The sequence below is a fragment of the Ictidomys tridecemlineatus genome, chromosome 12 (assembly GCF_052094955.1).
Source record: "Ictidomys tridecemlineatus isolate mIctTri1 chromosome 12, mIctTri1.hap1, whole genome shotgun sequence".
Classification (NCBI taxonomy): domain Eukaryota; kingdom Metazoa; phylum Chordata; class Mammalia; order Rodentia; family Sciuridae; genus Ictidomys; species Ictidomys tridecemlineatus.
The window spans coordinates 83,728,178-83,862,431 of NC_135488.1; the positions used below are offsets into that span (position 1 = coordinate 83,728,178).

The 134,254-nt window shown below is 43.8% G+C and overlaps 3 long non-coding RNA genes across 4 annotated transcripts; 1 reads left to right on the top strand and 2 right to left on the bottom strand.

The window, feature by feature from the left end:
- Positions 1-9,610: 9,610 nt before the first annotated feature.
- LOC120884891 (uncharacterized) lies at positions 9,611-87,336 on the bottom strand. Its single transcript, XR_005727301.2, has 3 exons — positions 87,205-87,336; positions 74,078-74,138; positions 9,611-11,240 (listed from the first exon to the last, which is right to left on the bottom strand). It is a non-coding gene; the product is annotated as an uncharacterized LOC120884891 (long non-coding RNA).
- On the top strand, positions 21,562-23,989 carry LOC110598081 (uncharacterized). Of its 2 annotated transcripts, XR_002483889.3 has the most exons (4): positions 21,562-21,817; positions 22,290-22,421; positions 23,275-23,359; positions 23,524-23,989. It is a non-coding gene; the product is annotated as an uncharacterized LOC110598081 (long non-coding RNA). The 2 variants fall into 2 exon arrangements; XR_005727300.2 differs by lacking the exon at positions 23,275-23,359 and having other exon boundaries at positions 21,570-21,817.
- On the bottom strand, positions 48,941-50,645 carry LOC144369381 (uncharacterized). Its single transcript, XR_013428992.1, has 2 exons — positions 49,997-50,645; positions 48,941-49,593 (listed from the first exon to the last, which is right to left on the bottom strand). It is a non-coding gene; the product is annotated as an uncharacterized LOC144369381 (long non-coding RNA).
- Positions 87,337-134,254: the final 46,918 nt, after the last annotated feature.

A 134,254-nucleotide genomic window follows, 5' to 3' on the forward strand; every position in this document is an offset into this window, starting at 1 on the left:
TGAGTCTGAGGGTGCTCAAGGATTGCACCTTGGACCTTCATTGATGTTTTCACTGCTGAAGAGGGGAGTTTTACACCTCCCCTAGTGCCAGTGTGAGGACCCGACTTGGCTCTGCCAGGAGCTCCTGGAAAAGCAAGTTGCTTTTTGAAGAGGACCTAAACTGTAAGAAATTTGAATGGAAAGTTGTAGTCAAGGTCAGTATCATGGGCCCGCAACCAGTGCAGTTGCACAGGGCCCCAGCCCAGAAGGGTTCTGTGTCAAAAGAGGCTTGTCTGGGATTTTAATGCTCTGTGAGAACTGTCTTGGAATTCTTAATAATCTTACCTTTTCATTTATGTTTTGTAAGTGAACTCTGAGGGGACAATGCAGCAGGCACTGGGGACTTGGAGCCTCAACTCATGCATGATCTGCCTCTTTCGAGCTCCCTGCCTCTTTGGGCCATCTGCCCAGCTGCTTGTGGCCTACTCTGGTTCCTTGAGCCATGCCTAGCTTCCCCTTCCCTGTCCTTGCCCTAAAACCGCTGCCAACGTCCACCTTCAGTAGGGACCTGGATGTGGGCCCAGGGAGAACTGGGTTGAGCATGTGTGCTCTGTTGTGTCATAGGGAGAGGTATGTTGGCAATGGTGGTGGGCAACAGCAGGCATGAGCCTCTGATGCATGTCTGATCTAGGTGCTGAGACTATTCTGGAATGGAGATTTAATCTCCTGGGCATCCCCTCTCAGCCCAGGAGCTGCAGGCCCATGGAGGGGGGAATTGACATCCCCAACTTTGGCTGAAGTATGGCATGTCAGTTTGGTGACTGGCCAGAGGAGGAAGCCTGGGGCTGGTGGACTAGGCATGCATCTGCAGTCTCCCATTCCTAAACCCCCAGTGCCTGTGGGGGTCTCCCTGGCTCTACAAATGTCCCTGGGCTTGAGGAAGCCTGCCATGAAATAGCAAATAAGAAACTCCAGGAGAGGGCAAAAGACTATGGAAGGGAAGAAGAGGCTCTATATTCATGGCTTTAATGGGAATGCCCCCCCCCGCCCCCCGGCACTTTGAACAAGGGACCTCATATTTTCATTCCATGCAGGGACTCATAAAGTAGGTAGCTGGCCCTGACTGTAGCAAAGGGTGAAACTTTCCAATTCTGTTTGTGTGACATCTCAAGTTGTAGACTCTTGTGATAGATTTTTTTTAATATTTATTTTTTAGTGGTACACAATACCTTTGTTTATTTATTTGTATGTGATGCTGAGGATCGAACCCAGGGCCTCGCATGTGCTAGGAAAGCTCTCTACCACTGAGCCCCGACGCCAGCCCGTTATAGACGTTTGATTAACTTTTCATGAGCACAGATGAAAATCTTTAGGGACTATGGGTATGGGGGTCACAGAGGGAGCCACGGACAATGGGTGAACAATAGGTGACAGTGGGCCTGTGAGAGTAGACCTGTAAATATTTGCTGAATGTGTTGATGAATAAAAGAATGAATGAATAAAACAACAAACTAAGGAACATGGTGGTTGGGGTTGTAATTCAGGGGTGGGACACTTGTCTAGCATGCATACGACCTTTGGTTTGATCCCCAGCACTAAAGAAAAAAGGAAGTAAACAAGGGTTCACCTGTAATCCCAGCAAGTCAGGAGGCTGAGGCAGAAGGATCAAAAATTCAAGGTCAGCATCAGCAATTTGGAAGGGACCTCATATTTTCATTCCATGCAGGGACTCATAAATTACTCTCTACTAAGCAATGTAGAGAGACCCTGTCTCAAAATAATAAAAAGGGGCCGGGTGCCATGGTGCATGCCTGTAATCCCAGTAACTTGGGAGGCTGAGGCAGGAGGATCAAGAGTTCAAAGCCAGCCTCAACAACAGCGAGGCTCTAAGCCACTCAGTGAGACCCTGTCTCTAAATAAAATACAAAATAGTGCTGGGGATGTAGTTTAGTGGTAAAGTGCCCCTGGGTTTAATCCCACCCAAAGGACTGAGAAATGTGTGATAGGCTCAAAATATGAGCTATCATATAGGCTCAAATATCATATAGGCTCAAATGCAGTTATTTGCCTCAGAACAAGAGGCAGAGGCTGAGCAGGAAAAATCTGGGGCCCATGGGAGCCCTTGGGCCTGCAAGGAAGACAGCTCCCCAAGTCTCTGTAGAAGATGCTCTCAGGCCAGCCAGTGTCTTGGGGCTGGTACGCTTTCCTCGCCACTCTACCCAGTCTGCTTGCTGCTTGAGTGCTGTAGTCAAGAGGCTCATGGATAGCACCTTTCTCACTAGGAAAAGACAGGAACCTCCAGAGGGAATTTCCCCTCCTGGGGGGACATACTAGCCCATTATGAATCTCTCTATTGATTTGTCTCTCAAAATATCAAGGCATAATAATTCAAAATTGCCCATAGCATAGCAAATGTGGCTGATATTTAACATGAATGCCCTTCAGCACCCACTGACCTCACTCCTTTTTTTTTTTAAAGAGAGAGAGAGAGAGAAAGAGAATTTCAATATTTATTTTTCAGTTTTTGGCAGACACAACATCTTTGTTTGTATGTGGTGCTAAGGATCGAACCTGGGCCGTGCGCATGCCAGGCGAGCGTGCTACCGCTTGAGCCACATCCCCATCCCCTAACCTCACTCCTTCCTTGCTTGCCTGATGCCTCTCAGCTGGTCTCTACTTTCTCCCTTTGCACCTGTTTTGAGTCCTTGAGCTTAGTATTATTATTATTAGTATTAGGGCGATTGCTTTACCATTAAGTCATATTCTCAGTCCTTTTTTATTGTTTGAGACAGGGTGTCTCTAAGTTGCTTAGGGCCTTGCTTAAATTGCTGAGTCCAGCCTTGAACTTGTGATCCACCTGCCTTAGCCTCCTGACTTGCTGAGATTACAGGTATGTGCAACCCCATCTCACTTTCTGAATTCAACACATAGATTTTGAAGATTGTCCTGTAGAACATTCCAAATCTCTATCCCAATCCCCAAATTTGTTTTCTTCCAAAGTATTATCCCATCAGGCATGTTGAATATTGTACTTTTTATTTACTGTTGGTGGTTACTTTTTTTTTTTGGTACTGGACACTTTACCATTGAGCCACATCCTCAGACTTTTAAATTTTTTACTTTGAAACAGGGTCTCTAAGTTGCTGAAGCTGGTCTTGAACATGGGATCCTCCCCTCAGCCTCTAGAGTCTCTGGGATGACAGGTGAGCGCCATCACACCTGGCTCATCTGTTTGGTTCACTGATACATCCTCACTACCTAGAACAATTCCTGGCACCTGAGAGATACTCAAAACCTATGTGTTGAATTCATTAAAGAACATGTTCAACAGGTTCTTATTTACTTCGGTCAGTCTCGCTGCATGATTTGTAGCTCTCTGAGGCCGCTTCTCCTGTGTGGGTCAGAGAGAGGTGGTGACTTGGGGGATAAGGACTCATTTCTATCTCACAATTGGGTCACTGCCACTTGAATTCATGGATAGCAGTAATGACTCGCTGTCACCTTAACCTATGCACTCAGGTGCTCCAGGCCTAGGTACCTCAGCTATTTAGGGCCTGTGCTAATAGGGAGGTCAGAGTCACCTCTGAGTCAGAGTCACATGTCCCTTTCCTGGGTAGGTTATGGCACTTGGCTCAGTTTCACAGACCAATAAGAGAGGACACAGAAGGAGACGATGACCTAAGCGGGGTTGGTGGGGGGTGTGTGCAAATGCAGGCTTTGGTCACTTACTCTCTCTTTCCGTTACTACCAAATAGTCTCCTGCTCCACCTAAAGGGGTCGTCACCAGGAGACCCGGAGACCTGTTCTCTGTTATTGAACAAGTGAATTAGTTATTAGAAAGAAATGAATCCCTATTGTCAAAGTCACCCCCTTATCCTCTCTGACATAGGCAGGAGAAGTGGCCTTCCGGAGCCACAAACCATGAAGCGAGACCTGATCTGCAGTAAGAAAGAACCTGTTGGGCATGTTCCTTAATGAATTCAACACATAGTCTTCCAGCATCTATCGTGTACCAGAAGTTGTTCTAGAGAGTAGAGGCGTGAGCAAAACACTGATACGTCCTTACGGAGTGTCCTTCCTAGAGGGGAAAGGCACACAGTAAACAAAAAGGAAGTACAGTATTCCAAAGGCCTGATGCTTCCTTCTATTCTGCTGGTCACTTAACAGCCAGAGCATGGCGTTGCCAACGAGGGAAGGCGCTGCATGCTTCAGAGAGATTGGGTAGGTCTCTGTGGAGGCGGCGGCCTTCAGGGAGGCTCAGCTATGAGGGGAGCAGTTTGGCTGTGAGGAGACCACAGGGAGAACATTCTAAGTGTTGGGCGCAGAGGTGTCCACCTGTAATCCCAGCAGCTCAGGAGGCTGAGGCAGGAGGATCTGGAGTTCAAAGCCAGTCTCAGCAACTTAGCAAGGCCCTAAGCAACTCAGTGAGACCCTGTCTCTAAATAAAACACAAAAAGGGGTGGGGATGTGGCTCAGTGGTTGAGTGCCCCTGAGTTCAATCCCCAGTACCAAAAAAAAAAAAAAAAAAAAAGAAGAAGAAGAAGATTCTAAATGGGAGGAGCAGCCAGTACAGAGGCCACCTACATAGACCTCAAGGAGCAGCAGGCTCTGCGAGTAGAAGAGGGCGGATCTGAGGTGAAGAAGGAAGGGGGTACCAGATGGAGGGGACACGAGCCACCACCAAGGAGACAGTGTTCAGTCAGTGAGGGGCTGTGGCAGTTTCTAGGATGGGAGTTCCAGGTTTGAGCTGTATGTAACAGACAGTGCAGTGGCTCTTGACCCGACAGCCACAGAAGGCTTTCAGGAACCCCCAAAGCCTCTGCATTTGAATGTGCAATTGTACATTATTAGCATGTGTTCATTATTCGGGAGTGTCCAAAACTTTCAGCTAGTTTTCTTTCTTTCCTAGTACCAGGGATTAAACCCAGAGGCACTTCACCATTAAGTCATACCCCCAGTCCTTTTTCTTTTTATTTTGAGACAGGGTCTCACTAAGTTGCATAGGGCCTTACTAAATTGCGGAGGCTGGTCTTGAACTCAGCCTCCTGAGCTGTTGGGATCACAGGCGTGTGTCACTGTGCTCAGCTTGGCTACTTTTCAAAGCTGATATAGTGGACGTTGCCTACCCACCTCCATATCCACCCCTTCTTCACACTGCCCGCATACACCAGGGGAAGGGGTCCCCACATCTAGTTTCTGGGGAGGTCCCTGTTGAGCACAGCCGGTCAGCACATTTCCATTCACCTGAAGACAGTCACTGCTTTGCCTGGGGACCTGGGGTTTGAGCCATTCAATCAGAGGTTGCTTCCTCTTCTTCCTGGAGACATTATTGTCCTGACTGAGCCACCAGGAGAGGAGAGGAGCCAGCCCTGGATTAAGGCCACTTTGCAAGGCAAAGCTCTGCATATATTTTAGAGCAGCTGGTACTAATGTAGAGACCCTAACAAAATTAAAAAAAAAAAGTGACCACTATGTATCTTTTTTTTCAAAGTATATATATCTTGATATCCTCCTAATACACCTTTGCTTATAAACTTCTAACTTCCAATTATGCAATGCCCCAAAGCAATAGGCTAGAGCAAAAGCATGTCACCTCTGCCTTTTCACCTTTTCAGTCACTGACTCCTGGGAGTGTGGCCATTAACTAGCTGGCATTTTCAGCTTGTTCTAGAAGTCTAGGACCAGGCATCTAGTCTTCACACACTAAAATCAGGATTGGATGGCTCCACTCCAGGAGGCCAGCTGCAAGTTCTCTTCTAGTGAAACAAAAACCTTGGAGGGGCACGCACAGTTCAGTACCCTGTGCTCTTGTAATCACGAGAGGGACAAATGCTGCAAAGTCCTCTTGGCCGATGGCCGGAAGCACACATATCTCATGGGAGCAGAAGAGATTGAGAGGCTGCATCCCGATGAAGCAATATTGAACTAGAAAAGGTTTCTCTGGAAACGATGCACCCCTGGCCTCTGCCAAGCAAGGGCTTCTCCAGGTTCTGTTTCTCAGTTCTGCTTCTGGGCGTTTTTGTCACCAATGGTGGCCAAGAAGCTGGAAGCAATTCCTCATTTGCAAATTGAGAAGCAGATTTTTATATGAAAAGAGAAACACAGTCAATATTCCTCTTCTGTCTGCTTTTAGGAACATTCCTGACCATTTCCTTTCCTGGAACTTTCCAAGTAGAAGCCAGTGGTTTCCTGGCCTCTGAGGCCATTCTGAGAGGTCTTGAAGCCGGGGAAGGAGAAGCAGAGGGCATAATGGCTTCCAGTTTGGCCCAGGCAGCTGTGACCTGGTGAGCTGGGGCTGGGAGGCAAAATAACAAAATAATCATGGCTAACATTCTCTGAGTGCCACATGGGCCACACTCTGCTCCGTGACTTCCATCTAATCTTTACTACCAGGCACATGTTATAAGCAAGGAAACCAAAGCACAGAGGACACAAACAAGGTCACAGACAGCCAGAAAATGCCACACCAGTGTTTAAACCCTAACAGTCTGACTTCTGGATCTGTAGTATTAGAGACAGGATGAAATCTAATCAGTGATCAGGTGCAGGGATGCACACCTGTGATCCCAGTGCCTTGGGAAGCTGAGGCAGGAGGATTGCAAGTTTGAGGCCAGCCTCAACAACTTAGGTCCTGTCTAAAATATATATATATATATATAGTGGGAATGTAGCTCAATGGTAGAGCTCTCCTATTCAATCCCCATACCGTCCCCAGCTAAAAAAGAAAGCATATCAGTGGGCTTGAGCCTCAGAGCTCTCCCCAGAGGACCTAGCTTAGAGAGGAAGAGGGCAGCCAGGGGAGTCTGTGAGAGTTGCACCTGGTGGTATCTCTTTCTGGTTCGCAGAGCCTTTCTGGTTCACTTGGGATGATTTGAGTTTTAGACAAGTATGTGTGCTCAGATTGGGTCATTACCTTTTATTTTGTCAAGTAAAGACATTTTTAAAAAATGTTTACTTTTTTATCTATATAAATTTTTATTTTTTATTTTTTGGTACTGGGGATTGACCTCAGGGGCACTCAACCATTAACTCACATTCCCCAGCCCTTTAAATTTCTTATTTTGAAACAAGGTCTCCCTGAGTTGTTTAGGGCTCTGTTAAGTTGCTGAGGCTGGTCTTGAACTTGTGATCCTCCTGCCTCAGCCTCCCGAGTCACTGAAATTGTAGGCGTGCACCTAGGCGTGCACCTGTGCACTGAGCCCAGCATAATCTTTAAATTAAAAAAAAAAACTTCTAACATCACTGTTTCATAAATGTAAATAAATATTATTTCATAATTGTATAATTTAGTAATTTCACAATATAATTAATTTCATGGGTGCAATTTCAATGCAAATAAACACCAAGAAAGACACACTTTTGGAGGGAAGTTCAGTTCTTTATTTTATTTTTTTTCTTTTAATATTTTTTTCTCTCTCTTTTTTTTATTATTGGTTGTTTAAAACATTACAAAGCTCTTCAAGTTCAGTCCTTTAACGTCAATAAACTCACCTTTGCAGAAGCCTCCCTCCATTGTCCTCATTCTCCTCATCTCACTGTGTGCTGGTGAAGGGATCTTTATAGGGGGCTCCTATTTAAGGATCCCTACCTGGGATCACAGTGTTGACTCACTTGATCCTCACAAACCCTCTGCAAGGTACACAGGGAGAGTCTTATTCGCCCCCAGTCTATTCAGGAAAAAAGAGAAGCCAAGACTTGTTTAAAGACATGTAACTTTAAAAACGGCAGGACCAACCCAGGTGCAGTGACACACACCTGTAATCCCAGCAACCTGGGAGGCTGAAGCAGGAGGATTGCAAGTTTGAGGCCAGCCCCAGCAACTTAGTGATACCCTGTCTCAAAAAATAAAAAGGACTGGGGATGTGGCTCAGTGGTGACTCCAGGTCCAGTGGTCTTTCCTGCCATACTTCAAACCATTTGTGGGATGAACTGGCTGTCCACTGTTTTGGTTCCTGGGTCAGGACCCGAGTTCACAGAGAGAAGGAGCATTCACAAGTGTTTCCCTTGACTGGGCTCCGAACCCCGGTGCAGCCCGCCCAGAGGAATCAGGCAGGTGTGAAGCCCCTTGAAGGCAAGAGGGAGCGTGCCTTCCTCTCCTCCTTAAGCCTGGGCTGGCACAGGGATGGACCCCCAGGGCTGGTAAGGAAGCTTCGAAGATTAGAAGTGAGAGTGGAGTTTTGATGCCAGAGTGTTTTTTTTTTCTTTTAACATTATTATTTTGTAGAAAGGGAGGAAGGAAAAGCGATAATCAACTCAGACACAATTTGAAACAGTGCTATAAAGGAGGATGGGAAAAAGGCTGAAGTTCAGAAAACATTTGATAGGGGCACCCTGAGCAGTGGGTCGGAGGGAGGCAGAAAGAGGAGGCTTCTCCTTGGAGGGAAAGGGAGGATGGCAGGAGAGTAGAAGCCCTGAATGTGGCTTCCCACTGTGATTAGCTTGAAGACCCTGCATGCTTCTGATGATGGCCTCCAGGGCCTACAGGCCTGGCCCCTGCTACTGCTGTAGTGATTTCTGTGTGCCAGCCACATTTTCTCAAAGATACCCCCATGGGATCCCAGCCCCAGGGCCTTTGAAGAAGATGATTCTGCTTCTGAGAAGGGCTATTCATTCTTTCATGACTTTCCTGATTCCTATGTACCAACTAGATGGGTGGCTAGCTCAGAGCCACATCAGCCCACCTCTGAAAATGGTAAGCATTTAAATATATCCTCTGTATGCAGGGTCCAGAGCCAGGACCTGGGGCCATCAGGTGCTCATGAGGCCCATGGGAGCACCAAGGAGCCTGTCCTGGTGGAGTCACCATCCTGAACTTTCCTTCAGATCTTTGTTACAGTCTGCAATTATGTATCTGGATGATTACTTGATTAATGTCCTTCTCCCAACTAGATGGCTTTATTTTTACTGGCCATTCTATCTGTAGCCTCACATGGTGCCAGAGACCTGGGGGGTGCCTTCTAAGTGTTACACAGCTTTGAGGGCTGCCTGGCTGTATGGCTGGCATTTTGCTTTCAACTTGCAGCACGGTTCTGGGGAATGAGGTGGGTTGGAGGTTAGAAAGCTTTTCCTGGTTGCTCAAGACTGGATTTTCTTCCTAGTCCAAGGTTGATTACCCATTGGCTTGAGGTTCTTCAGTGCTGATGACAAAGTATTTGTCACCTGCTGACCAGAAAAGAGCTTGGACTTTTATGAGGAGTGCTTTGAGCCTTGCAGTTTTGATTCTTCCACCCTTGGGGATGAGGGGTGAGGCAGGAGCGCCCTGAACACATGTAGTTCTGTATTAAGCCACTGAGGGGCAGTGTTGCTCCACAAGGAAGACTCAGCTGGCCGCAGCCATCACCGTGGGGCAGACAGGTCCCGGTGATGACACTAACTAGCATTTATTGAATGCTAACAGTGTGTTCACCCTTTAGAATCTCTAATTCAACAACCATGTTGTGATAAACCCTATTTTAAAATTGAAGTAAAGAGGATCTGAGAGATTCAATAAAGTTTTCATGATTAGTACATGGCTAAGCCTAAATTCAGGCTCAGATCTGCCTAAATCCCAAACCCAGTGCTTCCCCCTGCTCTCTGTCATGATGGTGTTACGCTCGAATTCAGGACCCCCAAAAGACCACCAGAGACCAAGATTGATGTAAGCAGCAAAAAGGTGTTTATTGTGAGCTAGCTCGGTCCTCTGCGCGCACACAGCAACTGGTGGCGCTGAGAGGCCCCGAGCCCAGGGTTTGCAGCAGTTTTATACATTCTTTGGAGAAGGCATGGACCCCCACATACATCATAGCATTTCTTAGCAAATCATCCACACCGCAGGAAAATCAAATAGCAACTCTAAAACATGATTAGCACATTCACTGGCGGGAACAAGTTGGGTAGAGGGGATTGGTCACTACAAGAGGGGGACTCATTTGAACTGATTGGTTTAAGCCAAGAGGGGTGTTCATGCTGAACTACATGGTTTCCCAACACATTATCAACCACCATAAACTACTGGGAGGGTCATCTGGCATCCCAGGTATTTCCCTGTCTCATGCTGATTGGTGGCTGCTAGGGGGTTGCTATGGGTCCCCACCTAGCCTGACTGAGTCAGGGACACCTGGCGCAGCAGATCTCTCCTGTTATTTGTAGATAAACAATTTAGCAGGGTGGGAATGTGCCTAGGAGTGCTCTGTGGGTCTTTCAAGGACAAAGGTCATGTCCTTTCCTTGGACAGGCTTTGCTCTGAGGTAGAGGCTGGTTTTTCAATGGCACATCTTTTTGAGCTTGTCTGTCTAAAACCACCTGCCAGGGCTGTACCCAAAGCACAAATGGCTCAATGTAGCCGACTTTTGATTATCTAAATTAAAATGGGAGCTACTGACTTGGGTCTCAAATTGGGTCTCAAATTTTTTAAATGGGTTATTAAACTGCCAGTTTTGACTTTGGAGACGGTAATTCTGCATGTGTGGGGAGAAAGGAGGGATAACAGATCTGCCCTTCCAGAGCCCTCTTTTCCACCTCATTCTGTTGTCCCCAGCCCTCACCCAGCTGCCAGATCTAATCAGATGGCTCTTGCTGTTGTCCCTCAATGGCACCCTGTGCCTTCCAGGGGAAAGCCCCACTCCTTAGCCAGTGCCAGGTCTTTCACAAGCCGGCACCTGCTGTGCTGCCTTATTTCTTCCCCCACGTGTTCACAGGGCACTGTCACCTCCAGCTGCCAAAGCCAGGAGGTTCAGCCCACCTTGGAGTTCGTCCTCCCCCAAAGAGGGGGAGCCGTGCCGCCTGCCACTGCACTGTTTATGAGGAAGATCTACACCTGTGGAGCTCTTGCCACGTGCTGGCCCATAGTGGCACATAGGGGCTCACTGTTAATGCCCCCGCTCTTCCTCAGCCCTTGCAGACATACAAGTACAACACAGCCTACCAAGGGCAGTGCGCGCATGATCACACCCGGTACGGTATGATACCTGGCTGACCAAACATCTCCAGTCATCAGCAAATGTCACCGGGGTGTTATTTTGCTCAAGCTGACACCAAGGAAGGCATTTCCAAGACTACCTTTCTCCTGTGCCCATGGTGAACCCCAAGGAAAATAAACACCACCTAAACTCCTAGATGCTAAATTCCTTGAGGGTGGGGACAAAGTTAGGCTTCTCTGGGTGTTCCCAGAGGTTCAACCACGCTTTGGGTCTTCAGTGGTGTCTCCAGGAATAATATCTCGTCTATAATGATTGATGGAGCACATGAGGAGCTGTAGGCAGGTCATTTCAGGGTATTATCATCTGAAACAGAGATGGCATTGTCTTAAAAATAGCACACATGGCTTTCTTCTTCCTATTGCAGTAGCAGTTGGCTGTTTCGAACCACAGGGCATTAGACCAACAAAGTCATGAGGCAGTGGCTTGAGTTTGCAGGCTTTGGACTAGTAGGAATGATGGTACTCGGACACAGAAATCTGTGGGACCCAGCCCCTTGGTTTTGAGCTCCCAAGAGCAGTCTGGGCCCAATTTCTCCACCCAGTTCTCAGCTTTCTTTCTTTCCTTTTCATTTTTTTCTTTTTCTTTTTTTTTTTTTTTTTAGGTCTAAAGAGATGTAAATGACCCTTAGGCAAAAGCTAAGAGTTGTCTCCCTGGTTTCAGAAACTCTCCAAACCAGACAGACCAGGATCTTGGAGCTCAGCCTCTTTCAGGAAAGGTTGGATAAGAAGTAGGGATTCGCCCTCAGCCTGAACTCCGCTGGCTCCACCCCACTCTGAGCCCCACCTCTGGGTTCCAGCTTCCTCTATCCACTGCCACATGGAGCCTACCTGCTCTGGGTTTGCATGCCAGGTAAATTTTCTGATCAACATTCATTTGCCTATTCCCGAACATGACTAAAGATCCTGGCGGGTTGATTGTTCTGCCTGTTGGTGTTCTCAAAAGCCAAAGTTGTCAAATGGCCTTTAAATATTATAAGCACCATATATACAGATCATTCTTGCCTCTAGTTAGCTCAGTAGCATTATATTCTATATTATATGGCATTCAAACTATTTGGGTGGCCTTGTGTTCTTTATCTCCTTCAGAATCACAGGAAAACTGATTGCTATTGTTCCCTTAATTGACTGCTCATAATCACCCTGCGAATTAGGGGTAGGGTGAAATCTCTGGCTCTTATGTCAGCAGCCTTGAGATCCAGGCTCCTTTCAAGCTCTGTAGTAGCCCCTACAGGGCTGCAAAAGCATGTGGGCAGATGCAACCGGCCAGGGGCTGGCCAGCCAGGAAGAACCTCTTATGTGGGAGGCAGCTACAAGCCTGAGACTCTGGGACCCCGGGAAGAGTTCCCCAGCTTTCAAATGCCCTCTATTCTTCCTGAGAGAATAAAGCCTTGTAGTCCAAATTGAGAAACCTGGGTGTAAATTCCTCTCTGCTCGTTACTGGCTGTCAGAACTTAGGTAGGATATAACCTCTCCAAGACCTTGTGTAATCATCTGTTAGGTGAAGATTATATAATACCTGTTTTATAGGGTTATGAGGATTAAATGTTTCTAAAATGCACACAATGGGTTGAGTTCCCTGCCTGCCTTATACTATGTAACAAGTGGCTGTTACCGTAAATGGGCAGATGGTTGGTTGTGTGTGTTTTATGTTTTTTTTTTTTTTTAACTTCTCTGGGTTTTCAGCAAATTAACATTGCTTTTGTAGTTAAAAAAAAAATATATATATATATATATATATGATTTTTTTTTCAGGAAGAGCTATTTTAATTTTCTATTAAACATTCTTCTAAAAGGCATTATTTTACCTCATCTCGGAGTTGTAAGAAATAACATTAGCATTAGAAAAACTAGGAAGAAAGATAAGTGCAGGTAATTAATTAAACTAAACATATGAAGAATGAGAAGGACAATAAAAAACTGAGAGCCAAAATAATATGAAAATATAATTTGAAGACTGTGTATCTCAAAGGAAACTTTATTTTTTCAATTATTTTAAACAATGGTGTTTTAAGACTTTTTTAAAAAAGACTCTTAACTCTGATTTTTCAAAAGGAAACCATTTAAAAATATATTTATTTTAAAAATAGGCCTGTCTTCAACTATTGATTTTCTGCCCAAGCTCTAATCATATAGAAAGTTAATTTAATAAAAAGTGAAAATATCCAGACACATGGTAAAGGGGAGATACGATTCAACTTTATAATAGGACTAAATAAGGCTTAAATTAAAAAAAAAAGAAAGAAAATAAAAGGAGAGCTTGCAAGAGGTAATATGTAATAACAAATAAAAATTAAAAAAAATAAATATGAGTGGCAAGGAAAAGGGACATAAATATAGCATGGCCATCTTATTTTTTTTTTCTTTTTCTCCCAATAAAAGACATTTTTGAACTACAAAAAAGAAAAAAAATTAAATTAAATGAAAGCAGGACTGTTCTAGAGAGAAAAATGGTAGTATGTATGTGTGTGTGTGTATTTTTTTATCCCGCCACCCCAGTACTGGGGATCAAACCCAGGGCCTCACACATGCTAGGCGAATGCTTTACCACTGAGCCACAACCCCAGCATATCCCAGCCCTTTTAAAATTTTATTTTGAGACAGGATCTTACTAAATTGTTCAGTTTTCTAAGTATTATAGGTATGTGCCACTATGCCCAACTTAGAACCTGCATTTATTGAATACCTACTCTATGCCTATTACTCTATGAATATTTTTGCTTAATTTCAATAATTATCACAGAAACCCTATCAGCCAGGTTTTTTCATATCAGCTACATAGCCCCATTTTATAGATGAGGAAACTGAAGCCCAAATTCAGTTAGTGGGAATTGGATCCAGATCTGATTCTCAAGTCTGCAGTCTTTCCAATAGCTCTTCAATAACTAGGAATGGGATGAGGGCAGGATGCTGGTGGAAGGGAGGAAGCATAGAAAGCAGGGAGCCAGGTTTAAGAAAGTCAGGTGGGCACAGAGGAGGTGGGGTGGGAAGGCTGTCATGTGGTTCAGTTGCATCGATGTTCTGAGGGGCCCTGTTACCTTTCAGGGAGTTCAATATCTGTAGCTGCAGGGCTCCTGCTTGGTTTTCAGTTTTTATTTCCCAACCGGGTTTACAAAACAGCTCTCAGCACTTCTGGGTTTCAGGAGGGCACACGCCAGGCTGGGTGATGCCCTTGAGATTCCCGTCCTTGCCCTGGAGAGCTTTGAAGCTGCCTGAGTTTCTCCGGCAGCCCCTGGGCCTCATCTCTCTGGGGTCTCCCCTGTCTTTCCCATTGGCAGTTCCTCAATGTCTCAGGTGCAAGTACAGGTCCAGTTCTTTCTTTGCCAGTTAGATTTCAGTCGGGTGAGTCCCTTAATTGTTCTCGCTGTTTATTGCTCAAGGGCATGAGGCTAAAGGACTGCTGAAATCCAGCATTCACCTGGACTTTCAGGAAGGCAAGGAATGGACCAGAGGGGGCTGTGATCACTGCCTGAAGTTATGAATGAGCACCAGGCAAGCACCAGGCAAGTGCCGCTGAACCACACCCCAGCCCATGGCCAGGTAGTCTTGAAGGACAGAAAGCCTGGCCTTTCCAGCTCTCTTCACGAACACAGAGGCACCGTGCACAAGTAAGTGTGCTGACTGGAAAGATGGAAGACTATAACACGCCGTCGTGTACATCTGTAGAGGGACGATCAGCCACTGAAAACCAGGTTGAAGAGTCTGTAGTGAAAAGGAGGCAGCTTGACTTTTAGTCTGTAAAAGTAACACCAATCTACATGTGTCAAGGGAAAAGAGTGGAAGTTTAAATGTCAATAGGCTGGGGTTGTGGCTCAGTGGTAGAGCACTTGCCTAGCATGTGTGAGGCACTGCGTTTGATTCTCGGCACCACATACAAATAAATAAAATAAAGGTCCACGGACAATTACAATAATTAAAAAAAAAAAAGGCTAATGCTGTCTCCCTTTTGAGTGGCTAAGTTGCGGGTGTGCGGGTGCCACTGTTTCTGGGGCAGACTGCCTGGGTGGATTCAAGTAATTCACGGGTAATCCCTTACTCTGTGCCTCAGTCTCCTCATCGCTAATAATAATGGCACCAGATTTTTTAATTATCACAGACTTGTCAAAGAAACCAGAAACAGAAGATTTTGAAAAGGACAGGAAAAAATTTATTTGTAGAGAGTGCAAAAGAGTCAGACTTCAGGGCTGACTCTCCAAATACAAAAATATAACAGTAGCATTTAAAACTGACAAATAGGTCGAATTACCAAAGCTACTATGGTGGGTTGAATAATGGTGGTTCCCAAAAGATATGTCGGTGCCCTAACTCTAAATCCCTATGACTGTGGGACTTGGCTTGGAAAAAGGGCCTTTGCACATGTAATTAAGGATCTCAAAATGAGGTGACCCTGGATTATCATAGTGGGTCCCAAATCCAATGACAAGTGTCTTATATAAAAGAGACAGCAGAACAAGGGAGACAGAGAAGGCCAGGAGCCAATGGAGGCAGAGGCTGGTGCGATGAAGCCACCATCCGCTGAAAGAGACAAGGAAGGATTCTCCCCTAGAGCATCCAGGGGACAGGTCCCGCCTGACACCTTGGTTTTGGACTTGTGACTCCAGAACTCTGAGACAATACATTCTGTTGTTTCAAGCTGCCAAGTTTGTGGTTGTTTGTTATTGCAACTAGGAAACTAAAAACCACTGCTAGTCGCTGCTATACTAGCTGCTCTTCTCATGGAAAAGCTATAACTTCTCATGTGATTATCGTACCTTGAAGACCATATACATCTTTTTATTTTTTATTGTTTTTTTTAGTCATACATGACAGGAGGATTCATTTTGACATAATTATGAAAGCATGCAATATATCTCATTCTAATTCAGTCCCCAGAACCCCTCCTTCTCCTTCTCTCCCCCTAATCTCATCTCTTCCTTTCTGCCATTTACCCATAGTTATTTTTTAAAAATTCATTTCTTGTGGATGTACATGATGGTGAGATTTTCACTGTGGTGTATTCATAGATGTAGACAGGAAAGTTGTGTCAATTCATTCCACTGTCTTTCTTTTTCCCATCCTTCCTCCCTTCCTTTCCTCTTTGTCTACTCCATTAAACTTCAATGGTTCTCCTCCTGCCCCACCCCACTTATTGTAGGTTAGCTTTCTACAAAGCAGAGAAAACATTCGACCTTAGGTTTTGGGGATTGGCGTATTTCACTAAGCATGATAATCTTCAGATTCATCCATTTACTAGCAATAGTCATAAAGTCATTCTTAATGTCTGAGTAATACTCCATTGTGTATATGCTTTCTTTACCCATTCATCTATTAAAGGGCACCTAAGTTGGCTCCATAGCTTAGCTATTGTGAATTGTGCTGCTATAAACATTGATGTGGCTGCTGATTTTAAATCCTTTGGCTGGGCTGAGGATGTGGCTCAAGCGGTAGCGCGCTCTCCTGGCATGCATGAGGCCTGGGTTTGATCCTCAGCACCACATACAAACAAAGATGTTGTGTCCGCCGAAAACTAAAAAATAAATATTAAAAAATTCTCTCTCTCTCTCTCTCCCCTCTCTCACTCTTAAAAAAAAAAAAATTCCTTTGGCTATATACCAAGGTGTGGGAAACTGGGTCAAATGTTGGTTCCATCCCTAGTTTTTTGAGGAATCTCCATACCGCTTTCCAGAATGGTTGCACCAATTTGCAGTCCCACCAGCAATGTATGAGTGATCATTTTCCCCCACATCCTTGCCTACGTTTATTGTTACTCTTGAAAATTATCATTCTGACTGGAGTGAGATGGAATCTCAGTATAGATTTAATTTGCATTTCTCTAATTGCTAGAGATGTTGAACATTTTTTCATGTTTGTTGATCATTGATATTTTTTCTTTTGAGAAGTGTCTATTTATTTCCTTTGCCCATTTATTGATTGGGTTATTTGTTTTTGTTTGTTTGTTTGTTTGTTTTAGGTACCAGAGATTGAACTCAGGGGCTTTCAACCACAGAGCCACCTTCCCAGCCCAATTTTGTGTTTTATTTAGATGCAGGGTCTCACTGCGTTATCTAGGGCCTCACTAAATTGCCAAGGCTGGCTTTGGAATCACCATTCTTATGCCTCAGCCTCTGGAGCCACTGGGATTACAGGCAGGTACCACCATTCCAGGCAGGGTTATTTGGTGTTGTTTGGTGTTAGGTTTTTTGATTTCTTTGTATATCCTGGATATTAATGCCTATATGAGCAGCAGGTGATAAAGATGTTCTCCTATTCAGTAGGCTCTCTCTTCACATTCTTGTTTGTTTCCTTTTTGTACAGAAGCTCTTTAGTTTGATGCTATCCCTTTTGTTGATTTTTTAAAATTTTACTTCTTGCGCTTTAGGAGTCTTTGTTAAAGAAGTCAGTGCCTGAGCTGATATGCTGGAGTTGGGCTTACATTTTCTTAAAGCAGGTGCAGGCTCTCTGGTCTAACCATGACATCTTTATATATCAACATAACAAAAATCAGGCCTAGAATTATTTCTGATCAGGAGCTCAGGTTCCCAGGAAAGAGTCAAAGCTGAAACTCCTAATTTTGGTTTTTCTTTCTTTCTTTTTTCATACCCAGGGATTGAACCCAGAGATGCTTAACCACTGAGCCACATCCCCAGCCCTTTTTTTATATTTTATTTTGAGACAGGGTATCGTTGAGTTGCTTAGGGCCTTGCTAAGTTAATTTTGTTTTTTCTTAGGTGTAAAATGTTTTTGGTTTTTGTTTTGCCTAAGCATGGTATGTGAACTATTTACTGATTTAGGGAACAGGGCAGATTTTTGTTTCTATAGGTTGTGGTGAGATGAAATCAGTTAATAAATGTTAGAACAATACCCGGAGGCATTCTGTGTATTAACTATTGCTATCCTTTTTGTTTACTTGTTTGTTCTATATTTTTTGCAGTATCATTTTTTTCCCCCTAGTTCACCTTCTCCTTTATACTAAAACATAGACCAGTGGAGGTAGAAGAGCCACAGTACCTGAACCAGTTTCTTTGGGCCCCTATGCAAAAGATCCAAGTTAATCTTACCTCTCTTGTGGTCCTGTTGTTCTTCCTATTTTATCCTATTTGGTGAGCAGTGGATCCTAGTAGCAATCCCCCCCCTCCTTTTTTTAATGCAATTAATTTATTGGTTTTGCTGTGCTGGGGATTGAACCCAGCCAGGGCCTCAGGTATGCTAGGCATGTGCTCTACCAATGAGCTATATCCCCAGCCCTCTCCTCTTCTTAAGGAGAAAATTTTGTTCTTAGGCAAATGTTCATACTGAAGTGAAGGTAACCAGGTTCTCATTGCATCCTTGTGAAAAGGGAGGGAGAGCAGCTGGGGTAAGAGGACAGTTAGCCTGGGGCCTCCAGGGGTGAGCCTTGACCAGGGTGTGGAGTCACCAGTGAGCACATTGAGGAGCACAGTGGCCACAAGGCTGAGCCTGGCTTAGGCTCAGATGGTCTTTTCCAAGGGCTCCAACATGGAGCGCTTTCCTGGAAGTTTGTTTACTCATTCATTTGGAAAGCAAGCATCTCCTGGGTTGAGTAACTAATGTTATTGAGCATCTGCTATGTTCCAGCTCAGGCTGTGAGGCTATAGCTGGGACCAAACAGACAAAAATCTTTGTCCTTGAGGAGCTTATGCCTTGGTGGGGGAACAGATAACAAACAAGACAGATAAATAAAATATTCAGTATGTTAGATAGTGATGAATGTTAAAAGAAAAATGATGTGGGGGAGGAAGGTGGTGGATAGGGAGAGGGAGCTGTGATCTTAGCCCCTTGAAAGGCCTCCCCAATAAGGAGAAACTGGAGTCAATGCCCAGGGGAGGGTGGTGAGGTGAGGCAGGCCGGTGTCTGGGGAAACATATGTTGAACTCCTAAAAGAGCAGAGGTCTGCATCAGGAGAGGGAAGGGCCTGGCTTTTGTAGAAATCCAGCAGAAAGCCACAGGAATCTGAGCTAGGTTTCTCATTCTACAAAGGGCAATACAAAGTGTGTCCCTCATGTGTTAACAAATGAAAATTGAGAAGCGTAATAAACTATATTCAGTAAATGCAAGATCTATAATTTCAAAATAACTAATAAATTCTATCTCTTTTCTATAAGATTATTTATATAACTTATAGATCCTAGCATAGCCTGGGACTTTAGCAACCATTTGTTGTTAGTGGTTCCTTTTGTTGTTATTGTTGTTTTAATTTTTTAATATATATATTTTAGTTGTTGATGGACCTTCATTTTATTAAATTATTTATATGTGGTACTGAGAATTGAACCAGTGCTGCACACATGCCAGGCAAGTGCTCCACCGCTGAGCCACATCTGGAGCCTGTTAGTGGTTTCTAAACTTGCCAGATGATAGGAATCCACTGGACTGCTTGGTTTAAAGGTAGACTCCACCCCTGTCCAGAGGAGGGCTCTGAGACTCTGTGTATTTAAGAGCTCCCTTGGTGATTCTCTTAAAGGGCAGGTTTGAGAGACTTGTTAAGTCTCAAAAACAAGGAAATGGAAGCTTATCGAGGGTGATGTCTTGGTCAAGGTGGATGGGTCAATTGCGGGCAGAACCAGGAATGATTCTTAGATTTCTCAAGTCCCTTGTCCATGAAAGGTTTTTTGCACAACACAAAGATCACCTCTGATATTTAAACTTGGGACACAATAAGATACAAGGCCTAAAAGCTGAGGCTGGCTCAGACATCTGTTAGGATGTACTGGAAATGTACCAGTTATTATAACCAAATGGCACACTGAGTTGTCCTGGCAGCCAAGACTGCAGGAGAATTGAGTTGGGTTATTCCATTCAATAACACAATGTATAGTTATTTCATTTCATGAGAACATCTTTTTCCTCTAACAGATTTTTAAATTTTTATTTACTTATTTTGTACTGGGGATTGAACCCATGAGCACTTTACCACTGAGGTACATTCCCACCACCCTCCCTTTTTTTGGGGGTGGGGTACGGGGGATTGAACTCAGGGGCACTCAAGCACTGAGCTACATCCCCAGACCTATTTTGTATTTTATTTAGAGACAAGGTCTTACCAAGTTGCTTAGTGCCTCACTTTTGCTGACGCTGGCTTTGAACTAGTGATCCACCTGCCTCAGGCTCCTGAGCCGCTAGGATTATAGGTGTGCACCACAGTGCTCAGTCATTTTTTTTTTTTTTTTTACTTTTTTATTTTGAGTCAGGGTTTTGCTACATTGCCTAGGTTGATCTTGAACTTGAAATGTCTGGCCTCAGCCTCCCAGATTGCTGAGATTAGAGGTGTGTGCCACTGTGCCCAGCTTCATCTAGCACATTTTGACTTCCAAACCCTCCGCCTCCCTAGCATGGCAAGTAGAAAAGAAAAGAGAAGATAAGGAGGGAGAAAATGGCAAGAGGAGATCTATATTTCCCCAACTGCAGTGATTTCTTCGTTGTAATTTCTCTTCTGTGGGTGGTCTGGAGTTTCAGGCTCTCAGGCTATGAGTGACATGAGCTTGAAGGGACCCTGGAATAGATTTCTTGAAAATAGGTTTTTGATGCTGCCTAACATTCTTCATGAATGTGTCGGCTGTGAGGCCTGAAAAGACAAAGCACAGTGTGACCCATGGTGGGTTGTAGGACCCTCTGTGTTACTGGGCAGTACTTTCTCATTTGGGGTCAGAGGTCAGGTTACACTGCTCTTCCTCCACAGACATTTGGTGTCAAATTAGTAGGAATTTTTTTTTAAAAAAATAAATGCTGGTTTTATTCAAATCCAGGTTTAAAGGAAGATGGAAGAAACCTTTTGTCTCAATATCTCCATCTTATTAAAAGCTAAAAAAGACAATTGGCCTTGATTCAAAAGGAACAGGAGAGTCCCAATTGAATTCCGTTAGTTCCCTTCCTCCAGGAAGGTATTATTCCCTTCCACAGGTGGTATTATAGTCCCTTATGGCTGCCATTCAGTTTCTAGCAGCCTTGCCCAGGAACCCTTCCTGGATCCTGGCTGGCTGAATTCAACTGGGCACCCATATAAGAAATAAGAAATAGGCAAAGGTTGGGAAAAGGAAAAATGAACTTTTGCACTTTGGGAGAGAAGCAGCGAGATTGCTTCTCTACTCTATAAATCGGTTATGATTTATAGAAGCAAGAGCCAGGTGATATTCATATGTAGATATAGCCAAGCTGTGTTCATCAGAATGTGACAGTCTTAGCTGCCTTGTTATCTGTTGGACCAGAGGGTGCAGCCCTCCAGTCTTTACTTCCAGAGTGAGGAATTTGTCCTCAGTGTCAGAAGGGTGCTGCATTGGAGTCTGGTCTGGACTGGAAGGTGAATGGTCGAGCCAGGTCTCCTGGGGGCTGGGCGGTTACTGCCTTGTAGTAGCATCTGTGACTCTGCTGTGCTCCATTGGGCAGGAGGGGTTGGTTGGGATTCGTGCATGCATGTGTGTGTGTGCTCTGCATGTGATGGTCCCCTGCCACACTGGGGGAACCTAGCTAACACACTCCTCCAGAGTTATGTTTGACTACATCAGTGACTTTGGCTTTCTGGGCAAATCTGGACTCCTAGGGAAAAAAAAGTTTCTCTCTCCAAGCCTGCCCTATGGTGCAGGAGGAGACACACAATTGCCTTTGTTGTTTGTTCTTCCCGTGTGGGGACAGAAGCCCTTTCAGTTGGTGTGGAATGTACAAGAGTTTTATGCCAACAGCTGCTGGGCCTTGGCCTGGAATCCTGCAGATCAGGCTGAGTAGGGGAGTTGGTTGCTTCATCCAAAGTTCCCCTGGGTCCTATCTGCCATATCTCCATGTGGTCAGGGTCTACCACAGGGGCCTTACTGCCTGCTCCGTCTCCTCTGAGCGTAGCTGTGATCTCCTGTGACATTCCTGTCCTAATCAAGGGCTGAGAATCCGTGGCCTGTGCAGGTAGGTGCTGTGCCAGGGTTCGTGACTTCATTCCACCCTCCTAACTTGGAGTTGCCTGGTGTTATCTCCACTTTGCCTCTGAGGACACCATCTTCAGAAGGGCCTCAGGGACAATGCTGAGCCTAGAGCTGTGGCATTAAAGGGAGGGGATGGCTCTGCCCCCGGAGCTTGAGCAGAACAGGGCCTCAACCAGCAGTGGTCATGCTGTTATTGGAAACTTAAATGAAACAAAAAAACACAACTCTGGTGGGAAAAGGGAAGGAGTGGAGGAAGGCCACCAAAAAACTTTCGAGTGGCACAAGTGGCCTTTTCTCTTTGCTGTTTCCATTCCTGGGTGTTTCCACTGTACAGGAGCCAGAGACTGGCCATAAAGAAAACTGTTGCCAAAATGTTGCCGGGTGGTGCTGTTTGGGGAGGGAACTTTTCCCAGGTCACTATTGTTTGCTTTTTTTTTTTTTTTTTTTTTTACCAGGGTCCCGCATCTCCTAGGGTGCTGAAGCCAACCACAAAGTTGAACTTTGCTCTAATTTCAAAATGTAAACAAGCCTGTGCCACTGGGAAGTGCCCAGGAGCAGACCTGCCACCATCCCCAGGGGAGCCCCAGGTACAGGAATGAGGGACTAACAAAGGATCCTGGGAAACCTCTGTAGGCTTGAAAGCAATTTCATTAGGTCTAACCAGGAGCCCGGCAGATTGCACAATCGAGCTATCTTACAAACAAGAGAAGAAGAAAGGAGAGAGGGTTGCTGAGGGGAGAAGGGTGTGGGCATCAGATGGGCTTTTATATGTGATCATGTTTAAACAAGACTCTTATCAAGGAGTAATACTAAACTTTGCTCTTTTCTTATTGCCTCAGCTCCTTGGGGAATTGGTATGTGACTTTTGGATTCCATGAGGGAGGATTAAATTGCCTCCTTCGAGATAAGAGCCCCAAATAAGCTGATAGCATTGATAGAAATGAGGGAGGATTCCCTTGTGTCCTGACGGACTTTGATTCTGCTATCTAGACTCTTGTCTTCTGTGCACAAACTGTACAATAAGACAGAAGAAAGCTGGTCTTGTGGAAGAGCAGCATGGATGGGGTGCCTCCTCTGAGCTGAGCTGTATGTAGGAGGGGTGGGATTCCCAGGAATGAGCCACACCTGGGCCTGCAGAAATGGTCCAGGTCCTCGGTGGTGGTACGGGTGGTACAGGCTCAGGACATTGATTTTTAAATGACTAGTAAATCACCTAACACTCTGTTTAGAGCTCTGGGAAAACTCCCAAGTAATTGTCAAACAATTAAGTGTGTATTTATGTCCAAGAAGTTCACAGTACGTGTTAGAGAATGAAGGGCAAGTCAGGGAGGACATGGATAAAGGGGAGAGGCTTGAAGCCCCAGGGCTTAGCTGAGCGACTTGGGCTACTTTGCACTCTTGTTCTTTGTTTTCTCACCTATAAAATGGAATCATTTTCAGGGTGATCCTGAAGGTACTTGGAACAGAGTAAGACTTTGACCTCTGCCTTTCAGGTGCTTTCAAACTAAAGGGGAAAGTAAATAAGGTATGTTTGAAATTAACACCATCTGACCTGGTTATTCTGAGAACTGTGGGAAATGAAGTTTGATACTAGGTGGCTGACTTTTGAGTACCAGCATTCTTGTATATGCATATACATATACAATGGAAGGGTTTTGAAGTGGGGTTCACTTCTCTTGTCTCTCCTAGGGTCATCTGTGCTTGAATATTGAGAAGTCACCACCATCAGCGGATCCACAGAGCCTCCATCAGCTTTGGCTTCTTGGGAACTGGTATGCTGGGGGAAGGGTCTGCCCAGCATGCAACATAATCCTTTCTCCATTTTTTCTACATTTGGGGCACTTAAGACCAGCTGTGAAATGTCCTGAGAATGGGGATGTGTTTGGAGAGGCTGCTGTGGGATACCAAATGGAGCTAAAACTGGTCTGGAACTGCACTGTCCAATATGGTAGCCACTAACACTTTTGGTTATGAAGCACTTGTTCTGTGGTCGCTCCAAGCTGAGAAATGCTGTGAGGGTAAAATACACACCACATTTCAAAGACCTATCACTTAAAAAAAGAATATACATCATCTCATTAATATTTTAAATATTGATTATATGCTGATAAAATGTTTTGGATATTTGGGCTAAATAAAATGTTATGAAGCGTCATTTTACTTGTTCTTTTTTTTTTCCTTTTGTATATGGCTACTAGAAAATTAAAAATTATCTATGTGGCTCACATTACATTTTTTTGGACAGCATCTAGAGATCTAGGCTGGGTGGTGTATGACCTAGATAGTTACCAGGGCTGTGACTCTATACTCCTACTAGTTTGGGTGATGTGTCTTCTTTCTAATGGAGCCAGGCTCAGATGCAAACCAAATCTCATTGTGCTTAGGATAAGAAGTTCAGTGAGGAAATGGAATTTCAATTGTTGTTATCAGTTCTCCAAATTTCTCCACAATTTGGCTCCAAAATTCTGACTTTCAGTTGAGGGTATAGGATGATAGTATATACTGTTATGATGGTCCCTTTGGAGGGAAAACCTCAGGAAAGTAAAGGCAGAAGGTCTGGAGTGCTCAGTGGCTCCTTGGTTGGGCTTTTCTGTGAACACTCCCAATACCTAAGAGTCAGGAGCTGGTTGAGGGGCTGGGAAAAGCAGGCCTCTGAAAACCACATTGCACATGAAGGAGATAGTCAAACTATTTACAGAAATTTTCTCAAGGTTTTGTATTTAGGGATGATTTTATTTCCCTCCTGCACATTTTAGGATTTTCCTAATTTTCTACAGTGAATAACCAGAAGAAAACTTTTTTTTTCCTTATAGAAAAGTGCAAGCCCAGTGTGTTGACACAGGCCTGTAATCCAAGTGACTTGGGAGGCTAAGGCAAAGGGATTGCATGTTTGAGGCCAACCTCAGCACCTTAGTGAGATCCTGCCTCAAAATAAAAAATAAAAATGGCTGGAGAGGTAGCCTAGTGGTAGAAAACCTTTGGGTTTAATCCCCAGTACCACCACTAAGGATTGCAGGGAGAGAAAAAAGTACAGTGCTTTTTGGAACAAGAGGGAGACGGTAGTGAATTTTCAGTTGCTAATAGATGGAGGCCAGGGAGGGGACTCAGACCAAAGTCCCCAGGTTTAATAAAACAAAACTTTTTTTTTTTTTTTTTTTTTTTTTGCGGCGGGGAGAGGGTAGGCACTGGGGATTGAATTCAGGGGCACTCAACCTCTAAGCCACATCCCCAGCCCTATTTTGTATTTTATTTAGAGACTGAGGCTGGCTTTGAACTCTCAATCCTCCTGCCTAAGCCTCTCAAACTGCTGGGATTACAGGCATGCGCCACCACGCCTGGTTAAAATAAATCTTCATGGACAGAGGTAGGTTTTGTGAAGGCTAGGGAGGCTTCATCAGCCTGACTGCTGAATACTGAGGTCATGTGTAAGTTAAGGGGACTCCCCAGGCATACAGACCAAAGTCGGTCTGTATGAACAACTTACCATTGGTAAATCCTACCATCAGTAGACCTCAGCTTCCTCACCTGCTGTGGGTCTGGTCACAACTCTAAAGGTAGAAAATATTCTATAAATACTAGCTATGATAATGATCATGGAGATGTAGACTTTCAAACATCCTAATAAGAATTTATTTTTTAATTTAGTACTAGGGATTGAACCCAGAGATGCTCTACCACTATGCTCTACCCCCAGCCCTGTTTATTTATTTATTTATTTTAAATTTTGAGACAACGTCTTATAGCTAAATTGGCTGGGTTGGCCTCAAACTTGCAATCCTCCTGCCTTAGCTTCCTGCGTCTCTGGGATTATAGTGCCACCTTAGTAAGTAAGGCCCGGCTTAGTAATAGGAAATCTTAAAAAGATTCCCAGGTTGCACCATGGGGGTATTTCACAAACTTCTCCTTCTACATAAAGTTGGAACAGAACAGGTTGCTGAAAGGCCTGCAGGGAGGGGAGGCCACAGAGGTGCACACAGCTCTGTCCTGCCACAGCCCTTGACATTCTATTTCTCATATCAAGGTCCTGAGAAGACGTCATGTTTCCAGAAACTCTAATTAGGAAAACACAGAATAATGGTAAACATTTTCACAGAGTTCCTCTATCAACAACCTGCCTGGTACAGAGGGAAAGCAAATAATCCTCTGGACATCTCAGTTGGCCTTAAGCTGGGGCTCTAGCTGGTTGATGCCAGGACTAATTGACAGCATTTCCCTGCCTATCACAGCGACAATCACAATGAGTCATTTTATTGCTAATGGGCTTGATGTTCAGAAGGAAAGAGAACATTTTCCCCTCATGCTTTTATGTTTGTTTGTTTGTTTGGAGGACTAGAGATGGAACATAGTGTACTTTACTACTGAGCTACATACCCAGTCCTTTTTATTTTATATTTTGAGACAGGGTCTCACTAAGTTGCTGAGGCCACCCTTGAATTTGCAGCCCTCCTGCTTCAGCCTCCTCAATTGCTGGGATTACAGATGTGTGCCACCATGCCCGGATTCCCATCATTCCTTTTTTGGGAGGGCAGTTCCTGGGATTGAACTCAGGGGCACTCAACCACTGAGCCACATCCCCAGCCCTATTTTGTATTTTATTTAGAGACAGGGTCTCACTGAGCTGCTTAGCGCCTCGCTGAGTCTGGCTTTAAACTCTTGATCCTCCTGCCTCAGCCTCCTGAGCCACTGAGTTTACAAGTGTGTGCCATTCTGCCCAGCTTCCTATCATTCTTAATGTTCATATTAAATTGCTTCAGAGTTTTTTTTATGTATTTTTGTTTATATATTTGTTTTAGGGGTTTATCTCCACTAAGAGGCTAGCCCACCCTATTAGTTTTTGGCTTGCTATAGTTGACCTGTGGTTCTCTTCCCAACCCTGCCCCAGTGGCATTGAAGCCTCTGGGCCGTGAATAAGGACACCACCCAAAACTGGGCCTGGAGGTTCAGTAGGAGTTTGGTTTCTCTATGGTCTGCAAGTTGTTGTCATAGGGCCAGTCTCATGGAAGTCCTGATGGAGTGTGGAAAAACAAAGTCAGTTCATAATAGACCTGCGGACCCCAGGAAAATCACACACAGGTCACATCCACAACAATCCCTTAAACCAGTGGTTCTCAACCCAGTGAGTGATTTTTCCTCCTAGGGGACATTTGGCAATGTCTGAAGACATTTTGTTTTGTGTCACAACTGGAGGAATGCGCATAACTAGGGGCAAGGGTACCAATGGTGTCAGGCAGGTAGAAAACAGGGATTCTGCTAACAATGTACAAGAGGTTCCTTTTTCCTCCCTACACCACCCCACCTCACACACAAAAAGACAGTCTGGGTCTGGTGCAGTGGCAGATGCCTATAATAATCCTAGTGATGGGGAGGCTGAAGCAAGAGGATCGCAAGTTGGAGGGCAGCCTCAGCCATTTAGTGAGGCCTTAAGCAACTTCATGAGAATGTGTCTCAAAATAAAAAAGAGTAAAAGAGCTGGGGTTGTAGTTCAGTGGTGAAGTACCTATGGGTTAATTCCCCAGTACCAAAACAAACAAACAAACAAACCCAAAAAAACAAAAACAAAATGAAACACACACACACAGACAATCTGGTCCAAAACATTAACAGTGCTGAGGTTGACAAACACTGGGTTCGGCAGGATCAGCACCAATACCCTCCATTATGTGCTCCTAATCCACCCATCCAACCACTCTCCCAACACATACTCCTGCTCCCTTCAGGCAGGTCCTGCCCCTATTCCTAAACCTGCCTGTCTTCATTTTGACCTCTGTACCTTTTGCCTTTGCTCATGTGGGTCCCTCTGCCTGGGACATTCCTCTAAGCACCTGTCAGAACCCTACCTTTCCTTTAAAGCTCAGACTTCTCTCCTGTGAATTTGTCCTCAACCACCCAGTCACTGTAACCTTGTTGCAGGGGACAGACGAGGCAAGACACCAAATAGGAACAGGAAGCAGGTTTATTTAGCTATAGCCAGGTTCAAAGGGCAAAGCTTTCATTATAATCAGTCAATCCCCCTGAACCCCGAGTTCAGGTCGTTTCCGAACTTCATACCCAGCATGTGAGGGCAGGGGCTCAGAAATTCACAGTCTGCAGAAGTTCACACAAAAGCAGCTTTTTCTTTCACTGTTCTAGGCAAATGAACCCAAGAACAGTACCTGAAAAGGGGAGAGCATCTTCTCCCCTTTCTTTCCTCCCCCTGCCAACTGTCACCAAGGAGCCCAACTGGTAACCTCTTAGAAATGTAAACATCTCTGTGAAGCCCCAGCTCAAGGCCAGAGGCCTTGTTAAAGGATCTTTTTTTTTTTTTTTAAACATTTTGCATTTGCAAACACACTTCTACAAACTACCATGCTAATGGATAAATGATTGTGAAAAACTAGTAAAGGGGCGATCAGCACCTGGAATACTGATTTCTTCCAGGCCAGTGGCCAAGTAAGATAGAGCAACAGGAAAATAGGAAGTTTACCTGCATTGAACTCTTTTGTAGAGACTCTTTTGCTTATAGTCCTAAAATCAATTATGGTGAAGATTTCTGGAGAAGCTTAGTTAAGATTTTCTGTGGAGGAGGGGGTGTCACTACAACCGCTGACTGTCCCCAGAAGCAAGGTTGGCTACTTCCCATTTGCAATGCCCTGTAAGATGGTTATTATATGATACTTGGTTTGTAAGCTCTTTAGAGTAGGTATTGAAGCTTAGTATGCTCTTTCTTTCTTTTTTTTTTTTTTTTTTTTTTTACCAGGGATGGAACCCAAGGGCACTCTACCACTGAGCTACATATTCCCATCCCTTTTTACTTTGAAACAGGGTCTTGCTAAGTTGCTTAGGGCATTGCTAAATTGCTGAGGAGAACTTGAACTTGCCATCCTTCTGCCTTAGCCTCCTGAGTCCCTGGGATTGCTGGCATGCATCGCCACACATGGATTCTTCTTCACTTTCTTTCCTTTCTTGGCCAATGATAACAAAAAAACATATTATAATGCTTTGTATTTTCATAGAATTTTCAGATCCATTTGAGTTTTCTTTAAAGTAGCTAAGGCAGAGATTTTTAATTTTTCAGATGAGGAGACAACTCCAAGGCCTGATTTGCAAAGAGTCATATGAATAATATAGTTACAGTTTCATAGAGGTCTTCTTTGCAAAACTAGAAATGGGCTGGTTTCCTGCAAGCTGGCCTTCCTTCCCTATAACTTTATCTCTCTCTCTCTCTCTCTCTCTCTCTCTCTCTCTCTCTCTCTCTCTCTCTCTTTAAATTTTAATTTAATTGAACTTCTATTTATTTATTTTTTGGTATTTTACAGGTGGATGGGAAGGAACATTGTGTTCCTATACATTGTTTCCTTGGGCAGTCTTATCCATACATTGGTCTATAATTACTATCTACATATAGATGACTCATATGAGGATCTTTAGAGTTCTCCAGACTGGTACTTCCAGATGCCTATTTATCATCCACTCCTAGAGTTCTCAAATGCAAGTTCAACAAGTATAAATACCATCCTGCAGTTCCCCTCCCTAAAACACTTCAGTTCTTCCCACTGTTCTCAGGACAGGATGAAACTAACATAGCTATGTCGTTTGTCATGTAGCCCCTGCTACTTCTCTGTCATCACCTTGCATCAGGCCCCTGTGGGGATCCCCTTAGGACTCCAGAGTTGGTTGTTTGAAGCTAAAGATACTGGGATTCAACAGAAGTAGAGAGAAGCTTTCTCAGAGCTTCCTTTATCTGATTAAAAGCAGAAACATCTGGGAAAGAGGGCTTCATAAATTCCCTTTTCAGGGCCACTTTCCTGCCCAGGAAGGAGATTAAGAGTAAATCTACATAAATCCCCTTTCAGGGACATTTTATGGCCACTAAAGGAAATTTAAAGACCACTCAGACCTGCATGAACACGCATAATCACAAAATTTCTTATTTTCCATTTGTTCTAGAAACCCATATTGTCTTCCAATAGAACCTTTTTCTCTTTCTTCCCTTTTCCCTACCATGCTGGGTATACAATCCTCTAATTTTTAAGACCTCCTTTTGAGCTGATTCTTTTGTAAGCTCCTATAGGCATAGGGTTCTTTTTCTCTTGATAATCTGTTTTTGTTGGTTTAATTCACAGACAACGCCCCGCCACTTGCCAAAAAAAAAAAAAAAAACTAAGAGGATAGAGGGAAAATTTTGTTCTCCCTGACACCTCCTTGATTTCTGTTTTCTACTGTACTAGCTTATTTTTTGTTTTATGACTCCTCCTGTCATAGACCTCTGCCCATACTCTTCTCTGTAAGGAATAATTTTCTGTGCTTGGGCACCTATTTAATTCCTAATTCTTCAGAATTCATTTCAAACAGTGCCTCCCTAAAGAAGCCTTCTCTGATCATCGTAGGCTCTGAGGGTATCCCACACTTTTCCTTTATATCACTTGTTACAGTAGCCACAAAATTTTGTGTGGTTATTTGATTCTTCCCCAATAGACTATAGGCTCTTGATGGCAGGGGTCCTATCTATTTCTTTCTCGTCACTGTATTTAAAAAAAAAATTATTTGTAGTTGTAGATGGACAGCATGCCTTTATGTAGTGTTAAGGATGGAACCCAGTGCCTCACGCGTGCTAGGCAAGCACTCTGCCACTGAGCTATAGCCCCAGTCCCTGACCACTATATGCAGAGTTCCTAATGCAAAATAGGCACACAGGGAGGAAAATTACTGAATGAGAAACTGAATTCCTGAATGATGTAGCTCAATGATAGAGTACTTGCCTAACATGTGCAAGGTCCTATGGTTCAATCCCCAGCATGGATGGATGGATGGATAGATGATAGATAGATAGATAGATAGATAGATAGATAGATAGATAGATAGATAGATAGATAGGATATGTTGAAAATTACTGAATGAATACATGAATAGAAGACGAGGAGAAACTTCTCACATGATAGAGTAGAACTATTTCCTTCAGTGTACTTACCACTAGTCTTTGAAAGCCAGTCATATAAGGGCAAACCAATCTCAAAATAGCCAATGTTAGTATGGGAAAAGTTGTCATTATATCAGGGCAACTGTCCTGGTCAAGGATTAGATGACAATTAACTTGAGAGGGGTTGACCCAGAAAACCATCCTGCAACATTCATGAGAGAACCTGATCAAATCTAAAAATAGCTCCATCACTGGATTTGGAAAAACTTCAGTGAGGATTCAGGCTCTCTTCTTTACAACCTCTACCCCTACCAAGGATTTTGCCCTTATTTATTTTTTTTAATTTTAGTTGTAGATAGACATAATGTCTTTATTTTGTTTATTTGTTTATATGTGGTGTTAAAGATTGAACCCAGTACCTCATGCATGCTAGGCAAGTACTCTACCATTGAGCCACAACCCCAGCCTGAGGTGTTTGCCTTGGGAGTGCTGGGCAATGATCTAGACTAGTGTGCTCGTTTTAAAATAAGAAAATTGGGTCCAGAGAGGTTTAATGATTTCCCTTTGTTGGGGCTCAGAAAATAGTACCCCAAAGTGCAGTACTTTGGCAGCCTCAGCTTCTCTCTGACCTTCTCTCTGACCTCTCTTTTCCTAATCTTTCTCTTCCAAAGTTCCCAGATCTATCTAAAAACAGAATTCAGGAGCCAAGGATGATGATACACACCTGTAATTCCAGTTCAGGAGGCTAAGGCAAGAGAATTGGGAATTCAAGGTCAGCCTGGACAACATAGTGAGACCCAATCTCAAAAAATAACAATAAGGGGCTGGGGATATAGCTCAGTTGGTAGAGTGCTTGCCTTGCATGCACAAGACCCTGGGTTCAATTCCCAGCACCACTGAGGCCGAAGCTCAGTGGTGAAGCGCTTGCCTTGCAAGTGTGAGGCACTGGATTCAACTAAAAAATATACATATATTAAAAAAGAAAATAATAGCCAGGTACAATAAAGCACACCTGTAATCACTGTGACTAGGGAAGCTGAGGCAGGAGGATCATAAATTCAAGACCATCCTCTGCAACTTAGTGAGACCCTGTCTCCAAATAAAAAATAAATAATAAAATTAAAAGATAAAAGCAGGATCCATCAACGTAGAGTACAACTAGCTTCAATCTTCTTATTGAAATGTCGTTAATCTAGAAAAATTAAATTCATATCACAGGAAGAGACTGAAAATCAAAAACAGTGGCCTGGGACTAAGGCCACTGTTTTCTCCAGTCTCGTTCACTTCTCTAAAAATTATTTGTACTCCCTCTAACATTGCCTACAGCTCTCCCCACTACTTCCCCCTCCCCTATGAAGAGAATATTGAAGGTACAACCATCTGGTCCCTTCTTTGAGCTATTTATTTATTTATTTTAAGATAGAGTCTTGCTAAATTACTGAGGCTGGCCTCAATGTTGTGATCCTCCTGCCTCAGCTGCCTGAGTAGATGGGATTACAGATGTATGACACTGTGCCTGGTAAACTTTCATATTTGCATGTTTCCCTGTGAATGTGCATTAATAAATTTGTTATGACTCTTCTCCTATTAATCTATTGTCAGTTTATTTCACAGACTAAAATTATTGAATCTTTGTGGGAAAAGAGAAAACTAAAAATTTCCTTATTCCCTCTATCGCCAGGTAGTTGCTTAACAGAAACAGCACTCAGCAAGGGACCTTGTAGCTTCTCTGCACAGTGACACTGGGTGTGCTACCACCTAGGTTTTAGGGATCTTGGATGCTGAAGACCCTGTAATTATGTTCCTGTGGGTCACCTGAATGAGAAGCTGGAGGGTGGGGTTTAATTCTCACTTCTGTGGTTCACTGTCACAATAAGCAAAAGTGTTGGCCAGGGAAATTCGAGCAAACCACTCAGGCTACCTGGAATGGAGGCTGGGAATAACCACGTGGAGCACGTGAGCTGGTATTCTCAGGACTGGTCTTATCTCTGCCACAGGATAGCTGGCCATCTTTGGGCAACACACTTGTCTTACTTAACATTTGTTAATAATGGTGATATCAGGCTCTTGTGAACCTCAAATAAGATAACATACTCATAACTTCTAGCACAATGTCTGGCATCTGGTGTTCAGTAAATGGGGACATTGTTCATGTACATTCCAATTCAAACTCATAAACATTTGTGCAAAGTCTGTGTTACAGATGAGCAATAGGGGACTAGGGTATGCAATTACTTGGGAGAGTAAAACTCAGTTCCTCCTCCCAAATGACATATAATTTCCTTAGATATATCATTTAGATATGTTTTAATTAGGTTGCAGTCAAATCCTGCTGACCGGCTGAGTGTCTTTCAGTGACTTTGCATATCTGTTCTCTGATCCATTAGTCATTGGGTTTATGTAGTTCAACATCTGGAGCAATCTTAATTTCCTTACTCCCAAATTTTCAACCTATCCCTGTAACGCCCAACCATAGACAAAGAACACTCATCATTATTAGGTAATTTTGAGGCCCCGAGATTTGAGAATATCTAAGGCATCTGGAATAAGCCACTCTAGGCACATCTTACCTATAATCCCAGTGACTTGGGAAGAGGCAAGAGGTTCATAAGTTGGAGGCCAGCCTCAGCAACTTAGTGAGACACTGCCTCAAAATAAAAAAATTAAAAGGGCTGGGAATGTAAACTCAGCAGTAGAGCAACCCTAGGTAAAAATCCTCAGTACCAAAAAAGGCAGTCACTATGGCATAGAAATAATTTAGATCTAAAGGTTTTTGAGTTCCTGAAATTTCTTATCTATCTGAAAGCAGAATCTCCCTCCTAAAACTTAATAGTCACAAAGCCCTTCCCTGGAAACAACTCTAATCTTGGGGGATAAATTGGCACCAAGCAGACATTATCACAAAACTATCATACTCCCCATTTGTTTTCCTAAGAGCCCATGTATTTTTCCTAAAAGTCATGCATTTTTCTAAAAGTGCACTTTCTCCTCATCTTTTCTAAGAAATCATTGTACTCTCAGTAAATGCCTATTTCCCTCCCTGTCACTTTTTTATTTTTTATTTTTTAGTACTGGAGATTGAACCCAGAGGTGCTTAACCACTGAGCTACTTCCCTAACATTTTTATGTATTTTATGTAGAGACTGTCTCACTGAGTTGCTTAGGGCCTTGCTAAATCGCTGAGGCTGGCTTTGAAGTTGCAATCCTCTTGCCCCAGCCTCCTAAACTGCTGGGATTACAAGCATGTGCAATTGTGCTCCGGGCCCCTTCACCTATTAAGATGGTGTATCAGATCCAAAATGTATCCACCCCTTTGAGTTATATTTCTTTGTAAACACCTGTATGTGATTAAAATTCATTTTTTTCTCTTGCAAAACTGTTGTTTTCCTTTACTGTGATCAAGGGCACTGAGATAAATATCTCTGGGCATGAGTTTTGGGTGCATGTATCTCTTAATACTCCTGTAGTCCAGGCTTTCAGAATGTGGAACTTTGAACTCAAAGCCTATAAACAATTTTAATTTCTGACTGTTTTTAAATAATCTGGGGATATTTTCACACTTCTTAGGAACAACACCAACAAAAAAACTCTTAATTGTGGTTGTTGCTTCTATTCTCTCGAAAAGATGTTTTGTCCAGGGAAAATTATATAAAATTTTGATATGAAACAGAGAAACAATTGTGTTTTTTCATATCCTATGAGAACTTTGCTAATAGACTTGCTATCAAAACATTTACTAATAGCTGAAGATCAGCTGATTTTTGAAGGAATGATAGATTGTTGCTATTATTTTAACAATTTCACAGTTTGGCCTCACAAAAACTCAAATGCAGTAGAGAACAGCCCCAAGATCAAAGACCTGGTGCCGGTAAATAATGAGATTATTTATGTCTTCCTTCCTTTGTGCCTGGCCTTCCTGTTTTAGAGTGCCTTCAACCAACCAGTGAATTTTTGCCAAGCTACGGCAAATCTGCCATATAATTTTCAGAGCTTGAAGGCATTAAAAGCTGATGATCATACCTATCTGTCTGTTTTGACTAACATGTCTTCGTTTTTCAAAAAGATGGTCATGTCTGGGTGCCTGTTGGAAACTGAAGGACCTAGTTAATTGTCTTTCAATGAAGAGTCAATGAAGAGTTTAATGTCTCTTCTAGGACTCAGAGGTGCTGTCCAGACAAAAGACTTGGTAGACAAGGATGGAGGTTGAAATGTCTTCTGAGGTAAGGGACAATGGTCCCCTTACTTGTGTTAGAAAGCCCAAGGATGCATCAAAAGCCAAAGTAGAAATCTAGGCTTGCAGGCGTCTGTCAATATTTCTTTAAGAAATTCTATGGAGCTAGGTGCAGTGGCACACACCAGTAATCCCAGCTACTTGGGAGGCTGAAGCAGGAGGATCACAAGTTTGAGGTCAGTGTGGACAACTTAGCAAGACCCTGTGGTTAGCTTATTTGGAGTTAGCTTGATTAAGAGTATAGGAGAAAAAAAACTTTTCCTCTACCCTCTTAGGTTCTGGGCTTGGAGCTTGTGTATTAAGCCCACAAAAGACAAGAGAAAAGGTATATAAATTGAATTGATATTTAAAATATAAATTTAAGGGGCTGGGGATGTGGCTCAAGCGGTAGCGCGCTCGCCTGGCATGCGTGCGGCCCGGGTTCGATCCTCAGCACCACATACCAACAAAGATGTTGTGTCCGCCGAGAACTAAAAAAAATAAACAAATAAATATTAAAAATTCTCTCTCTCTCTCCTCTCTCACTCTCTCTTTAAAAAAAAATATAAATTTAAATTGATATTTAAATTCTATGTGCAAGGACTACACAAAAAAGAAGTGCAAACCCAAAGAGGTAGATAGATGCAAGCCTTATATATAATTTTAAGAAAGGGTGATAAATTGTGCACAAGTAACTAGTCAAAGGAAAAGGAGTTTGAAGGGCAGTACCTTATGGAAGGTAAATATACTTAGGAAACTAATAGTAGATAAGGTTGTCAAGTAAACTTTATTACACAGACTCAGGTCTGTGCCATCTTCAGTGGAAGTCTTCTAAGGTGATTAAAGGTATTTCTCCTCTTCCTGGTATGGAAGAGGGAGATCCTTTACAAATAGAAGTTTATGTTACCTTCACAAAGGAAATGTACAACATTCTTCCTGTGTCTGCTGTGTCTTAATTGCCTTCAGCTCAGAATAATCCTCATGCTAAAGAGGTAGACTTTTGGAGTGGCCTATTCAAATCTCTTCCAACAGATCATAGGAATCTTCTATTTGTACTCACAGGGATCTCAAGAAAAGAAAAAGAATACAAGTATAAATTCAAGCTAATAGTAGTCTGTTCTGCAACTATACTTAGGATTTGTTTTAATCAGGTATGATAAGATATGCAGACCCAGAAATGATTGTCAGGGAGCAAAGAATTTATACTCAGAGATCCCTAGAAACAGGAGGCAAGGCACATCACCCAGGGCCACACAAGGCACCAAGATGGATCAGGAGGCCGAGGAAGAGCCTTTACTGGGGTCTTCACAAATGGGAAGGGTAAGGCAGGGTAGGTACATTGGATAAGTTTACGATTAGATAGTTTGAATAATTTTGGTGGGCCCTGGGCTACAGGAGTGCCCCCTAGTTTTCCAGTTAGTTCTTGTCCTGGAGTGATTAGGGGCAGAAGGAATGTTGATGTGGGTTGTGAGTTTGATAAAGGAGATGCTTGGGGGTGTGGGATCTGGAATGGTTGGTATGTATATTCAAGTTCCCTTGCAGGGGAGTTGTTTGCTTTCTAGGAATTAGCTAGGCCTGGGGAGAGGCTCTTCAAGATCCAAGCCCTGAATGGCAGAACACTAAGAATACAGAAAAAAAGCCACTAGGGTGACGCACATCTATAATCCCAGAGACTCAGGAAGCTGGAGGCAGAAGCATGGCAAATGGCGGCTAGCCTCAGCCACTTGGGGAGACCCTGTCTCAAACTAAAAAGGGATTGGGGTAGAGCTTAGTGGTATACTATCCCTGGATTAAATCTCCAGTATCCAACCTGCACACAACACAGAAAATTAAAAAAAAAAAAAAAAAAAAAATATATATATATATATATATATATACACTCAATATATAGGCATTAAAAATGTAGGGACTGGGGTTGTGGCTCAGCGGTAGAGCACTTGCCTAGTACGTGTGAAGCACTGGGTTTGATCTTCAGCACATAACAATAAATAAACAAAATAAAGGTATTTGTGTCCAACTACAACTAAAAAAAAAAAAAATGTAGCTGGGCATAGTGATGTATACCTGTAATCCCAGCTGCTCGGAAAACTGAGGCAGGAGAATCACGAGTTCAAAGCCAGCCTCAGCAAATTAGTGAGACTCTAAGCAGCTTAGCAAGACTTTGTCTCAAAATGGACATGGCTCAGTGGTTAAGGACCACTGGGTTTCATCCCTGGTAACAAAACAAAAAAACAAACAAACAAAAAAAAAAACTTGTGGTATGGGAAGTTCTCTGAAGTTGTTTTTGTTTGTTTGTTTGTTTGGGTTTGGTTTGGCGTTTAGTTTTGAGATAGGGGTCTCACTATGTTGCCTAGGCTCGCTTTAAATTTCTGGGCTCAAGTGATCCTCCTGCCTCAGCCTCCCAAGTAACTAGATTTATAGGCAAGTGACACCACTGTGCCTAGCAAATGAAATGTTTTCTATTTAATAAGTTAACAGGAATTATATCTGAATCCACATTCACTAATACTCCTAATAGAGATAAATCCTTACATAGACAATACTGTTTTGGTAGTTTGGGTTTAAAAGCAGTTATATGGGGCTCGGAATGTACTCAGTTGTAATTTGTCTAGCATGCTCTAGGCCCTGGTTGAATCCCCAGTATCATAAAAAACAAACAAGAAAAACACTTACACGTCTTTTTCTTGATTCTATTACAACATATAGTCTAAAGTAAATATACATTTCATTAGGTAAGACTTGGTCTTATTTTGTTTTGTTTGGAAATCCTAATTTGAACTTTGTAATTTTTTATACTGGTTTTATGGATTAGACCATTGTTCCACAAAATATTTGAAATTGTGGGAGTGTAAATATGTGTGTGCAACTAAATTGAATTATAACAACTAAAGTATTGATTAAAAAGCAAAAGAAGTGGATTGCTTCTTGTGAATTTAAGATAAATGTATCAAGTCATTTGGATTTTGTTACCTTACTCTCAATGCCTGTGGAAAATTTCAAATTGTCATCTCTCTGGCAAACTTCTAATATCAGCAATGATTTTGTTGATTTGCAATTGCAACTTAAGCATATTTTTCAAGATCCTCAAGTGACTTTAAGACTGAGGCGAATGTGATAGAATAGTGAGTTAATTAATGAGAAATCTTTGGTTATCTGCATATTTTTAAGAAGTCTAAAATTCACAGAGAGGTAGAGAGAAAAGCACTGTGTCACCAAGCGATTTTGACCTTCTTGCTAGTGGTGTTGTTGAGACAGGGTCTTGCTACTGTTGCCCAGGTTGGCCTTGAATTTGTGATTCTCCTGCCTCAGCCTCCGAGGAGCTTGGATTACAGGCATGTACCCAGCTTTTTTCTTTTTTAAACACCAATAAAGAAGTAAGCTGGTTGTGGTATATACTTTGTTTTGTAATGTAGGGTTAACTATATTTTAAAGCTAAGATTAAAAATTTTAATTAATATTGTCACTTTGTATATAATTATATGTTTAAATATATAGAACATATAATTGTTAAAATGAATAAGCAAAATAAATTCTGCATAATGAAAGGAAGAGGTCTGGATATAAATTGATCTTAGACATTTTAATCTGCTTTTTACCAGGGTAATGAAAAGTTACTTATCTCCTGTGTAAGATTACACAGATAATAGAAATGGCTATGTCAACTGAATACTCTTCTTGAGAGTCTGTTAATTTTTGCTTTTTAAGCAAACATCCAAACTTCCTCACATCTGAAAGTGCTGTATTACACTATAATGATGATGTCATATAAAATATGTTTTTGGTTGGATTTATATAAAAACACTGCACTGTTAACATGTTAACACTTGTTAGTCAGCTAGCCAAGTTCCAGCTCTGCCTTTTTTTTTTTTTTTTTTTTTTTGGTACCAGGCACTGAACCCAGGGGTGCTTAATCACTGAGTCACATCCCTAGCCCTTTTTTAAAATATTTTTACTTAGAGAAATGGTCTCTCCTGAGTTCTTTAGGGCACCGCTAAATTGCTGAGGCTGGCTTTGAATTTGCAATCCTCCTGCATCAGCCTCCTGAGTTGCTGGAATTACAGGTGTGCACCACCATACCTGGCTTCTCCCTTGTTTTCAAGCATCTGTGCTCCTTTCTGAAAGAAGCACTTAATCTCCTCTGATGACTCTCCAATATTTCCTTCTTCTCAAAGTCAGGAGAAAGCTGGCAGGGCATTTATTTTATTTTTTTTTTACACAAAAGACCTTATTTGGTGCATACTGGGTGCTATTTGGTTACCTCAGAAATCTACTCCTATGCTTTATAAAAAGAAAGATCCTAGAAATAATTAGCAATGTCTGTTAATATCCATGTTTTTATTGCTCAACCAATAATGAGAACTCCTGTGTTTATCCAGCTCACCACAGGGCAAGAGTTGTCAATCAAACAAAAGTCAGTCTGGCTTGGGGGTATATGCCTATTATCCCAGTGCCTCAGGAGAATGAGGCAGGAGGAGCACAGGTTTGAGCCTACCCTGGGTAATTTAGGAAGACCACATATTAAAATTTAAAAATTAAAATGGGCTGGGGTGGTAGCTCAATGTGAGAGCACTTTCCTGGCATGTATAAAACCCTTCAATCCCAAGTACCACACACCCTCCCCCCCCAAAAAAAAAGTGAGAAAAGAAAAAAAGGGTGAAGGACATGATCAAAGTCTATCATTCAGGAAGTGGGTGGAGGAGGACCCATTTTTTCATATTACAGGAGAATGAAGACCGGGCGGGTTCTGCTAAAGCCAGAAAGTAATAGGACTATTCAAAGATGCCCTCCAGTGAATCTCAGTCCCCTGGGGAGATCTGGATTGAGACTATAGACACTTTTTGAGGTAAGGTCTCAAAATCCAGCCCTGTTTCCTCTGAAGAGCAACAGTGGTCTCCCTAGTTTGGAATCCTGCCCTGGAGGACCCACATGTGTAATTTCTCCAGTGAGACCAGGTCCTGACTGGTGCTGGGGTCCCCTGTGACCTCATTAGGACAAAGCATCTGAAAGCATCTGGGCCAGGAGCCCTGCAGCTGTTTTCCTTCTTGGTTGTTGTGGTTGTTAGGTTTGGTCCTGAGCTTCCCCGGGTGGGGTTGTCTCACTAGGCAACACCAACACTAAAGAGCTGGCTCAGATTTGGGGCAGGGGCTGAATTTTCCTCTTTCAAGTAGTTGTGACTTTGAGAGATTGGAAGTGTCACAGGGAGACGTGTTGCTTGTGTGTACATGTTGGTTTATGTGGCCTTGTGAATATGTGTGTGTGATTGTGTGTGTGTGTGTGTGTGTGTGTGTGTGTGTGTGTGTGTGTGTGTGTTGAGGCCTTAAAACTTCCGTTGTTTCCAGTCTGGACCTGATAGAGAGATTATTACCACTGTGCTTGAGCATTTGTATTTATGTTCACCATAAATAGATCTGATTCAAATGACTTGTTGTGAGTAGGAATGCAAAGTTCAGGAAGACAAAAGGGAAAGATGGTAAAAAGCCCTTCCCTCCCAAATTTATTGGACTTTTCTTTTTATATGTGTGTTACTAGGGATTGAGTCCAGGGACACTTAACCACTGAGCTATGTCCTTCACCCTTTTTATTTTTTTATTTTGAGACAGGGTCTCCCTAAATTGCTGAGGCTGACTTTGAACTTGCAGGACTAAGTTGCTGAGACTGACTTTGAACTTGCAATCCTCCTGCCTCAGCCTCCCGTCTCTGGGATTATAGGCGTGCACCACGGTGCCTGACTGTTCTTGGGCTTTCCTGACCCTATGATTCCAGTTTACATTCTGTGCTTTATGTCCCCATGTGCTTCCTTTGTCCCCAGGAGGTGTTTGTGCCTCAGGCAGGCAGCCACTCAGCACCTCTCCATCGATAGAGGGGTGACTCTCTTTACACTACACTTTGGCATGACTGTGTTTGGCTCTGAATCAGGAAAATGAAAAGCCCTGGGCTGGTCATAAGCAAGTCCTGGGTTTGAGTCCTGCTTCTGCTCCAGGTGGCCTTGCAAACCTGCCCAGGCCTCTCAGCTCCTCTGAGTCTCAGTTTCATCCTAAGTTGGAAGTGGTAAGACCTGTCCTTTTCACAGGGTTGTGGCGAGGATTGGCTGGGACGTGGAAGGTGAAAGTGGGATAGGTGTGGATGGAATTATTGTTTTTATCAGATAAGAATAAACACCTGTCAAGCCATCAAGCCTCCATGGCACAGCTGGCCTGCCCGTCTCTGGCTGAGTCTTGCTCCTCTGATGTAAAAGGGTGTCATCTGTGTCTTCCAGCTGCCATAATAATGGCTCCAAATCACAGGCATCTGGCAGGGGTAGAGCCAGGTTTTGTGAGGTTTGAAGTCTACACAATTTGGAGTCAACCTCCTTAGGGGAAAAGAATGTGAACTTGAAATTCCTTCCTTCCCCCCTCCTTTTTTCTCCTTCTTCTTAATTTGGTACTGGGGATTGAACTCATGGGCACTTACCTACTGAGCTACATCCCCAGCCCTTTTTATATTTTATTTAGAGACAGGATCTTGCTAAGTTGCTGAGGGCCTCGCTAAGTTGCTGAGGCTTCTTTGAACTTGTGATCCTCCTGCCTCAACCTCCCAATTACAGGTGAGTGCCACTGCACCCAGCTTGATGTTTTTTTTTTTTTTTAGTTTCATAATACTTTTGCCTTTGGCTTCCGGATTTGGTACATGTTTGGGACCAGAGCATCTTTGGGGGCAGACTGACATTCTAAAAACCCCCCACCTCCCACTGCATGTTCCACTCTTGGTGTTTTTAATAGTGGGGAGAGTTGGCCAGTCTTCTCAGATACTGAAGCTAAATCCCACCATGATGTGCCCTGAGCCACCCCTGCCTAATGGGTCCTTGACTTACTCAGGCTGCCTCTTCTGATGAGGAACAGACACCCTACCCTTGAGGTCCTTTCAAGGCCTTAATTCACAGGTGGAGGAAATGTGTCCCGGAGACAAGTAGTGCCGCACATGAGGTTACACAGCCTGTAAATAGCTCCTGAGTTCCATGAAGTCCCTCTCCACAAAGCCCCCTTGGATACAAGTTTTCTTAAAGTCATTCCTATCACTTCATTGTCCATCAGGAATTTGCTATCTATAATCATGTTTGTAGTCATTTATGTTTTCAGTGGGGGAGGACTTGAGTTTGCTCAACCATGGCAGAATGGACTGGCCTCTTTTTTTTTTTTTTTTGGTATTGGAGGTTGAACCCAAGGGCACTTTACCACTGAGCTACATCTCCAGTCCTGTCTAGTTTTTGTCTTGAGGCAGTGTTTCACCAAGCCACTAAGTTGCTGAGACTGGCCTCAAACTTGTGATCCTCCTGCCTCAGTCTCCAAAGTTGCTAGAGTCATAGGCGTGCACCACTGTGTCTTTGACTTGATCCAGAATGGACTCTACAGGGCCAAGTGGATTGCAGCCCCTCTCTAGCTTTTCTCAGGGGTCTGGCAACACTGGCAAGAGGTCACCCATAGGTTTTGCTCCACACACCACTGGAGAGTCCCCAGGCTCTGGTGCCTGTCCCCCAGCACTAGCCCTGTCCCACAATTCTTATTTGTTCTCTCTTCTTCCTAGGAACTGCCCCTCCAGGCTGACCAGACCTTAGAATTTCACTTTTGGTTCCCTCTGGTTCACATACCTCTAGCATTTTGTCCCCAGGAGGTGTTTGTGCCTCAGGCAGGCAGCCATTCAGCACCTCTCCAGCGATAGAGAAGCCCCTGTATCCCAATCAGATACAGAAATCCTAAAGATCCCTCTCAGGACCCCTAAAGTTTCCAGGGAATGTGGGGTGCACGTGCATCTGTTGTGTATGAGAAGCCCATTGTCCCCTGGTCAGGCTCAGCTCTGACTCAGTCCATCCCGATGGCCCTAGTCTTTAGGGAAGGCAGGACCCACTTGTCCTACAGACCAGGGGCTAAGCCTCAGACACTAATGAATGACTTTAGTTGTACCAGTTACTATAAAACAGTCATTCTATGATTTTTTTTTCCCACACGAGATTGGTTCTAGGACCCTCCCTCAGATACCCAAATCCACAGATGCTCAAGTCCCTCATATAAAACAGTGTAGAGGACTAGAATCATGGCTCAGTGGTTGAGCGCTTGCCTGGCAGGTGTGAGGCCCTGGGTTGGATCCTCAGCACCACATATAAATAAATAAAAGATCCACTGACTACTAAAAAGTATTTTTACAAAATAACAAAAAAATAGAGTAGAGTAGAATTTGCATATAACTTACATATATCCTCTGTATACCTTAAGTCTCTCTAGGTTTACTTAGGGCACCTAATACAATGTAAATGTAATGTAAATAGCCATTATAATGCAAAAATCAGGACAAAAATGTCAAAAATGAAATCTGTACCTGCTTAATACAGGCACAATTTATTTCCTTGAATACTTTTTATCCATGGCTGGTTGGATCTGTGGATGTGGAACCTAAAGAAATACAGTGTTGACTGCACTGAAATGTCATATCACTGGATAAACAGCTTAGAGTGCCCTATGTCAACCCATACTCCTTGGTCCCTCTGCCACACCCCAGGACCTGCCTATGACAAGAAAGCAAATGGTTGCTCCCTGGCTTAGTTTGTTCTTGAGCACCCTGAGTTTTTTCTGTTCTTTCTCCCCTGCTTTTCAGTGCTGGGGATTGAATCCCGCCAGGGTGGTCCACCATTGAGTTACATCCCCAGCTCTTTTTATTTATTTTTTCTTAGAGATAGGGTCTTCCTAAGTTGCTGAGATTGGTCTTGAGATTAGTCCTTTTGCCTGAACCTCCTGACTTGCTGGGATTAGATATGTGCCGCTGCACCTAGCCCTGTCCCAATTCTAAGGCTCAGTTGGCTTTCATTGGTAATGTCTGATCAGACTGGTGATTAAATATTCCAACTATCATGCCCAACAGTTGGACTCCCTTTTCTACTTCCAGATTGGCTCTGTGGCCTGGTTTCTCACGTGAGGCCCTAGCTCCACTCCTTTCCCTGGCAGTGGGGGCCTACTGCCACCCAGCTCCCAGAACAGGGGTCTGGACAGTCTTCCCAGGAAGGGCTCTGTGCTGAGGCTCTACTACCTCTGCAGACTTCCAAGTGACCCCAGGTCTCTGAGCCACATTGTAGACCCTTCCTGAACCTGGCCACACCTTCTGGCACTCTGTTTAGATCTGTAGCACTTCAATATACCTGATAGGTAGTTCTGGTTCTAGATCCCAGGCCTCCTTGCAATTAACTGGGCTATGCCTGCCCATGTGTCCAGATAAGACTGGGAGGGGCAAGGAGGAGGAACACACACCCCCCCACCACCCCTAAATGGCCCTTACCAGTGCACCTCCGCCCAGGAGACCTGCCAGTCCTCTTCCTGCACTTTCATCCTCTCCGGTGCCACAATCAGCCTGCATGACCTGGGCTTCCATATGACCCTTCACTCCTGAGCCTCACCCCCATGTAACCTAGATGCCAGCCGGCAGCCAGGCAGGAAAGCATCAGCCAGACTTAGCTACGATGAGGCTGACGGGGCTGGTGTGGTGCTCCTTCGGGCTGCCTATTCCCCTCTACATCCCTTAGATTTAAAATAGGATCTGAAGAAACAAATGCTTAAGGCAGAGACGTGGCACACTAATGGTGTACTTGAGACACTGCTGTTGAATGTATTTGGGGGCAATTTTCACCTCCGTGGTCCATTAATCATGACACGTGTTCTTCCCAGGCATAAGAACACATCTATGTGTCAGATCAGAGAGTTGCAAAAGTAAAAGTAATAGCTAACATTCTTTGCTGGGTGCAGTGGCACACGCCTGTAATCTCAGCAATTTGAGAGGCTTAGGCAGGAGTATCACAAGTTCAATGGGCCAGCCTGGGGCAATTTATCATGACCGTGTCTGAAAATTAAAAAAATAAAAAGGGCTGGAGATGTAGCTCAGTGGTAAAATACCCCTGGGTTTGGTCCCTAGTACCAACAAAACAAAACAAAACAAAAACCGTGTTGAAACTACTGTCATTAATTGTTATTTATTCAAAATGAACAAAATTATGTACTTGGACTTTAGATGCTGGGATCAAATGATGCTGGGAAAATTGGCTGTCCACATGAAGAAGAATGAAATTGGACCATTAACCTAATACTACATACAAAAATGAACTCAAAGTGGACCCAATGTAAAAAAATGTGAGGGATAAAATTATAAACTTCTGAGAAGAAAATGCAAGGAACCAGGCATGGTGGTGCACACCTGTAATCTAAGGTATCTGGGAGACTTTGACAAGAGGATCACAAGTCTGAGGCCAGCTTCAAAAATTTAGTGAGGTACTGTCTCAAAATAAAATAAAAAGGGCTGGGGATGTAGCTCAGTGGTGGAGAATCCCTAAGTTCTGAAACCAAAAGTAAATGAAACAGGGAAAGACCTCGATGGACCAGCACTGGAGGGGCACATTTTCAGGAAGAAAAATGGCAACTGGTTACTATAGGGGTCTGATTTTTTTTTGCGGGGGACAGGGGTGCTGGGAATTGAACACAGGAGCACTCAACCCCTGAGCTACACCCCAGCCCTATTTTGTGTTTTATTTAGAGACAGGGTCTCACTGAGTTGCTTAGTGCCTTACTTTTTGCTGAGGCTGGCTTTGAACTCACGATCCTCCTGCCTCAGCCTCAGGAATTATAGGTGTGCGCCACCATGCCCGGCTGGGGTCTGATTTTTATAGGGTTTAAGTTAGACTTACTCATCATAGCAGAATGTATAGTGAGACTTAATCATATACAATTAATCACAGCAGAGTGTGTCAGTTGGGCAGTCTGGGAAATAGATGTAGGATGGGAAATTGTGAAAGTCAGTATTGGTAGAAAAAAGAAAAACAAATATAAGTAAAATCTTAATGGCATTGAATTTGGCAATGACTATTTGGATATGACACCAAAGAGACAGGCAACAAACAAAAAATAGACAAATTGGACTTCATCAAAATTAAAAAACTTTTGTGGGTCAAAGGTTTGAAACTATCAACAGAATAAAAGGCAACCCACAGAGTGGGAGGAAAAAATTTGTAAATCATATGTCTGATTAGGGATGAATATGCAAAATATATACAGAACCCCTAAAACTCAAAAAAAACAAACACCCAATGTTAGTCAGCTATCACTGTGACAAAATACCTGAGATAATCAACTTAATAGGAGGAAAGATTTATTTTGATTCATGGTTTCAGAGGTTTTACTCCATGGTCACTTGGCTCTGTGGGAGCACAGCACCTCATAGGAGGAACACATGGCAGAGGAGGCCTGTTTACCTCATAGCAGCTAAGAAGCAAAGAGAAATAAAAGGGGCCAGCATCCATATGTCCTTCAGGAGCATGCTACCAGTGTCCTTACTTTCTTCCACTAGGCCCCACCTCCAAAAGTATCACTACCTTCCATCAGTGCCACAGGCTAGCATTTAAGATCCAAAATATGGTCAGGTGTAACCCCAGCAGCTTGGGAGGCTGAGGCAGGAGGCTCAAGAGTTCAAAGCCAGCTTTAGCAAATAGCAAGGAGCTAAGCAACTCAGTGAGACCCTGTCTCTAAATAAAATACAAAACAGGACTGGGAATTTTGCTCAGTGGTTGAGGACCCCTGAGTTTAATCCCCAGTACCAAAAGAGAAAAAAAAAAATCCAGATTATAGCACAATGAGCTAATTTATAGCACAAAGGAACTAATTCAACACTTCTCCAAAGAAGATATACAAATAGCCAGCAAGCACACAAAAAGATACTCAACATTAAGAGAATGCAAATAAAAATTATAATGAGATATCACGTCTCATCCTTTAGGATGGCTTCTATCAAATAAAAACAAAGGTTGGGGGCTGTGGAGCACACCTATAATCCCAGCTACACAGGTGGCTGAGGCAAGAGGACTGTCCACTTTGAAGCTAGATTGGGCAACTTAGTGAGACCCTGTCTCAAAATAAAAAATAAAAAGAGCTGTGAGTATAGGCCAGCGGTAGAGCACCCATGGACCAATCCCTAGCGTTGCAAAATAAATACATAGAGAAATGAATAAATAAATACATAAATAAAAATAAAATAGGGCTAGGAATATAGCTCAGTGGGAGAGCACTTGCCCAGCATGCATGCGACCCCAAATTCCATCCCCAGCAAAAGGGGTGTGGGGAAGACAGGTTAAAATTACATTAGGGTGTCTGGATTCTGTAAACTGGTCGCAATATTTTCCTGGATCCCTCATTAATTAATGAGTTAAATCACTGACATGTGTTCATTTTTATATTTGCATAAGAGTTATGCTTTTCCCTTTTATAAGTCTTTGACAGTTTTAAGTATCTGTCTGGAACTTAAGCTGAAGAAATAGAGCAAGGGAGGGAGGAGGAGAGCAAGGGAATGGGTGGGTGGAAGAAGTGGGAAAGGAGAGAAGGATGAAGGACAGAGGTGGGTGCAGGGGTGGGGTTGGGGGTGAGGACAAAATAACAAGGGAGGAAGCACCGAAAAGAATCTTCTGGCCTATAAATGCACACATACTCTCCTCCCCTTGAAGGAAGTCTTTATTTTGACTCAGCTGCTCCAAGACCTCTCGTTCCCTCAATCTGAGAAGGAAATTATTTTCTGCCTCTGTCGTTTCCCAGGTCACCAGTTATATTAAGACAAGGTCCCTTGGTGGCTGCTGTCTATAATTTTTCCACTCTCCACCCTTTTGAGTCAGATTGCAAAATAAGGACATTTTGAAACTTGGATTCTTCGTGATCAAGGCAGTGGAGATGTAACCCAGGCCTCTCAGCCCCACTGGAGCTGGGAAGGATCCTTACCCAGGAAAGCAAGCCAGGCCACCAGGCTGCTACCACAGGTGCTCAGCCCCAGACTGGCCATCTGGGGACAGCACACAATTTTCCCAGGCCTTTCCCAGCAGGAGGACGAGGGCTACTCTTTCATTCCTACTCTTCAACTCCTATTTGGTTCCTTGGGGAGCATCCCCTGACCTTCTCAGTCCCTAATGAGTTTTCCTGACTCTGACCCCCGACAGCGTATACTTCTTGACCCTTTTTTGTATTAGTTATGCCATTGTGTTTTGTTGTGTGGAACTTACGCATCTGCCTTTTCTCTCCTACCAATCTGGCCTGACACAGATCTGAGACTTAGAGCCAACTGCCATCATTCTAACAAGCCCCTTCATAATATGACCCCAACCTGTCTTTCCTAACTTATCCCCCACCATCCCTGCCATGCTTCCTGAGCCCACCGGCCACTCCCTGAATCTGTCAAATAGTTCCACCTTGGCTCCTGCTGTTTTCTCTATGAAATGTCTTTTTTTGGTTCTTCTCCGCCCATGACTTCACATTCAGGCTTTCGCCTTATTTCCAGAGTGAATGAGGTCCTCCTGCCTTGAGCCTCCAGGTGTACCTCATACAGATCTGTATTTAGACACAGTACCCATCACTGGTTTGTGAGGATTTGCCTGTCTGCCAGTCTGTTCTTCAAGAAGCCTAGGCTTATTCATGGCCTGAGCAGGGATGTGGCTTAGTGCCTGACATATTCATTCAGTCATTTCGCCAATTTCTTGAGCACTGACTATATGCCAGGCTGTTTTCGAGGTGCTGGGGATTGCACAAAACTGATAAAAGTTCACTGTTCTTATAGAGTCTGCAAATAAATAAGTAGAAATAAATAATATGTCAGAAGGCTGGGATTGTGGCTCAGCAGTAGAGCGCTCGCTTAGCATGGGAAGGACCTGGGTTTGATTCTCAGCACCACATAAAAATAGAGGCATTGTGTTGTGTCCATCTGCAAAAAAGATTCATTCTCTCTCTTTCCTTTAAAATTAATAATAATGATATGTCAGATAGTGCTAAGTGCCAGAATAATCAAGAAGGCTAAGGTCACAGGGAATGGTGGGGGGCATTATTTTATACAGGATGGTCGGGGAGTGCCTCTGATAAGGTGGCATTTACATAAAGACCTGAAGGAGATGAAGGAGTGGGTCTTGTGGGCATGAGGGGAAACAGTATTCCAGGCAGAGAAAACATCAAGTACGAAAGTCGTGAGATATAAGTGTGTCTAGTGTTTAAGGAACGTTAGGAGGGAGGGAGGGCCAGAGAGGAGTGGCAGGGGCAGGAATGCTTAGGGCCTTGCAGGCCAAGAGGAGCTTCGGCTTTTACTCCAAGGAAGATGGGGAGCCATTGCCAGGGTTTGAAGAGAGGAGACAGTCTAATTTAAAATTTTAGAGCATTCACGATCTCAGGTGACCTCCTGGGTATTCTTTGGAGAGCAGACTTCCATGGGTCAGACTTCCTGAGTGCTCACAAAGGTCCTTGGTAATGTAGGACCAATTCAAGTGGCCCTTGAGGACAGTGTGAACTTGTCTTCGATTAGACAGGAAACAGAGTCTGCTCCCATTAATTTTTTCCCCCTCTCCTCCTTCTCCCCGGGGCAGGGAATGTGAAGACACCACACAAACCTCGTGGGAAACAGAAGCTGCCTTGCTAAACTTGGAGATACTGACTTGGACTGTAATAGAGGTTCATCCAAAAAGACTTTCCCAGAGGAGGGAGGCTCAATTACCCAGTGATTATTGAAAAAGAAACCGCCATAGTAGAAACCAGTCTTTCACCACTCCAGCCGTCAGGACAGTGTGTCTGCTGGTTCTGAGTCATCTCCAGTGTGGCCCGGCAGATGAGCACTCATACACGCCTGGCTGAGGAAGAAATGATTGGCTTTGACTATCCGCTCCTTCCCTTTCCCAAGAAATCCTCAGGGCTAATAACCGATTGGAAGCCCGGATTTCCAAAAACCAATTAAGATCTGTAATCTCAGCTACCGAGGAGGCAGAGGCAGAAAGATGGCAAGTTCAAGGCCATCCTGGGCAATATAATGAGAGGCTATCTTAAATAAATAAGTAGATAATAAATAAATAAATAAATAAATAAATAAATAAATAAATAAATAAATAAATAAATAAATAGAACTGGGATGTAGCTCAGAAATAGAGTGCCCTGGGCTCAATCCTCAGTACTGTGAAAAAAAAAATGTTAAACACACACACACACATGCACACGCACGCACATGCACACACCGACACAAAAAGTGGAAGACGTCACCTCTCCTCGCCTCCAGAGAATGGAATCTCCAATGGTGGAATTTCAGGCACTGGGGAAGTCCCTCGCTCAGGAAGGGGATTTCCGGCAACGCCTGATTTCCTACCTCTCCTCCGATCTCTTGGGGAGGTGCGCAGAGGCCGCAGGCAGGTGGAGAGGGGAGCGCAGGTGGGCGGCGCCGCGTGCAGTGGCAGCCGGCGTGCGGCAGGGGGCGCAGAGGAGCCGCCGGCTCCGGGTCTCCAAGCCAGCGCTGCATCACGCAGTCCGCTGAGCCCGACCTCAGGAAGACTTTTAGAGGCTGCTCCTTGGCCACCATCTGCCTGTTCCCAGACCGCAGCCTCAGCCCCATCAGTATCTATCAGAGGGTCAATCTAGTCCCCCGCTCTCAAGCCACCCCGGACGCGCCACCCCCTCCGCAGATCACCCCTTCCTTCCCTTCCAATTGTGGCGGGTGGGAGAGGGTGGTCAGGGTGGGTGTAGATGTAGGATTAGTGGTTTTATAAAGAAGGAAAAACCTCAGGTGAGAGACCAGAGCTGATCTCACCCCCAGCCCTCTCCCTAGTTCCTAGCGGCCCCAAGCTCTAGGTGGGTGGACTTACTTGTCCTGGGGCCAGAAGTAGAGCCCAGGGCCTCCAGAGAAGGAGGGACTGCATCAGGCTTTTTACTTCGGCAGGGACTGGACGGATAGGAATCCATCGGTATATGAATGAATGAGTGGTATGGAAAGTGTTTTGTTTGCCTAAGACCCATACCTCCAATTGCCCCACTCACCTTGCTACTTACCTGCTGCTCTCTTCCCCAGGCCATCTTCCCACTCCTTCTCTCAACATACCCTCTAGTTTCCTGCCACTCCAGACATACTCTCATCAGTGCTTGGTCCAAATCCCTTATCCTGACATTCAAATCTCTCTATAGGGTGTGGTGGCACAGGCCTGCAACTCCAGTGACTTATAAGGCTAAGGCAGGAGAATCACAAACTGGAGGCCAGCCTCAGCAACTCAGTGAGACCCTAAGCAACTTAGCAAGACCCTATCTCAAATAAAAAATAAAAGGGCTGGGGATGTGACTCAATGGGAAAACACCCTTGTATTCATCCTTAATACCAAAACAGAACAACAAGCCAAAAAACAAACAAAAACCCCATGGAATTGCCCCATCTTACTGGTGGGGAGCAGAGCAGGCCAAAACATGCCACTTTGGCATAAGGAGTTTTTGAGCTCAAGGGAATTGAAAAGGAGCAGATACAAAAACTCCCTGCATTTTCCTTATTTGCCTAAAAGCAGAACATAAATTAACAAGAGTATCCCTCTTCCCCTCTCTACCAGGAAGAACAAAGATGGATCACAAAAGATAACTTTAGACCCTTAACAGCCTGGAGATGGCACCAGAGGAATCTACATAACAAGCTTTACAACCTAGCCTTTTTTTTTTTAATATTTATTTTTTAGTTATAGGTGGACACAATATCTTTATTTTATTTTTATGTGATGCTGAGGATCGAACCCAGTGCCTCATGCATGCTAGGTGACTGCTCTACCTCTGAGCCACAACCCCAACCCAAGCTAGCCTTTATCTAACATTATTTTCCCATTTATTTGCCTTCCCACAATCTGCCATCCCTGGAGACTCAAGGTCCTTTTCCTTTGTCTTGTCACTTCTCTGAAGTGCTGCTGTTCTTTGTTGAAGGTGCTAAGTGGGAATTCTAGAGATTTCTGAGATTTATTCAATTTTTTTTTCCTGTGTATTTCCCATACTTACATGTTAATTAACTTCTGGGGCGGGGATGGAGCTCAGTGGCAGAGTGCTTCCCTAGCATGTGCAAGGAAGTCTCTAGCATCACAGAACAACAAGCCAAAAAACAAACAAGCAAAACAAACCTACCCCTGACCCCCAACTGCACTTCTGTTTTTCTCTTGTTAATCCTTCTTTTGTTGTGGAGTTCCTGGGCGGGAGCTCAGAAAGGTAGAGGGGAAATTATTTTTCCTCCCCTACACTACTTTACAATACATGGCACACTCTTATTTGACTCTGCTCTACGACTACGCTAAATCTACTCCAGCAAACAGAGCTGGAACTGGCCCCCTCCTGGGAGCTGTGCACCCACTCTTGCCTATGAGGAACACCTTCTCCCTTGCCTCTGTGCCTCTAAATCTTTACTCTTCCCTCAACGACAGCTTCAAATCCTATTTGGTTCCTTGGGAGCATCCCCTGACCTTCTCAGCCCTAGTGAGTTTTTCTGGCTCTGACCTCCCACAGCGCATACTTCTTGACCCTCTTTTGTACTAGTTATCCTATTTGTCCTGTGGAACTTTAGCATAGAGGGTCCCCCCCCCCCAAAAAAAATCTGATTGCCTCCATAATAAAGCTGAGGAGAAAGGACACAGGGGATAGGAAGAAAGGTAGAAGCTGTGGCTCCCTCATAGGGTACTCATTAGGAAAGTCCCAGATGACTTCCTCTGGGAGCACCCAGACTAGGAAGCAGTCTCATTCTCTGAAGCCACTCATTCACCTATCCCCTCATTCATTCATTCACTTGCTTGATAAATATTTGTTGAGTCCTGCTTTAGCCTAGTGATTCATGGGATTGGTCACACTACAGCTGGGCCTGGCTGGTATGTGTGAATATAGTACCAGGAGCCTGGAAACCTTGTATGAGTTGCTTCTTTGTCAGTTCCTGTTCAGAGGTGCAAGTCTCTGTTGAAAAAGGTCTCAGGGAAAATGAGGTGGGTGTGGCAAGAGCAGGAAAACCTGGTATGTGCGGAGCAGAGGAGGATATCAGCCTGCCCTGAGGGCCAGGCTCCAGACAGCCTGTGGTTCACTCTGATTATTCTATCAAAACAGCATGTTCACTTTAAAGTCCTTTCCTTCCATGATTTTTTAAAATTTTATTTCTTAGTTGTAGGTGGACACAAAATCTTTATTTTACTCTTATGTGGTGCTGAGGTTTGAACCCAGTGCCTCACATGTGCTAGACAAGCACTCTAGCCCTGAGCCACAACCTCAGCTCCTCATTTCTGGTTTTCTAACCAGCCTGTAAGGTCTTAGGTCAATCAATAAGCCAGATGGGAGAGCTGAAGTGAGGAGATTTTGATTTTTCCCACAGTCACTAGGCTATGGCTAGGGCTGAGCCTACATTAGTCTCCCCAGCTTCATTAAAATGGGCTATATCCTAGACACCTTTGGGACTCTATATTCTATACTTTACACTTGGTCTGCAGTAGATGCTCAACCTGATCCATTTGTAGGTTCACCAGGCCTGCTGAGGAGCCAGTCAAAGGAATCTCTTCCCAGACAGGCCTCTGGAACAGAACATTTTAAATTTCAGCTCAAACTGATGGCCTCCACCATGTCTAGACACTAGCAGCTCTCTGGCTTTCACTCAGAAATTTATGATAACTAATTTCTGAATCCTAACTCCAACTGACTTCCAAACTCTAATTTTAATGCCCTGATGCTGACCCCTCTCTAAATGATCACTTCCCTAATTCTAACTGGAATACATCACTCCACTCCTAAAGGCAACTTGACCGGCTCCCAAATATTCATTAGAGGCCCAATGCCATCGTTTTTATCCTTTATACAGCCCAAAGCAGGTCCTTGCTCACCTAGAGCAAGGAGAAAGTCCAAGATAAGATGCAGGCATGCCAGAGAGGGGCTGGTAACACCACAAGTCTGTCTTCATTATGAAAGCCACCCCCTGTCCTCCTCAGGTACCCTGGCCACCATGTTGTCCCAAGCCCTTCCGGAAGGAAGAAAGAAACAATGAATAACCCTTCTAGATATTTTCCAGAGAGGCCTCAAACAGGCAAGGCCTGACCGAAAAGATGAAGCATTAATGAAGGGATTTCAGGCACTTATTCATTCAGGGAACATTGTATGACCAATCAATGTGCCAGGGCAATCTCAGTGAATCATATGTATCTTCCTGCTTTCAGGCAGATTGCTATCTAGAGGCATCAGTTTTTTGTTTTGTTTTGTATTGCACTTGCAATAAGTTAGGTACTTGAATTAACCACTTTTCCATATTTTATTGAATTGCTACAACCTAAAGGGAAGGAACTTTTTTTTTTTTTTTGTATTAGGGATTGAACGCAGGGGTGCTTAACCACTGAGCCATACCCCCAGCCCTTTTCATTTTTCAAAAAAATTTGAAACAGAGTCTCCCTAAATTGGTTAGGGCCTTGCTAAATTACAGAGGCTGCCTTCGAACTCGTGTTCCTCCTGCCTCAGCCTCCCAAGCTGCTGGGATTACAGGAGTGAGCCATCGCGTCCGGCTATTATCCTATTTTGTGGATGAAGGAACTGAGGCTCAGCACCAGTAAAACCGGTGTCAGACTCCTAAGTCCCTTCCCTGCATTGCCTCTGGGTGGGGCAGGGAACAGTTCTCCAGTAACCAATCTGTTCCTGAACCGTGTGGTCTTTGGCACCTCCTGGCCCCAAGCCTCAAGTTGTGGAGCCAGAGGATTGGCTAAATTCTCTTCGAGGCCCCGCCTACTTCTGATATGCTGAGGCTATCAGATTGCAGGCTCAGGGGGACCGGGCTGTTAGAATGGCCGCCTGACATCTGTGATCAGATCCAAGGACCCCAGGAGTTCGGTTTGCGGGTTGCTTCTGTTTTCCCTGATGTCTTTTTCTTCCCTTTTCCTATTGACCAGCATTGTTCCAAGCCATTAGAGAGTCATGGCCTACTCTGGCTTCTCATTACAGTCGCAGTCAAATTTGCTTTGCCCAAAAAGCAAAAAGCACTTCCTTAAAGGAAGCAATTCAGGTTTCATTTTATGATTGTTGTAAAATAATCGGTATGTTAGGCAACTACTCTGCCCACCCTTGTGAGAGAAATGACCCCTGCCCTTAAGGTACTTACAACGTGGTCATAAAAAAAAAAAGGAAATAATAAATACACCATAATAATAACAATACCAGGTCACATCTGTGAAGCACCAACTGCATGCCAGGCGCGCCACTTTCAACAGGATTATCTCATTTAATGTACAGCAACATAAGCACATCTCACAGTAACTTTTCTCCTGCAATATATAACAGGTGGGAAGAGTCAGGAAAATGACATCAGAGAGTCAGGGAAATGACATCAGAGCCATTCAATTTTAAATCCTGTTAAAGAGTAGCTATCTGACCCATAATGGGTGGGGCTGTGGGGAGAATGAACTTTGATTGGGCAAAGGGAGGAAGGGAAGGGGAAAAGGCATGAGGGCAGGAAAGATGGTGGAATGAGATGAACATCAGTACTCTATGTATGACTGCAAATATGATGTGACTCTACATCGTGTATAACCGAAGAAATGAAAAGTTGCGCTCCATTTGTGTACAATGGAATCGAAATGCATTCTGTTATCATGAGTAACTAATGAGAACAACACCAACAAAAAAGACTAGCTATCTGATGCTTGGAAATTACTTTAACCAGTTTGAATCTCAGCTTTCTTATCTGCAAAATGGGAATTTTTTATACCCTATGGTGGGGAACTGTTTATGAGGGCTAAGTGAAAACATGCCTATGAAGCACCTAGAATGGTGTCTGGGACAGTGAATGGGTATGCATTCTTTCATTCTTTTTACAAATACAGACTGAGTGGCTGTTACGTTCGAGGCACAGTTCTAGCTCTGATGATAAACATTAAAGAAAAGGTAGCATGTAAGCTTATTGAGTCTGCCCCCCCCCCAACTCCCATCCCCATGGTCCTGGGGATTGAACCCACTGAGCAAATCCTCAGCCCTTCTTATTTTTATTTTGAGACAAGATTTCCTGAGCCACATCCCCAGCCCTGGCCTTGAACTTTGAATCCTCCTGCCTCAGCCGCCAGAGTAGGGATTCCTGGCCTGTGCCACCATGCCTGGCAGGGCTTCTTTCTTTTTGAATATTCCCATATACTTTTTCATGTTCATTAGCTCATTTTAAGCAGATATATTTATTTACTCCAGCTTCAAAACATCCTGGTAAAGTAGGGATAAAAGAGAATTAACTCCATGTGGTTGATGGCTGGAGAAAGAAAGGCCCAGAGAGTAGATGATTCATATAACACATTTGTAACAAAATCTTTGCCACCAATTGGTCTTCTGTTGTCTGGCTTTATGCTCTGGAGGGATTGGCTCTCTCTTTTAACATCTTCTCTGATTCGCTCTACATTTCTCCTGGGAACTCTGAGCCTTCCAGAAAAAAAAAAAAAAAAAAACAGTTTCTGCCCAGAATTCACTGCCGTAGGTCCTAGCCCCTCCCACTCTTAGGACATATCTAACACAGATGAGGCTGAGTACTGAGCACCAGGACAGAGCCCTTCCCTAGTACAGACAGACTCAGTCCATGTAGATGGGGAAGAATATGTGGACAAAGAAGTCAGTGGGGACTGGGTCTTCTCTGTCAACGTTCCTGCCAACCCTAACGTCTGGTCCTCAACAAGCAGAGAACACTGCCCCCTTGGGTTTCCCATCTCTTTCTCCAGAGTTGCTCAGTTGATGAATGAGAACCTCGCAGGATCCCTGTGCAGAGTGGAAAGAACTCTATAGAGATCAGGTATACAAGGTCAGCAAGTAGTGTTTAATAAAGCTGACCCTCAAATTTGTTAGTCTGAGGCAGAATTTATCCCAAGCAAAAGTCAAAGGACCAAGCAAAGATGACATGCAAGCATGTTCACTCACTAAAGAGTTACTGAGGTTCGCAAAACAAGGGAAGCAGGCGAAATGCCCAACAGTAGGGGGTTAATTGAGGGGAATGTGGCTTTCTCTACTCTGCAATATTAGGTAGCCAAGGGAAATTCTACTACAAAATATTTCTTAAAGTGGGGATAGAATCATGATATGTTGCTAAGGGTAAAAACCAGGCCAGAATATCAAAGAAGGCCTCCAGGAAAAGGAGGCTAGGTGAGTTCTCTGGCTTTGCCATCTGTATGAAGTTTGTCTACCGCAGGTTTGTATCCTGGTTTCTGATTCTCCTTTATTTCCTTACTTTATTTTTTTGTAACTACCATCCTTTGTTTCCTAAATTCCAAAAGGAGCAGGATCTCATGAAGTCATGATAGCTCAACCAGGGTCTTTACACAAGCCGTTCCAGTTAAAGGAAGCAGGTGCTGAGTGTATATCCACCCCCATCCCCCACCGCCCCCATGCCCTGCTCAGTCATCTCTGCATCAGGGAAGCCTTCCTTAACTTCCCAGAAGGGGTGGTCTCCTCTCTGATACACCTTCTCAATCCCACATACTTCCTTTTCGTTGTTGCTCTTGCCACAGTTATTATTTTACACTGGTTTTTGTAATCACCCGATGAATGTCTTTTTCCATCTCTGCTGTCTCCCATCATGATGACAAGCATCTCATCTGTCCATGTTCACTGCACCCTCTCTACCACTCAGCACTGCTTCTTGCTGGGGAGACACCCAATGAATGTTGACGCATTCATAGCTGAATGGCTGCTGCCCACAGGTGCACAGAGGAGCCTGCAGGCGATAGCAAGCGGGAGGGAGGGGAGAGATGACAGCAGATGTGCCTATGGGGTGGAATACAGCGAGGAACCAGGGCAGGCTCTCTATACTTAGGCAAGTAGGTGGTTGCCCGTGGTGCCATTTCAGGGTCACTAGGAAGGCCCTCCCCCACCTCTGCTCATGCCTGACAGCCCTTTTACAAAAGACAAAGCCTTTTGTTGCTGAAAGGTTCTAAAGCTCAGGCCTGAATCTCAAAGCTTGGAGGGAGCTTGGCTTACATTCCTGCTAAAGGGTAAATGACTGATAGAGGATTTTCCCTAAGAGTACACTGTGACTCGGGGACAGGGAATGTGGAGGAGGCGGGGAGAAGGAGTTGAGGAGCGAGGCTGAGACCCACGATGGGAGAAAGACACCAAAACAAGAATCTCAGGGCTTGAGGTCCACCTTGACCTGCTGTTATTTGTCTTTGCTGCTTGTATGCAGCCCATTCCTACTGGGGATTCGCAGCCTCTTTGGTAAATCTGGTTCTGCAAATATTTTACGTCTGGAAAACTTTCAACAAAGATGGCGTTCGGAAGCCTGGCTCGGAGGCCCCAGGATGACAACCTAATTACGTTCCTTTTAATAGATTCTTCCCAAGTGCTCAGTCAGGGACATCTGCTCTGCTGCGGTTGCACCTTCAGGGAGGAATATTTTTAACATCATCGTGCCACAAAAGGAAACTTCTGAAGCTGGATGAAAATGGCCTCTGCCTTCCCAGGGCCCCAGGGCCCAGGTAGGGCCTGATGGTCTCCCCACTCCCACCTCCAACCCGTCAGCCAACAGGGCCGAGCTCTTTTTCATAAGCAGAGGACACATTTGGTTACTAGGAAGTGGTTCTTTTCATTTTTCTTTCCAAATTTTTCCTTTTCACAGAGGTAAATTCAACATGCTAGACTGACACACCCAGCATTCTGTGTAAGCAGGGCGGCCAGTTCTTTTTTTTTATTTTTTCCCCTTTTGCTGTGGGGGATTGAGTCCAGGGGCATTTCACCTCAAAGCTAATTCCCCAGTCCTTTTGCTTGTTTGTTTTTGTGGCTTTGGAGATTGAACCCAGGGCCTTGTGCATGCAAGGCAAGCACTCTACCAACTGAGCTATATTCTCAGGCCTTCCCCAGCCCTTTTATTTTTTATTTTCAGACAGTCTGGATAAGTTGCTTAGGGCCTCCTTAAGTTGCTGAGGCTGGCCTGAAACTTGGAATCTAAATTGCTGGGATTACAGGCATGCACCACCACGCCCAGCCACTCCAGCCAGTTTTATCATACTTACCTCATGCCCTAGCTGAGGGTCTTCTCCCAGACCCTTTTTATGTTAGAGAACAAAGGGAAGGAGAAAGCTAGGAAGTGAAGGGATTCCTTGATATTAGTAGGTCAATTTACTATGAAGGTCAATGACTGGCGGGCCAAAGGAGAACCTCTGAGATTAAGAAAAGTGAAAGGAGTCCCAGAGACCATCTGCTCCAAATCCTCTCCTCCCTTTCTACATTCGGATTACCCAAGGCCTAGACTGGTAAGGAGACATGCTTAAGGGATTAGCACCATGCCTGTGTTCTCTCACCTGTTTCAGCCCTTTCCATTAGTTCCTCACAACATGTCAGCTGACCCCTGATTGAAGAGTGACCTCTTTAGCTAGGCAGACAATTCTCTTTGCAGAGGAACCCTTGGAGCAGGGGGAGCACATATGACCTTGCCTGGTCTCAGTCCCTCATATGTCCTCCAGGAAGGAGCTGCTGAGCAAGAGGGGGCGCTGCGCGGTGCTGGTGCTGAGATTTTCCACCCCCACATCATTCGTGTAAATGACGTCTGCTTTTTTTTTTTACTAAAGGTTATAGCGCATCATAGGGATGCTGTGGAAGCTTTGTGCTTACACTTCCTCCAAGTCCCTCCCATGCTTCTAGAGAAGATAGAAGCAGCAGCCCTCCTGCCAGGGAACAGCAGACTCAGTGCTGTTTGTTTATTTCTCTCCATTAAGTATCACTTCCTCCCTCTGCTCTCACTTGACCTTCAGAGTCTTCCTTGGTCCCCTCTCCTCCACCCTCTGTGGCTGCTCTGCTGTCCGTTTATTCAAATTCGGGAGAGAAGGAATTGGGGTCCATTTGCCTTGAGCTCCAGATACCTTCCCTCTGGGGGGCCAGCATCTGGTGCTTTGGTCTTGGGTCAAGTGGAACTTCAGGGCCAAGACTGTTCACCCTCTTCTAGGAGGGGAAGTCTGTGCTGCTCCCCAAAAGGGTCTCTGGGGTCCCATGGTAGTCTACCACTTGGCCTGCATGGCACTTGGGTATGGCAGAGGCAGGGAGGCATACACCTGGGTAGAGGTGGAACAGAATCTTGGTGACATGGTTCGGGAGTCATTCCTAAAACTAAGGGAATGAACAAGTGCCCAATAGGCACCATGATAGAAAATCCTCAGTGGTGTGGGAGAGGCTCCAAGTAGCAGCAAGAGTGACACCTGTGTTGAACTTGCCTTGGTCACAACCTTCTCCAAGGCTGTAATACAAGTGGGCAAATACTTCCACGGCTGCTGCGGCCACCACCAGCTGACGCTGGTCCATGCCAGATGTGGGACTCAGTGCCTACCATGTAACAATTTATTTCATCTTTCCAATGCCCTCTGAAGTAAGTACCATTCTTATTTTGCCTGTGAAGACACGGAGACTCAGAGAGATTATGTAAAGCCAAGCTTACGCCACCAGTCAGCAATGGAGCTGGGATTCAAACCCAGAAAGCCTGTGCCCCTTTTGACTTTGCTATTCTGCCTCATCGAAAGAAGCAGTGGCCACTTCCACCAGACTGTCTGAGGGACACCATACAGTCCTAACCCCCATCAGTTCTATCCTGCTTGCCTTCTGTCTAAGGGTTCCAAAATTTGCAGTCAGTCATTAATAGACTGGAGGATATGGGAACCCCGAAGAACCTTTTGCATTCTCTGGTAAGACCTTCAGCCTAAGCAGGTACAACATGACAGGATGATTTTATTTTTAGGAGCGATGGAGGGAGTGCTCAAAGGCTGGGTGTTGAAGGAAGTAAGCAGTAAAGGCATCGTGGGTTGACATTTAGGGAAAGGAATGTCCCAATATTGGGCTTGCTTTGAGGCATCTCAGGGAAGAAACCTACCACCCCAGTACCTGTCATCCCACCAATGTCATTCCAGAGTAGCCCTGAACCATAGAACTCTCTGTGGTCATGAAAATGTTCTTTGTCTGGATTGTCCAATTCAACAGCCACCAGCCAAATGTGGCTATTGAGCTCTGGAAATCTGGCTAGTATGGATGAAGAACTAAATAGTAACTTCTAATTAATTTACTTTTAAACTTAAATTGTTATATGTGGCTAGTGGCTATCATAATGCACAGAGCAATTCTTGAGGCCTCCTTAGAATCTATATCACTGGGAGGATTATACCATTAGCAAATAGTTACTAAAACCTTAGCACCTGCCTGAGAGCTGGAGGACCAAGCTACCAGGGAGGTAAGGCCCATTTGGCTAGTGTGGGTGGGGCTTCAGGATCTTCAAATCCAGAGCCTTCCAGCAGGGTAAGTGTGACCCAGAATCTCCCTGCTTGATTTACACACATTTTGTCACTTTGCAAGTCCTACTTGAAAACAGGTCTTTATTTTATTTATTTATTTATTTTTGGTAGTGGGGATTGAAGTAGGGGTACTTTACCACTAAGCTACATCCCCAGCCCTTTTTAAGTTTTTATTTTGAGACAAGGTCTTGCTAAGTTGTTGAGAACCTCACTAAATTGCTGAGGCTGGCCTGGAACTTGCAAACTTCCTGCCTTAGTCTTCCAAGTTGCTGGGATTTACAGATGTGCACCCCCCTGCCCAGCTGCAAAAGTCTTTCATTTGTTCCTTATAGCAGCAGCCCCAAGCTGGAGATAACAGTTGAGATTCTTGTGCCCATTTTCAGGTAAGAGGATGAATGGTCCCAGGAAGGGCCATTCTCCAAAGCCAGCCACCTTTTCTGTCTCATTTTAACAGATATTGGAGGCCAAAGGCTTGCATCTGTCACTGAGAGGGCCTCCCTGGGAACCCGGCTCCAACCTGGCTACTAACTTTTGCCATCTGCCTTCTGAGTGTCTCTTTCTCGGTGCTCAGTGTTTTTATTCAAATATCATCTTGATTTATTGTTAATACAACCCAGTTGCTGTTCCATGGTTTACTTAATACTGTGCATCCATTCACTAGGGTGCCTGCCTCTCTGGACTCCCAGCCTTTGTCTGTGCTGCCAGAGTGGAATGCAGATTCAACTGGGCAGACTGGGAAAGAAGAGCTGGCCCTCCCACTCTACCACCAGCCTGTGCCTCAGACCTGCTCTCTGCACCAAATCTGATCCTAGCCCCATCCTAGTTTTCCACTGCATCACGGGGCTTATCTACTGACTTCTGGAATTTAAAACCTTGCTTGACCCATGCACCTTTTCTGTATGACTGCCTCGGCCCCGTTCACCCACCCATCAGGGCCCCACTCAAGTTTCCTGCCTCCCTGACCACCACTGCCCACACTGAACCTTGTCTGCGCCTCTGACTTCCCCACACTTGCTTCCCCTTTTTAGCAATTTATTATTTGCACTACCTTATGCAGAGTAGCCAAGGAAAGAGGCCTGCTGGCAATCAGGAAGTATAGGTTTTGGGTAAGTAATTAGACCTCTCAGACTTCTAAATTTGGGATTTGCAGGGATTGGGCCAAATTGGTGTTTTTTCGTACACTTTTCCCCCCCACAGGACAGTTCCTGGAGTCTACACTGGACAGAGACATAGGAAGGAAAGGAGTCAAGTCCTTCAGGATTTCCCCATTCCCTTTAACCAGAGAACCCACCTTGGTTTCTCTGGTTGGATTAAGAGACTAGGCTTGTGAAAGTGCTGCTGCTAACTGGGTTTATAGCACACATCTGTAATACCAGCAATGTGGGAGGCTGAGGAAGGAGGATCGCAGGTTCGAGGCCAGCCTGGGCAGCTTAGGGAGACTCTGTCTCAAAAAATAAAATAAAAAATAAAGAGAACTGGGATGGATGTAGGCTATACTCAGTGATGAAGCACCCCTGGGTTCAATCTCTAGTACTGGGAGAATAAATGCTGCTGATTAACACACACACACACACACACACACACAGAGAGAGAGAGAGAGAGAGAGAGAGAGAGAGAGAGAGAGAGAGAGAGAGAGAGAGAGAGAGAGAGAGAGAGAGATTACTACCTTCAAATTATTAATAGTTAGATTGACAGGAAGAGTTACAACTCTAACACAATGGAGTCTAGGTCTTTTTTTCTCCAATGGGTTATAGGCACTCAGGGGCAGAAGCCACATCTCTACCCTGTGGTAAGCAGGCCACTCAGTTGAGACAATCAATGCCGCGGAAGGACACCCTCTGGACACTCCTTGCTCTGTGATATTCTGAGAATCTCATCTCACCAGCCAAGCTAAAAGGCCTGAGCCTGGCATCTGCCCTCCTCAGGCCTTCTCTAGCACAAGGCCTGCAGGGGACCTCAATCCCTCCTTCTGATTGGGAGATGGGGTTTGGTGGGGTGAGGGAAGTCCCTCACTCAGGTCTGTTAACCTGAGTGTGAGATGTACCAAAGCCATTACTGAAGGCTGAGTGAGTCTCCATTCCTTTCCTACCTGCCCTGCCTCTGAAAGTAACCTTGTCCCTCTGCCCCTCAGCTTTCTCACTAGAGAGTCATGCTTATCATTTGCTTATTATTTTGAAGCAGATTTTTTTTTTTTGGTACATCCCAGGGTGCTTTACCAACGAGTCACATCCCCAGCCCTTTATGTTTTTTATTTTGAGACAGGTCTCGCTAAATTCCTTAGGGCCTCACTAAGTAGCTGAGGCTGGCCTCAAAACTGCAATCTTCCTGCCTCAGCCTCCCACTAGGATTACAGGAGTGCACCAAGTCCAGCTTGAAGCTGATCTTATATCTAGACCCCAGACTGGGGGAGCAGGGTCAGAAGTATCCCTTTGGCCCTGAGGCATTGTCCTAGCATGGGAAGAGGGAGGAACACATTTTCTTCAGAGTGACAGATTTGTAGTTAAGTCTTGAGACGCACTCACTTGCTAATAAAATCCACACAGAGAGATGGCTCTTATAAAAACCATTACTGAAGGACATCAGAGGCCAGTGTAGCTTGGCCAGGAGGGAGGGGAAGGGAAGAGTGGTTCAAGGAGGGAAGCAGAGGACCAGCTCCTGGCTGGTGTGACCGGCTCATTGCATGCAGAATGAAGCCATGGAGCTGGTTTGGCCTCAGAGCTACCTTTAACTCCCAGGTCCCGTGTTTGTGATTGTGGCTGGTGGGGCCAGCACACAGCACTCCTGTGGGACAAAACAATGAAGTCATAGGAAGCTGGAGAGGAAAAAGAAAAAAACTGGTGAGGATCTCATGAAAATCAATGGGAGATCTGTAGAGGAAAGGGATGGGGGAGGAAGAGAGGAGGGAAAGGGGAAGTACTGGGGAATAATATTGGCCAAATTACGTTGTTATATTGTGTGCATGTATTGATATGTAACAACAAATCTCATCATTTTGGACAACTATAATGCACCAAAATATTAAACATAAAAGAATGAAGTCAGAGAGGCTTATTCTTAGCCTCGTGTCTCTTCTTTCTTGCTTTCTCCTACCTTTCCCATCTTCTTCAGCGCCCAGAGCCTCTGGAACAAGAAAGGAGGGTCTCAGGGACTAGAAGGGTACCACTGAGACACATCCCCAGCCCTTTTATTGTATTTAAAGTCTTTTTCTAGTTTATTAGAGTGCATTGGAGTAGCACTCCCCCCAGAAGATATTGGGGACCCCAAGTGAGACCTATCTAAGAGGAGCTGCATCTCCAAGGGGTCCTAGAGAATGGAATTCCCAAGCCAGAGGCCATGTGTGACCCACAGAAATTACAGAGCAGCAGAAGAAGCACAGAGAAGGGAAGATGTTTAGGCAATCGGAGTGGGGTTTAGTGAGATTTCGGTCCCCACCACCTCCTTAGCCTAGTACCTTATGCATGAACACGCAAGACCCTGAGTAGGTTTGCTTGAGCCCTGACTCCCAGCCATTCCTGACTGGCCTCATCCTCCCACTGACCAGGCTTCTTTCTGATACTCATCTCCCAGTTCCTATCATTTCCTCTTCCTTCTCCTTTGACATCCATTCCTGGGGAATCAAATGAGTAGTATAATAATAATGATAATTGATATTCTGTCTGAGGTATTATATTAAGCATTACACATGCATTATTGTATTTATGTATTATACAGTATTATTTATTTATCTTTAACCACCATTACAAAGTAGGACTGCGGTGCTCATTATCCAGGTGAGTATATCAAGGCATAGAGAGATTAATGAATTTTCCCAAGACTCACCATTAATGAATGATAAAACTGGGATTCAAATCTAGGGATGTGTATTGCTAATACTTTAAGCTTTTAACCAGCTCTGTTCTCCAAATCAAAGAAAGAAAGAGGTTGGGGATGTAGCTCAGTGGTATGGTGCTTGTCTAGCATGAGGCCCTGGGTTTAATCCCAGCACCACCCCTCTCCGCAAAAAAATCTGTTAGGGAGGCTCAGAGAAGCCAATGCAGGACAGGCCTGTGCCACCACATCCAACTCTGGAGTTATTTTCTCCTAAACTCTCTCCAAATTGTTTGCACAAGGCAAGCACTCTACCACTAAGCTACATCCCCAGCCTTCCAAAGTGCTTTGATGTCAACCAGCATGGCCTTGTCCTTAGGTAGGGTGTTAGCTCAACCTCCATTCTCCCATCCTGGAGGGCCTGGGATTCCAGTCCAGAGTGTAGATTTCCTCAAAAGGAACTGGATTATAATAAATTGGACTTAATGTCCTAACATCTCAGGATAGATGAATTTTTCAGAAGGTTTTCTGACAAGAAGATCTAGTTGCAGGGAAGGAACATGAGAAACTAAAGTTCTCATGTTTGGGTGAAGACAAAGGGGCTGAACCTGTTTGGCAGGGTGTGCAGACAGATTTCTCATAAAGTAACTGTCAATCAGGGCCTTCTGATCGTGCTTCCTTGACCTGTGTCTCTGGGTCTGACCTTGTCTTTTGGGTCCTAGAAGCCCTCGGACCAGGCCTCTCTTTGTAGCTGGGGGAGTAGTTCAGACACTACTGGAGAGGGTCTGGAGACAAGCAATGGCCTATAATAGGGCCAGAAAAATGTCACTTTCACCCAGCAAGCTCTCACACCTGTCCCCTTCAGGCAGTCCTAGATGTGGTCATGCCTTGGGAATGGTCCAGCCCACTAGCTTGGCTTGTTAGTGAGTGAACTGGACAGTACACTGTGAGACAGCCTGTAAGATCTTTGGCTCCCCAGCCCATGTGAGGAAAGTAGGTTTCTCAGAGGCCTGTGCCAGACTTAGTTCCTGGCAGCCTGGTTAGGATTAAGGACTTTCCAGAACTTTCACCCAATCCAATTTAAATGAGCAAGGATTTACTTAGCCTCCCCTGAGTGCCAGCACTGTTTCTGGATACCAGCGTAGGAGACATCACGCTCTCCTCCTATTTCAATCCTTTTTTACATCCTGATAGCAGATGAAGTTTCTCAAAGCCAGCATGGCATAGTACATAGAGGCTTTGAAGTAACACAGACTTGGGTTCAAATTCCTCTGCATTCTGTAGTCCAGCCTGTGACCCCATCACTGAACCTCATTTTCTTTATCTGTAAACCATCAACCTCGTGAGGCTGAATATGATTTTTTGTTTGTTTGTTTGTTAGTACTGGAGACTGAGCCAGGGGCCTTCTCCCATTGGTTACTCCCCAGCCCCTTCTATTTTGAAGCAAATCTTGCTCAGATGTCCAAGGTAGTCTTGAAATTGCAATCCTCCTGCCTCGGCTTCCTAAGTAACTGGGATTATAGGCATGTGTTACCACTCAACTTGACTATAAGAATCATCTGAGATTGGGCATGAACTTAGATCAGGGTCCATCTGTGGAAAGCCATGATTCATCAAGAGCATCCATAAAACCAATAAGCCAACACAATCTGAGAGCTTCCTCTGTCTCCATCAACACACCCATTCAGACACATCCCATTATTCCCTACCAATCACAAAACAAAGTTTTATCTTTTTTTATCTGGCATTCAAAGCGTTCCGCATAAAGTCACAATGTAAGTACTTGATAGCCACAGGTCGCTGATGGCTATCATACTGGGCAGCACATCCCACCACTCAGAAAGTCTTGGGCAGCCCAGCTGTAAACAATGTCATAGGTCACTAACCTGAGCCCCTCATCCTGAGCAGCTTTCACTGAGGATTTAGAGAAAAGATGGTGAGCACAAGTGCCCTAGAAAGTGGGGAGTAAGTAACCCCAACAGAGAAAGAAGCAAACAGAGCCCAGGGATCCAAGGTCAGACCTTGAGGGCAGCTGCCAACACCTTTCCCACAATACACCCCCACCACTAAGTGACCCTCTGGTTCTTTTCCTCATTTTGGCCTTAGTCCTCCTAGGGGTGCCGCGGGAGGGTAAGGAGATCAGATGGAGTATCGAAGCAGGGACTTTGACTTTGTGGGCCTCTGTAACCATGTGTGACCTTTCTCTCCTCTGTTTAATTATCCCTACTTCTCCAGTTATTGGGAGGAGGGAATGCCCTGCCCATGCCCCGGCATAGAGGGAATGTTTAACAAGCAGACCTTCTCCTCACCTTTAGCTCTGATATGGAAATCTGTCTCTGTCAGAGGAGGGTGTGTGTTTATGTTTTTATAAAGAAAAAAAATAATTTAAAATTAGTAGGGGCTGGGGATACGGCTCAGTTGGTAGAGTGCTTGCCTTGCATGCACAAGTCCCTGGGTTCAATCCACCAGCACCACAAAAAAAAAAAAAGAAAGAAAAAGAAAAAGAAAAAAAAAGGAAAAAAAATTAGTAGCCATTTCCTTACAAAAGCAAGTTATCTTGAAAGAGTATGCTCCTAGCCCCCTTGCACAGTTGGGGGAAGATGGACAAAAGATTGACCATGTATTGATCATTTTCAAAGCTCACCTAACAAAAAAGGAGGGTTTACTATTCGAGCCTTCCTATATATGGTTAAAAATGTATTATAATAGAAAAAGCTGAAAAATTAAGAACACACTCCTACTAAGACTTAATGTAGGGCTGGGGATGTGGCTCAAGCGGTAGCACGCTCGCCTGGCATGCGTGCGGCCTGGGTTCGATCCTCATCATCACATACAAACAAAGATGTTGTGTCCGCAGAAAACTAGAAAAAAAAATTAAAAAAAAAAAGACTTAATGTCCCCAGGGTGACCACTGGTCCCAGACTTTGGAGTCTCTTCCCGTAACCTGAGGTGCACCTGTTCCTGATGGGGGGGGGCAGGGAGTGTGGGGAGGGGCAGTGGGTGACTGTTCACTGTGGATGTTTCCATCCTGGTATCTGTTTATTTTATAGGCAACTTGAGCCTGTGGCCTCTCAGGTGTCGTTTTTGATTCCCAATGAAGGGATCTGAGGCATGGGCCCTGGTGTCCAGGTGTCCTGGCCTCTGGCCAAGGTTTCCAGTCACTTCTCGGTCTCAACCTGGCTAGGCTAGCCGGGCTCAGAGCCTCAGTTTCCTGGGTTGGGGGGAGTCATGCAGGGCTGCCTGGGCTCTCTGTTCCATACCTGCTCAGCCTGCTCCTTCCTCGCTGGGGGAGCTACCCCTTCTTCCACCTTCCTGCAGCCTGCCAGGACTTTGCTTCCCTCACTCCTGAGAGACCCTTCACTTCCCTGGGCCTTTCTCTCACTACGTGGGCCATATGGGGTGCTCTGAGATACTGGGCCATCCCTGGGGAAAGCACTCCTTCAGGGTCCTTTGGTAACACCTTATCTTGTGGTAGCTGTTTCAGGGGCTAGCCTGGTTTCCTTGCTCGCATGCCAGTTCCAAGGGCTGGGGCTCTATATCTCCTCATTTATTTCCCACAGCACCTATCATAAAGCTGGGTACACACAGAGGGAGAATGAATGAATGAATGAATGAGTCTGACTGGCAGGAGGCCACCTGCCACCCTCCACCCTTACCAGGGGCTCTGAGCCAACCTGAGAACCATGAAGGATGGTCTTCCATCCTAATTCCAGAAGGCCAGCAGCTCCAGACAGCAATCAGCTACAGAGATACTTTCATTCCATCTGTCTATCTGCCCCTGTTGGGGAGTGGTCGGAGGCTGAGTGATTGCAGCCTGGGAAGGGTAGGAGGTTCTTGAAGTCTCTTGAGGGGGATACTGAGAGAGAACTGGAAGAGAGAGAGAGGAAAGTGGGGGCGGAGTAGAAACAAGAGAGTGGGGGATGGGAGGCACAGGGAAGAGGAGGGAGGAAGAAGGGGTCACAAAGAGAGAAAGGGAGAGATCCTCACCTTGCACATCTCCAGCTCTCTGACGTGGCTGTGCTGATATCCCCAGCACTAATTGCTTCAATTAATAATACTGCTCTATAAAATTTCAGCTGCTGAGAGCAAGTGCAAGGAAAGATGACATAATGCATTAATAATGCAGGCGGGCGCGATCGGGCTGGGCTCCTGGGGAGCTCCATTAAGGAGCGGGCTGCTGCAGTCCCCTTACCAGCTAACGCTCCCAGCAGGGCAGTGTGTGTCCTTGGGCCTCTGCAGACCGCAGGGCTCTAGTACTGTAGGGGCAGGGGTGGCGCCAATGGAAGGGAGGCTGGGGAAGAGTTTAACCTTCTCAAAAACTCCGGAGAGCACCCCTCCCATTCTTTGATCTGGACAGTTGACGTTCTCTCATTCTTATGTAAGTGCTGTGCAGTTTCTGGTTTGCTGCCTTTCCCTCCAACTGCCCCTTCCTGAATCCTCTCACATTAACAGCTACTCCCCCACATTTGACAAAGGCTGAAGTTCTTGAACAACGCTGTGTTGTTGTTTTGCAAATTCTGCATCTGTATTTACTCTCTCTGCATTTACTTCTCTGGCTTTCTGTTTCTCTCTTTCTGTTCCTGGATTCTTAAATGCTTTGGGGGAGGTAATTCTTTGTTTTAGGACAAAACACTTGTATCTAGAAAGACAGAGTTAGTGCCACCATCATATCATCATCACTAGCCACCCCACCTGCTCCCATTAAGCATCTGGAAATACACACAGTCCATGCCCCAGAATAGACAAACAGTGCCCCAGGTATAGCACTTGCAAATGCAGGAACCCAGAACTATGCTATATACAGAGCATACTGTGGAGCAGGAGAAAGGGACCAGCAGCAGGCATCCCTGATCTGAAGATAGCTATACATCACTGAGTGATTTTAGAGTGATGCAAAACCAGTTCTTTTCCTATTTGCCTGCAGAAAGCAGGCTTGAACCATTCCAAATGACCCCTGTAATACAGGCCTTCTCATTCTACCATCTAAATTGATGCTATAGAATGTTCCAGCAACATGGGGTTTATATGCAAAAATCTTTGTTGCTATGTGCATTTTTCTGATAAAAGGGTCCACAATTCTCCAATCTCTGATGAGTCTCCAATTGCTGATGGGTCTGATGGTCAAAGGCTACTGAAACACAGCTCAAATCTCCTGGGGAAGTTGGGAACTTAGATGACCAGGGTGCTTAAGTGAACCTATCTGTCCATCTCTGTATCCATGGCTTTATGTTCCATCCATGGACCTCCTGTTTCACACTTGGATTTCTGCAGTCAATGTTTATGTCAAAAGGGTTCAAGGTCTGGAAATAGAGAAGGCAAGAAGAGGTCCACTCTCCTCTAAGACTCAAGATCAAATGAAAATTCATGCTTTAAGTCTTGGCATCCAAGCCCAGACTAGTGTCCCTATTTTATAGTAGGACTGAAGTATGTGCTGGCAACTCACTGTGTCTTCTAGAACAGACTTCATTTCCAAGGAAGGAAGAGGACAAATACGTGCTGAGCAACATATGCAGTTTCTGTTCCAAACAGCTTGGGATGATCCTGACCATATTCCCAGGAGGCAGACCCTCCAGCTCTACTCCATTTGAGGAGAATATAGATTCCAAGAGGGTCAGAAACATGAGTAGCAGAGTTGAGATGTGAATCCAGGCCTTTTTGTCATCAAAATCCAGCTCTTTGCATTATGGAGAATTGTCTGGATTCAAACAGTAGCCCTTGGAAGCATGTGCTAGAGCAAGCCTGCTTAATCCCCACCTTGGGTCTCCGATTTTCATTGACTGTTCTTCGCATTTGTTCAAGTCCAAGCAGGCTTTAAAGACCTAACTTCAATCTCACTTCCCCCATCAAGCCTTTTCTAGACAATTTCAGCACAGAGTGATCTCTCTGGACGAGATGAAGGGTATGAGTAGGTTAGGTACACAAAGGAGCGGCTGTGGTGGACACTGTTGATTTCATCCATTTTCCATGTATTCATATCTAACAAACAGATCCTGATTTTTGTGGAATACTTTCTCCTCCTTTTTGACATAGTAGGTAGTGACCTCATCCCAGTCCCAGGAGAGGACTGTACCTAGTGTGAGCCAGTGGTAGAAATCGGACCCCCTCACCCACTGGGAATGGTCAATAGTGAGATGTCAGGAGAAACCTTCTGGAAAGCTCCGGGGGAAGAGACACGAGACAAGACAGTCCTTCCTTCTTCAGAAATGTATTTCTATGTCTAGAACTGCAGTGGGCATCCTGCCACCCAGCTTGAGGTCAAAGCCCACTCAAGGACAACAGAGCAAAAGAGAAAGTACTACTTGAGCTACTGAATCCAGCATCCCAAGCCTGCCCTTCCTCCAAACCTCTGCTATGAGAGAAAATAAATTCCCTTGTAGTTAATGCTTATTTGAATTGAGAGTTTTTTGACTTGCTGATGAAAACATCATCACTGACACACACACTACCACCACTACCCTTTATTCTTTTGCAGTGTTGGGCATAGAAGTCAGGGCCTCATGCATGTTAGGCAAGTGCTCTACCACTGAATTCAATTTTGAAATTTTATTTTAAGACAGGATCTCTGTAGGTGGCTCAGGCTGGCCTCAAACCTGTGATCCTCCTGCCTCAGCCTCTCAAGTAGCTGTGATTACACGTGTGTGCCACCGTGCCCAGATGCTCTTCTTGACATTTATTACAAAGTACCTTGTCATCTCTATTGTACTGTTGTCCTGTTATTTAACTTTTTCTGTGTTTGTCTTGTCTATATAACAAAACCTTCCAACTCACATGGATAGCCTCTGAATTCTCACAGACCTTCCAAGTAGCAGTCAAATCTGTCGTCTATTCATTTCAGAAATATTAATTGAGTCCTACTATGTGCAGGATACACAGATACAGTACTAAAGAGTGAGCAAGTTAGGGATAGTTCCAACAGCTGTGAGGCTTATGGTCCTAATGAGGAACACAGGTATTCAGAAATAAGCCTTGAATGGCAACTGGGAAGAGTTATGAATGGAGGGACCAAAGCTATGTTATGGTACAGCAGGAGGACTTGCCCTAGCTGGTGGGGGGGGGGGTCAGGTGAAATATCTCAGAAACTGAGATCTAAAGGATGCATGGGCACAAACTGGTGAAAAGGGGAGTGGGATACTCCAGGTAACAAGAATAGAGAGTGTCCTCTCTTCTCCCCAAGTCCCCCTGCTTTGACTCAGGCCCCTGTCACCTTGGGCGTGGACTGTTCTTGTTGCTGTTTAACTGGTTCTTCAGCTCACAGTCTTGTCCCCCTCGCTCCCTCTTCCTCTCAGCTGTGAGAGCTAACTATTAGAGCATGTTGGGGGCCTCCATTATCCACCAGGACAAAGTCCATTTCTTTAACAAGGTCTGCGTGATCCAACTTCTCTAACCTCATTTTCTGCTCTGAGAACACCTTGCTTTAATTATCAACCATACATGACCACTGGATCTTTTCATACTGTTCTCTGTGCCTACAACACCCTTCCAGGCTTCCTCCGCATGGCTGCCCGGACTGTTCAGATGTTACATCCTCCGGATTGGGCTCAGTAGCCCTCCTCTGCTGCGCCCTCTGCATACCAAATCATTCCCTGATGGGCATCTCCTCAATTAGAATGGAGGCTTTCCAATGCAGGGACCCTGTTTCATATGTCTTCATATTCCTTAAATAGTATGCCCCCAGGAATCATTTGTTAAACTGCACTTTGACACTTATTGTCACACCACAGAATCTGTCACTGCTCATCTTATATTCCATTGGCTCTTTCACGTGTGCTGCCTTAAGCTAGAACTAAGAGAATCTGGGGCAGGGCAGGGTTTAACTGCTCTCAAGTTGGCTCCTACTCAGGTGCACTTTTTTTTTGGGGGGGGGGGGCTGATGCTAGGGATTGAACCCAGGACTTTGTGCATTTGAAGCAAGCACTCTATCAACTGAGCTGTATCCCCAGCCCTAAGGACTTGACTTTTGTAGGGGAGCAGGAGCAATTCTCTTTTCCTTAACCATCTAGATTCTAAGTTCCAGAGGCCAGACCTTGTCTTGCACTGCTCAGCAGTCCTCATAATGTTGAACACAGCTGGTCCCTGAATAAGCATTCAGTAAGTGTTAAATTAATGAAGGGATGAATGCATAAATGGATGGATGGAGTTGAATAACAGTTAAACATATTGCTTCTACCTCTCCAGTTGGGAAATTACAAATGAGTCCTTCTCTTATTGCCAAAATCCTCGCAGGCAGGCCTCGGGAGGAAAGGCATCCTAAAAAAAGGAATATCCACGGGGATATTCATGGAGCCTCTACCCTTCCAGCGTGTTCTGTCATGTTTATTGCTCAAGTTGCCTTCATCCTCCTGGCTAAGAGGGCTGAAGGAAGGGGAATCCAAAGGGTTCTTGGAACACGTGATCCTGAGCTTTCAGGCTGGAGCCCACCGCTCCCTCCTCCCTGACTATGCAGCTCCGTGGCTAAGTAACCCTTATGGATTGTGGCCCAGAGCTCCCCTTTCTCTTTTCCTGCGGTGATAGCTTCCTCTGGAAGTGCTAATGCTCTGGAAGTGCTCTCCTGCAGGCCCTGACACTCAGGAGGCCTTGAGCGAGCAGAAGTCTGCAGAGATAATACAGGCTGCTCACTCACTTCTGGAAACACTGAGCAGGCCCGCTCCTGGGGTAGTCTAGACAACAAAACCAGCACATTTTTAGAGGGTTTGCTACTGAATTATAGCCCAGGCCCTGGGAAGCAGGCCTGGAGGAGGAGCTGAAGGGAACGCTGTGTCCCTTGGGAGATGTCCCCTTAAAAATCGATCAGCCAGGCCTATTTGTAGGTGACAGTGAGGACTAGCCTGCTGCTAGACATAGAGAGAAGGTGGAACTTCCAGCAGAGGCTGCTGAGGGCCTGGCTGTACATCTAGCCTTGCTTGGAGTTTGAATGCTGACCCCTTAAACAACCCCATGTGGGACTCGGATGTTTGTTCCTTACTGTCTCTGAGAGGGCAGGACTACCTACATAACTTGGGGAAAAGAAAAGTCTGGGATCCTTCGTTCAAAATAACATATGAAGAATTCTAAGATCATGGCAGGAGAGCCTTAAACCAAACAGAAGGCCCATCTAAGCTTGAGGCTCTGTGATGTCACAGGTGGCCCGCCCTGAATTTGGCCCTGCAGAGGGTTTAGGTGAGGAGAATGTGAAAGAGGCTACAATGAGGAGAATGTGGGCAGGGCAGGGTTTTCCTCAGCATCAGCAACTGCACTTAGTTCACCCCCATCCTACAGGCTGTAAAGGCAGGGACTTTACCTTTGTGGGGGGCAGGAGCTCCTTTCCTCATCCATCACAGCATCCATAGCTGACATACCACCTATAACAAAAGACAGATTAATAAGAGAAGAACAGGACAAATGTATTTCACCGGAATTTTACGTGATACTGAAGACTTTAGAAAGACCTAGGGGAACTAAGTGCTTTCTGCTTAGGTTGAATGGACAGTGTGCTGAGGGTCATGGTGCATGCCTATAATTTTAGCAACTCAGACGGTTGAGTCAGGAGGATTGCAAGTTCAAGGCCAGCCTCAGTAATTTTGCAAGACCCTAAGCAACTTAGCAAGATCCCATCTCAAAATTAAAAAAAAATATATATATATATATAAAATAAAATAAAAAGCTTAATGAGACCCTGTCTGGGGATGTGGCTCAGTAGTTAAGCACTCCTGGGTTCAATCCTCAGTAATAAATAAATAAGCAAATAAATAAATAAATAGGAATGGGGATGTAGCCCAGTGGTAATCAGACCCTGGATTCAATCCTTGATACTGCAAAAAAAAAAAAAAAAAAAAGAAAGAAAGAAAAGTAAAAGAAAGAAAGAACAGTTGTATAGATATATAAAAGGTATGATTTAGACAAAATGGGCATGATCTAATGGCAATAAACAGGAGAATTTAGTTAGTGAAGGCTGTTTGTTCAGATTCTTCTTCTGTTTTCTTCATTTTCTTTTCTCTGGATAATAGGTCAGGGCATCTGTCATATGAGGGCTTCAGAGGAGAAGGGAGAGAAATTTTCTTTTGGCCTGAGGGTAGAAAGGTGGAAGAAGGTCAGATAGTGACCCTCCTGCTTGTGCTAAAGTGCCATATTTGGGGTATGCCCATCACCTTCCTTAGTTTTCCTCCCCAGGGTCCAAGGCACTCGCTGTGCACTAGATGAAGTGAGGGCTATTCTAGTTTAGTTTAGAGATTTCTTATGTGTGGTGTGGAACCAAAATGAAGGAGGCTGCAGGGCCTAGGGCCTAGGTCAGCATCAAGACCCACATACCCTAGGGGTGGCTGTTTGTTCCAGTACCTTCTGATTAAGTTAAGGCACCCAGGAAGCCCACTCTCAACATGTACTTTATCTGATAATCAAGGAAGAGGTTAATACATTATCCCCTCAATACTTAAAATTCTATATTTTCTTCAGCAAATAAGCCGTTAAGGTAGGTAATTCAGAGCCAATATGGAGTATTAATTTATTTATTGCGATACAGAGGACTGAACCTAGGGGTGCTCTATCACTGAGGTACATCCTCTGCCCTTTTTATTTTGATTTTTAAAAATTTGAAACAAGGTATTGCTTTGTTGCTCAGGCTGGCCTTGAATTTGTAATCCTCCTGCCTTAGCATCCCAAGTCCCTGGAATGACAGGTATGTGCCACTGCACGCAGCTTGGAATTTTAAAATGTACTTGTACAGCAAGAGTTTATTTATTTTCTCTCTCTTTTTTTTTTTGTAGTGCTGGGAATTGAACCCAGGGCCTTGTACATGTGAAGCAAGCACTCTACCAACTGAGTTATATCCCCAGTCCCACAAGACTTTATTTAAATTGAAGATATATTTTAACTTGAAGACTCAGTTTTGTGAAAGTCTGAAAGTTTTTGTGAAAGGTGGCAGAATATGGTACCTCAAAATATGCCATTTTGGCATATTATTATAGAATTATAATTATATTATATAGTATAATTATATATTATACATATTTATATTATATTTATATATAATATTAATATATAGGATTATGGCCCAGGAGTTCCCCTTTCTCTTTTCCTGCTGTGATAGCTTCCTCTGGAAGTGCTAATGCTCTGGAAGTGCTCTCTCTGGCAGGCCCTGACACTCAGGAGGCTATCATAATATTAATATGATATATATTAATATTATATATTATAATCATATAATTATATATTAATATTATATAATATAATTATAATTATATAATATAATTATATAATATATAATATAATATTTGGCATATTATTATATAACATTTCTTATAGTGCTAGGAATTAAGTCCAGAAGAGCTTTACCGCTGAGATAAATTCCCAGTCATTTTTATTTTTTGTAATTTTGAGACAGGGTCTTGCTAAGATGCCCAGATTGGCCTTGAACTTGAGATCCTTCTGACTCAGCCATCCAAGTAGCTAGGATTACAAGCATGTGCCATGGCATAGGGTGACATAAAAATTACTTTGAGCTAAAAGCACGTGAAAATAGCAAGTTACAGTCTGGTGCTCTGATATCTCCCCCCCTTTTTTTTTTCTTGAAAGCAAGAGATAACACCCCTGAGCGTGTCCTCCCAGTAGCAGAAAGAAGCAACATTCTTATCACCAGGGACGGGATTCAAGGCTGAAAAACATCCATACCAACCAACCTTGTCAGCTAACCCTTATTTTGTAGTCACTTCTTCATGATTAACTATTCCCGATCAAAAACAAGTTACTTTGTGAAACTCTTTGTCCAACTCAATATATAAGTGTCTAACTCTATTTCTTTGGCTCTTTGCTTCCATATGAGGGTTCCTGTGCCATGTAATATTTATGTTAAATAACTGTGTACTTTTCTCCTGTTAATTTGTCTCATGTCCATTTAATTTTCAGGCCCAGCTGAAATTCCTAAGAGGGTTGAGATAAAAGTTTTGCCTCTCCTCCAAAGTGAAAAATTTCCCTTAACTAGTAATTCTGCATAGTCCCAACCAAACATCAACAGGATTATCTTTGTTTTGAACATGACAGAAACAGTATTAAAATTTATTTGGAATTTATTTGGAATAAACATGGGAGAAAAACAGGGAAATAGTAAATATAAATAATATTTTTAAATAAGGGGCTAGGATGTTAGGTATTAAAGTATCTTCTAAAGGACATATAACAGGGTCTCTGGGACCATCTGGGTGTCACACAGTTGCCTTCAATTCCCAAGGCCAGGGATCCTCAGGCTGTCCTCCATGAGTCAATGCAACCCATCCCCATCAACACTAGCTGAGCAGAAGGTCTTAGGAAGGACATGGACAGAGCCCCTCTCAGTTATCCAGGGCTAGGACACACACAGCTGTGGAGGCTCCAGCGCAGTGTTTCATCTTTCTGCTGGTTATTACCTGGGTCCTTGGGCTTTGTGTACCTTGAGTGCCTCTATCCAAAATCCAAAGCATTAATTTAGAGGACAGGTAATAATTAGGGTCATGATTTGCTTTAGAAAAAAGCTGCACTGATGGAAATTGGGTGTGGTGTTCCTCTGGGTGTTGTTGGCTCATCCCTCATCCCTCTTCCTAGCCCTTCTTACTTGCACAGATAATTGAGAGTGGGGACTATTCCAGAAAACAGTGGGGATCCAGCCATGTGGACATTTTTTCTCTCCCTCCGCCTTCCTGGCAGCCCTGGACTCCCTTCCCACAGGGGCACTACTTGTTTCTCTATGAATTTGCTTTGGGGGAAAACGGTTTACAGGGAGTGTTTGAAGCCAAAGCCCACAACAGCAGTTCTCCCTTGCAGAAACCGCTCCTTGTTTTTGACAAACACTGGATATTCACAGCAAGAAGCTTTTATATTCAACTGAGAGCATAGACCTTGTTGAGCCCAAGGTAGATTTCCAGTCTTTCCCTGTCTCTCACTCAGGACTAGTCGTCCCGGGTGGAGTTATTGCTGGAGTCTGGGAGAGAGAAAGCAAACGTGCACATCCAGCAGGAGTCCAAGTGGGGTCTGGGCGCTGTCACTTGCTGGCTGAGACAGATCAGTGTCTTTGCAGACTGAGCCGCTTGTTTATTTGAATACTGCAGCAGGAACCGGAATGCAGGTTCTTGAAGCCCAAAGGCAGCAGGGGCTGGAGCTCAGGGCCTATCTGGTTCTTAATGGGTCCTCAGAACTGGCTTCCCAGGAGCCAGAGGGCTGAGACTGTGGGCCCAGCACCACGCCTCCCCACAACACCCCTCCATCCGCCCGCCCGCGGCTTGCTGCATTGCACCACTGATTTTAGTGAAGACATCAGTCAGCCTCCCTCCCTCCTGTGATCTGCTTGCTGCTCTGCTCTGACAATTACATTGGCTGCTGCAGAGAAGTGCTCATCCCCACCGACATATGGCTTTTTAAAGTGATAAATTGCATTAGCAAATTTCTTATTAGCTCTGCTGTCAGGAGGGAGCTCCTGCCACGTTAGCTTGCTAAGGCTGATGCATAGCTTCCTGGCCATTAATTACCATGCCAAGGGCTAAAGAGACTCAGGGGCTTGTGGGTGGATGGGTGGAGGCCCTTGTTCTCCCTTCCCTCTCCCATGGGAGGTTGGGGAAGGCTGACCTTGGTGGCTCTTGAGCTGTCTTTGTTCTGATTCTGCAGTGGCTTTAGACTTGGGGCTCCTGATTTTCACAGGAAGGGCACAGAATGCCTATTTACCATCTGGGTTGCTTGAGGTTGGGTTCCTACCCTGGGCCTCCAGGATTTGGCAGCTTGAAATCTGCACAGTGTCTCTTTTGAAGCTGCATGTTCAAGGCAGAGCCTGGACTAGGTCCCAAAAAGGTGCTCTGGCTTCTCCTTGGGTTGGAGGCCAGTGAATCTCCTCATTCGTCCTCTCTTCATTCCAGACAGCAGAAGAGTCTCCTTCCTGAAGGTGACGTCATGTCTCCTGCTTCAGGCTTCTTTCCGTGGCTATCCAAGGAACTGCATATTCAAGATGCTCAACCTAGATTTCCATGGATTCAAGCTTCCTTCTTGCATAGGAATTACAAAAATTTAATTTTTGGTGAGCAAAACATTTGAGAGGGGAAACATTTCAATTTCTTGTTTTACCCTACTACCCCAAAATAATAGAATCAGACAAAAGAAACAGATCCTCATCCCCAGGAAAAAATGCATTTCAAGGTCTTGCCAGATGCCCCACAGCTCATTTTTGAATTCCCATATTATAGGTGCTCTTCTCAATCTCCTCTGGACAGCTGAACTCCAGAAACTAAGCATATCAGCAGCCCCAGCCACAGAATTGAGTTAGCTTTGACCTAAAACAGCAGTGAGAGCTCCCCAGGGTGACGCAGGGCACAGTTTGGGTGGAGGCCACTTGACACAATTGCATCATTTCTTGGGTTACATTAGACATGGTGAGACCCAATGACCTTGTGGCCAGGTCTGCATTAACTACTCATTCTGAGAAACCAGAGCTTGCAGCCTGGAGGCTCCTGTAGTAACATTTTCGTGTCCTGGTATGCTCCTGCTGAGAAGGGAGGTGGTGGAGGAGGAGGCAGAGACTGCAGCAGAAAAGAGAAGATTCTGAAATGGGTGCGGGGGAGGGTACATGCATGGAGAAAGGCAGAGAGGACTTGAGGAAGAGCATCGAATTCATCATTATTCAGTTCAAGGACACCTGAGATGGAATCTTTGAAAAATTTGTGAGAATGGATTTGCACTTTAACACACGTGGCCTCAAATTCTACATTATCTTGAGCTTTGGCAATGAGTAATCAGAAAAGTATTCTCCCTTCTTGTCATCTGTCAAAAGTCTGTGCTTTCAGAAATGGAATGGTGGAAGGGGTCCGCCAAGAAAGTAAGTGGCTACCAAATTATTGTCCAGGTCCCCAAGTTGTTTCCAACTGGATTCTTCTGACAACTAAAGGCACTAATTGCCAGCCCAACATGATCGCCTCCCTCTCTGAATGTCAGGAGCAGGACTTGACTTCCATTCAGGTCCCAATGTAACCTGTGGCCGGCAGCCCACCCAGGGCCCAGCCTTACCTGGCCCTCCCCATCTCTCTAGGTCTGTGCAGTCCTGGGTCTGGGCTTTTGCTCAAATTGTAGTCTAGCATCTGTGGAGTTCCCACATCTACTTTCAGGATGAGTGTCACCCATCCTACCCACTTGTCATTCCCTTCCGGGCTTGTTGCCCTGAGCCCCAGAGGCTTTACCTAGTCCTGATATTAATCTCATTTTGTAAGAAGCCACTCCTTGGACTTTCTAGTCCATTCCTTTCCCACTTTGCTTCTCCAGCTCCATGGTTCAGAGCTGAAGTGTGACAATCCCCATATCATCAACCTCTTCTTGCTCTTCCCTTTCTCTCACTGTACCAATAGGCCCACTGAGGGGGAAAATAAGACATGTTCACAGCGCTAAAGATTCTGTGAACTGGAGAAGAAACAACTCAGGCTGACTTAATTTCTCTTAGGACTCATCAGGCCTGTTACAGGTCATCTTCTTCCTGCCATGAAGGAATGAGTAAGAGGTGATCCAGTGGGACTGGTTCAGAGGAAGAAGGACCTTGTCAGCTGCCAAGAGGATGAAATTCTGCAATGGCTTATGAATGAAGGGAAGGAAACCATATCTGAAAATGTTCCCCAAACATCCACCATCTGTTCAGCATGGCCTTAGCATTTCCCCCTCTCCAGCTCTGGGATTCTGAGAGTGCTCTCTCTGGCTGTCCCATTCTGTGTCTCTCCCTGACTTGGCCCCAACCTTCACCATGTCAGAATCAGTGTGTTCCTCTCCACACCCACCAAAGGTTATGTATGACCTTTGGAGGGTGTGGGGAGGAGCAGCATGGCAGTTTAGGAATACAGGCAGCACAGAACCTGGTTCTCTAAGAACTTAGCTTACCTTTTTAGAAATGGATTTGAAATGGGGGACATTGAATATCTCTCAACTCCCTGTGCTGAGACCCTTGTACCCTTACTAACAAAAGCTTCACGGAGAGAAGAGGAAACAAGAATTAAGAGAAGTGATTATCATAACCCACTTACACATGCTTGAAGGCTGTTTCCCAAGCCCTGCTCTTCCACTATACCAGGCTTCCTTCAGCAGACCTGGGTCCTCTCAGGGTGGACATTCTTCTCACCCTGCTGATGATACTCAGAAGTGCATAGCTACCTGATGGAGCTTGGAGGCTTCCTCTTTGAGAACAAAGGATCAGGTGGGCATAGGAGGCTATAGACATGTATACTGTCAAGTCCCAAAGCTCCTGTCCAGAAAGGAGCCCAGCCTGCTATTCCCAGGTTGATGGTTGTTTCTGCCTGAATGGAAGGCTGGAGACCACCATTCTGTACAGCAAGAACTCTGCTGGAAATTCCCAAACATCAAGTACCCTGAGTGTTTCTCCTAAGCCAGGGAAAGAAACCGGTCTCTGCCTCCTCTCAGTTTCCCTATCTCTTCACAGCCCTTCTCATAGCCAAGTCTCAAGACAGCGGCCACTGCCCTCCCAGTCTTCCTTCATCCCTGGAAGCATACAGAGGCCCCAGCCCCCCACTCTGTCTCACGTGAGGCAACAATGCCACCCTTAATAGTACCACCAATTCCCTGGGTGCACTTCCCTAAACCTAATGGCTGCCACCAAGCCCTTGATAGGCCCTGTGGTGCTTCAAGGCCAGCTCTAGACCTGTAGTTCAATGAGTGGGAATCCATTCAGTTTCCTGTGGACCAAGAGCAGCACTGTGTTCCTGAAGGTTGTGGAGAGAATGGGAGCAGGGCTGGGGTCCTGCCTCCAGGAGCTTATGGGGAAGCAGGGGAGGGGTAGGCTAGGCACAGTGGGAGGGGCTCCAACAAGAGCTAGGGGTGGGTTGAAGAGGGACCCAAGGAACTCCGTGAAGGGCAAGCCAGTAGGTAGACTTCCTCTGTCTTCCCACCTGCTCTCGTTCTTCAGGTCTCCTCTGGAAGTCACTTCTTAGAGAAGCCTTCGCTGTTTGTCCGGAAGAAAGCAGCCTCCCTCCCTCATTGCTCTTATCCCATTTCTGTGTTTTGTTTTATTTTTTTTCGGGCAGTGCTGGGATTGGACCCAGGACTTCATGCCTGCTAGGCAAGCACTCTACCATTGAGCTACACCCCCAGCGTGGTGCTTCATTTTTATGGCAGTACCTATCACTAGGCAATGATCTCTTTCATTTACATATTTGTTTATTGTTATCTGTCTCCCCCCTCCTCCCTCCTCATTGTTCCATGAAAGTTGTCTTTATTTTGTTCCTTGCTATCTCTCCAGCCCCCCAGAATGGTACCTGGCTTACATTCAAGGTACGCCATCCACCATCCATATGTGTTGAGACGGATGGGGAATGATTAGGACTTGGAGAGGAAGCTAGAGAGGCCATCGGGAAGAAGGAAAACAGACATTTGTCATGGACCTTTCCACTATCCTTTAGAGCCACAGCTAAGTGGATAAAATCCATAGTTGTTATCCCAACTGACATTCAAGGCCCCAGATCACCTCCCAGGCTCATTTCCTGCCACCTTGTGCCTCCCCTGCCCTAGCCTCTCCAAATGACTAAATGTTCCCTAGGACCTGGGGTTCTTTCACATGTCTTCCCATTTGGAATACTTTTGTCCGTGCAATTAAGACTTCTAATATCTACTTTTTACAGGACTGCCGGATGAAAGGCTGGAGTACAGAAGGAGCACGACACAGTACCTCTTTAGGAGTGAGTCCTCACTAAATGCTGGTTAGCAGTTGCTTTTCCTCTTTTGAGGGAGTGCATCAACACGGGGGTACCTCCTCCAGGAAGCTCAGCCCAGGGACATGAATCACCCTGGTCTCCTTAGCACTTTGTTTATGGTCTCCATAGTTAAAGACCTGTTAGGGAGCCTGTCTTCTAGGCAGAGACGTCTGTGCTGCATTTGTGCTTAAAATGATGATTGACATATAGTAAATGTGAAAAGTGAGTTCACTAAGTGACTAGAAACCAGGTGGATCTGGGGCTCCTGAGGCAATGGAGTCTGGTTCAGGTAGAGTGTTTCTTCAACCACCCAGACCCAGAGCATGGACACCTTGAGACTCACTGGGGAAAGAAAGTTGGTACCTGCACCTTCCTATGACCAGGGAACCAAGGCCACTTGGGGGGTGTATGGGGGCGGGGGGGGGTGTCTCTCTGAGGCCTAATCAGCCATCTGGGTACTTCAGCCGTGAAATCAGAATCCACATCCCAAGCACCATGGCCACATCCAATTTTCCATCAATGAAATATTTAGCTGCTCCACAGCCCTAACAAGATCTGTGTCTGGAAGGGGGGGGCCCCCCTCTATTCCCTGCACACACAGTCCCTCAGTCCCTAGGACAGGCCTTTTGCTCCCCTATCTCTGCACTTTTATTAGTGCTGTGTCCTCTATTCCTCAAGTCAGAATGGCCTTTCCCCTCCCTCCCTACTACCCAGCTCCAGCCCCCATTTGCCCAAGGCTCAGTTTTCCTATGACATTTTTCCTTCCCCTGAACTCCAGATACTCATCGGAATAGCAAATCCATACTTTACAAGCCCAGCCAGGAGGAAGTAATTCTCAGTGGGACCTATCCTCATTCTTTTGGGGTAAAGACCTTTGACTCTGGCTTGAAATAATGGATTTTTGCTGCTGTTGATTTCCCCTATGTTGATTGGTGTTGGAGCTAGGGTTCTTAGTAGGAAGCAGTAGTGGGGCTGGGTGCAGTGGTACATGCCAGTAATCCTAGCAAATTGGGAAGTGAGACAGGATTGCAAGTTTGAGACCAGCCTCAGCAATTTAGCTAGGTCCTAAGTGACTTGGATCCTGTCTCTACATAAAAAATAAAAAAAAGGCCTGGGGATGTAGCTTAGTGGTAAAGGGCCTCTGGGTTCAATCCCCAGTTTTAAAGAAAGAAAGAAAGAGAAAAAGAAAAAAAGGAGTAATGGGAATTTCCAATGAAAACCATGGGACATGTTCAAGGACTTCTGTCTGTCCTGGACACCTAAAGCCACTCCACTTTAACCAAGTACCATTTTCCAGTCTTTTCTCTGGTACAGACCAATTACCTGCAGGAGCAGGTTAGGGAAGAGGAACACTTGGGTTGACAGATACAGCACTGTCCAGTCACAAGATGCCGCCTCAGGGGGCACGGTGAATATTGCCCGGTGTGGTGGATTTGGGCATGTTGTGAGACTACCAAGTAACACAGCCATGAGCAGAGGGTGGCACACCGGCAGAGATCTGGGGAGAAAGGACCATCAATGTAGGGCCTGTTGGCCAACCCTGTATAATCAAAGCGATGGAATCTTGCTCTACATATTTTGAAATTAGGTATAAATAAGATGGGTGATTAGGTGTGAATAAGATCAAATCTAATTTTTATACACCCTATTCAAATGACTTTGATAAATGGTGCATACAAAGCAGCACTGGTTAGCCCATAACCAGCAGGATAATGTTATGTGGAAAATGGGCTTAGGATATGGATTTGGAATAGGGCAAATGGGGCCTTGAACCTGAGCTCTGCTATTTACTTAGCCGTGACCACAGCTAGACCTTGACCTTCGTAAGCATCGGACAATATATATACAAGCATGTTGAGTGTCTAAACACACGTAACACCCATTTTATTTTTTTAGTATTCTTTATATGCCAAGCGCTATGTTGAGCTCACTCTTTGCTCCCTCCTTCCTTCTGTTCCTTCCTTCCTTTCTTTCTTTTTCTTTCTTGTGATGGGGTTGAACCTAGGGCCTCCTGCATGATAAGCACATGTTCTACCACTGAACCACACCCCTAGCCCCCAAGCATTTTTTTTTTGGTTGTCTCATTTAGTCCACATCTCTGGGAGTAAGACATTGTTACCCCCATTTTATAGTTGGGCAAACAGAGATTTAATAGGTTAAGTAACTCGCCATAAAATATATTTATTAAAGGGTAGATTAGGGATTCAGTATCAGAGTTCCTAAGCATAATGAAATGCTTCCATTTTTATAAAATGGGAATAAAAATATCTCCCTCAGGAGTCTGATGAGCAAATGAGATGATCTGTATAAAGAAGTCTTTTTAATTGTAAACATTATTTTCAAAAGGAGAAGACTCAGTTCTTGCCTTCAAGGACTTATAATCTGAGTTGATTAATAAGAGTTGCAAGAGCCAGGCATGTGGCACATGCTCAGAAACCCTAAAATTATACATATGTATGTATATATAAGTGTATATGTGAGTATAAAATAAACACATGGAGAGAGAAAGCAAATAGTAAAACATTAACACTTGGTGAATCCAGATGAAAGATTTATACGTTTTCCTGTACTATCCTTTCAATTTTTCTCTAGGTTTGAAATTTTCCTGGTAAAAAATCAGAGGGTTAGTAGAGAAGACGAGTAATTTACCATAAAACATATTTATTAAAGGGCAGATCTGGGATTCAATGCATTTTTCATTGCTAAGGGAGAGGACTACTTAAAGGAACCTAGAGCTGAAAACTTTCATAATGTAAAAATGATGTCCACCACACTTCTCTGTTTGCTATTTGTTGTTTGCTACTTTGCTGTTATTTTAAAATTGGGATAGTGCAAGAGGGACCTGCGTTCCCCCCCCCCCCCGTCCTAAGGCAGCTCCTTGACTCTGCTAAGGAATGACTAGTAGTTTCATCAGGGCTGCTTTCCCTTTGGCTACAGCGTAGTCAAAATAATTCCTGCCCCAGACTCCAGGTTCCTAGGAGACGCTCAACATCCTTGCTGAAGCTGGGGAAACTTCTGAGGCCCTGGGGTTTCCATGGTGCAAACAAAGCTCCTGCTCTACCCACAGGCCACACCTGCTTCACAGGAGGGACAAGATGGCAAGAGGACCTTCAGCAAATGTGTCCTGTCTGCCACCATCAGTCATGATGGATTCTTAAAATGTTCCATACCCATAAAGGCAAGTCCGGAAACATTTATTTAACCAGCACTCCTCTAATATTATTGAGAAACAACAGTTAGTCAGCATGGCTGCACATGCCAGCTATTCCTGAAGCTGAGGCAGGAGGATTGCAAGTTTGAGGCCAACCTTAGCAACTGTCTTGAAAGCAACTGTCTTGAGAGACTGTCTTGAAGCAAAATAAAAAGAGCTGAGGATGTGGCTCAGGGGTAGAGCTCCTCTGTGTTCAATCTCCAGTACCTGCCCCCCGCCCCCGCCCCCAAGAACCCATTCAAGTCCCACTTGTTCCCTGGAGCCTTCCTGATCACCAAAGTCCACTTCTAAGGGTCCCCTTCCTTTTTCTGATAGCATTTGATGTTCATTTGGTAGTATTCAGTTTAATACTTTATGATACATGATCCACTGTGGTTTCTCACTTGCTTCACTTGAGTCAATGTTATCTGACTGCAACATTTTTGAGGGAAGGGATCACATCTTTCTCACTTCTACCCTCCTTGGTACTAAGAAAAAAGTTCCAGTTGCAGTTTGGTCTTCAGAAACAATTTGCTAATATCTAAACTGAAAAAGAGATGGGAGAAGAATAGAAGCAAAAGTGGGTGGCTGGAGACGTCACTCAGTGGTAGGACACTTCCTAGCACATACATGCAAAGCCCTGGACTCGATTCCCAGAAATACACACACACACACACACACACACACACACACACACAGGGAGGGGAGAGAGGAAAAGGAAGGGGTGTGGCTATAGCTCTGTATACTCAGAAGCCTGGAATTCCAGGCTCTGTGGATGGGTGGAGCTAGGATGACCATCCTGCCTCCCCCATAACTATTTGCATTTAGGGGTTGGCTGCTTGGGGTCCCTGCCCCCACAAAATCATTTGCATCCATAAATTTACATAGAACTAAAGGAGCTTCCTGAGAGAAAGGGTGGCCCTTGCCACCTCTTCATGTTCCTCCTTTGTCATTCAAAGTCCTGAATGGTGACTGGGAATGGGTGTGTGTGTGTGTGTATGTGTGGGGGGGTGCTGGCAGATACTGTGTAGTGTGGCAGCATCCTGGGGGAGGCAGCTTAAAGGGAGGGAAGGAGATGTGGGGGTGCCTAACCTTCTTCCTGGGGCTCTTGGTAATGAAGCTGCCACAGGCATACTGTCCTAACTCCTCTAAGATGGTTCCCTCTGTTTGGGATTCCCTCCTTTCTCTGATACTGCCTAGCTGCTCCTCAAGGCAGAGTTAGGCTTGGATTCCTGCTCTCAGGACCCTGCTTGAAGGCCTCTGTCAACAACTTGCTCTCCTATTGCCCTATTTTGCTGGTAAGGCTGCTGGCTCCATGCTCCCACTTTGCCCCAGGTGGTCTGTTCCATGGGTGCTGAGGGGGAGCGTTCCTAGGCAGAGAAGCCTCTGAGAACTCTGGTTGCTTCTAGACTAGGAGCTGCCTGTCCCAGCTCAGACAAAGAGCGAACTCAACCTTACCCACCACAGAACAAAAAAACAAGGTGGCAGATGGAAGAATTGCTGCAAAGATAATAGTCATTGGAGGAACAGGAAAAGGTCACTGACCTGTGAAATATAAGCACAGTTGGGACACAGAAGGTCAGGAACCACAGAGTAGGTTCCTAATGGAGACAAAGTGAAAGACAAAACTCGATGGTGCAGGGAAGCTTCTCCTTTCTCCTCCCATCTGCAAACGGCTGCAGGGGGCGGAGGGGAGGAGGAGCTGGGAATATGTGAGCCGCTGCTCCCGACTGTTACCAAGGGAGGGGTGGAGTCCGGGTCCCTGGAGGCCGCTCCAGAGATGGAGATAATGACGTATGTGTTTTAATACAACTCTGTCTCATGGCAAGCAAAGGAATATGTGACCCCTCCAGAGTCCCCTTATCTGTTTTGGAGCAGGTTACCACAGGACAAAGAGAAGTCAGGAGGCTGAACGATAATTATTCATGTTGCGTGCTTCCTTTAGCTTTCGAGAAACCTAATGGAAGTAGTCAGTGCTCTAAGACCAGAAAAATTTGGTGATTTTACTACCTCCCCCACCCCCATCTTTTATTTAAAATAATCACGAAACCTCTCATCTGCTGAATTCCTTAAAACAGAAGCTGTAGAGTCCACAAGAACAGGATCTGTAATTTTCTTTGCCCACATTTCTCTCTGGTTAAAGGAGGGTGGAGTATGTTGGAATATTAATGAGGAGCATTTAGATGAAGCTCTTAATTTGGGAAGTATGTGAGAATTAATGCTTGAGTTTAATGGAAGCCCGAATCATCACAAATAGATTTTTACCCTCTTCTCCTTAATCAATTTCACCCTAATTAATTCTTCTGTGGCTAAGTCTTGTTACATTAGATAGTCTGCTGATTATTTCCACAATCAAGAGGCTGTATATTCATGCATTTTTAATAAGGAATGACTGCATCCTTTTTCATAAGTGATCCTGCTGGTTGGCAGTCATAGCCGCTGAAATAATTATGGAGCAGATTACTTACTTTTAAAGCATTGTTTACTGTCATATTCATCCTAGGTGACAATTTGGAAGAGCTCGGGAGGCTGCTGTAATGGACAGAGGACCTCGGAATTTAATGTGGCAATTTTCAATGTCAAGTGCTGTTTATTCATAGGTCATTGACTTTTTAAAAATAAACATAGGGGTAATTTGTTCTTGCTGGCCAATAAAGCCATGTACTAGAGTCCTGAAGACTATTCTAATTGTATGCTTAGTTTAAAACCTTGACTCCTGGAAGGACCTACTTTTGCAGACTGACCAGCATCTCAGCCTCCATCCACGACTGACCCAAGTCCTGCTGTTCATGTGTGGTTATTATTTATGTGCTGCTCTCAAACCAGACCCTAATACCCCTGAAAGCTTGAAGGCTGGAAGCAGGGCACACTGTAATTCTAAAGCTTCAACTGTTTCCTGTTTAGCAAGAGGAAGAGGGAAAATCCATCTAAGAGAAAAGCCAATGTTTTGTTTTGAGAAAAACACTGGACCTTTGGGTATTCAGAGGAAAAGCTCAGGGCTGACCCTGGAATGGACAGGTTGGGACCTGGAAATAAATGGCCATGCATGCTAATACAAAAGGCTGTCATGGGGTTGGTGGCAGCCAGAATCCCCCTTACCCCATCCCTGTAGGAATCTTTACTCTCTCTCTTGGGAAAACAGAGTATTAGGACCTGGAATCCAGGTAGGGGAACTGTGACCAAGGGCCCTCCTGTCAGTGGTAGTCAAATTGGCTCTGTGGTTGGGAGATAGGCCTGAAGGTGGAAGGCAAGCTGGGCACCAGGAGCCAGCATGGGGAATCCATAGGCCACCTCCAGTTTAATTGCTTTTTTCCTGTAATTAACTCCCTTTTGCCTATATGGAGCCTTCGGCCTTGAAGGTGTTAACCTTGAGAAATAAGAGAAGACTCTGTTTCTGTGCCTTGATCTGGGAAGGGGATATAGCATATGATCTTCATTGTAACCCCCTCCTCTAAAGCCTGCTCAAGGAAGCCTGGGGGTCCTGAAGCCCATGTGAGTGGCTATGCATTGGCCATGGGGACGGAGGAGGCTCACAGGGTCCACATAAAGATAGAGGCTTAGGCTGAGGCCTAACCCAGGTAGAGAGGTGCAGCAAGTAGAATGAGAATTCCTCCAACTGTGGAGAGGGAGACCTTCAAAAGGAGAGGCTACAGCTTGCAAAGCACACAGGCATGGGTGGTTGGCTGGTGGCCATCTGGGTCGCCCTTAATAGACACTGCAGTTGGCTGGAGTCTCAGAGTTTGTCCTGCCCTCCCTGCTCTCCACACCAGCTGTTCGGGAAAAGAGCCCAGCTACAGCAGCCTCCAGCTTATTTCCCAGGAACATCACTGCCAGCTGCTTGGCAGAGCCCAGGGACAGTTAACTAGAGGTGTCATTGAACCTTAGGTCATTACTCTCATCCCTACCACAGATGAGGAAACTGAAAAATTCTGGTGCAATTATTCTCTATAATGAAATGGGTCTTGAAATTGCCAAAGGCAGTGTGGAGATTGGAAGGGCAAGACAAGGACAACTGTTTGGCTATATGGTAAATACATGGCAAGCTGTCTCAATGTCTTGTGCCAGTTCCCTCTCCCCACACTGCACCCATAGGGAATCTAGGACGGAGAGAGATACATTGTTCAAGGTCATTTGATTAATTTGGAACAGATTTAGACCTCAGGTCCCAAACCAATAGACTCTTCCTTGGGTAACTTTTCTTTTGGCCAGAGAAAAAAGAGCTGGAGACACCCCACCAACTTGCAGTGTATTCACATTTATTCAGATCTTGACCTTCCCATCTCCTCAATTCGGTAGGCTTCGGTAGGCTTTAGGATACTCCTCTGGATCATTTCACTATAAATAGTAAGTGCAACAGAAGTTTTCAGCTTCCTCCTCTGTACCATGGACATAACAATAGCAGAGTAATGGTACTGAGTTAATGCATGGAAAGAACTTAGAACAGGATGTGGCACATAGTAAGAACTTTCTCAAAAAGGAGAGACAGGGATAGATTGCTTGTCTAACATGCATGAGGCCTTGGTTCATATCCCTAGTGCTGCAAAAAAAGTGGAGGGAAGGAGAGGGATGTTAATCCATATCACTTTCATTATTTATTGAAATCTCAAACAAACAGTTGTACACAAAGGAGACTGGAGTCCAATGTGAGTCAAGTTCAGGGAAGAAGCTTTGATCCCTAGTGTTATATCAACCAGTCAGGGGGTTCAGAAGCTAGGAGAGGAGCAGCAAGACCCTAGTAGTCCCAGGTTACCTTACCTGGTCAAGCCATCGAGTCCAATCCAGCCCAAAGACTGGGATGCTACAGGAAGAATAAATGCAACTGGTTGATTGACTTACAAATTCATATGAACCACTCTCCTTGGTCTACACTGGACTGACTCAGGTTTAGTTCTATAACTTCTGTCCTGAGTTTGGTGGTGGGGAGCCTTGGTCAGGGAGGACTCCGGGAAGGTCAAGGTGTAGTATTGGGGAGGGTGGGTGTTTCCAAGAGCTATGCTGGCCGCTCTCTGGGCCTGACTGCTTAGTGGGGCCAGAGCAGCAGGTCTTGACTCTCAGCCCCCATAGGGTGGACACTGGGTCTCATGTGTGCTTTTAAAGATATAGGTTGGAAATCAAAAGATCTAGGCTTGGGTTGGGGCTTGTCTACACTTGAGCTGTTTGAACTGGGGTCTGAACTTCAGTGTCTTTATTTGTTAAGTGGGGAAATTACTCACAGGTCTGGCTCAGATGACGTATATCAAAGTGTTATGTGATGTACATTACATGTCAAGTTCAATACAAGGGATATTCATTAATAGTATTACTGATTTTTTTTTCAGTACTAGGATTAAACTCAGGAGAGCTTTACCACTAAGCTACATCCCTAGCTCTTTTTATTTTATTTTGAGACAGGATCTTACTAAATTGTCCAGGCTGGCCTTGAATTCACCATCCTCCTTCCTTTGCCTCCCAAGGAGCTGGGATAGCTAGGTTTATAGGTGTGTGCCACCATGCCCAGCTATATTAATGTGTTTTTTTAAAATCATCATAATAATTTCCAGTTCCTCTTGTGATACTTTGCATTTTTCAGCACTCAGTATGTAACTGATCATTTCAGAATTTTTTTTTTCTTCTTGCAGTGCCAAGATTATTTCAGACTTTTCTGCATCAAGCTTTTATCAGTCAGCTTAGATAAAGTTATGCTGTGTAGGGCTGGGGGTATAGCTCAGTTGGTAGAGTGCTTGCCTCCCATGCACAAGGGCAACCACAAAGGATTCTTTCTTATTCATATTACGTGTTCATTATTCAGCACTGTTCCATGTCCTCTTTATTCCTGATTCAAGCTGGAGAAGTGGAACTTCTTATGTATGCCTTGTGGCAGAGGAAAAGAACAATGAGGAATCCCACTCTTGAGACCACTTGGATGTGATGTGTATCAGTTCCTTTGGATAATAAATTATAAGAACAACTCTGACACCAGAGTTGGTGGGAAGTGTAGGGGTGGTAGCGAATATTTTTGAATAAAGAATACAGTCTATCCACAGAGTGGTTTCAGATTATACTGTATGGATTTTGATATGCTAACGTTTATATAATAATAAGCTGTGCATTACAAATTTTGCTGTTTATTAAATCTGTGTGACTCTTGACTGTTTACCTAAAATTTGGCCATCCTTCACTGCCCACATTAGGCCTCACCTCCTCCCTGCATCCTTCTTTACTGATTGCAGCATTTATCATCTCTACAATCCATTCTGCCGCTATTGCCAGTCTTTTACTGACTGTTGTTCTATATGTGTAAGTCTTTTGTCCCTCAGTAGAATGAAAGTCCTGAGGATAAGGGCGTACATTCTGCATTCCACTGGGGATCTGTTACTTTAATCTGTTCATAGAAAGTACTCACTAATTACTTATGGAGTAAAGTTTAATGTTTTAATAGAGAATTTTATTTCTAGAAAGTAATCTTACATGCTGACGTGACACTAGTTCTGCTTTTACAGATGGGGAAATTGAGGCTCCAAGGGTTTCAGGACTGTCCTTCCAGTCCTCTGAGGACTTAAGGGCTTTTATCACCCAAGCTGCATCTCACTCCTCCATGGTCCACATTTATTTATTTTTTTCCCTTTTTCTTTTTCAGTACTGAAAATTGAACCCAGAGCCTCATTTATGTTAAACAATTGCTACACCATTAAGTGACATCCTTAACCCTTTTTTGAAAATTTTATTTTGAGATAGGGTTTTGCCCAGGTTGGGCTGGGACTTTCAATCCTCCTGCCTCAGCCTCCCAGGTAGCTGAGATTATAGGTGTGCAACACTGAGCCTGGCAACACTTTTTTTTAATACATTTTTTACTTTTTTTTTTTTTGGTACTGGGGATTGAAACCAGGGGCACTCAACCACTGAGCCACATCCTCAGCCTTTTTTGTATTTTATTTAAAGACAGGATCTCACTGAGTTGCTTAGGGCCTAACCAAGTTGCTAAAGCTGGCTTTGAACTCAACCCTCCTGCCTCAGCCTCCCAAGCCGCTAGCTGGGATTACAGGAATACGCCATCACACCCATCTAAACCCATTTACTCTATATAGATCATTTCTAAGATTCATCTGCAGATTTGTCTGTGACCTGTGTCCCCGAGGTAAGATAAATGGCATCTATTAGAAGGTCAGCTTTTGCAGATATTGGGTTAAAGTAAATCACTTGGTAAGTTGATTTAGAAAGGCCAAGATATTAAGTACCAAGCTAAACAGAATTTATTTTGTTACTGCGGTAAATGCCATTTTTTTAAAAAAAGAAACTACGTGCTTTCTTTAAAACCTGAGCTCTGTGGTCAAGATTCCAGAGAAATCCTAGTTGTCATTTTTCCCTCCATTGGAAAGAAAATGGAGACACTGTCAAATTCAGGAAGAAAGGGAATAAAGAAAAACATATAAAACATTTCTTGCCTCTCCTCGTCTGCAGTCTTAGTTTCTAAGACAAAAGGAGTCGTGTTGTCTTCTTCACAGTGTCATGGCTGGGTTTCCCTTAAGATAGTTCTCTCTGGGAAGAGAAATCTCTTCTTGAGCCATCCTCCCTTCTTGGTTAGCCTGTTGCTTTGGACCATCTTATGGCCTGGATGTGTCCCCTCCAAAATTCTTGTTGGAAGTTAATTTCCACTGTGTTACTAAGAGGTGGAGCTCTTATAAGAAATAGGCCACAAGGATTCTGCCTTATGAATGGATCAGTGATTTAAAAAAAGGTTGGTTCACCCCTTCTTTTTTGCCATGTGAAGACATAGTGTTATCCTCTCTGGATGATGCAGCAACAGGGTGCCACCTTGGAAGCAGAGAGACCTGGTCCTCACCACATACTGAACCTACTGTGGCCTTGACCTTGAACTTCCCAGCCTCCAGAACTATGAGAAATAAATTCCTATTATTTGTAAATTATCCAGTCTCAGAGATTTTCTTATAATAGTACAAAAGAACTAAGACAGATGAGAAGGTAAATAATATGGCAGAAGCTGGGCAATTTCCTATGTAGAGCTCAACAGAGAAGTCTGAAGCCCTGGATTCCCTTCCCCTACTCAAACCTGTTTTCCAAATATCTTTGGCTCATTCTGTTAGCTCAGATCTACTGCCAACTCCACATGTGCCCAGTTCACTTTAGACTGAAAGTCACTCCAAAAGTTTTTTCTTGTAGAATTTCCTCTCCAGTTCTATAGCCAAGCCAGATTCCTTCCCTGCTCCACATCTCATATAAAGACTCTCTGTGAGATGGGGGTCTAGATCAGTGGTAGAGTGCCTGGTACACACAAGGCATCTTGTTTGATCCCCAGCACAGCAAAAACAAACCAAAAAACCCTATATTTTTTCAAGGAAGAATATCAGATTTGCATTCATCTGGTGCTATCATTCCGGGATATGTTCCAATTTAGGACAGTTATGCAGAGATATGTATCTGCTTGACAATAGTATGGCACAGGAGAAAGAACACCCGCTGGAGGAGTTAGTTAGGAGACATGGAATCTGTTCCTTACCCAGATAGTGACTGCATGTGGGACTATGGGACATTTGACAAGCCACTTAACTTCTCTGGGCCAATTTTCTTTACTCACAAAGATGATCAGAATGCTTTCCTTATTGACATTTTCCAGGATTTTGTAAGAACCAAGAACAACGACATTTTATTCATTTAACAAATTCTCAATGGGAACTTACTTTTTGCTAGATCCTAGAGATACAGCTATGTATATGAGAAATCCAGGCTCTACTTTCTTTTAGGTTACATCTTGGTAGGGAACAAAAGTAATCAAATAACAATTGGAATACTCATGGGTCTTAGTTATTTATTGCTGTGTAACAAATCACCTGAAAATTCGGTGGTTTAATTTAAAACCACCATGATCATTTAATTATCTCTAGTGGCAATGGGGGTTAACTGGCCCCAGTGAGATGGTTCTTGTTCATGGTTTATCATGCGCTGACAGTTAGACAATGACTGGGGCTAGAGCTAGAGCCATCTCAGAGGCTTCTTTATCCACATAAGTGGTGGTTGATGCTGGGTATTGGCTGAGACCCCATTTAGGTCTGTCAGCTAAAACATCTACATTGTGGTCTTTCTATGTGGCTTGTGCTTCCTTATAGCATGAAGTTGGTTCCCCAAAGTGAGCACACAAGAGTACAAGGCAGCCAGGTGCAGTACCACACACCTGTAATCCTAGCAGCTTAGGAGAATGAGGCAGGAGGGTCACAAGTTCAAAGCCAGCCTCAGCAACTTAGTGAGACCTTCTCAAAATAAATTTTTAAAAAGGGGTAGGGATGTGGCTTAGTAGTTAAGTGTCCCCACTCCCAAGTTCAATTCAAACAAACAAACAAAAAAGAGTACAAGGCAGAAGAGCATGACATTTTTATGATCTAGCCTTGGAAGTCAGATAACTTCACTTTTGACATAATCTATTAGTGAAAGCAGTCACAAAAGCCTACTTAGGTTTTTAAGAGGAAGAGATATAGTTGATGGATGGAGTGCCAACACTATTTTGTAAGAAGAGCAGCCATCTTTGAAAAATGCAACTTGGCATACAATGCAATTATGTGTAAAGTGCTTAGATTAGTGCCTGACCCATAGGAAATATTCAGCATGTTCACTATTTGCTCTTAGACACTTTGAAGGAAATCACATTTTTTAATGGTGCTTTGTTGTACATAATGGTGGGTTTTATTGTTATATACTCGTACCCACACATGCACACAAATATAACAATGTAATTTGACCAAAATCCTTTCCTGGTATTCCCCTTTTCCCTTCCCGCCTCCCTCCTCCTGGTCCCTTTCCTCTACTCGAGTGCTCTCCCTTCAATTTTCATAAGATCCCCTCAATCTTTCTTTTCCTTTTTCCTCTTTAGCTCCCACATATGATAGAAGACACACAACCCTTGACTTTCTGAGTTTGGTTTATTTTATTTAACATAATGTTCTCAAATTCCACCCATTTTTCTTCCAATGACATAATTTTATTCTGTTTAAAGGCTGAGTGATAATCCATTGTAATAATCCACATTTTCTTTATCCATTCATCTGTTGAAGAGTATCTAGGTTGGTAAGACTGCTTTATGAATAGTCACCTGGCACATAGGTGATATAACTATCAGATGGGAAGAGTAAGAGAGAAAAAAGGAGATAACTAATTAGCACTCAGTTCTGTTTTATGATCTTGGAGATGTTCATCTCTCCCTAAAACTTGGATTCACTCTCAGCCTGTGGCCACATGCAGTTCAGAGCCTGACGAAGGGTACTCCCAGACCTGGAGAACTCTCTGGGGTCCATTATGGCCTTGGAAACCCTCTTGGAGACTGATGTCCCCTGCCCGTGGCACCACTTCTCTCTTGCTACACGTCTGCTGTCTAACATCAGCTGATGTTGGGGCTTTCAAAACTGAGACTCTTTCCAGACTATTTTGCTTTCTACAAAGCGGCAATGGCTTCTAGACAGCACAGTCTAGCTCTGCTAGTCTGTCAGAGTACCCAAGGTGCTGCCTGAAGACACAGTTTGCTGGGAACCAGCCACTTAGCAGTGATGACCTTGGCACTCCTCCTCCAGCTGCCCCTGAGCTCTGCTGGGCTATGAGAGCTGATTCAGGTCCGGAGCTTGTGTGACTGTGTTTGTTACCCTCCCAGAGGTGAGTGTCGAATTATTACCCCTCAGTTTCCCAGGGACTCACTCTCTTTGGAGTTGGGAGAAAGAGCCAGATGGGAAGTGATATACGCCCAGCAAACTGTGTTTTTGATAATGACTAATTTGGACACTACTTACTTTTGCTAGGAGTCATTTTATAAGTGTGTGTAATCTCATTTAATTCTTATGAAGACATTATTAGGCAAACATATCATTACTATTATCCTATTTTACAGGTGACACCATGGAGTCACAGACAGGTAAGTACATTTGCCAAGGTCAAACAACAAAGAAATGTCAATCAGGATTCACACTCAGGCCTCCATGCTGTGCTTTTTGGATCCCTACACGATAGCCCTCCTTCACCCCCAGCAAGAAATAATTGCATTCTTCCTCACTCCTCTGCAGAAGACACAACTTTGGCTCTCAGTCCTGTGGTGATGCCGGCTGTCTTCTCTGAGTCTGGAATCTTCACAGGGCACCCACTTCATGGCAGCCTCTCCAGGGCCTGGTGCTCCCCCAGTGGGGAAAAACAGCAGCTTTAAGAGAAAAAGGAGGGCTGGGGTTGGGGCTCAGCAATGGAGTGCTCACCTAGCATGTGCGAGGCACTGGGTTCCGTCCTCAGCACCACATAAAAATAAATAAATAAAATAAAGGTATTAGGTCCAACTACAACTAAGAGAGAGAGAGAGAGAGAGAGAGAGAGAGAGAGAGAGAGAGAGAGAGAGAGAGAGAGAGGAGACACCCCAGCCTTGGCCTCTAGGCCCCCTGGAGCCCTGATTAGCAGTAACTTCCATAAGCCATTCAAGGAGACCTTAGGGCTTCCAACCTAGAGTCACTGAGATGGTTTATTGACTCATAAATAGTGCTCTGAGAAGTCGCATTGTGGGCTTTGTTGACTGAAATGCTCAATGTCTATATTTTCAGTTTGGATTTACCTTTCCTGGCTGTGGGTAGTTCCTTATTCCGGGCAGGCTGACCTTTGCCAGGGGCCGGTTAGTATGCTAGGCTGGCACAATGCCCTCCTGCCTTCCCCAGCCTGCATGACCAGAAGTTGGAGGGACGTCCTTCTTCTTCTCGTCAATCTGAGTGCACAGGGTTTACCTAAGGTGAAGAGGACTCAGAGAGGAGAGAGAGGAGATTAGGAGACTTACAGCATCCTGGTGCCACTGTTCCAAGGGCCCTCTGCTAAGACATTGTCTGAGATCCCATCAGTAGCTAATTTGTGCATTATCTCATGGAATTCACCTGACTCCCAGTGTCCCCACTCTAAATGAGAAAACAGAGCCCCGAGGTTGATAGCCCCAGGTTACTGCGCAGCTACCTGGTAAGGACTAGAATCCTCTGAATATGGTTCAGATAAAGAGGTTTTGCTCAGAGAGATGAGGGTAGGTTCAAGAAGGAACAAAAGCTGGAGATGTACTCAGAGACTAACAGGAAGCTCTTACCACCAACAGGTCAAGGAAAGCAAAGACTATGACCGAAGTCAGGAGTGAGAACTGGAACCACAGGGGTGGACCTAGAGTCATGGAGTAACATGGTGACAGACAGGATCAAACCCCAAAGAAAGAGGGAACAGAAAAGAAATACCCTAACCTCTCTTTTCTCCTGCTTTCCTGTGCCCACCATCCATGCCTCCCATTGGCCAAATCCATCCTGGAGCTAGAGGTAAAGGAGAGCCCAGGTGATATACAGAGAGCCACATAAGAAAGATGGGAGTGGGGCAAATGGCATGTGGCCAGTAGAACTGTGGAGCTGGATTTTGAGCCATGAGCTGCTAAGCTTCACTGTGCTTTCAGGCTGAGACACCTCTCTACCAAGCAGCACCATCAACCTGGGCACAAACCCTCTCTGAAACAGGCCCTGGCCTGGCTCACCTGCATGTTATTTTGAATAATTTTTTTTCTCCATTTCTTTTCCCAGTTTTGCTCCTACAGAAACCTCTCCTAGAGAATGAAATTGCCTGGCCCCAGGCTTCTGGCCAGCTGGATCCCACCACGGCCCCAATTGCTAAGTCCTCATTTTTTCAATTTGTGCTTATGTGACCCCATTATGGATTCCGGAAAAAAAGCTCCTTCAGTTTCTAAGCAGCCATCTCCTCTCCCCACCTTCCATCCCCACCAGTCCAATATTTTCACCCAGGCCTTGCACTTTTTCTCTGTAGATTTCCCTGTCCTCACCCTGAGTAGCCCGTTGCTAGCAGCATTTCTGTTGCCCTATGGCTGTATCTGGGTCAGGGACTGAATGAGTGCTCACTCCAGTCACCCAGCTCTGAAGGTGCTGATCTTCTCAAGTGACACCCCAGATCCAAGGTGAGCAGAGACTAAGCCATGAGGGGTGGTTAACTGGAAAGCCTTGGAATGCTGAAAGGACAGAGGACAGTCCATTTTCCAATTTGATTATTTCAACAGCAAGGCATTTGCTAGAAAGTTGGGAATTTCAGAAAGGGTCCCCATACTGCCTGTCAGATGTCATCCTTATTTTTCATTCCCCCACCACCACCACCCCGCCAGCTTTTATCCACTTATCTCTCTCCCCTGCAGTTTCTTTCTTTTTTAAAAAAGTAATTATTAGCACATATGAATTGTGCAAGCTCATGCATTTCATTGTGACATTTCCCCTGCAGTTTCTAACCTGGCTAAACCTGGTCTCTTAGAGTTTGCCTTAAGGCATCACCAAGGGGTGGTGGGACTTCTGGGTACCAGTTAGACTTGAATTCTTGTCTTCTCACCTATTCCCCTCCATCCATTCACCAGAATGCTGAGCTCTACTGTGCGTGTCCATTAGCAGCTTTATAGAGGATGATGATGGGAAGGGGGGGAGGGGAAGGGTGGTGACCAACACTTACCCTTCTTAGCTGCTGTTTTAAGCACTTTACAAATACCAGGTAATCTATCTTCACAACATTACTCTTATCCCTATTTCACAGGTGAGGAAAGCAAGGCTTAGGTGGATCACATGGTTAGGCCAAGGTCACTCAGTTAGAAACTCACACAGTCTAAGTGAAGCCCCCAGAGCCCACATTCTAGCCATGACCCTGTGCTGCCTGAGGATGGCAGAAAGTAGATTTTCCCCCCCATCTTTCTTCTTTTTCTGAAAAGCTTTATTGAATTATAATTGGCATATAATTAACTGCACATATTTAAAGAACACAATTTGATGAGTTCTGACATATGTATACACCCATGAAACTACTGCTACAATCAAGATAACCAACATGTCCATCATTCCCGAAAGCTTCTCTGTGCCCCTTGGTAAATCCGGCCTCACTTCTCATCCCACCCTGTTCCTAGGCAACCAATTGTCTGCTTTCTGCCCCTATAGATTAATTTGCATTTTCTAGAATTTTATATATGGAAGCAGGCAGCATGTATCCTTTTTTATCTGGCTTCTTTCACTCAGCATAATTATTTTGAGGTTCAAGCATATTGTTGCATGTACCAATAGTTCATTCCTTTGTATTGCTGAATAGTATCCCATTATATAGTTATACTAAATTTGTTTCATCAGTTCACTTCTAAATGGGCATTTGAAATGTTTAGAGCATTAGGCTACTGCAAATAAGGCTACTATGAACCTTTAGATGCAAGTTTTTTTGGAAAGATATGGTTTCATTTCTTAGGGTGAATCCCTAGGAGAGTAAATATTGAATCATATGGTACGTGTATGTTTTGCTTAGTGAAAAGTGGCCAAACCATTTAGCCAAGTGGTTGTGCCCTTTCACATCCCAACCAGCAGTGTAAACAGTTCCAATGGCTCCAATTCATTAAACATTTGGTATACTTTTTCATTTTAGCCATTCTAGTGGGTATGCAGTAGTTTCTCTTTAAGACTTCAATTCGCATTTTTCTCATGAGTAATTAAATTAAGTATCTTTTCATATGCTTATTTGCCATTCTATATTTTTGATGAAATGTTTGAAACTTTTGCCCATTTTTCTAAAAAAAAAAATGAGCTCTCTTATTATTGAGGTGTAAGTGTTCTTTATATAGTCCAGACAAAGTCCTTTGTAAGTTATGTCCTTTGTCAATTTTGCAAATTTTTATGTCTCCTGCTTTCATTTTTACAAGGGTCTTTTGAAGAACAAAAGCTTGATATTTTCATGAAGTCTAATTTGTTAATATATATTTTTTCATGGCTCATGTCCCCTCCAATAGAATACCAATAGAAAATATTCTATGATGTTTAAAAATTGTGATAAGACACAAATAACGAAATTTACTATCTAAGCCATTTTAAGTGTACAGTTCAGTGACATTAAGTATAATCACAGCATTGTAGTTCATGCTTTTCAAAGTCTTTGAAATAATTTTTGCCAAATTCAAGTCACTTAAGATTTTATCTATGTTTTCTGTTTAAGGCTTTATAGTTCTTATAGTTTTAGCCCTTACAGGTATCTTCAAGTTATTTTTTCTGCATGGAAGGAGATAAAAACTGAGGTTTATTTTTGCATATTAAACATTTATTCCTTCACCACTTGTCAAAAAGATCATCCTTTTCCTATTCACTCACATTGACAACTTTGTCAAATGTCAATTGGTTGTTTTTAACTGTTTTTCTGGTTTGCTTTTAGCTCCAACTCTTGGCAAATTGCCTACTGATTTCCCCATACTGTCTTCCTGAATGAAGTTCCCTACTTATCCCTGTATGAACCTGGCTCCTGACTTTTTCTCCTCATTGTTTGATAGACTTATAATGAACTATTGCAGGCTCTACCAAATCCCCTGTCTACCCACTCATCTGCATTCAGCTTTTTCCAGTCTTCCTTATCTAGGCTCTCAGCAAGCACGTGAGCCCTGCTGCCACCCACAACCTGAGGCCATCAGAGTCCTGGAGGGCGAGAGCTGTATGTGAATCCTGCTCAGCCTGGGAAGCTCTAGCACAGCAGGCTTTCCTGACGACTTACTCAGACCAAAGACCCAGCCCTTGTAGAATGGCATGGCTGCAGAACTTCTCGAGACCTCACTGGCCATTGGTATCAGCCAGGTTGTGAACCTTAGTTGGATTGGGAAATGATATTTGGGTAAAAAGAATATTGTTGGATAAAACTGAACAAGGGAAATGCAGAACCTGGCAGATCAGTGTTCTCCCACATGGAAAGAAACCCTTTTAAAGCATACCTGTGCACCAGGAGTTCTGTGAAGTCCATGTATCTTATACGATTTAGAGGCACAAGGACCATAGAGGCTGATCTCCATCTAGTCAGCCATCATGAATGATGAACGCATCCAGGAAGAAGCCTTGGGATGACTTCTTTATATTGTTTAGATTTCTCTTCCAGTCTGAAAGGGGACAAGTTGTCCTTTGAATTTTGCATATATTTGTTGAGGGGTATCCCTCTGTATCCATCAGAGTGGATGTAGGAAGTGTTGATCTTAGCAAAGACTATGTCCCATGCCCCCCAGACTGGTTCATGTGAGAGTCTCAAAACAGCCTCAGGGAGGGGAGTCTCTTCTGAGAATTCTATTTTAAATTCAGGTGAAAAGAGGGACAGCATAGATCTCCAACAAAGGCCCGGCTTTATTGCAGTTTCCACAGAGAATAAAGAATCCCCGCAGTCAGCACATGTTCAGGGAGCATTTGAGAGAGGCTGTATCCTAGCACAAATATTCTACCATTCCGAAGAGGCTGGTAAAACGGGTCCTGTGAATGAAAGTGTTGTCTTGCCTAGGCACCAGGCTCTGAGTTGCTTTTCCAGCCACCAGCCATACTTAGGTTCCTGCTGTTGTGAGCCAACAGCCCAGTTTGGGAGAGAAACAGACGTGGAGACCAGGAGTTCTGTTTTGGTGTCCTGCCTGGTTCATTCAGGGATGACCCCAGGAACAGCAAGCTCTAACCAAAGTCCCCACCACCTCTGGAAGGAAGCAAGCCACACACCCGCTTTTCTGGAAATGCATGCAGCCTGCTTCTCTTGTGGGCTGTGTCAAAACAAAGAGTATCTGGATGTGATGGCTGAGGAAGGGGTGGGGCTTGGATGGACATCATGGCACCCTGACCAGACACGTGGCCATGGGTCTTGTCCTAGAAGAAAGTAGACCAAGCTTCACTTCTTTTCCAGTCCTGCTCTTGGGAGCAGGCAAAAATCAAAGAGGCTTAGGCTGGAGCTTGCTTCTGACAACTCAAGACTCTAGAGACTTTCTTCTCTTCTCAGACTGTCGCTTCCCCAACAATAAGAGGCTGTGAGTACAGCTAGGAGAAATAACCTCCACTCTGCTGGGAAGAATGAAGGCGAGAAAACTGATGGAACAGTTGCTCATGGTAAAGAAAGTCTTATTAAAAATAAAGCATCCTAGGACAATGCTCCCTGTGTGCCCACGTCTCAGGTTGGATTCGTTGGTAGGTAGATTAAACTGAGGCTTTTGTGGTTTGAGATTCAAATGGTGTCATGGGAAGAGCACATTCTTTAGAGTCAGGTATATTTGGATGTAAATAAGCAAGTTTGGGGAGTTGCTTAATTTTGTTTTTTTGTCTATGAAATAATACCTGTCTCATTGGGTTGTTAGGAAAATTACTATGTTTTTAAAAAGTAATAGCTACTTTTTTAAAAAAAAATTTTGGGTGGGAGGTACTGGGATTTAACTCAGGGGCAATTTACCACTGAGCTAAGTCTCCAATCTTTTTTTTTTTTTTTTTTTTATTGTGAGACAGTCTCACTCAGTTGCTTAGGACCTCAAAAAGTTGCTGAGGCTAGCCTTGAATTTGTAAACATTCTGCCTCAGCCTACAGAGCTATTGGGATATTAGGCATGTGCCATTGCACCTGACTGCTCTTTCTCTTTTTCTTTCTCTTTTTTGGAGGTGTGGGGGAAGCAGGACCAGGGATTGAACTCAGGGGCACTGAACCACATCCCCAGCCCTATTTTGTATTTTATTTAGAGACAGGGTCTCACTGAATTGCTTTTGCTTAGGGCCTTGCTATTGCTGAGGCTGGCTTTGAACTCACAATCCTCCTGTCTCAGCCTCCTGGGCCACTGGTATTACAGGTATGTGCCACTAAGCCTGACCTACTTTTTCTTTTTTTTGTGAGACAAGGTCTCACTATGTTGTACAGGTTGGCCCTGAACTCATGGACTCAAATGATTCTCCTACTCAGCCTTCTGAGTAGCTGAGACTACAGACATGTACCACTGCACCCAGTTAACTAATAACTACTTTGAGTTGAGTATTTACTATGTGCCAGATACTTTACTAAATGTTTTACATGTATTAAATCAATTACTCTGAACCCATTATTTAAATATTTGCAAAATTCCTGGCACAGAGTAAGGTACACAGTAGGCATTCAGTAAATGGAAGTTGGTGCCATCATAATATTTCAGAGATATAGGGAGAGGCCTCTTGCTCCTCTTGGTCCCTTCCTTTCCAATTAATGCCTAAACTGTGAAATGTGGCCCTAAACATAATAGTCTCTGGGAAAAAGGAAACATAGGTGTTGAAATTAATCCTAAAGTATAAATAAGTGATAATAGAACCTGAACTGAGATTGTGGGTTTTTTTGTTTGTTTGTTTGATTGTTTGTGTTGTTTGGTACCTGGGATTTAACCCAGGGGCACTCAACCACTGAGCCATATCCCCAGCCTTTTAATTTTTATTTTGAGACAGGGTCTTACTAGATTGCTTATAGTCCTGCTAAGTTGCTGAGGTTTCGAATCTGTTGTCCTCCTGCCTCAGCCTCAAGCTGAGGATTACCACTCAAGCCACTGGGATTACAGGTGGGTGCACTACACACAGCCAAGATTGAGTTTTTTTCCTTTCAAATTTTGACATCACTTTATTTATTTATTTTTATTTATTCTAATTAGATATATATGATAGTAGAATGAATTTTGACATATTGTATACAAATGGAGCACAACTTCTCATTCCTCTGATTGTACATGGTGCAGACAGTCACTCCAGTGGTGTAATCATACACGTATATAGGGTGATAATATCTGTTTCATTCTACTGTCCTTCCCATCCCCACAGCCACACCTGTCCCCTCACTCCCGTCTACCCAAACCAAAGTGTCTTCATTCTTCCCTACACCCCTACCTCACCATGGATCAGCATCCACTTATCAGAGCAAACATTTGGCTTTCAGTTTTGGGGGATTGGCTTATTTCACTTAGCATGATATTCTCTAGTTTCATCCATTTATAGGCAAATGTCAAATTTCATTCTTATTTATAGTTTAGTAATATTCCATTGTATATATAACACATTTTCTTTATCCATTCACCTGTTGAAAGGCATCTAGGTTGGTTCCATAGTTTAGCTATTGTGAATTGAGCTGCTATAAACATTGATGTGGCTACGTCCCTGTAGTATGCTGATTTTAAGTTCTTTGGGTATAGACTTCGGAGTGGGATAGCTGGGTCAAATGGTGGTTCCATTCCAAATTTTCTGAGATATCTCCATACTGCTTTCCAGAGTGGTTGCAGCAATTTTCAGTCCCACCAGCAGCATATGAGTGTACCTTTTCTCCCACATCCTTGCCAACACTTATTGTTGTTTGTATCAAGATTAGATTTTGATAGGAGAAGGAGATGAGGAAGGGTGAAGGGCAGGGAAATGAGATGAACATTGAAGATGAACTCAGATGGCCTAGCCTCATTCAGTCCCCTGCAGTCGGGTTAGTGAGGTGCCAAGTGGGTTTTCCTGGGCCAGAGGGGAACTTTCTATACATTTGTTTTTTTAGCTCTGGTTGAGTGGGGATGAAAAGAGAGCCAGTGAAAGTCTGTTTCTACATTAGTGAATTTAGAGGAGCACCTGAGGCTGAGGACCTGGAAGTCTTTGAGACCAGAGGAACTTGGGGACGGGGTGGAGGGAGCTGGGACTGTGAGAAAACCCTCTGTCAGCTCTCTGGCCATTTCAACCTACATCCTTTCACCTTGGGGGATGTCTGGCGGGTGACCCTGAAGGCTGACAGTGTTGTACAGTAGGGACCCTGACAATTTCAAATGGGTTTTCAAATGGGTTTGCTCCTGGGACAGGCTGTCCTTCAGATGCTTGCATTGGGCCCCAAACTGAGCTGAGCTTCCTGTAAAAATATCCTTTACTGTTTTCATAACTTATAACACGCTTTTTCCAGGAAGCAAACACCTCCAAGGGCAATTAATAGAAAGCTTGTGGAAATCTCCAAGGCAAGGCAGTACTGAAGCAAAGTGAAACATTTCCGAGAAAGGGTTCTGGGGAATTTATGTAATGCATCTCCTAAGATCTGATTTCAGGACAAAACAAAGCAAAACTCTCCCTGCTGGCCCTGGTACCCCAAGAAGCCAGGCCCCACAAAGGATATAAACTTTTGGGCTTTCATCACACTAGAAAAAAATATATTTATGTGTTCTTAAATTTTTGTTTTGGTTTGTTTACTTCTCTCTGATTTTCAGAATTATGATTATTATTTTTGTATATATCTCAATAGATTTTGAATTTCACATCTAGAAATATATATTTTAAAAAGTGATTTCTGTACTGGAGATTGAACCCAAGGGTACTTTCTCACTGAGCTACATCCCCAACCCTTTTTATTTTTAATGTTGAGACAAGGTCTCACTAAGTTGCCTAGGTTGTTCTCCAACTTGCAATCCTCCTGCCTCAGCCTCCTGGGTAGCTGGAATTACAGGTATGCGCCACCATGCAGGACTTGAAAAAGAAAAGTGATTCTGGTTCTTATGACTGTGATAGGGAAGAAAGCAAGTGCACAAGGCAGACCCCTCAAGTGTTGAAAGCATCCACCTAACACCGAGCAGGTTGACAGGATCTGCATGTCAGGGTGGCAGTAATGAGAAGGGACAGTAAAGTTCTGGGCTGCGCAGAGCATATGTAACTGCTCCTTCATTCATTCATCAAATCCTAACCAACTTTGGAGTCTTTGCTCACTCTGCTGCGAATGAACAAAATAGACAAAATCCCTGCCCTCAGGGAGTTTGCTTCCTAGTGGGAGAACAGCATCGATGGAGGCCCCGAAGTTTGAGTGTGGCTGGGGTGTTGTGGAAGAGCAATCGATCGTGTGTGTGTGTGTGTGTATGTGTGTGTGTGTCTGTCTGTCTGTCTGTCTGTCTGAAGCAGGGACGGGATGCAGGCAGGGAAAGCCTCCGAAGAAGAGGTCAGAGAGTGGTGGAGCCAGACCTTGCAGGCCATGATGATCACAGTCAGCGCTGTGGCTTTTCTCTGTGGGAGCCAGCGGGAGGATGTGAGCCGAGGAGTGATATGTCCAACCTACAGTATAACAGTTGCTGTGTGGGGAGTAGATGTCAGGGGCACTTGGGAAGCAGGACCTACAGCAAAAGGGTTGCTGCCATAGCCTGGGCTAAAGACAATGGTGATTGGACCAGGGCAGTGGCCGTGGGGTGACAAGAGGTATTGTTTGAGTTTGGGGCATGTGTTGAAGGTACTGACGGAATGCACTCAGCTTCTGGACGCTGACTCAGTAAACTGTTGGTGTTTTCCTCTGATAGCAAATATTGGGCCTCTGGGTTGTTTTTTTTTTTTTTTTTTTTGCATCAAATATCAGGCCCTGTTCACATGAAATTACAAATGGGGATTTTTCTGGAAGGATATGCATTACTTCAAGGACATCAAGGAAAGCTTTAGGACCAGGCTCTGAAAGGGCTGGGTTTGAGCTCTGGGTAGCAGGAGCTGTCCGTCAGTTAGATCCCATTCCTGGGACAAAATGTTCCAGCAGCCTCATTTCAGGAGTTACATTTTAGTGAGAGCAGCCAGCAGGCCGACCTTGGGCCACTGTCATCTTTGTGTAGAGCCACCAGATTGGGGGAGTGCTTCACCGGAGCCAAAGTGGGTACTGGAATTAAAGAGAAGTGTCAACTGCAGGTGGGACAGGCAAACCCCAGAGACCCAGACTCAATTCCAGCCTCTGGTTTATGAGATAAAAGAAAGGCAGGCCCAGGTTTCGACTGAGAGGCAATGGGCAGAGAAAGAAACCTGCTGGCTCCATCTGAGGAGCCTTGAAAAGAGTACTGCCCTGGGAGCCCAGCCTCTGGTCCCTGAATTGGGCTCTGCTGCTCACTGGCTGTCTATTTCAGGCCAGTGGCTTAACCTCTCTGACCTCCAGCTCACGCGAACCAGAGCAAATGCTATAAACTGTCTTCACTAATGACCACCTTGATTATTTCTCCCATCCCATCTCCACCTTCCCCTGAAAACCCCAGATTAATTCATGGCTTTAGCCTGTAGGAATATACAATATGCATTAGGGTTCTTGAAATTTCCAGACCAGCTGAAGAAGGGTGTGGGAGTGGTGCCAGAGCGGGGCTTGAAGCGAGGAGGGAATGAAGCAAGAGCATAAATTACAGGCCCTACACAGCGCAGCAGCACTTCACAGGCGGGATGGAGAGAATCTTAATATTCTCTCCCATTGTTCACTTTCTGCTTTAACTGGGACCAAAGAAACCATATCCTTGAAAGGTTTGATCCAAGGTTTTCTAGGCATCAAGATACCATTTGTTACTTTGTCACCTTGAATTCCCCCCCCCCCCCGGGGGTGCTGTGCAGGCTGTCGACGTTGAGGGAGCAAATTGCACTGGATTTCTTCTCTATCGGGGCGCCCCACTCCCTTCCATTCCCAAGGGCCCCCTCCTCCCCAGCACTTATGCCCACTTATGTTTCAAACCATCCTATTTAGCACTTGATTACATATCCCTTGAATTGTTCCCCAGCCCACTCTGATCAGAGCCTCCCACCTTCCAGCCTGCCCACTCCTAACTCCCAGTGTGCTAGATTTGCCACCTCCTCAAATCCGAGTCTCTTTCTCCTGCCATTTGCTGTTACTGCATCGAAACTCCATCCTCCTCTCCCCAATACGCTTCGTTCTTGGCTTTCCTCCCTCCTTAGCCTAAGCTTCATGAGCACCTCATCACCCTCTTTTGCCTTAACCCTGCCTCCCCCTCTCTGCTCCTGTCGGGTTGCACCTGAGCCCTATCAGGTCCCTCTCCTTCCACTCTGACATCTGGGCTCCCGGGCTCCGAGCTCTGCTGGAGAAAATCACAGCCCACGCAGATTGGCGCTACTACAGACTCATCATCTGCAGCCTCAGCGGGCTGCTGAGCAGCCTGAAAACCCTTCTAAGCCTCCCTGGCAGCAAACTTGCCCTTTCCCATAGCAGCCCTTCTGAACATATCCCTCCTCTTGAACTTCACTGAGAAAATAGAGGCCATCAGGGAGGAATTCCCTCATCCTCTGTTCCTGCTCCTCTGCCCCCCTAAGGAACAGATCTTCCTCTCCATCACTGAAAATCTGAGATGAAGTGGGAGCCCCTTAGCTGTCCAAGGCCTCAGAACCTCCTTGGCTTTATCAATTCTCTCTCCTTTTCCATCTTTATCTTTCTTTCTCCTGAACACACGAACACTCCTCTCTCTACCTTGCTGTGTCTCTTCTCCTTCCCAGATGAACATCATGGTAAAGTGCACTTGGAGAGGCCACAGTCCACTAAGACCGTACAACATGCGGACGATAGGAGCGACCCTCTCACTGCCTAACCCATGGCCACTTCCAGCCCCTGTCTTACTTGACCTTGCTAGAGATCTGACACTTATTGACTTTCCTACTCTCCTGGACTTTTCCCCTCTCGAGAGCCCTGTGAACCACTCCGATCTCCAACAAGGGACTCCACCATTTGGCCTAGCCACATGATTTCCCTGCTGATCTCTTGGCCACCTCCTCTCCTATCTCGGTCTTTGTGCATCTCTTAGCTCTGTCTGGAGTGCTGTTCTTCCCTTCCGGCCATCTCACTGGGAGAACTCCTACCCATTCTTTAGGGCTTAGCTCAGATACTACCCTCATCCTCTATGTCAGTCTTCCATGATCAGGCCTCATCTGAATTCCCAAAACACTCTGATTAATCTTAGCACTTATCACATGACATTGAAATCGCCTATTTATCTATGCCTGTTCTACTGATCTGTCAACTCCTTGAGGTGAGGACTGGGATTTTTATCCTCTATGCTTAATTCTGAGCACATAATAAATGCACAATTCATGTTTGAGGAATGAGTGAATGAGTTAAAGTATTATTATTCCCAGTCTCTCAACTAAGCTACCCAAAGATAGTGAATGTGATCAGTCTTCCCAGAGCCTTTTTATGTAGTAATTCTTTTTCTTCTTATTGTAGTAAAACACACATTTACCATTTTTACCAGTTGAAAGTGTACAATCCAGAGACATTTGTATCTTCCAAATGCTGTGCAATCAGCACCACTTTCTAGTTCCAGAACATTTTTTTTCCAGAACCCAAATGGAAACCCTGTACCCATTAAGCACTCATTTTCCATTCCTCCATTTCCCCTATGCCTCCATACCCTGATTCCCTGGCAATTACTCATCTGCTTTCTATCTTTATATATATATGTCTATTCTGCATATTTCATGTAATGGGAGTCATATAACATGTGAGTTTCTTTATCTGACTTCTTTCACTTAGGATGATGTTTTCAAGGCTCATCTATGTTTTGGCATGTATCAGCACTTTATTTCTTTTAATAACTAAATAATATTCCATTCATTGTTATATCACATTTTGTTTACCCATTCATCAGTTGATTGAATTTGGGTTGTTTCCTTTTTTTTCTTTTTTTAACTTTTAACTTTTTTTTTTGGTACTGGGTATTGAATCCAGGGATACTTTACCACCAAACCACATCCCCAGCCCTTTTTTAAAAATTAATATTTATTAGTTGTTGATGGAACTTTATTTATTTATATGTAGTGCTGAGAATTGAACCCAGTGCCTCACACATGCCAGGCAAGCACTCTACCACAGAGCTACAACCCCAGCCTTTTCAGTCCTTTAAAAAAAAATGTGTATATATGTATTTACTTATTAAATAGATATATTTATTTTGAAACAAGGTGTCACTAAGTGCTTAGGGCCTCACTAAGTTGCTGAGGCTAACCTTGAGCTCCAAATCCTCCTACCTCAGCCTTTAAAGTCACTGGGATTATGGGCTTACGCCATTACACCCAATTGTTTACACCTTTTAGCCATCATGAACAACATAGCTATCAACATTTGTATACAATCTTTTATACTTAAACATCTATTTTCTCTTCTTTTGGGCATATACCCAGGAGTGGAATTGTTAGGGTGTCTGAAAGTTCTATGTTTAGTTTACTGAGGAATAACCAAATTGTTTTCCACTATGGCTATACAATTTTCAATTAATACTTATATTACCATTTTCATTACATGAGAGTTCCAATTCCAATTTCTCCATTTCCTTGTCAACATTTATTATTTTCTATTTTTTCTTTTTTCTTTTCTTTTTTTTTTTTTTTAGTACAGCCACCATTGCAGGCAGAAGTGGTAGTTAAAATAATATTTTGAGGTAAATGCTTAGCTTAAAAGATTCTCATCTATAAGCACTTTACTGACATCTCTGGACCGTGACTCTCAATAGCTATTTACATTTATTTACAACTACTTACCCAGGGACCTAATGTGTCCCTGACCCTTGGGTCATATTTGATTGAATTGGGGATTAATTTCAGAGACAATTTTGTGTGTGGAAGGGTGTACTAGGGTTTGAACACAAAAGCACTTTGCCACTTAACTGCACTCCCAGCCTTTTTAATCTTTATTTTGAAACAGGGCCTAACGATCCTCTTGCCTTGACCTGGTGAATCTCTGGAATTATAGGCGTGAGCCACCGCGTCAACCTTCAGGATCAATTTGGGCCCCAATAGTTCCTTCCATAGGAGTCTATGGGGAGACTAGTTCATATGGCTAAAGCATGGACTCAGGAGCTGTGGATGTTTGATTTTTGACCCACATGTGGACAGAGCAGCAGAGAAAAGATGAACACAAATGACGATGAACAGAAATGAAGTATAAAGGGAGATACATCCCCTGAGTTTCTGACAGTACGCAGGTTCCTAGTTCTAGACCTTCTTAAGGCCAACTGCATTCTTGTCTGAGGATCTATAATTTGCTTTTCTGTTTTATTGAGGTTAAATCTCCTCCAGTGAATTTTTGTCTCTTGCGAACAGTAGAACTAAGGCAACAATTTATTGTCACTCCTACAACCTACTTATCTTAAAAAGGGTTCTCAAACTATAGGCCAAAGCATAAGAACTGTAAAACTACTTCCATTTTTTTTTAACCTAAAAATAATTTCTTGTGACCTCACTGACCTTGTCTCTGCCCACCACCCCATTGTAATTTGGAGGCAAATTTAGTGTATTAACATCATCCAATATTCATGAGGCATCTTCAAGGGCAGGGTGTCCAGCACTTGGCCATCACCTTGATGTGTCTCTTGGCATCTGTTCTAGATTTTTTTCCCCTAATAGCAGAACTCTTTAGTTCAGTTCACAAGTGTCATGTTTTCTTGTTTCGGTTATCACTGTAACTTTTCCCTTCTCTTCTAGAGCTCTCAAGGGCAGCAGGGCTACGCAGCATGGAGGAAGGACATCCAACTGGAATTTCTAAAGGACCAAATTCTGCTCCTATTCCTGCCACTAGCTTTGCTCTGTAATGCTGAGTAAATCATGAGACTCTTTATCTGTTTTCCCATCTGTGGAAGTAGGAGAGAAAAATAATACTTTCTCTGCCTACTGCACAGAGATGCAAGTTAAAATTAGGTTACGGATGTGAACATTCTATGAAGCAAAAAATATAAATTGCTGAATCCATAATAGCAATGAACTCTCTTGATTTTTATCCCTCTCTCAGATACCAGGTTCAAAGCCCTTACTCAATAATTACTTGAATTTAGCTCTTATTGCTTGTTTTGTTTTTTAAATGTGGCTCTTCATCCATTTTTTTCTTGGACACTGATACAACACTTTTAAAAATTATATATGAGAAAAACAAGGGACACAGATGCTGTTCGTTTTAAGGCAGGCTAAATTTCTTGTCATTTCTTTTTTTCTTTCTACTTTTGTTTTTATGGTGCATTTTGGTTGTACATAACAGTTGGGTTCATTTTGACATAATCACACATGCATGGAATCTTGCCATTTCTTATTTATTTATTGAATCTTGCCATTTCTTAATGACTATATTTATTTCCCTTTAGGGTAAAACCTAACATGCCATTTCCTAGCATGCCTCTACTATTTTACCCATTGACAGTGGTTCCCAAACTCGTTTGCACATTGAAAAGAATGCAGAGCTTTGGAAAATTCTCATGTCTATAAAACACACCAAGAAATTGGAATGTAATTGGTCTGGGCTATGATTGGAGCTTTGGAAATTTTAAAAGCTTCCCAAGTGATTCAAATGTGTAGCCAGGTTCTGGTTCTTACTCATGTTTGGGTAAATTCCCTGCTAGGCCCTCCCCTCAGGCATTTCCCTTATAAATTAAAATAGCAAACAATATAAGGTTAATCTTAAATCCATCTCTTCTTCCTACTGTGATTGTCTTGGTCTTCATTAAAATTAAAATCCCTCTTGATATATTCAGTGAAGTCATTAATGGAGGCTTCATTTATCTGCATGCCAATTTCCTGTTTGGCCTGGTCTTCCCTCCAGGTTATTTATGATTTGCTTACCTTTTTTTTTTTTTCCTATTCTAATTGCTTCTCTCTATTCCTGAGAGGCTGTTGAGGTATGTTTACCTGCTATAGTCGGTCAAAATTTCCTTTTCTCTACTTATGTCATCTCCATCTTCCAGATCTAGCTAGCCAGTTCTAAAAGCTTGTTCCAAGGTTGCTTGGGTTGCATCTCAGACTGAAATGTTTCACAATTTGAAGCCAGACATGGTAAAGCAATTCTGCACTTCTGTGTTTATCCATTTCTGCCTGACTAGGGGCCAGATTGGATCTGCTTTGGATTCAGTTGTACAAGCAAACCCTGTCAAGGATCCACTGATGGCTATGGTCATGGGCTTCAGTCAGGAGCATGGTAGATCTGAACCTGAAAGCACATTGCTTTGGGCCTTTACGGACATCTCTTGCCCTAAGAGATAATGTGAGCTTCATCTCAACGTGGGCCTGAATGCATAAGGTAAAAACAAGGACTGCTATTTTACCAGGGCATCAGCCCCACTCAGGATGAGTCACTGTCTGTCATCTGCCTTGGCCCTCTAGATTTATAACACCATCTGATTTCCAGGGATTGGGAGGGGGTGGGGATGACAGAAGAATAGATACTTTCAGTCCAACAAGCATTGCTGAGTCCCGGGCTGCTTGGGGCCATATGGTGCCTATGACAGTCTTCATTCCCTCCCTGCTGCTTGTCAGTCACTCCCTTCCCTGTTTTTAGAGCTATAGCACCAATCCCAGCCAAGGGTGACAGTTCAAACTCACCCTTGTTCATCAACAAAGGGCCTAAAATCGTTCTCTTTCTTTCCTTTTTTTAAAGAACATCTTAATTCTTAGAGTTGTTTAATTTTTTTTAAATTCTCTCCCTTCCTGAAGAAAACAATGTTTGCATTTGAAATATAATTTGAGCCAGTGGTGCATGCCTATAATCCCAGCAGTTTGGGAGGCTGAGGCAGGAAGATTGTGAGTTCAAAGTCAGCAAATAGCGAGGTACTAATTAGTACCAAGTACTAAGTATTAGCAGTGAGACGCTGTCTCTAAATAAAATACAAAATAAGGCTGAGAAGTGGCTCAGTGGTAAAGTACCCCTGAGTTCAAGCTCCAGTACCCTAGTCCCCCCCCAAAAAAAATATAATTTGAAACATAAGAGCATTTGTCCACCTTAACTTTGCTTCAGGGATCCAGGGCAGCTGATTCCTGAGGCAAAGATTGCTTTTCTAGATCGGGGCAGGCAAGGGTCACTTCTCTTAGGCATTCTAAATGTCATATCCCTCGTAATAAAGACTAAACCTATGGAGCACTAACTATTTGCCAGACATTAGGTCTTAATTATGGTGCCAGATACTTTCCATAGTTATTTTCAGTTGCTCCTTGCCCATTTTACACATGAGGACATTGAAGGTCAGGGCACTGAAAGCTCACACAGCTCGTAAATGGAGGTGCCAGAATGCAAGCCTGTCCTGACTGCTACAAACTGTGATTTTCACCTCTATAATTTCTAAAAATGATGTTCTTTTGTGAAAGTACTGTCTTTAAATCCCAATAACAGGGCCTTCTCTGATTTTGAAAACCAAGGCCTCTATGATTATTGGGGCTATAAATATGAGGGATAGTTTTATGCACTTAATAGTCACTTGAAAACTCATTGTCTCTAGGCTGATAGACCAACAGCATTTTGTTCACTGGGATTCTGGATAGCGTTCTGGATGTAAAGAGATGATGTCAGTATAGCCTCCTGGGGGCTTCTTACAGGTGCCCTCCTCAGCCACACCTGGGCCCTGGCATCACTTACTCCAAGCCTACTCTAAAAAGCTTCCTTATTTCAGAGACCTAATATAAAAGTAATGGAGTAATGTCTCACTAAGCTGAGGACAGCCAAGGCTTTGGAAGGAAAAGATAGCAATTTCAGAAAATGAATCCAGTGGTTTAGAAAAAAGTCAGCTGAACTTATGATCTGAGCTCATTTTGTTCTGTTCTATTAAAAAAAAAAAAAGAAAGGAAGGAAGAGAAAAAAAGATGTTACGGACACACACACACACACACACACACACACACACACACCAATCTCCTTAAGCTTGGACAATTAGAGCCTATTTATGGAGCCTGCAACTTTCGGAGATCCCTAAACTTTTAGAACCCAACAGGGCCATTTAAAGGTAGCTTTTTCATTCTAAATTTTATGGAAGGAAAACTGAGGCTCCGAGAGAGCCAGGGATCACAAGACTAGTTAGTGGAACCTGACTCCCAGGCTGCCTACTGCTCCTTTCTATGCCCCCAGCCCTTATTGTTTTGCTTTTGCTTTGTGAATGGCAGGGCATCCACAGTCCACTGGAGAAAAAAAAAAAATAAGGTAATTTCTGCTTCTTCAAGAAAGAACAGCGAGAGCTCCAGAATGTCTAGAAAGAGGAGAGTCAAATTATTTAATCTGATTTCATTAGCTGAGGGACTAAAGGAGGAGGCAAAGGCCCCACCAAGAAAAATTTATTACTGCTCTCCATGAAAGAAGATGGAAAATGAATATTGGCTTAATGGGGATTTGGGCTTATAATTTAATTCTTTATCTCATTTTAGAGAAGCAACCCACAGACAAAAAGGTCAATGGATCCTAGCAGTGATCTTCTGAGATAGTGAGGAAAACTCACCTGCCATTTTCTCCAAGGACTCCTAGGATTCAAAGTCACCGCTGGTATGGAACTCTAGAAAGGACCCTGTCCCCTGGAATCTCATTAGTGTGGACAGTGGGTTGAAAAAAATGCTATTGCTTCACCAGACCAGGTAAACAAACTTAGAGGAAAATCCCCAGCAAAGATGTGGCCAGGGATACTAATATTAATTCTTGGGGGAAGAATTGGCAGTGAAAATGGAGAAAAGGAAGGAAGACTGGAGCCATACCAATTTAATAAGCATTTATTGACTGCTAACTACATAGTAAACACCAAGAGATACATAAAAACTGCCCCATCCCTGAAAATGCCTGCTGATAAGTAGGGACTAGCAACCAGAGGAACTTGTTTCCAGGATTCAGACAGCAGTGTGCAAAACCTCCCAGCATCCCCAGAAGCTCATTTCCATTCCTAGACTCTTGTTCTGCTACATTGATTGGGCAGCACAGATCACTCCTATGGGCCACAAAACTCCCCAACTAATTAGCAGCTCACAGATGTTAACTGAGCAGCTGGGTGTTAGATGAGGCATACACATCCAGCCAAAGTCTGGTGAGGTTTAAAAGAAGAAAGAGAAATTCAGAGACAAGTGAAGGATCCAGGCTTCTTGCCTAGATGCCATCAGTGCAAACAGGCAGCAGGCCCTGTTCTGGCCACACTAGGAAATCCAGCTCTGGAAGCCTGCTACACTCTATCAAACCTTACCCAGGAAAGGAACTGTTTGCTGGTGTTAAAACAAAAACAAATAGCATTATCCATCACGGGATCTGATCCAGGCCAGTGCCCATCGGATCAATCAACCTTTTAAAAATCTTTTTAAGATAAATATTCAGCTACAGTCATGAATTAAAGATGCGAGGAAGGGAAAAATAGTACATAGCTTCCAGTGGTTAACACTGGGTTTAAAACTAAAATGTGACACTGCATTAATCTTCCTGTTGAGGCCTAATAGAAATTGAATAAAATTTGTTTTAACTGTTTCTGTTCTGACAGATGTTAAATGGTCTTGAGTTTTGTGGAAGATAAAAAAAGAAATGATATCAGTGGGGAGAGGGGAGGCAAGTCATGGGCTAAATCAAACTTTTAAAAAAACAGAAAACCAAAGTCCAGAATTTTTCACCTAAGTTGTTTATGTGATTGCTAAATGTTCAAAAAGTGCCTTGCTGGCCCATTTTACTTGTTTCCTTAGAAGACATATTTCCAAGTCATGGGTTTTATGTACATACCAAACAGCAGATAAGGTAAGGGGTAGTATCCATAGCTATTAGGGTAACTCTGTAATTCCATAAATGAAATACTCATTGTTTCTCTGTATTTTTACACATTAGTTATGACAGAGATTTCAGGGTTGGCAGCAGGGCTGGTCTCATGGGCCTGCGACCCTGTAGCCACCCAGGGTTCTATACTCATCAGGTCCTCACAGAGAGCAACAGATGAACACAGACCTCACACCTCCAATGTGACACCTGGGGTTTAGGGCTCTAAGGTTGCCATCTTGAAACTCTCATTAATTTCATCTTTGCATTTGTGTTCTGTGAATGAAGTCTAAGGGGACAATGGAACAAGAGCCTGCGGTTTATGGCCTGGACTCTCCTGCATCCTTGACTTCTTATGCCTTCTTGCCTCTCCAGTGTGAATTCCCGACTGTCTGTTCCCTGTCCCCTGGCCTCCTGTACTCCACCAAGCCTCCTCTTCCCTATTCCCATCTGTGACTGCTATCACCCTATCACCTGGGAAGGCCACCCGGTTGAATCAGCAAGGGGATGCCTGTGTTCATTATGTTGCTTTGTGTTCCTGACAGGGTCAGAGTACAGGCATGAGGAGGGTTGGGGTGGATGTACACCTCATGGCATCTCAGGTTAGGGCAAAGTGGAGGCAGTGCCTCTGCACATTTGGCTGGTGATTTGGTAACAGTTTCTTGCCCATCCCTTATCCAGGTGCAGAGTTGCATTTCCTTGGGGAATTACGTATTGACCCATGGATAGAGGCATTGGGCCAACCAATGGGAATGGGGAGGTTGAGTTCTGGCTTAGGCTCTACATTTTCTTTCTTTTCTTTTCTTTTTCTTTTTGTTTTTGCATGTTCATTCTTGTCAAGTGGCCAACTTCAAAGACTGAGGATAAGGAGGGGTGGGGAGAAACCTACTTTGTGCTTGTGTATGTGTGTGGTAGTTGAGATTGAACCCAGGGATGCTCTACTATTGATCTACGTCTGCAGCCTTTTTTATTTTATTTTGAGACAATGTCTTGCTAAGTTATCCAGGCTGGTCTTTTAAACTTGGGATCCTCCTGTTGAAGGCTCCTGATTTGTTGGGATTACAGGAATGCACCATGATGTCTGCTATCTATTTATTAATTAAATTTGTTAATTTTTAAATGTCATCTACAAGCTACTAAATACATTAGAAGAAGAAAAAATAAGTTTGTGCCCTTAAGGAGCTTATAATCTACTTGGAAATAGATGAAATTGAAATAGACAAAATAATGAGAAGCTTTCCCAAAAGAGGTGACATTGGAAAGGGAACCTGAATATAGGATTTAGATATGGAGGGTAGAGGGAGGAAGAAACCTGGAAAATGTGCTCCAAAATGTAGGGCTGGGTGTGCAGGTGGCCTCATCACACAGCCAAGTAGAGGCTAGTGCCACCGCACAACGTAGGCTGACTTGATGATCCTGGTATATTTTTGGCTCCAGGTCACCAGAGCACCTGGGGTGAAGGGCTATTCTGGTGAGGGGGGAAGATGTGAGAACACACACAGCTGACATGGACCATGAGGAGAGCAGCTGGCAGAATAACTGGTGTGGGCTTAAGGTTGCAATAGGCTGCTTGGAATTGCCTGAATTTCTGAGGACAGAGAAGAGAACATGGGTTCAGAGCCTCTTGGATGTGCATACCGAGGCACAGCAGGCTGCTTCTCTGGGCTACTCAAAGTTCTTCCTAGACTGGAAATGAAGGAACCCAGGGAACTGACCTTGCACTTAAGCAAAGGATGGAGCCAAGTCAAGTTTCACAGTGAGCTCAATGATGAGGGGGAAAAGCAAATATTCTCTGGTGAAGGTTGACTTAATTAGCCATTTTAATAATTCATGAGTCTTTAAAATGTTTGCCAGAAGATTCAGAGCTCAGATTCTGCTTCTGGGGTTTAACTCTGGGGTTTCTCTATCACAAATGGTAGTGCTTCATAGAACAACCAGCAGGAGCAAGCCTGGGGATGTGAGGCCTGGCTTTGGCCAAAACTTGTACAGTTTTTAACCCTTTACAGCTTAAAATCTCTTTGAGAATCTGATGAAAATTTTGGATCCTTGCCTTAGGAAAATGCAGGAATATACAAATTTGGGGCACTATAGGCTCCGGAGAGGTCACCTTCTTGAATCCTAGTTTGAGGACCCTTGATTTAGATTATCTCTCTGATTCTTAACTAACAAGCCAGCCTGGTAATGTCACCTGAAAATGCTGTGACTCTTTGGGCATGCAGGCAAGCAGCCTCACATGGATTTTGCAAAGTGAGAAATGCATAATGCAATATATTTTTTTTCATTAGGCTGGGGCAATGTTAAGGCAGAAAAGAGAACTGAATGAATCAAAAGCCATGAGTCAGCTCCCTCCCGCCACCTGCTAGGGAGGCAGTGCTGAAACTGAGGGGGTGGGCCCAAGGCCCTCCAATCGCAGCCAAAGTACTTTCTGGCTGTGATTTGGGGGAGAGATTTAACCTCTCTTAGTCTTGGTTTCCTCATTTGTAAAAGAGGACTAATTAATAAGATCTAGCCTATAGCCCCAATTCTGAGGATAGGTTGAGTTCATCTCTGTAAATCATCACACCTAGTGCCAAGGGTAGTGTTTAGCAAAGGTTGTTAATTCCCCTAATCTCACCCAGAGGGAGGAGAAGTGCTATGAATTTGGGAACACGGTGTTGTTTCAATTCTGGAGGAGGGACAGATAGAAGAGTGACTGGAACTGTCTGTCAGAACTCCTGGCAACCCAGCCTCACCCTTCTTCTCCCCCTTATCTTTATCCCCAGGGCCTGGTGGGCTCAGGGGGCTGCAGAAACACTCCTTGTAACAACAGCCTTGGCCTTCTCCCTCGGCTCTGGAGTGTGGGGAGGCAGGAAACAATGGCAGGAGAGTCTGGGTTTTTTTCTGGCTGCAGGCCTGATGGCTGCAGAGAAAGGAACAGAGAGAGAAAGAGGGAGAAGACAGAGAGAGCAGGATTCTCCATTTCCCAAGCAAGCAGCTTACTATTTCAAGAACACATGGGAAGCTGCTGCTATAGGTCCTGGGGGCGATGCAGGGCTGGGCAAGCTGCAGCTCCTGTACTTTAGGCCTCACATGGGGAAATAGGACCAGCTGGAGAAAGGAGTAGGAAAGGCTGCAGTGCTAAATGGATGCAGAACCTCCTATCTGGTGCAGGATCTCACACACTAAGGTCAAGATGGAGAGAAGAGGGTTGACTCAGTGCCAGGCCCAGAGCTACACATGCCACATGCACTAACTCCTCAGTTACATTCCAAGACAGCCGCTCTCATCCCGTGCTGTGCAAATGAGGAGACTAAAGCACAGAGAGGCTGACTCACTCAAAGAGCTATTAAGTGCTGCTAAGGATTCCAACCAGGTCAGCCTGCCTTCCCCCTTCCCCACACTCTGGGTGTTAACAGGAAGTCTCTACAATCTTAACAGGTCTGAGAAGCCATCACCCAGCTGCCTACAACACAGTGTGGAGTCCCAGCTTAGCAAATATTTGCACCATGACTGTTAAGGAGGGAATGCTCCTTTCTTTGTTCTGGACATCTCTTGGCAGTTCCCATGCCATGTTTACCTTTCCTTCCTAGTCTTCCCCCACCCCCCCAGCCTCCCATCGGGAATCATCTTCCCTCCCTTCCTGTAACTGAAAACAAAGGCATAAAAGAATGAAGTACCTGATGAATACAAAGCCAATCTCAAATCTGCCCTGTGTGACACTCCTTGAAAATGGCAACCTCTGTCAGAGAATTCTAGTGAAGGAAAATACCTCACGTCATTCAATAAGGCAGGCTTATGAGAAAAGGATGCCTTAAGGCCCTCCCTGTCCCACCACTGAGGATGAGAGTGGAAGGAGAACATTATGCATTTCCTGGGAAGGCTGGCAGCCCAGAGACTGACAGATCAGCCAGAAGAAGGTCTGTAGCAGGCTGCGGCAGGGATGCTGCCACCCAGCTTGGGCCTCTGCCGAGGAGGAACTCTGTTGTCCTAGGAAATTTGCTGAGCAGAGTCTCTAGCCTTATTCTGACTGGTGCCAAGCAGAGAGTGAAAGGAAACCCCCTTTTCCATTCATTTACAGCCTTTGCCTTGATGATGTTGATAAACTGGGATTGTTAAATGGAAAGGGTTTGTCACCATGATTTTTTCCATGAAATTCTAGCCCTAGGCATCCTTTTTAACAGGTTGGGTAAGACAGGTTCCCCAGGGTCAGCTTTTTATTTTGTTGTCATTTTAAGAGTATCGGAGTTTGTGGTTAGAGTTTACATCTAAATAATAGATTTCTGAGTAGTGAAAGTCTATATTATTACTTACATTTAGTAAAATCCCTTTGGATAGTAAGAACCAGTGTAATATTAATTTTTCTTGCTGTCACTTGACAATATGAATTGGTTTTGTATGAGATTCAAAAGCTCATTGGATTGAATTTAGGAAATGGGTAAAACAAATTTGACTTCAGTGGGTTTGAATGATTACAGTGTAATAAACATTAGCCGGGAAGCTAATTTATCATTGCTTTTCGGTTTTATTTATGTGAGACTCCTTCATCACTGGTATAAACAGGCTTTATTAAAGATTATGAATCCAATTTCCAAATGAACTGTAAATGGCTTTCTATAGTGAGATTACTTGATTTGTTGTTTTCCTGAATAAAAATGGTTTTGCCCAGTGGGGTTATATAGCCCATATATTAATATTGGAAGATTATTCTATTGTGCTTGGCATCTGTGATGTGCAACGTCTGATTTGTTCTCTGATCTGTTTGTCTTCACTCTCTTTAATAAACACTGAGACAGACCAACTGTATAACCTCTTAAGACCTGCACTTCAATGAATCATAAAAGAATGTCTGTCTGTGTGGCAGTTTATCATTTGAATGATAATTCGGGTTCCCTTTAGAAATGCTAAAGTGTCTGCTCTTCAAAACAGGCTGCAGTGAAAGGCATGAGAGATGCCCTGGGTCACTGCTGGGGAATCATAATCGACCTCAGCTTTTGTCGCATGGTAACAGACTGTCAGGGTATTAGATCATCACATACCACAGAACTACCAATATACTGCCCTGAAAGTCAGGGTTAGGGGGAGGATTTTGCATTTTCAATTTAGAAAATTACATAGAGCAGACCTTGGAGAGAGAGAAGCCTGTCTGCAGAGCTGGAGCCTCTGGGAGGAGAGCCCTCCAGAAGCCTGCCATATTGCAAAAACCTGTTCACTTTTAATCCTTTTGCCAAAGGATTGTAATTTTCATAGCCCAATGCTTACTGGATGGATGCACTGCAGAAATGCAAACACTGCCAAAGGAATTAGTGTCTAGGTGAGTAGCTCAGAATGCTGGGGATGGGAAGGTCTCCGGAAGGCCGTTTATTTTAATTCCCTCCCGACCAGTTGGCATATTTTAATTTATTAAAACCATTGTCTAAAGAGCTAGAAAAGTAAATTGTCTCTAGAGGTGAGATTCTACCTCTCCCCAGGAAACCCTATTTGCAGCTGTTATTGTTACTTTACTGCATCATAAAACTCCAGAACAAAGGATGCAAAGTTCTAGTGCAGGGGAAGTCATTACCAATGACAGTTTTGGGAGAAATGAGTCCATACTGTAAATGATAGCAATGTGTGTTCACTCTATAGTTCAACCAGTTTCCAGTGAAGGGACTTGGGCATCTCAGATCAAAGGAAATTGTACCACAGGTCAAACTTGTTTTAAATTTATTGTCTTTAAGATTTTAAGTTGACTCAATTATTCTGAAATTTAGCAAAGAAATACAAATAGCTAAACTATGTACTCGGAAGTGTGTACCAACCTCAGGAATGAGACAGTCTAGACTAATTCAGGGAAGTGAGCCCAACTGCCATTTAAGGGAGCCTGTCTCTGAGGTAGAGGGTGACAGGAAGGTTGGGGGTACTGCTTGGCCTACTTTTAAGTTCCCACTTCAAAACCCACAGTTCCTCTTCTCTTCTTAAACGCTCCAAATATCCAAGTTTGTTTTTCTTCTTTCCATCAGAAGGTAATTCTCTTTTTTTCCAAGATACTTCCAATAACCCTGTAGATCAGCCTCTTTTTTTTTTTTTTTAAGTACCAGGGATTGAACTTAGGGACACTGAAACACTGAGCCATATTCCCAGCTCTTTTTTGTATTTTATTTAGAGACAGGGTCTTACTGAGTTGCTTGGGGCCTCACTAAGTTGCTGAAGCTGGCTTTGGACTCATAATCCTCCTGCCTCAGTTTCCCAAGCTGCTGGGATTAGAGACGGGCACCACTGCGCCTGGCTCAGTCACCCTTATCACATCAACAATAAGGTATTTCATATACCCCAATCTGACTTCACCTCTGACTGACTGACTGTCTTGTTATCCTCTTTTTCTCCGTATCATCTAGCTGTATGTCGTAATCTAGTATAGATACCCAAATTTTCTTATTGTTAAAACTCTGTTAATACAATTTTAGTGGGATCTGAAAATCTGTATGGATTTATTCAGTTTGACTCTCAGCAGTAAATCTCCTTTTACAAACACAACTATTTTCTGTCTGATGAGATTATTTCTAGCTATTGTCTGACTGGAGCCTCTCATTATTCTGGAAACCATGAATTTAAACCTTCCCTTCAGACAGTTTTTTGTTTTGTTTTTAAAAATTTTGCAGTTGTAGATGGACAGCATGCCTTTATTTTTATATGTTTATTTTTATGTGGTGCTAAGGTTTGAACCCAGTGCCTCATTCATGCTACACAAGCACTCTGCCACTGAGCTATAGCCCCAGCCCCCAGAAAGTTTTTAGCTAAATAAATTTTGACTAAGTAAGAACTACTATGCTTGGAATTTTCATATGGCACATGTTGCCTTAAATTGTATTTGTGTTGTTTCATGTTTATAGATTTTTACATCTTGAGTTAAAATAGGAACTTCTCTTTCCATTTTCTGTTTTTCTCTCCCCCCTTAGTGCCAGTGTTGGGCACTTGTGGGTACAATGAATGGGTGAATGACTGAACACAAATACTCACAAGCAGAAAAGTGCAGTGGTTAAGTCTGAAAGTCAGACAGAAATGAGTCAGAAATCTGAAGCCTACTAGCTGTGTAACTTTGGGCAAATTATGTAAATCCTTTAAGCCCTAGCTACTCCATCTGTAAACTTGGATGGTTTAGAAGTGACCCTGTAAGTTTGTCATGAGGATTAAATGTAATACTAAATGTAAAATACTTAGAACAGTACTTAGACACAGTGGATCATATAGCGTTTGAAAATGTTAGTATAAAAAGAAGTGATAAAGCACATGCGAAGAAGAGGTGGGGCTGCTGGAGTTAGTAGTCTGGGTTAAGAGATTAGCAGAATTTTAAGCAGGTGGAGATGGGAGTCAGCCATGCACAGTACAGAAGGGACTAGATTGGAGCCAGAAATTCTAGACCTGACTTTTTCTCCAACTAAATGCAGCACCTTTAATAAATCACCTCACCTTTGGGTTCTTAATTAGAAGGCTACATTAAACAACCTCTGAAATCTCTTCCCATGCAAATAATCTATAATTTGTGAGAAGAAAAAACATAAAATCTCTTTGTCTTCCTCAAAGGGACTGTAAAATCATGAGGTTATGTGATAGATTTGCGATGGAAGCCCAGAGAAGCTACAAGATTTACCTCAGAAGACAGAACTAATTAGTGATGACAAATGCAAATCCCTACCCCCTGGGTCCCTGTACAGTGGTGGGTTCTGTATGTACTATCAAATGATTTGGAAACAGAATAGAATGGAGCCTGTTAGGTCCTTTCGGGGGGCGAGGGGATACATAATGCAGGGCTTACTGGGAGAAAACACTGCTGAACACAGGACACAGCTGAAGGAGACCCTTAGTCCCCCCAAATCTTAATTTGATAAAGATAATTAGGGTTTTCTGGTAAATAAATTTATTCCTATTTTATTGATTACTAAAAAATATAGTAAATCCAGACAGAGTATATTCAAAGACAGAAACTTCAACATGAATACAAGAAGAAAATTAACAGATATTTCCTACATAGTCAAAATAACAGTTTATTAGCTCATATGAATTTAGTAATGATCTTTGAGGACCTAGGGCAGTATCTACTGCCCCTTTTCACTCCTAATCTTGGGATTTTGCTTTCTCAAGCATAAACTCTTAAAAATAAAGCAAAGATCCTGTTCTTCCCCAGTCATGTCTGTCTTCCAGGAAGGTTGCACAGAGCAGCTGCAGTTGGAGTGTGACCATGAGAGTGGGGGCTGTAGGATGGTGGGGCCTCTCTGCTGGGGGTATTCTGACTGTGTCCTGCCAGCAAATGTCCGAAAATGTCTGGGCCTTTCTCTTCTCCAGGCTCTGCCCATCTGGGCCTTCCATCTGCAGCTTCCCAGTTGGCTTTGTGAGGTGATCCATCTTCCAGTTTGGCCCAGTGCTTGCTTTTTATATCCCCAAATGGGACACTCTGGGGAGAGGGCTGAAAGAGATCTACCCAGAGATGGCACAAGAACAGAATGCTGAGAGCAAGTCCCAGGATAATGGCTGCATTGAGAAGGAAAATTTCTGAGAACCAAGTCAGTGAAGCATTTATGGATAGACTGAGTACAATAAATGCAGAATGATGACTTTCAATAAGTTCAAAATGAAAGAGAGGAGGGGGAGAGATAGAGATAGAGATAGATAGATAGAGAGAGAGAGAGAGAGAGAGAGATGCATTTAAAATCTCTGAGGATTCTGAACAAAATGGGTGATTCTAGGTCTTGGCAGAGAACAAGTTGAGTCTGGAATATTTTGTGCCAGCGTGGAAGAAAGTACCCCCAAACCGATGGAGACATGTCAAAAGGACAGAGGAGCTAGCCTGAACATCTCACACTGGCCAAATCTGAGACAACTTGAGCACCAAAAACTAAGATAAATGTAATTGACTGTAATATATTGAATTGAAAAAAAATTTTCACTAGTCAATAGTAAGGGGAAAGGAAAGTACTTTTTTTTTTTTACAAAAAGAATGCTAGCTAATACATATAGAATGGATTATAGAACAGAAAAACATTATAATTTCGCAACCCAGAAGATAATTATTGAGTTAGACAAGGGTCATCAATAGATGATAAAAATCACTAGATGAGGAGTTATTGAGAAACAGGATGTTTGTTTACACAGTGACATACTATTGCTCCACAGATTACTTATTAAAGTGGTAAATGTACCTATACAATGGTAAGGTCTAGTAGGTAGCATCTGATGTAAGTAACTTAATATTCATCTCTAATATTCAGTGTGAAAAATACAAATATTATCTGTGAAGCAGTTTGCCAAAAGTTTTTGACTTGAATCTTGCAAAGCCTTTAGACATGAATTTTAGTTTATAGGCATTGTGGGATATGCAGGGAAAAGTTAAATAACACTATTAGGAAACAATCAGAAAATCTAGACTGCAGACATTTTAAAAGAAATCTGGATTCTTAAAAATTATCAATGTCAGGAATAAATAAAGAAAGAAAAGTGGGAAAACTGATCTAGAGTAAAAGAATTAGAAGGATCTAAAGACACATAATCTTGCAAAAAATATGACCCTCACTGGACCCTAGTTAGAAACTAAAATAACACAAAAATTATTTTGGGAACAATTGGAGAAATGTAAATATAGATTGGATCTAAGATGATATGGAATTTTTAAAAAGTATAATAATAGAATTGTGTTTTTTGTAGGAGAATATCTATTCTTAGGAGACATATGCTAGAATTTAAAGCTGACATGTATCTGCAAACTCTCAAATTATTCAGACAAAAAATGCACATCTGTATTAAATATGTGTTGTGTGTGTATGTAGAAACAAGGAATCGAATGTGGTAAACATGGGCCATTAATGAAGCTAAGTGGATAGTGTATTGGTGGTGTTATCTTTTGTATCTTATGTATCTCTCAAAGGCCCATATGCTAAAGTCTTGGTTGCCAGCCTGTGACATTACTAGGAGGTGGTGTAAGATTTGGGAGGTGGAGGGCCTAGTGGAAGGAAGTTAGGTTATTGGAGGCACAACCTTCCTTGGCTCTTTCTCTTTCTTGGCTTTCTTACAGCCATGAGGCAAACAGATCTCTCTGCCACATGTGCCCACCATGACTTACTGCCTCACCATAGGCTCAAAAACAACCAGGGACTTTAGTCTCTGAAACCATGAACCAAAATACATTTTTCCTTCTTATATCATGATTGTCTCATGTTACAGCAACAAAACTGACTTATAAGTTGTTTATTGTACTATTCTTTCAACTTTTCTGAAATTTTTAAAATTACTTGTAGATCTAAATTGTTAAGGAAACATTTGGCCATTACAAAGTATCTACCTGAGAAAATAGAAGCTCTTCCACTCCTAGTGAATCCTGTTACTGTAATGTTTGTACATCTATGTCTTCCCACCTGAATGACAAGGATTGTGATGTCTCTTAGAGGTTATTTCACCCTAGGCCCATTATAGGTGAGAAGGTGGCTGTAAGATATGGATATCTTCCCTGAGTGACTCTCATTTCCTCATATAGAGGAGAAATTGGGATCTTACCTTCCAGGATTCCCCAGAAATTGTACTTTCTTGTATTGACATGATTTCAGAACATTAAAAACAAAAATCAGGGCTGGATGTGGTGGCGCATGCCTGTAATCCCAGTGACTTGGGAGGCTGAGGCAGGAGGATCTCAAGTTCAAAGCCAGCTTTAGCAACAGGGAGACACTATGCAACTAAGTGAGACCCTGTCTCTAAATAAAATACAAAATAGGGCTGGGGATGTGGCTCAGTAGTCCAGTGCACCTAATTTCAATCCCTGGTACCTCCGAAAAAATTAAAAATTAAAATTAAATAAATAAATAAAAATCGTGGTGGCACACACCTGTAGTCTCAGGGACTCAGGAGAGTAAGGCAGGAGGATTGCAAGTTCAAAGCCAGCTTTAGCAACTTAGAAAGACCTTGTCTCAAAATGAAAAAATAAAAAGGGATCAGGACATAGCTCACTGGATTCATAGTGCCCCTAGATTCAATCCATGGTTCCAAAACAAACAAACACACAAACCATGGAATAACATGGAGGATTTCACAAATGTAGATATTCATCCCTACCATTCCACTCCAGCCCTAACAGGATATATCTAATCTCATGGGAGGAGAAAAGGAAAGTGAATGGGTAACTGAGTTAGACAATGATCCAAAGCAGACAATGATCTGCTCCAACTTCCATAAGCAAAAGTAGTAATATTGGCCAGATAGTTAGATGGAAATGGAAAACAATAAGAGGGAGGAAAGAGAGCTCCCCAACAATGCCAACTTCCCAGATATTGGAATGGATATTCAAAGTTTTACCTGTCAAACCATCCATAAGATATTAAAAAAAATTGAAAGAAAGAAAATAAAGTTAAAATTTGAGGGATCCTTGCAAAAATTTATATCTTCATGTAGGTCTCTCATACTGCCAACAATGTACCAGTATATCAATCACCTCTCTTTGGGGAGACCATTCAAAGAGTAAAGGCATGATTTTTATAGCTTAATTATCTGGTGGTTAGATGCTTTAATTCTTAATTTCATGAAGCTAATACAGTCTGAACTATAAATTCTCTAAATGAGAACAAAAGTACAACTCCAAAGTAGTATAAACAATCATTGCTCAATAGTATAAACAATTATTTTTCTCAACAGCATAAGAAAATCTAAGCTATAAGCACATATTTAGCATGCTCAAACTGATTTAAATAATAACTTACTTAAGAAGATTAGAAAGGTCCTACTGGCCACTTTCTCTGATAAAACAGATTTTCATTATTTTTAAGACAACTTATACTGTGTAAAAGTCTTCTGAGTAGTTATTAAAAGCCACCCAGAAAAGTCATGTACACAAATGACATCTTTATTCATTCATCCACATATCATTCAACAAAATTTATTGAGCATCAACTATATCTTAGCATCACACAGAGTGTTGAGAGATAAAGACATGAGGCCTCCAGAAGGAACTCAAGTTTAGTTGGAGCAAACAACCTATAAAGAAATAGTACCATAAGACATTTTGTTTTTAGGTACTATGTATTGAACCGAAGGCCTGACTCATTCTAGGCAAACACTGAACTGTATCCCAATCCCGTTTTATATTATCTTGAGGTAAGGTTTCACTAAGTTGTCCAGGCTGGCCTCAAACTTGAGATCTTCCAGGCTGGGGATGTGGCTCAAGTGGTGGCGCCCTCGCCTGGCATGCGTGCGGCCCGGGTTCAACCCTCAGCACCACATACAGACGAAGATGTTGTGTCCGCCAAGAACTAAGAAAAAATAAATAAATGTTAAAATTCTCTCTCTCTCTGTGTCCCCCCCTCTCTCTCACTCTCTCTTTAAAAAAAAAAAAAAAAACTTGAGATCTTCCTACCTCAGCTTCCCTAGTAGCTAGAATTATAGGTGCACACTACCATGCCCAGCCCATACAGCATTTTAAGTTTTTTTTTTTTAAATTTACTTATTTATTTATTTTAGTTGTAGATAGACACAAAACACTTATTTTATTTATTTATTTATGTGGTGCTGGGAATTGAACCCAGTGCCTCACGCATGCTAGGCAAGCGCTGTACCACTGAGCCATACCCCACACACACCTCTTTAAGATAGTGATTATTATTCTTTAGGCCAAGGGGAAAGGGGCCAATAGAGTTAGGAGACATCATAGCGGATATGATGCTTGGGCAAGGTATGAGCAGATGTCCAGCGGGCAATAGAAAAGGAAGAGGGAGAATCACAAAGACAGGGAAGCAGGAAAGAGCACAGCACATTTAGATACCTGGGACCACTTCAGAGCAGCCTGGGTGACAGAGTAAGGAGGTGCTTTTCAGCAAAACCAGAACAAAGAGAGATCAGGGTGAAAGATGATGGGTTCAGTTTTGGATGTGATGTTTTGGGGCCCCCAGGAGGAGTTGCCAGTAGTATTTTTCAGGACTCTCTGCAGTCTTGTGCAAGAGAGGGCCTGCCATAGGCTTTTTCCTTACGAGGACATTGCTGGCACAGCAATGTTTATAGCCAACTTATGGAACCAGCCAGGTGCCTGTCAACAGATGAATTAATTAAGAAATGTGGTACATATACACAATGGAATTTTACTCAGCCGTAAAAAAGAATGAAATTATGGCATTTACTGGGAAATGGATGGAACTGGAAAACATCATGCTAAGTGAAATAAGCCAGACTCAGAAAGTCAAGGGTCAAATGTTTTCTCTCAGATGTGGAAACTAGGGCAAAGTAAAGACAAAAAAGGGGAGGATCCCACAAAAAATACAAGGAAGACAGTGGAATAGAGGAAGGATATTGAGGGGGAGGGAGGGTGGCTGGGAAAAGGGAGGTAATACAAAATGAAATTGTCAAAATTACACTGTGTACATATGTGAGCATACCACTGTGGATTCCACCTTTGTGTGTAACTATAAATCACTAATTAATAATACATATATAAATAAATAAATAGATGGAAAACCAGTAGAGGAGAGGAAAGGGAATAGAAAGAGGGAGAGAGGGTGAGGGGGAAAGAGGAAGTACAGGAAATCTAAATGGAGCAAATTGTATGTTATGCATGTATGACTGTCAAAATGAATCCTACTAGTATGTATAACTATAAGGCACTAATAAAAAAGAACAGTTAAAAAGAAAAAAAAGGACACTAGTCTGGACTTCCTGTAGACATGCCCCTCCAAACAGGGCCAACGGCGTTTCCCCACCCAGAGCACACATCCCTTTCTAGACTACTTCAGCTTCCTAGGGTCACGGAAGCTTTTGCTCAAATGGCTCAGAACCTCTGGGTGTGGTAGCATATACCTGTAAGCCCAGCGGCTGGGGAGGTTGAGACAGGAGGATCACGAGTTCAAAGCCAGCCTCAGCAACAGTGAGGCGCTAAGTGACTCAGTGAGACCCTGTCTCTAAATAAAATACAAAGTAGGGCTGGGAATGTGGCTCAAGGGTTGAGTGCTCCTGAGTTCGATCCCCTGTACCAAAAAAAAAAAAAAAAAAAGGCCCAGAACCTGCTTCCAGGGCCTGTATATGCTTTTTCATCAGTCTACTCTCCAAGGGATGTGTACCCAGAAGTGCAGTCTCTCTCTCTCTCTCTGGAGTGGCCCTGCAGTTGATATTGATGATGGAGGTGGTAATGATTATATCTTTGTTCCTTGGTGCTTTTTCACTCTGCCTCAGACGTCTCTTTCCTCTTTTTTCACCTCAACCCAAACGCCTATGTGTTCTGGTCTGTATGTGTCTACCAAAAGTTCAGGTGTAGAAATTTATCACCCAAATTCATATGTTACTTGTATTGGAACAGGGGCCTTTGGTGGTAATCAGAATTGGATCAGATCATGAAGGTGGAGCCCCATGATGGCATTAGTGGCATTATAAGAGAAAGAGACCTGAGCTAGCAGCTTACTATGTCTCACCATGTGATGCCCTCTGCCATGTCATGATGCAGCAAGAATGCCCTCACCAGATGCCAAGCAGATGCCAGAGCTATGTTCTTGGACTTTCCAGACTCCAGAACCTTGAGCAAAAGAAGCTTCTATTCCTTAAAAATTACTTAAGTCTTAGGTATCTGTTATATGAACAGAAAATAGACTAAGACACAGGAAGCCTTCCCCTTGCCCATTGAGTTGCCCTCCATGTGCTTCCATGGTCTCCTGTTCTCACTTTACCACAGTGCATTTATAGCATACAGTAGACTACCCATATTTCCTGGATGTGTGGTCATGGTTTCTAGTATCAACAAGCACCCTGATTTGTCTGGAACTGTCTGGCTTTAGCACTGAAAGTCTAGCATATCAGGAAGCTCTTCAATCTTAGGCAACCCAGGTCTTGGTCATTCTAAACTCACATCTCAGTTTTTTTGTTTATTTTTATTTTTGATGAACAAATAAATGAATAGCAACATGTCAATATTAAAGTTGAAGGCACTCAACTTTTCTTAGGTATATGTGAGCCCAAGCCTCTTCGAGAGGTCTGGAGGATTCTGGTCTTTTCCTATACTCTTCAACCTTCATCGATCCAACAAAACATTACATGGCTGGATTCCTGCCCCAGCTCTGTTTCCCGTGCAATCCTGAAGGCCTGGAATCTGGTTTCTTCATCAGTGTTCCTTATCTGTACTACAGAACAAAATGATTTCAGTTCCATTTTCTCAATCCTCTCAAGGTTGGTACATAGCTAGTACCCTTTCTAGACACACAGGACAAAAGCTAATATCACTACAAATGACTGATGCCTTTTAGGGCTTCATTCTTTCACCTACTGAGAAATCCATAGGCTGTAAGATCAAGAATGTTAACTGGCTCAGTGGTAGTGTGCTCACCTAGAACCAGCAAGGTGCTGGGTTTAGTCCTCACACCTCACATTAAAAAATAAATAAATTTTTTAAAAAAAGAGTGCTACTATGATTGTCCCTCTGCCCTTGTTCATTAGCATAGCTGACTGGAGGAGGGAAGCTCTGGGGAGGAAGTGTCAGAGGATAGCACTTGTGTTATCTCTATTCTGCAAATGAGGAAGAGGTCTAGAGAGGAAGTGCATTCTCATTTACTAAGATGGGCAAAGGTAGAAAGTTGTAAGATCTCATCATTTGTGTGTGCATATGGGGTGAAGAGAAAGATACTTCCAGGCCTTCATGTGGCGGTCAACACCAACTTTACTTCTTAGCTGGCAATTGCCAAAGTCAGGCAGCACTGTATGTCATGCTGTGGAAGACAAATGCTCTATAAATAAATTGATTTGGAATACTCTCAAATACGCATAAACCACAATGGCTTTAATGTAACTCTTGACTTTTCTCTCATTTTCTTTCTCTTCTTGAGAGGTCAGCAAGAAAAATTTTCTAAGAGTTTTATCAAAATTCAATCTAAGAAACCTACAAGAATTTTTTCTGTATCCCTCTTTAAAAAAACACATTTTATTTCAAAATATTTGCTGAAAGCTCCTGGATACAAAATATACCTCTTTGAGCACCTACCTGTATATTAATCTTGAACTCACACTTGTTATATGTTATGCATTAATTCTTTAAAAATTCATTTTCTAGAGATGATTATTCATTTTGTCATTCAATTTCCCATCATTACAATTTTCATATGTAAAATCTCTGCATGCTAATAGGGTACTGTGTAAAGAGATTATTTTTAGTGACTCAGCTGAAAAGATCATTGATGGATCTTCCAGCTGAGTATATGAAGAGGAAACAGGGACAAATGTCTGAGGCATACCTTGGAAAGACTTGGAAGCTACCAGAAGAGAGTTATAGAATGGTGACCTCAGATTTTGGAGCAGAGGAATCCACTTTTAAGGAAAATTCTGCCTTAATGACATTTATTTCATCTGTAAGACAAAGTTAATTAAATCTCCTTCCCACCCACTAGCATTACATCACTACATTATCAAGGACAATAGAAACACAAGGTTCTGATTTTTCATTGAACGGGTCATTCATCTGAAAGGGTCACAGGGTTGCCAATGCTAATTAGAAGAGCACTTAATGCCTGGTTTGCACAGTTAAAAGAAGACCCATCTCCAACTAGTGAAGAGATTAATATCCTCCTCCTCCTCCTCCCCTCCTCATGTTTTTATTTTTTGATTCTGGGGCTACTTTGCCTTATTTTTTAAAAATTTCAGACAGGGTTCTAAGTTGCCAAGGGTGTCACTAGTTGGGATCCTCCTGACAGCCTCCTGAATCCCTGGGATTACAGGAGTGCCCAACCCCGACTGGCTAATACTTTCTTTCTTTCTTTTCTTTTTTTTTTTTTTAGTTGTTGATACCATTATTTTATTTATTCATTTTTTTTAAATGTGGTGCTGGGAATCGAACCCAGTGCCTCACATGCTAGGCAAGCACTCAACCACTGAGCCACAACCCCAGCCCAAGAAAATACTTTTGATGGTGTGAGAAAACGTCCAGTTTGACTAAAAGTGGTTAAATGCCACTGATGTTTTCCAAGTAGGTACAGATTTCTGTTAGTGAAAATCAGATGGTCTTGCTGGACAGGAAACATTCGTTTAAAGCCACCTTCTGGGTAGGTTAGATGTTTAACTCAGCTTACCGAAAATGCTGCTCACTAGGTTTCAAGGGTCCACATAACGGTGCTTTTTACGGGGAGGCCTTGATATGGCTAATATGATTTTTTTTTTCCTGGGCTCAGATTCTACCATCAACCTTCTTAAATAACTGCATTTTGAACATTAATCCCCAGTTCCTCTTTAACTTCTCAGCATCCGCTCCACCGGCTGTCTACTTTGGGCTCCCAGAATTGAGAGGCCATTTGGAAAAACCAATCCCACAGCATCTTGGGATATGGGTTTTGAGTGACTTTTTTTTTCTCCCCTGATAAATTACTGCTGGCAAAGGAAAGTGAAGGGGAAGTATAAACGGAAGACCTTTTCAGATTAGTCTGTCAGCTGAGCAGCTGCATTTGCCCTTATCCAGATTTCCATGGGTTTTGTAAGGAAGTGAAACGATAAATGGCCTCTATGAGGCCCAGAAAACTAGGCTGAAAAACTGAGAGCGGGGTATGTGTTTATTGGGGGTCTTTCGGCTTCACAATAGCTTAAGGAGTTTTCATCGACCCTTCAATAAAGGACAGGAAAGT